General features: G+C 40.2%; 1 protein-coding gene across 3 annotated transcripts; it reads left to right on the top strand.

Annotated features, from left to right (window-relative positions):
• The first annotated feature begins 56,540 nt into the window (after window positions 1-56,540).
• On the top strand, window positions 56,541-117,646 carry LOC139570906 (receptor-type tyrosine-protein phosphatase epsilon-like). Of its 3 annotated transcripts, XM_071393222.1 has the most exons (21): window positions 56,872-57,008; window positions 76,307-76,609; window positions 84,991-85,062; window positions 88,329-88,425; window positions 88,931-89,004; window positions 101,668-101,804; window positions 101,977-102,067; window positions 102,219-102,295; window positions 102,427-102,463; window positions 102,641-102,738; window positions 103,275-103,394; window positions 103,899-104,062; window positions 108,936-109,071; window positions 109,166-109,315; window positions 109,441-109,534; window positions 109,782-109,858; window positions 109,950-110,084; window positions 112,012-112,137; window positions 112,391-112,542; window positions 114,867-115,002; window positions 115,200-117,646. In XM_071393222.1, the coding sequence occupies exons 2-21, from the start codon at window positions 76,492-76,494 to the stop codon at window positions 115,272-115,274; spliced, it is 2,166 nt and encodes a 721-aa protein (XP_071249323.1). In that variant the 5' UTR covers window positions 56,872-57,008; window positions 76,307-76,491; the 3' UTR covers window positions 115,275-117,646. The 3 variants fall into 3 exon arrangements, with proteins under 3 accessions (XP_071249322.1, XP_071249323.1, XP_071249324.1); XM_071393221.1 differs by lacking the exon at window positions 76,307-76,609 and having other exon boundaries at window positions 56,541-57,008; XM_071393223.1 differs by lacking the exons at window positions 56,872-57,008; window positions 84,991-85,062 and having other exon boundaries at window positions 76,497-76,609.
• The last annotated feature ends 26,533 nt before the right edge of the window (window positions 117,647-144,179 follow it).

The raw sequence follows: 144,179 nt of genomic DNA, 5'->3' as shown, positions 1-144,179 counted from the left end.
CTCCCTTCACAGAAAAGTGCAAACTGGCTATAACCAGAATAGAAAGAGGAGTGGGAGGCCCCGGTGCACAACTGAGTATGAGGACAAGTACATTAGAGTGTCTAGTTTGAGTAACAAACGCCTCACAAGTCCTCAACTGGCAGCTTCATTAAATAGCACCCGCAAAACACCAGTCTCAACGTCAACAGTGAAGGCGACTCCGGGATACTGGCTTTCTAGGCAGAGTTGCAAATAAAAAGCCATATCTCAAACTGGCCAATAAAAATAAAAGATTAAGATGGGCAAAAGAACAGACACTGGACAGAGGAAGATTGTAAAAAAGTGTTTTGGACAGATGAATGTAAGTTTGAGGTGTTCGGATCACAAAGAAGAAAATTTGTTAGACGCAGAAAAAATGAAAAGATGCTGGAGGAGTGCTTGACGTCATCTGTCAGGCATGGTGGAGGCAATGTGATGGTCTGGGGGTGCTTTGGTGGTGGTAAAGTGGGAGATTTGTACAGAGTAAAAGGGATCTTGAAGAAGGAAGGCTATCACTCCATTTTGCAACGCCATGCCATACCCTGTGGACGGCGCTTAATTGGAGCCAATTTCCTCCTACCACAGGACAATGACCCAAAACACAGTCAACCTACCAGGGTAGTTACAAACAGCACAGGAATTAAATCATCAACATGTATTGATCACATTTTTACTAACGCTGCAGATAATTGCTTTAAAGCAGTATCCAAATCCATAGGATGTAGTGATCACAATATAATAGCCATATCTAGGAAAACCAAAGTCCCAAAGGCTGGGCCTAATATAGTGTATAAGAGGTCATACAATAAGTTTTGTAGTGATGTTGATGATGTAAAGAATATTTGCTGGTCTGTGGTCTGTAATGCTGCACTTGCTGCACTTGACGCATTTATGAAACTACGTATTTCAGTTACTAATAAGCACGCACCCATTAAGAAAATGACTGTAAAAACTGTTGAATCCCCTTGGATTGATGAGGAATTGAAAAATTGTATGGTTGAGAGGGATGAGGCAAAAAGTATGGCAATTAAGTCTGGCAGCCCAACGGATTGGCAAACGTACTGCAAATTAAGAAATCATGTGACGAAACTAATAAAAAGTAAAATAAACTACGCTATGAAACAAAAATAAATTATATAAAGAACGATAGTAAAAAAGCTTTGGACCTTAAATGACATTTTTGGGGAAAAAAGCCAACCCGCCTCCTTCATTTATTAAATCAGATGGCTCATTCATCACAAAGCCCACTGATATTGCAATCTACTTTAATTACTTTTTCATTGGCAAGATAAGCAAACTTAGGGATGGCATGCCAGCAACAAACACTGACACTACACATCCAACTATATCGGATCAAATGATAAAAGACAAGAATTGTACTTTTGAATTCCGTAAAGTCAGCGTGGAAGAGGTGAAAAAATTATTGTTGTCTATCAACAATGACAAGCCACCAGGGTCTGACAATGTAGATGGAAAATTACTGAGGATAATAGCAGAAGACATTGCCACTCCTATTTGCCACATCTTCAATTTAAGCCTACTAGAGAGTGTGTGTTCTCAGGCCTGGAGGGAAGCTAAAGTCATTCCGCTAACCAAGAATAGTAAAGCCCCCTTTACTGGCTCAAATAGCCGACCAATCAGCCTGTTACCAACCCTTTGTGAACTTCTGGAAAAATTGTGTTTGACCAGATACAATGCTATTTTACAGTAAACAAATTGACAACAGAATTTCAGCATGCTTATAGGGAAGGACACTCAACAAACACAGCACTTACACAAATGACTGATGATTGGCTGAGAGAAATTGATGATCAAATTATTGTGGGGGCTGTCTTGTCTGCTGCTGGAAGAAATTGTGTTATGGCTTTACACCCCCTGCTATAATGTGGATAAAGAGTTACTTGTCTAACAGAACACAGAGAGTGGTCTTTAATGGAAGCCTATCAAATATAATCCAGATAGAATCAGGAATTCCCCAGGGTAGTTTTTTAGGCCACTTGCTTTTTTCATTTTTACTAACAACATGCCATTGACTTTGAGTAAAGCCAGAGTTTCTATGTATGCGGATGACTCAACACTATACAGGTCAGCTACTACAGCGACTGAAATGACTGCAACACTGCAACACTCAACAAAGAGCTGCGGTTAGTTTCAGAGTGGATGGCAAGGAATAAATTAGCCCTAAATATTTCTAAAACTAAAAGCATTGTATTTGGAACAAAACACTCACTAAACCCTAAACCCAAACTAAATGTTGTAGTAAATAATGTGGAAATTGAGCAAGTTGAGATGATTAAACTGCTTGGAGTAACATTAGATTGTAAACTGTCATGGTCAAAACATATTGATGCAGTAGTTGCTAAGATGGGGAGAAGTATGTCTATAATAAAGCGATGCTCTGCCTTCTTAACAACAATATCAACAAGGCAGGTCCTACAGGCCCTAGTTTTGTCGCGCCTTGACTACTGTTCAGTCATGTGGTCAGGTGCCACAAAAAAGGACTTAGGAAAATTGCAAATGGCTCAGAACAGGGCAGCACGGCTGGCCCTTGGATGTACACAGAGAGCTAAAATGTATAATATGCATGTCATTCTCTCCTGGCTGAAAATGGAGGCGATTGACTTCATCACTACTTTTATTTATGAGAGGTATTGACAAGTTGAATGCACCGAGCTGTCTGGTGCCACCTGTGCCGGCTCCACGCACTAGGCCTCCAGTGCGTCTTCCCAGTCAGGTGCGTCCTGTGCCTGCTCCTCGCACTCTCCCTGAGGTGTGTGTCACCAGTCTGGTGCCACTTGTACCGGCCCCACGCATCAGGCCTCCAGTGCGCCTCCCCAGTCCTGTATGTCCTGTGCCTGCTCCTCACGCTCGCCCTGAGGTGCGTGTCACCAGTCCGGTACCACCAGTGCCGGCCCCACGCACCAGGCTTCCTGCGACGATCCCCAGTCCACAGCTTCCGGCGACAGTTCCCAGTCCAGAGCTTCCGGCGACAGTTCCCAGTTCAGAGCTTCCGGCGACGGTTCCCAGTCCAGAGCTTCCGGCGACAGTTCCCAGTCCAGAGCTTCCGGCGACAGTTCCCAGTCCGGAACCTCCAACGACGGTCCACAGTCCGGAACCACCAACGACGGTCCACAGTCCAGAACCTCCTGAGACGGTTCACGGTCCGGAACCTCCTGAGACGGTTCACGGTCCGGAACCTCCTGAGACGGTCCACGGTCCGGAACCTCCTGAGACGGTCAATGGTCCGGAACCTCCTGAGACGATCAATGGTTCGGAACCTCCTGCGACGGTCAACGGTCCGGAACTTCCAACTCCATGGCCGGAGCCTTCCCCTGTGCCGATTCCCAGTCTAAGCACGGCGTCCGGTCCAGCTCCAAGGCCAAAGTCTTCTTCTGCGTTGGTGCCCAGTCCAGGTACAGCGTCCAGTCCCGCTCCATGGCGGGAGCCTTCCCCTGCGCCGATGCCCAGTCCAGGCACGGCGTCCGGTCCAGCTCCATGGCCGGAGCCTTCTCCTGCACCGGTGCTCAGTCCAGATACGTCGTCCTGTCCTGCTCCATGGCAGAAGCCTTCCTCTGCACTGATGTCCAGTCCAGATCTGGTGTCCAGTTCCGCTCCATGGCAGGAGCCTTCCTTGACATCGTGGTCCAGTCCAGGCACAGTGTTTAGCTCGGGTCCATGGCAGGATCCACGGGATGAGCGGGTTCTTCGGCCCGCACCAGAGCCGCCACCAAAGCTGGCGGATCCACGAGCTGAGCGGGTTCTTCGTCCCGCACCTGAGCGGCCCCCGATGCTGGCGGATCCGCGGGATGAGCGGTTTCTTCGCCCCGCACCAAAGCCAGGCACAGTGCCCTCCCTATTTGGTTTCAGGTTTTGCGGCCGGAGTCCGCACCTTTGGGGGGGGGGGGGGGGGGTACGGTCACACCCTGACCATAGAGAGCCTTTGTTTTTCTATGGTATAGTAGGTCAGGGCGTGACTGGGGGTTGTTCTAGTTAGTTATTTCTATGTGGGGTTCTGGGTTATTATTTCTATGTTGGTGATTGGTATGATTCCCAATTAGAGGCAGCTGGTAATCGTTGTCTCTAATTGGGGATCATATTTAGGTAGCCTTTTTTCCACCTGTGTTTTATGGGATATTGTTTTGAGTTAGTGCATGTAGCATCTCTGTAGTCACGGTTCGTTGTTAGTTTATTGTTTATTCGTTTTTGTCTTTGCTAAGTTTCACTTTATTCATTCAATTATGTGGAACTCAACATCCGCTGCGCCTTGGTCCGTTTCTACAAATGAACGTGACACTCTCACTCTCTCGATCTCTTGCTTTTCCTTAATTTTGTAAGAAATTAATTTGTTCAAAACCTTTCAACTATTGTCTTTTTAGCTCTTTCACATTGTATTCCCTGCAGTGCTAGCTATCTGTAGCTTTCAGTGCTAGATTCATTATCTGACCATTGGAATGGGTGGATAACATGTCAATTCATGCAAGAGCTCTGATAAGTCCTCCAGAAGTCATAATTACTGTGTAAGTCTATGGAAGGGGGTGAGAAGCATAAGCCTCCTAGGTTTTGCATTGAAGTCAATGTACTCAGAGGAGAATAGAAGCTACAGAGTGCAGTGGCTTAATAAATTATTTGGTGACGTGAATATATTTAGTATAGCTTTTTCAAAAAAATGTAACTTTTTTTTATGTTTCACTATTTGTTTCTGAAATTCACTGAGGATGGTCCTCTCCTTCCTCCTCTGAAGAGCCTCCACTGTGGTGTGTGTGTGGAGTGATGAATGTGTTGCACTCTATCGTGAGATCTCAAGGACATGGCAGCATTTGTGGGACCTGCCTCTGTGATGAACCTGTTTTACACAACAGTAATGCTCATTCCAATTCTTCTGAGTACACACGGTAGCTGCAGCAGAAGACATTCTGTAAAATTGTCGTTTTAAGTTTAACAATACGATGTTATGATAACTCACTACTATGAAATATACAGTTACAGATGTAGGATCTTAATTTGATCACTCTTTTGTTTCTGAGAATGTTCCTGCACAACAGGAAATGCAAACATGAAGTATATCTGAGGTTTAAAAAGATTTCTAAGGTTTATAATTTCCAACCCCTCAAAAATGTCCATTAATTATAATTAATAAAATAATTAACATTTCCTTTTGCTGCAGGATTATTTTCTTGCTTGTAGCAAACTGTTTCAAATTAAGATACTACATCTGTACTGCATAGATTGTATATGGCTTTAAATATGTGATCAGTGCCAGTGAGTGTTCTAAGACCAAGGTGTTTACCAATATTATGATGTGCCATTGATTGGTAAAGATTTGATGACTGCCAGTAAATACTCATAAATACATACACAGTGGCTCGCATTAATCATAGTTTATGATGTATAGAAGTTGCAGTTGCTGCTGCGAAGTAATTAGTTTGAAGGGTAAATGTGTATTAACAAACATTGTTTATAACTGAAAAAAAAGAATCTGCCAAGACGGAACTGCAAAGCTCTGTAAATATCTATATACAGACAATAAGGAACCAATAATATCTTGCTTGTGAAATGTTTATGGATACTATGTATAATTGTAGACACAGGGACCAGTAGACACCGGTGTTAGTGAAATATAATAATTGTCTCATCACCAGCTTCTCCATTGGACTTGCATTCACATTGACTCTGACATGTGGAAATTAGGACATAACCGTATTTCATCAGAAGGAATAAAACTAAATTACAATTATTGAGCCTCTCTGTCTTTCCTCGTTGAATATTCATTTTGCTTCACATTGAGAGAATAATTACTAATTGATTACCAATGCTTTTACGCCCAGACTGATCGATCGTTCCTGTGTAGTGAGAAGAAACCTACATTTTAAAGCACTCGAATTCAATTTGGTTTGGGAATGGAATGTACAAGATACTATACAGTGCCTTGCAAAAGTTTTCAGACCCTTTGGATGTCTTTACATTTTAATGTCTTACAAAGTGGGATTAAAATGTATTTTATGTAAAAAAAAAAATGTCAACAATCTACACAAAGTACTCTGTCAAAGTGGAAGAAATTATATATATGTTTTATATAAATAAAACTTTCATAACTAAAATATAGTCGTTGCATAAGCATTCAGCCCCTTTGTTTAGGCAATTAAGTAGTACAATTAAATTAGTTAAGTAGTACAATTTGGCTTAACAAATCACACAATAAGTTACATGGACTCTCTGTCTGAAATAATAGGGGTTGACATGATTTATTTTATGACTAACCTTTCCTCGGTCCCCCATAAATACAACATCTGTAAGGTCCCTCAGTCAAGTGTTGAACTTCAAGCAGAGATTCAACTACAAAGACCAAGAAGCTTTTTGAAACCCTCATAAAGAAGGGCAGTGATTGGTAGATGGCTAACAATAACCAATCAGACATTGAATATCTCTTTAAGCAAGGTCAAGTTAATAATTATGCTGTGGATTAAACACTGAACGTAACATGTAAATATAAACGTAACATGTAAAGTGTTGGTCCAATGTTTCATGAGCTGAAATTTATCCCGGAAATTTTCCACATGCACGTAAACTTCTCTCAAAATGTTTGCACAAATTTGTTTGCATTCCTGTTAGTGAGCATTTCTCCTTTGCCAAAATAATCCATCCACCTGACAAGTGTGGCATATCAAGAAGCTGATTAAATGATCATTACACAGGTGCACCTTGTGCTCGAGACAATAAAAGGCCACTCTAAAATTTGCAGTTTTGTCCCACAACACAATTTCACAGATGTCTCAAGTTTTGAGTGAGCGTGCAATTGGCATGATGACTGCAGGAATGTCCACCAGAGCTGTTGCCAGAGAATGTAATGTTAATTTCTCTACCATGTGCTGCCTCCAATGTAGTTTTAGAGAATTTGGCAGTACGTCCAGGTGTAGAATGTCATTGTAAATAAGAATTTGTTCTTAAACTGACTTGTCTAGTTAAATAAAGGTGAAATCAAATAAAAAATAAAGAGTAGACTGCGTGAGCCAAGCCTTCATGGGCGAATTGCTGCAAAGAAACCACTACTAAAGGACACCAATAAGAAGTAGAGACTTGCTTGGACATTAGACCGATGGAAATATGTCCTTTGGTCTGAGTCCAAATTTGAGATTTTTGTTTCCACTGTGTCTTTGTGAGACGCAGAATAGGTGAACAGATTATCTCTGCATGTGTGGTTCCCACTGTGAAGCATGGAGGAGGAGGTGTGATGGTATGGGGGTGCTTTGCTGGTGACACTGTCAGTGATTTATTTAGAATTGAAGGCAGACTTAACCAGCATGGCTACCACAGCATTCTGCAGCGATATGCCATCCCATCTGGTTTGCGCTTAGTGCGAATATCATTTGTTTTTCAACAGGACATTGAACCAAAACACACCTCCAGGCTGTGTAAGGGCTATTTGACCAAAGAGAGTGATGGAGTACTGCATCAGACGACCTGGCCTCCACAATCACCTGACCTCAACCCAATTGAGATGGTTTGGGATGAGTTGGACCGCAGAGTGAAGGAGAAGAAGCCAACAAGTGCTCAGCATATGTGGGAACTCCTTCAAGACTGTGTTCGTGTTTTTAATGTTATTTGTGTTTTGTTTTGCTTTGCTCTAATGCATTGATGTCTGTCTGTGTAATGTAACATAAGACGAAATACTAAATTATGGATAATGTAGCAGTTTGTGAGTGCAGTAAAATAAAATATTTGGTTATCAGTGATATCAACTGCCATCGGTTGGATGAAGTGCACCATGACATAATAGAAGCAAAAATATGGATGTCATCAGCAAACTGCTGACATACATCACACTTGAGGCATTTGTAATTACAGATGTGTTTATCACTGATGCTAATCATTGTCCTGTAAAGAATATAACCAATAAAAGTTATACCAATATAAAAGGTGTACACGATAGTATTACTAAATGGCCTTCAATCCATTCAATCAATGCAATCTTCCTCATTGTCCCTACAGAGGTTGTATAATGATTTAGACGATCTTTCCAGGTCAAATGGCATCCTGTGGTATATGGACTGGTGCTTTTTATATTTGTGTGGCAATTTCATCACCCTTTTTCACAACCTCTTGATATTGGAATTCTTTGTCCTTATCTGGAAATGCAGTACTTCATTTCTGTCTCTCATAACAAGGACATTGGGTCATCTTTTTGGGAGACAGGAGTCTTTCAACATCATTGTTAAGTTTCTGTTTCGTTATTTGGTTGTGCTTCATTATTGGATGTCTATTTTTAGTGTTCTGGTTGCCACTTCACTTTGTCACACACCAGGGTTCTCTCTCCTTTCATTTCTCCCTCCCTCCCCTCCCTCTTATCCCACAATGTCTTTACCCACAAGACATATTTCGTCCTAGCATTCTCTCACCTGAACCCCCCCCCCCCCCGCCTCATCCTTTCGGTAGCGAGTGATTGACAATGACAAACAATTAAAGGCAAGGCACACCCTTTACACCTTTAAGGCTATGGAGATAGAGATTTTGTGCCCGAAAATTAGTTTTTCAATGGGTCATCTATTGATCGATGATGGATAACAGAGATGGTTCTTTGTCTCTCTGTCAAGAAATGCATAATATGGGCAACTTTTTCCTCTCACTAAAATAACTGTGCTTGAACTTACACACAGCAAAGTTCTAAATAATAGAGGCTCTGATACTGTACCTCGCGATTGTATTGTGTGTAACGCATGTATCGCACTGTAAATAAATATCTGGTTAAAGTAAAGTTCCTTCTCACAGAAAAAAGTCACAACATAAATCGCGCTGCAGATTCTAATTTCATTTACAGTGCGTTAGCTCACAGCTCAGGCGTCTTTGCCAGAGAAAAATGTCACCCCATGTCTGCTTTTGCATTGCATTGCGTCTGTGTGGCCGTAGCGTAATAGTTTAATCCAAACAATGATTTGATACTTTCATTTTCATCAATAGCATCAAACATGAATCATACCTCCCATGATACATAAACCTGTCTTGTGTCTGCAATGCGATGACTGGATAGGTTTTGGATGCACCAAGTGAAGAGGTGTGACCCGTCACCCAAGTACTGCGATGTGTAAATGCTCTTACACATACCACATAATGACAATATTGTTACTACTTTACCAAGTGTAGAGCGGTTCCTCTCTTTAGCCCTACCCAGTGACAGGGTAGTTGATGGAGGTGGTGATTAACCCTCTATCATTTCACTTGGGGACAGTCCCTGTTCTTAATCATTGAGAGAAGAGAGAACCAGAGAAGAAACTCACTCTCTCTTAACTAACCATGTTTTATCCCCTTTTGGAAAAGCACAGGACTAAGGCAATAAAATTCAGAACAGCACAGATAGATAACTTGCATGGTGAGGCCAGAGTGATTTATTGGGAACAAATGTTTCCCCTGTTAGACTGACAGTGCATCCTTCTCCAGTTCCCTGACGAAGGGAACAGACGCTGCAGATGGTCAATGTGCCTCCGGTCATCATTACCAAGGACCATGTTTAGAATGTTCTAGATTGAAGGTTTCCCTCTCCCTTATCTGCAATTGCCGTTGGAACATGGGAGTTGTGATGTGCCAGGTAGAGTGAGCTAAAAGGCCTACGTAGGTACGTACCAGATGCTTGTAAAGAGAGAAGATTATGAAGCAGGGTGTGTGTGTGTATGTGTGTGTGTGTGTGTGTGTGTGTGTGTGTGTGTGTGTGTGTGTGTGTGTGTGTGTGTGTGTGTGTGTGTGTGTGTGTGTGTGTGTGTGTGTGTGTGTGTGTGTGTGTGTGTGTGTGTGTGTGTGTGTGTGTGTGTGTGTGTGTGTGTGTGTGTGGGGGTAAACTTTAGATTTATAGATCGCCTCGACAGACAGTGAAGCAGTAGACATCAATATTTTTTATATATTTTTTATTTCACCTTTATTTAACCAGGTAGGCCAGTTGAGAACAAGTTCTCATTTACAACTGTGACCTGGCCAAGATAAAGCAAAGCGACACAAACAACAACACAGAGTTACACATGGAATAAACAAACATGCAGTCAATAATACAATAGAAAAGTTGTGTGTGCAAAAGAGGTAGGATAAGGGAGGTAAGGCAATAAATAGGCCATGGTGGCGAAATAATTACAATATAGCAATTAAACACTGGAGTGATAGATATGCAGAAGATGAGTGTGCAAGTAGAGATACTGGGGTGCAAAGGAGCAAAAAAATAAAATAACAGTATGGGGGATGAGGTAGTTGGATGGGCTATGTACAGGTGCAGTGATCTGTGAGCTGCTCTGACAGCTGGTGCTTAAAGTTAGTGAGGGAGATATGAGTCTCCAGCTTCAGTGATTTTTGCAGTTCGTTCCAGTCATTGGCAGCAGAGAACTGGAAGGAAAGGTGGCCAAAGGAGGAATTGGCTTTGGGGGTGACCAGTGAGATATACTTGCTGGAGCGCGTGCTAAGGGTGGGTGCTGCTATGGTGACCAGTGAGCTAAAATAAGGCGGGGGTTTACCTAGCAAAGACTTATAGGTGACCTGGAGCCAGTGGGTTTGGCGATGAATATGAAGCGAGGGCCAGCCAACGAGAGCATACAGGTCGAAGTGGTGGGTAGTATATGGGGCTTTGGTGACAAAACGGATAGAACTGTGATAGACTGCATCCAATTTGTTGAGTAGAGAGTTGGAGGCTATTTTGTAAATGACACCGCCAAAGTCAAGGATCGGTAGGATAGTCAGTTTTATGAGGGTATGTTTGGCAGCATGAGTGAAGGATGCTTTGTTGCGAAATAGGAAGCCGGTGCATTGTGTAACAAACAGAGACAACAGCAAAAAAACATGAACACTCCCATAGAGAGAGCCAGCTGGAATACACTCTATGTTCTCTTCCTCCTCGCAGTTGGAAAGAGGAATCCCTCTATTCAGCTCACTAAAATTGCATTATTCCTCCCAGTGTAATGAAAGAAACAAAAGCCATTCATCAAGTCTTTGCATTGCACTGTACTTGTGATGCTACTCATCAGCTATGGTACATAATCATGGGTCAATACAACCCACCATTTCCTGGCTGTAACACTCATCAAAGCTTGCTTTTATTTTCCCTTCATTCTGCTCTGCTGTCAATATTATTAGTTCCATAAAGAAATGCTAGACTTATGTATTCACTGTATATGCAGTGTCTAGACATTGGTTGGAATCTGCTGTTTTGCTCGCTGTAAAGAATATTAGTTTAATATTGGATCTTGCTGATACGGCTCCAGATATATTGAAATGTTGCATTCCATCCATTGTTCATTGTTCATTCCAGATAAGTTTTGTGATTTACAGGAAAAGGCCTGAACTACAGGAAAAGGCGGGTCGAACAGGCCCCCATTAACATCAACGGGGCTATAGTGGAGCGGGTCGAGAGTTTCAAGTTCCTTGGTGTCCACATCACCAACGAACTATCATGGTCCAAACACACCAAGACAGTCGTGAAGAGGACACTTCAGGAGACTGAAAAGATTTGGCATGGGTCCCCAGATCTTCAAAAGGTTCTACAGCTGCACCATTGAGACCATCCTGACTGGTTGCATCACCACCTGGTATGGCAACTGCTCGGCAACTGACCATAAAGCGCTACAGAGGGTAGTGCGTATGGCCCAGTACATCAGTGGGGCCAAGCTTCCTGCCTTCCAGGACATATATAATAGGCGATGTCAGAGGAAAGCCCAGAAAATTGTCACTCTAGTCACTCAAGTCATAGACTTTTTTCTCTGCTACCTCACGGCAAGCGGTACCGGAGCGCCAAGTCTAGGACCAAAAGGCTCCTTAACAGCTTCTACCCCCAAGCCATAAAACTGCTGAACAATTAATCAAATGGCTGACTCGGTACCGATACCCCCTGTATATAGCCTCGTTAGTGTTATGTTATTGTGTTACTTTTTATTTTATACTTTAGTTTATTTGGTAAATATTTTCTTAACTTCTAAAACTGCACTGTTGGTTAAGGGCTTGTAAGTCCGCGTTTCACGGTAAGGTCTACACTTGTTGTATTCGGCGCATGCGACAAATAAAGTTTGATTTGATTTAGCCCTCGATGGAATGCCAGTTGTTTGCACAGCTCAAAACAGTCAGGGTGTCATTGATGCCAAATCCAACAGAAACATTCACATCCACTCCATGTTTGAGTTATTTGTTCCAATACCCACTGCAAGTTCATTTGACATTATTATCTCCTATTATCTATGACCGTACCCCCCCCCCCCCCCCCCCCCTACCCCCCCTTAACAGAAAGCTAATCCATCTCAGTAAACAATGGTTTTGGCCTTCACCCATCAACACTGTCCCCAATCTCAAAGCAATACATTATCTGTAATGCAACCTCAGCGCAAAGGGATGGGTGTAGGCCTAATTGTACTTGCTGTAAGGCAAATGATATGTCCTCTATCGTTGTCTCCTATTAGGATGTTTAGTGGTGTACCTACAGTTTATCAGCGTGTTAAGTGTTGTTGAAGTATCAAAGCAGAAACATTGGTTTGGCAATAGATTTCCCTGGGAGTGAAAAGAAAGAGTTTGCAATGTCCATGTACTTTTCTGACTAAAAGTTTCAACCATGCTTTACAGTATGTGAAAGTTGTAACGGAGGCTCTGATGTGGTGTTTGCTCTGATATCTGAATTAGTGCTTTGATTGACACCATCAAGGAACAGCTAACTATGGTTTTAAAAAGGCTGTATAAAGGCATCTGTACTGAGTCATCTGCAGTATCCTAGTAACGTTGCATAGTGCCAGAAAGATAAAAATCTCACCTTTCTGATAAAAATTACTGTAAAAAAAAACACAACAATGAACAGACTGCTGTAACAATGTAGACAGACAATAGAGGCAGTATAACTGTAGGGAGTTAATCTCGCTCTTGCTTTCATGGTCAAAGTATTACAATGGTCCAATTACATTTAATCCTAATAGATTTGGTTTGTAGAAAACAAGCAAGAGTAAATCCTTGTTGATTGGTTTAACTAAACTAGTTCACTGAAAAACAAAAACAAAACACAAAATAAACTAACATTCTCTTTCATAAATATACTATTGCACAATAAAATTGTTGACATTACTTGTGTGCTAGATTGCTAAAAATAAACAATGGCTTACAATCTAAAAATTATTTCAAAACGTTTTTTGTAACAGAGCAGACACATTCAAATCTGAATTGAAGTAATCCCAATCCATTCAACTCCAAATGAATAACTGCAACAGGACCTGCCTTTGGTACCTTGACCATTTTGAGTGGTGTTTTTAAAGGGGCAATCTGCAGTTGCTACATCCATTTTTGGACTCAATTAATTATACTGTATATACCCATTGATTCAGCTGTCATACCCCATCAAAACCCAAAATATAAAAATGGTTTTACTCCAATGTTTGTAAACAAAGTAATTGTAAACTAACCGAATATAGCCTCAAAACATGGTTAAAACGAATACAATGTTGATATCATGGATGCTCAGTCCTTGCATCCATTGCTCTGTCTATGAATTAGAGTGGTTACATTTCTTCAGCCCCATCCCTTATCTTTCACCCAACCAGGGGCAGGGAATACGTTTTGTTATTGTTTCAACCGCTGATTGCCCTTTAATGGCTTGCTGTGTACACACAGAAAGGAGGAGGCACTATGTTAAGAATGCCTGAGACAACCCACTGTTTCTCTTCAGTCAGCATGGCATGGCTGTAGGAAGCCTTGTAGTGGCTCTGGATGCTCAGTCAATATGTTTCCTTCTTTTGTGAGTGTATTGAATATTGATCAATCTTGGTGGTTCTTAAATTGATGTGAAGGAAACACAGAATACTCAAGTAGGATACACCAGAAATATACCTCCAATAAACCTATATCAAACATCGTACATCGTACATCGTAAGCCATGTTTAAAACTCTCCCATTGTGGAACTATGTACAACTGTGACTCTCTCTGCACATCAAAACACTGGTTGTCACTTGGGATGGGTGGGAGCCAGGGTTTCAGTTAGCCAGTAAAAGCCAGCTATTGGCCATAAATTATTTTTTTGAAAAGCAGATTAATAAAATTGACACCGACCAATTGTTCAGAAGGAAAAAATCCCATTGAAAAATAATGCTTTTTAGCCTATTCATTGATGGAAATACCAGTTGATGGAAATACATTTGACCAGACATGCTTATCGGTCTATGGAATTATGTGCGTAATTTAGTGGAATTAAATTGGGCTTGTGTATATTCGTTATTTATCTTATTTCTCACAACCACAGCATACAGATGCAGAGACTTTTAGCAGAAAATATTTTATAAGCCCAATCGTTGCCCAATAATTCCAAAATGCAATCCTGGATAAAAAAATATTTTTGGGGACAATATTAAAAATAACAACTCTCACAGCTACTTCTTTAGCTTGCCGGCGCAAGGTTAGCTAGCTAGCTAATGTTAACGTGTTCTAATTAGCTCGATGCGATGGACAAAAATCTGCCACATTTGGCGGCCAAAAACAAATCTATGATTGAGAAATATGCATTATTGTAAGGACAATTTTGAGGGCACTATGGTGTTGAACGCTGAGCTGTAGTCAATGAATAGCATTCTCACATAGGTGTTCCTTTTGTCCAGGTGGGAAAGGGCAGTGTGGAGTGCAATAGAGATTGCATCATCTGTGGCTCTGTTGGTGAGGTATGCAAATCGGAGTGGGTCTAGGGTTTCTGGGATAATGGTGTTGATGTGAGCCATGACCAGCCTTTCAAAGTATTTCATGGCTACAGACGTGAGTGCTACGGGTCGGTAGTCATTTAGGCAGGTTACCTTAGTGTTCTTGGGCACAGGTACTATGGTGGTCTGCTTCAAACATGTTGGTATTACAGACTCAGACAGGGAGAGGTTGAAAATGTCAGTGAAGACACTTGCCAGTTGGTCAGCGCATGCTCGGAGTACATGTCTTGGTAATCCGTCTGGCCCAGTGGCCTTGTGAATGTTGACCTGTTTAAAGGTCTTAGAGCTGATGCTCTCATGCATGTTTCAGTTTTACTTACCTCGAAGCGAGCATAGAAGTTATTAAGCTCATATGGTAGGCTCGTGTCACTGGGCAGCTCTCGGCTGAGCGTCGGAGCCGGTGTAGTACGATTCGATCTTAATCCTGTATTTACGCTTTGCCTGTTTGATGGTTTGTCGGAGGGCATAGGGGGATTTCTTATAAGCTTCCGGGTTAGAGTCCCGCTGTTTGAAAGCGGCAGGTCTACCCTTTAGCTCAGTGCGAATGTTGCCTGTAATCCATGGCTTCTGGTTGGGGTATGTACGTACAGTCACTGTAAAGACGACGTCCTCAATGCACTTATTGATAAAGCAAGTGACTGATGTGGTGTACTCAATGCCATCGGAGGAATCCCGGAACATATTCCAGTCTGTGCTAGCAAAACAGTCCTGTAGTTTAGCATCTGCTTCATCTGAACACTTTTTTATAGACCAAGTCACTGGTGCTTCCTGCTTTTATTTTTGCTTGTCAGCAGGAATCAGGTGGGTAGAGTTATGGTCAGATTTACCAAAATGGAGGGAGAGAGAGAGCTGTGTACGTGTTTCTGTGTGTGGAGTACAGGTGGTCTAGAATTGTTTTCCTTCTGGTTGCACATTTAACATGATGATAGAAATGAGGTAAAACGGATTTAAGTTTCCCTGGATTAAAGTCCCCGGCCACTTGGAGCGCCTCCTCTGGATGAGCGTTTTTCCTGTTTGCTTATGGCGGAATACAGCTCATCGAGTGAGGCTTTAGTCCCAGCCTCGGTCTGTGGTGGTATGTAGACAGCTACAAAAAATACTAGATGAAAACTCTAGATAGATAGTGTGGTCTACAGTTCATCTTGAGATACTCTATCTCAGGTGAGCAAAACCCTGAGACTTCCTTAGATATTGTGCACCAGCTATTGTTTTCAAATATGCATAGGCCCCCGCCACGTGTCTTACCAGAGGCTGCGGTTCTATCCTGCCGATAGTGTATAACCCGCCAGCTGTATGTTCTTAATGTCGTCGTTCAGCCACGACTCAGTGAAACATAAGATATTACCGTTTTTAATGTCCCGTTGGTAGGATATACATGCTTTCAGTTCATCCCATTTATTTTCTGGCGATTGACCGTTAGATAGCAGAACGGAAGGCAAAGGCAGATTAGCCACTCGTCACCTGATCCTCACAAGGCATCCTGATCTCTTTCTGCGAAACCTACGTTTTCTTTTCCAGCGAATCACGGGGATCTGGGCCTGGTCGAGTGTCTGTGGTATATCCTTCACATCCCACTCATTGAAGAATAACTCCTCGTCCAATTTGAGGTGCGTAATCCCAGTTCTGATGTCTGGAAGATCTTTTCGGTCATAAGAGACGGCAGCAGCAACATTATGTACAAAACAAGTTACGAACAAAGCGAAAAAACTAATAAAATAGCATGGTTGATTAGGAGCAAATAAGACGGCAGCCCTACCCTCCGGCACCATCTTGCTCCAGGTAAAGTATTCTCAGAAAAAAAATCACTGTTTAATATTTAGCTGGCTGATGTTTGTTGCTGCAATTTAAGCCACAGGCCCTGCTCTGCTAGCCAAGCATTGTACGCATTTTAGTAACAGGATACTTGGATCGGTGAATGCATAGATTTCACTCCTTCACGTGCATAGATTCAATCCAATGAGAACAGTGATTTTATTCTATGTCAGGGTCATGATGTGAGTTCAGTGAGGAATTTTTGCTCAGTGTTACTGAGGACTTTTTGTTCAGTGTTACTGAGCAATGAGCAATTAATGTTATGTGGTTTGTGTTGAATACCTCATTTGAGAACCCAAGCAGTACCCCCATTGATAAGACGAGAGAAGTGTTTACCTGGCTGAAGATGGAGGTGTCCTCATTAAAGACTACCATATATGAGGGCAATAAAGCATTTTCTGACCTGAATATTCTATCACCTGTGTGTGTGTGTGTGTGTGTGTGTGTGTGTGTGTGTGTGTGTGTGTGTGTGTGTGTGTGTGTGTGTGTGTGTGTGTGTGTGTGTGTGTGTGTGTGTGTGTGTGTGTGTGTGTGTGTGTGTGTGTGTGAGTGAGTGAGTGAGAATGTTCACTGCATTCTGATAAAAATAAGGGCATCTCGTAATCTATCTTGATTTAAATTTGCATGTAAAATTTGATCCCAACATTAAAAGAATATGTCTGCATTTTTTATTTTTACAGGAAGCTGAAGGGGATGATGTCCTGCAGGACCTTGCACAACATGATCAAGAAGGAGGTTGCCATGATGAGTGATGGTCCAGAGGAGATAGGCTTTGTCCTAGAGCGTGTCCAAGTGATCAACGGTCTGGGCAGTGTTGCACAGGCTTTCTTCTTGGCATGACATGCTCTGAATATTAGCTACCCAAAAAAGCTGAAGTACACATTTGAGGCATTCCAGAAACTGTTTGTGGAGCTGGACAGCTGAAAGCTCACAGTCAAGAGTAGGCCGTCATTGTAAATAAGAATTTGTTCTTTAACTGACTTGCCTAGTTAAATAAAGGTTAAATAAAAAAATAATAAAAAGAAAGATGACAGCCCTCAAGAACAAATTGCTGTCTTAAGCAAAATGACAGCCCAGAGGACAATTGTCATTGACTGAATGTCAGGTTTACTTTGTAACACCTTCGTAGTTAAACACTGAGGAGCCTCTGGAACTCTTCTCTCCCGTCATTTGTGCGGGTAGCAGGTCAGAAACGGTGTCCTCAACCACAGGCTTGCCTCTTGTTGTTGTTGTTGTTGAAGCCACCTGAGGCACAGAATCTGTGCCCACTGAAAAGATCTCGGCTAAATAAGTTACAGGTTAAAGAAAACACATTTATTCTTCAAGATGTGATTTAAAGGTTCACTGCCATGGTATTTAAAAAAATATATATTTATTTACTTTTTACATATTTTTCTCCCCAATTGGTAGTTACAGTCTTGTCCCATCGCTGCAACTTCCCTACAGACTCGGCAAAGGTCGAGAGCCATGCATCCTCCGAAACACGACCCTGCCAAGCTGCACTGTTTATTTTTTATTTTCTTTTATTTTTTTTGGTGGGGGGGGTGCAGATAGATGTTGCAGATAGATTGTAGCTTGCATCAATGTAATTGTCTGCATCACTTCCAATCCCCCATATATTCTTTTGCATATATATATATATATATATATATATATATATATATATATATATATATATATATATATATATATATATACTACCATTCACACACTACTACCACTCACCCTATCATTCAAAAGTTTGGGATCACTTTGAAATATCCTCGTTTCCCATTAAAACATACATGAAATGAGTTGCAAAATGAATAGGAAATATAGTCAAGATGTTGACAAGGTTATAGATAATGATTTTTTATTAAAATAATAATTGTGTCCTTCAAACTTTGCTTTCGTCAAAGAATCCTCCGTTTGAAGCAATTACAGCCTTGCAGACATTTGGCATCCTAGTTGTCAATTTGTTGAGGTTATCTGAAGAGATACCACCGCTAGCTTCCTGAAGCACCTCCCACAAGTTGGATTGGCTTGATGGGCACTTCTTATGTACCATATGGTCAAGCTGCTCCCACAACAGCACAATAGGTTTGAGATCCGGTGACTGTGCTGGCCATTCCATTATAGACAGAATACCAGCTGACTGCTTCTTCCCTAAATAGTTCTTGCATAGTTTGGAGCTGTTCTTTGGGTCATTGTCCTGTTGTAGGACGAAATAGGATCCAATTCAGTGCCATACTCAGGGTATGGCATGGTGTTGCAAAATGGAGTGACAGCCTTCCTTCTTCAAGATCCCTTTTACCCTGTACAAATCCTCCATTTTACCACCACCAAAGCCCCCCACAGAACATCACATTGCCTCCACCATGCTTGACAGATGCCGTCAAGCACTCCTCCAGCATCTTTTACATTTTTCTGCGTCTCACGAATGTTCTTCTTAGTGATCCGAACATCTCAAACTTAGATTTGTCTGTCCATAACACTTTTTTCCAATCTTCCTCTGTCCAGTGTCTGTGTTCTATTGCTTATCTTAATCTTTTATTTTTATTGGCCAGTCTGAGAGATGGCTTTTTCTTTGCAACTCTGCCTAGAAGGCCAGCATCCCGGAGTCGCCTCTTCACTGTTGACGTTGAGACTTGTGTTTTGTGGGTACTATTTAATGAAGCTGTCACTTGAGGACTTGTGAGGTGTCTTTCTCAATCTAGACACGCTAATGTACTTGTCCTCTTGCTCAGTTGTGCAACGGGGCCTCCCACTCCTCTTTCTATTCTGGTTAGGGCCAGTTTGCGCTGTTCTGTGAAGGGAGTAGTACACAGCGTTGTACAAGATCTTCAGTTTAGAATAGAACGGTCTTCATTTCTCAGAACAAGAATAGACTGACAAGTTTCAGAAGAAAATAAAGGCAGCCAGCACAATTTGTGCAGTGCGCGCTGCAAATACAAAATAGATGATTGTTGAGTTGCACCTGTCAGTGAAAAATAGAGAGAACCAGCCAGGCATATGGCAATATTTCAAAATTCAATTGTGGGAAAACATAGTTTGGAAAGCAAATGGCTATTGCTGTAAAGAGAAGACAATGAAAATACTCAACATTTGTCTTTTAGTTGAGCAAACAGTGGGCCTATAGCCTATCTTATTGGCACCAGCGAAGAGGATTGGCCATATCCCCTGGTGAGTTCTCACTGCGTAAATTCACTCTTTATCATTGTTGTGTCAGTGCCATGAGATTCAAACTCACAACCTTTGGCCTTAAGTAACCATATGTCTTATGTAACCATACCAAACTTAACATATCATATTAAAATGGTGAGTCTCGGATTTATGTACAGAAAAATACGAAATGCTCTGAAACCAGGTTAATGCATAGGCTAGTGATTTTGCTGTTCAGTTACTAGTCTTGTTGTCTGAGGAAAACTAAGTATGGACAGTTATTCTAACATCTTCAAAGTGCGCAGACACGTCATTGCATCCTCGACTTGCATGTTCTGATAACCTTTATAGAGTCACAAACCCGGATCCGGGATCCCCCCCATCAAAAAAGCTGACTAGCATAGCCTAGCCTAAAGCCACAGGGATATCATATAATCAAATGTTCATGAAATCACAAGTCCAAGACACCAAATGAAAGATACAGATCTTGTGAATCCAGCCATCATTTCCGATTTTTTAAATGTGTTACAGGGAAGACAAAATATGTATTTCTATTAGCTAACCACCATAGCAAAAGACACAACTTTCTTTTGTCCACCATTTTTTTCCCTGCATCAGTAGCTATCACTAATTCGACTAAATAAAGATATATATAGCCACTAACCAAGAAACAACTTCATAAGATGACAGTCTGATAACATATTTATGGTATAGGATATTTTTTTTTAGAAAAATGTGCATTTTTCTGGTATAAATCACAGTTGTACATTGCAGCTGCAATCTGAAATAGCGTTGGAAGCAGCCGGAATAATTACAGAGACCGACGTCAATTACCAAAATACTCATCCTAAAACATTTCAGAAAAATACACAGCCTACAGCAATCGAAAGACACAGATCTTGTGAATCCAGACAATATTTCAGATTTTCTAAGTGTTTTACAGGGAAGACACAATATGTAAATCTATTAGCTAACCACGATAGCAAAAGACACAACTTTTTTTCTCCACCATTTTTTTCCTGCATCAGTAGCTATCACTAATTCGACTAAATAAAGATATATATAGCCACTAACCAAGAAACAACTTCATAAGATGACAGTCTGATAACATATTTATGGTATAGGATATTTTTTTTTAGAAAAATGTGCATTTTTCAGGTATAAATCACAGTTGTACATTGCAGCTGCAATCTGAAATAGCGTTGGAAGCAGCCGGAATAATTACAGAGACCGACGTCAATTACCAAAATACTCATCCTAAAACATTTCAGAAAAATACACAGCCTACAGCAATCGAAAGACACAGATCTTGTGAATCCAGACAATATTTCAGATTTTCTAAGTGTTTTACAGCGAAAACACAATATATCGTTATATTAGCATACCACATGAGCTAACATCACCCCAGCATTGAATCAATGCAAAAGGGGTGATAACGTTATCGCCACCAAAATATATTAATTTTTTCACTAACCTTCTCAGAATTCTTCAGATGACAGTCCTGTAACATCATATTACACAATGCATATAGAGTTTGTTCGAAAATGTGCATATTTAGCATCACAAATCGTGGTTATACAATGAGAAAAGTAGCTAAACTGGGCAGAAAATGTCGGGCGCCATCTTGGAGAGTGACTTAGTCTAATCATTAAATAATCATAAACTTGACTAAAAAATACAGCGTGGACAGCATTTGAAAGACAAATTAGTTCTTAATGCAATCACTGAATTACATTTTTAAAATGAACCTTACTGCGCAATACAAGTTGCGCCAAAGCGAAGCTACCCAAAAAAAAATGTCAGCTTATGCGTTTACCATTTTTCAACAGAACAACGATTTATCAGCATAAATAGTTCTTACTATTAGCTGAGCTTCCATCAGAATCTTGGGCAATGTGTCCTTTCTCCGGTCTAATCGTCTTTTGGTCGAAAGATGTCCTCTTGTCCTGTCGAAATGGCCACTAACGTTCGGCATGTATAGGGAAAGTGTCCAACTCTTGAAAGTGCGTCACAAAGAAATGCCAGAAAATCGCAATAAACTGATATAAACTGAAATAATTCGGTTCAAAATAACAAGATTATGATGTCTTTAAAGCTTATATCGAATAAAAACATGACCGGAATTATCTAAGGAGCTAAAACCAGAGCTTCCACAACGATATGCAAAGCTCCTCTTCGCGCCCGAGCGCAGATCCAAAAGAATGGCCACCGTGATTCCAATCAATTTATAAACTTTGGGAATTACACAGAGACTCCATTTCAAGTCTCCCTATTCGCTGACACCCAGGGGAAGGCGTATGCAGTGCATCTCAACCAATAGAGGACAGGCAAATTAATACACAGGTCTCAGAGCAGCCAGTACAATTCTGAATTCTGACATACACATAGGAAAATTGCTCTAAGTCGAGTTCTGTTTCACCCACAGACATAATTCAAACGGTTTTAGAAACTAGAGAGTGTTTTCTATCCAATAGTAATAATAATATGCATATTGTACGAGCAAGAATTGAGTACGAGGCAGTTTAATTTGGAGACGAATTTGGACTATGTTGAAATGGCACCCCCCTAGTGGCAAGTTAAGATCAATTACCATCATCGAAATGTGATTTCTGTCATTCTGAGCACTGTGGATGCTGCCGGTCAAATGTCCGGCACCACATTTTCATAACATAAACCCCGGTGGAAGAATGTGCTGTGCACACAGACACATGAACACACACACACATAGTCTTGTATAATTAACCTACAGCATTTTCCCTAACCCTAGCGCGTAACCACAAACCTAACCCTAGCTCCCAACCCTAACACTAATTCTAACCTTAACCCTAAAACCCCTAGAAATATCATTTGACCTTGTGGAGACTAACAAAATGTCCCCAGTTGGTCAAATTTTCATTTGTTTACTATTCTAGTGGGGACTTCTGGTCCTAGCCAGATAGGACCAGAAGTTGCTAGCCAGATAGCTAACATAAATAACATTCCTCTCTGTTTGAGTCAGGTTGTTGAGAAGGCTAAATTAGCTGCATTAGCTAAGTGAAAGGTAAACTAAGAAGAACAAAAATTACAACGAAATATAGTTCTCTGCTGCTTCTTTAATTTGTTAGAAACTGTTCAATTATTGTCTCTCTTTGAGTCAACTACTCACCACATTTTATGCACTGCAGTGATTTTAGCTGTAGCTTATGCTTTCAGTTCTAAATTAATTCTCTGATCCTTTGATTGGATGGACAAGATGTTAGTTCATACTGCAAGAGCTCTGATAGGGTGGTGGACGTCCTCCGGAAGTCTCATAATTACTGTTTAAGTCAATGGAAGAGGGTGAGAACCATGAGCCTCCTAGGTTTTGTTTTAAAGTCAATGTACCGTACATAGAGAAGAGGACGGAAAATAGCTGTCCTCCGGTTACACCATGGTGTTACCCTAGAGTGTGCTGTTGAGGCTACTGTAGACCTTCATAGTAAAGCAGTGTTTTAAATAGTTAAATATTACTTTTTTAATGTTTCACAATTTTTACTTTTATTAAATAATTAGGATGGTTTTCCCTTCCTCCTCTGAGAAGCCTCCACTGTTAGTGTGTTCACCTCCAGGTGGCAAGTGGGCAAATGTAATGTATGTGTGTACTTAATGCAAGATCATTCCTGGTTTCAGGAAAGAAAAGTGGTCATTTTCATAAGAGGATGTGCCAATTGGAAAGGTCAGAACTGTCTATAGAAAACAAATCAAGCCAGTATTCGCCATTACTCAAGCTCTCCACAGGCACATAAAAGCGAGGTGCCTGTCAGAATAAAGGAATCTGGATTTAACAGCTCATCTCCTACAACATTGAGCAAAACATTTCAAGTTTAAGAATTGTTAAGAGTTCTATAGTGATTTTTCTATAGAACTCTCATAGTTTAATATCTAATTTCTGTCACTATGTACTGTATGTTTGTTATATAGCAGAAGTTGCTTCTGCATGCAGGAAATATTACACATCAGAACCAGAGATATACAATTATCTAAGTCTTACAATTATCTAAGTCTTACAACAATGTTACCATACCCCCAAATCATCTTCGCCTGCCGTAACCAATCGCTCTCACATTCATATCTTATTATTGAGAATTCTTTAACAAGACTGTTCCGATGGTTCCTGTCCTGCCTGACCATCTCAAGGTCATCCGTGGCTGTGTGTGGAGCTGTTTGTGAGGGGGATTAGAGACCTAGTAGACAGTGCCCAGCTCTAATGAAAGGCCTCTGTATTGTCCCCCATCTACAGATCACAAGCTGCCATTTCCATTTTCATGCGTGCCCAGACGCATCACCAAGGGAATTTCATGGCTGATTTGTTGTTCTCTGTGGACTGATTTTCACAGGTGTGTGTAAATAATAGAAGAGGGTTTTGTGTGTGTGTGATCCTGCCTAAACAGTCAACATGTTTTAATAACAGTTATCTGGCTAATATCTGTGCACGGATCGATTACACAGACAAAAATATGACAATAAATATAGCATTCACACAGGAATGAAAAGCACGAAAGAATCTCAGGTCCTTCCAGTGACTCAATCTGAAATACTTATATTATACATGAAGTATTATAACCTGCCATTTGCTCAGGTAGCGTTTTCACAGGTAGATTCGGTTGCAGCAGATTCTGCTATACCTAACTTTTTTATCAGTAGAATCTGTCAGAGCTAAACTAAATAATGACCATATGTAGAGAGGAAGAATGAAGGACAGCAGAATTCTCCCACTTGCTTGTTGTATCCTGTCTGCACAGTGTAACACCTGCCTTGTGACACTGATGGTTTTCACGGACTCAAATCCCCTCTCGATACCCACAATGTGAAGGTTAATGGGGGAGAAAGGACTTTGTCATAAAGCAGAGCACCTTGTGTCTCATTTGTGTCGACATGCAGTTAAAGAAGAGGGATGCAGTGACACCAATCACTTCAGAACAACTTGTCATAGCGTCCTACTTCAGAATACTATATCATGTAGCATTACAAGTGAATGTGTCAAGTACAAGGACATACAGATGAAGTCGGAAGGTTACATACACCTTAGCCAAATACATTTAAACTCAGTTTTTCACAATTCCTGACATTTATTCCTAGAACAAATTCCCTGTCTTAGGTCAATTAGGATCGCCGCTTTATTTTAAGAATGTGAAATGTCAGAATAACAGCAGAGAGAATGATTTATTTCAGCTTTTATTTCTTTCATCACATTCCCAGTGGGTCAGAAGTTTACATACACTCAATTAGTATTTGGTAACACTGCCTTTAAATTGTTTAACTTGGGTCAAACATTTCAGGTAGCCTTCCACAAGCTTCCCACAATAAATTGGGTACATTTTGGCCCATTCCTCCTGCAGAGCTGGTGTAACTGAGTCAGGTTTGTAGGCCTCCTTGATCGCACACGCTTTTTCAGTTCTGCCCACAAATGTTCTATAGGATTGAGGTCAGGGCTTTGTGATAGCCACTCCAATACCTTGACTTTGTTGTCCTTAAGCAATTTTGCCACAACTTTGGATATATGCTGGGGTCATGGTCCATTTGGAAGACCCATTTGCGACCAAGCTTTAACTTCCTGACTGATGTCTTGAGATGTTGCTTCAATATATCCACATAATTTTTCTTTCCTCATGATGCCATCTATTTTGTGAAGTGCACCAATCCCTCCTGCAGCAAAGCATCCCCACAACATGATGCTGCCACCCCAGTGCTTCACGGTTGGGATGGTGTTCTTCGGCTTGCAAGCCTCCGCCTTTTTCCTCCAAACATAATGATGGTCATTATGCCCAAATAGTTATATTTTTGTTTCATCAGACCAGAGGACATTTCTCAGAAAAGTCCGATCTTTGTCGCCATGTGCAGTTTTATGGCGGTTTTGGAGCAGTGGCTGCAAAACCCGCGGCCTTTCAGATTATGTCGATATAGGACTCATTTACTGTGGATATAGATACTTTTGTACCTGTTCCTTCAGCATCTTTACAAGGTCCTTTGCTGTTGTTCTGGGATTGATTTGCACTTTTCGCGCCAAGTACGTTCATTTCTAGGAGACAGAACGCATCTCCTTCCTGACCGGTATGACGGCTGCGTGGTCCCATGGTGTTTATACTTCCGTACTATTGTTTGTACAGATGAACATGGTACCTTCAGGCATTTGGAAATTGCTCCCAAGGATGAACCAGACTTGAAATATATCCACAGGTACAGCTCCAATTGACTCAAATGATGTCAATTAGCCTATCAGAAGCTTCTAAAGCCATGACATCATTTTCTGGAATTTTCCAAGCTGGTTAAAGGCACAGTCAACTTAGTGTATGTAAACTTCTTGACCCACTGGAATTGTAGTACAGTGAATTATAAGTGAAATAATCTGTCTGTAAACAATTGTTGAAAAAATTACTTGTGTCATGCACAAAGTAGATGTCCTAACCGACTTGCCAAAACTATAGTTTGTTAACAAGAATTTTTTTGAGTGGTTGAAAAATTTGTTTTAATGATTCCAACCTAAGTGTATGTAAACTCACGACTCCAACTGTAGATATAGAGGGTTAGGGGAGGGTATGGCCGGGGGGGCTTTACAGGTACGCCGTCATTGTAGATAAGAATTTGTTCTTGCCTAGTTAAATAAATCAAATGTAGCTCAGTTAAAGTACTTGAGGTCTTCCACAACAGTTTCTTCTACCAAAATGCGATCCATTTTGGACCAGGTTCCTTTGCTGAGGCCAAAACATGCATTGCATGCATAGTGTCATTGTGCATTTTTTATATCACACATAAAAATGTTAAGCAAATTGAATTTGCAATTTCATCCACTGAAAACATTCACCTTTAGAAAGACAGTAGTCTATTTGACATGCAGAGGAAAAATATGTAACTCTCAAAAGGTCTCCTGGGCCTTTAGGGGAGTGAATGCACTCCATTGCATCTCATTCCCTTTCCAGACCATGTCTTTTTCTCGTGTTATTTCCACAGAGCCAAAGTGCTTTGTCACTGTGATGACAGTATGAATGTCTCCAAAAAGGTTGAATAATTCAAAATTGCACTTAACTCTATGTTGGAGACAACATGGCAACCCTTTGACTTTTACACATTACTGGTTTTCCACTGTAAATAATTGTGTGACGGATCACAAGTTTCTGACTGCTAATCAATCACAACATTATATTGAGGAAGTTGCTACCAGTATTTTGACCATTTCCTATCCTAGAGAGGAAAATCTCTTTTAAGGTTCCATCTCCGAAAAATGACAAAGGCTACTTACAGTGCATTCGGAAAGAATTCAGACTCCTTGACTTTTCCACATTTTGTGACTTTACAGCCTTATTCTAAAATTATTAAATATATTTTCCCCTCATCAATCTACACACAATAGCCCATAATGACAAAGCGAAAACAGGTTTTGACATTTTTGCAAATGTATAAAAATAAAAAACAGAAATACCTTATTTACATAAGTATTCAGAGCCTTTGCTATGAGACTCGAAATTGAGCTCAGGTGCATCTCGTTTCCATTGATCATACTTGAGATGTTTCTACAACTTGATTGGAGTTCACTTGTGGTAAATTCATTGGACATGATTTGGAAAGGCACACACTGGTCTATATATGGTCCCATAGTTGACAGTGCATGTCAGAGAAAAAAACCAAGCCATGAGTTAAAAGGAATTTTCCGTAGAGCTCCAAGACAGGATTGTGTCGAGGCACAGATCTGGGGAAGGGTACCCAAACATTTCTGCAGTATTGAAGGTCCCCAAGAACACAGCAGTCTCCATCATTCTTGAATGGAAGAAGTTTGGAACCACCAAGACTCTTCCTAGAGCTGGACGCCCGGCCAAACTGAGCAATCGGGGGAGAAGGGCCTTGGTCAGGGAGGTGACCAAGAACCAGATGGTCACTATGACAGAGCTCCAGAGGTTCTCTGTGGAGATAAGAGAACCATCCAGAAGGACAAACATCTCTGCAGCACTCTACCAATCAGGCCTTTACGGTAGATTGGCCAGATGGAAGCCATTCCTCAGTAAAAGGCACATGACAGCCCACTTAGAGTTTGCCAAAAGGCACCTACTGTAAAGACTCTCAGACCATGAGAAACAGGATTCTCTGGTCTGATGAAACCAATATTGAATTATTTGGCCTGAATGCCAAGTGTCACATCTGGAGGAAACCTGGCACCAACCCTACGGTGAAGCATTGGGGTTTTCAGCATCAAGCTGTGGGGATGTTTTTCAGCGGCAGGGACTTGGAGACTAGTCAGGATCGAGGGAATGATTAAGGGAGCAAAGTACAGAGAGATCCTTGAGGAAAACCTGCTCCAGGTTCACCTTCAAACAGGACAACGACCATAAGCACACAGCCAAGACAATGCAGGATTGGCTTCGGGACAAGTCTCTGAATGTCATTGAATGACCGAGCCAGAGGCCGGACTTGAACCCGATCTAACATCTCTGGAGAGACCTGAAAATAGCTGTGCAGCGACGCTCCCCATCCAACCTGACAGAGCTTGAGAGGATCTGCAGAGAAGAATGGGAGAAACTCCCCAAATACAGGTGCGCCAAGCTTGTAGTGTCATACCCAAGAAGACTTAAGGCTGTAATCCCTGTCAAAGGTGCTTCAACAAAGTACTGAGTAAAGGTTCTGAATACTTATGTAAATGTGCCTCGACATAGTAATTCATCTTTTTTGTATTTAATACAATTGCAAAAATGTCAAAAAAATGGTTTTGCTTCATCATTATGGGGTATTGTGTGTAGATTGATGAGAACAAAAAAAACATTCAATCCATTTTAGAATCAGGCTCTAACGTAACAAAATGTGGAAAATTCAAGGGCTCTGAATACTTTCCGAAGGCACTGTATATCATACAGTGGACACCTAAGCCTATAGCCTATTCATGCAATACCCTGATGCATTTAGTGTACATATTCACAAATTGGGTATGGGAATTTCCACGTGGAGTTGATTAACATCAACAAATAGGGCACTAACAGCTACTGTACCAGTGTAGCTAGCTGGCATGCTAACCACATCTAGCAAGCTAGGAAAGCCAAGTCAGCCTGTGCTCATGGTTCTCACAGAGGAAGTAAAATGATAGGCTACAATGACTTTGCTCATGATCATGCACGCTGCAAATGACATATAACTATATAAGTTCCTTGAATTTTCTATTGCGGGTGCCTTTTCATTATCTGGATAGACACTTGGTTTCTAGCTAATGTTATTTCAGTCAAAACAGTTGAATGTGTAGTGAAGCAAAACTTTAGTGGTCAAATTTGAATTTGATCCATGGCTCAGGCCATGGTGCTAAGTGGACACGAGGCTGTTTGGCTCAACTCAATCGCAAAGAGGAATAACTTTGCATCTGTTTATGAATAATAAACAATGCCATGTTGGTGGGTGGTAACATTTAAATAAAAACGCAGCCCTGAAAGGAAACATAGGTTGAAAAAAAATGGTATGTCATCATAGGAAAAGATATCGCATTAACACAGATTTCCACGAAGTGGGCAGTTCGGATTTGTCACTTCAAGCCTTAATATATCATACTTTGACAAAAAACATTTACTATATATTTTTATATATACCTAAAGGGGTCCTAAAATTCAAAATCATATAGCAAAATGATCCATGGTATGACCATCTTAAAATAATTCCATATTTTGGTTTAGTTCCCCCCTACAGACAAAATGTACTACAAACAAAATCATTCTGATGCCCTGTAACATGCTTCCCGCTGGGCACAGGAGTCAGTTCAACGTCAGAGTCAGTTCAACATCTATTTTTGTCAACTATCATGAATTCAACCAAAACTTTCACGCTGTCATTGGATTTAAGTTAAAAGTTGAGAGAAAAAAATACTAAAATTCCCTTGAGTTGATGACTTTTTGCAAATCCAATCAGTTTTCCACGTTGATTCAACGTCATCACATTACATGTTTTGGTTGAAATGTGGAAACAACGTTGATTCAATCAGTTTTTGCCCAGTTGGTTGAGTCAACGTTGTATTTTTAAATCAGCCATTAGACATGTTCAACATCAATCAATCAAAGTCTGATATAGCACATTCACACAAATCCAGACGTATAATACTTCCACTCCATGTCACTCAACTGAAGGGCATCTCCATTGCTGTGCTACATGTTTTTTTTTGGTATGTGGGGAGGTAGATATGATGAATTGAAACCAGATGACCTGGAATTAACTCCTGGTCAGTTGGACAGAGTATCAAAATGACCCTAAGAAGAGCCCATTGATGGTGTGCAGCACAGAGGTGCAGACTGGTTCAGAATCGTTCTAGGACATTGTAGTCTGAATGGTTCAGGTTATCCCTTATTACATGAAGGCCTACAGCAAATTAGTTCTAGTACTGATCAAACTCTAATACAATTTAAGCAAAACGTTATTTCATCTAAAAACAGACCACAACAAAACATTCACTTGGCCTGCATTTCACCCTTTAAAGAGGGCATATCTATATCTATATTCACTCCCATCCTATTTGAGTGCAGACCACAGCATATACCATCCGTCAAGTGTTTAGTGGAAGGTGTTGTGGCAACTCTAGGGGGACAAACATGTAGAGTGATGGTGTTACACCATCCCACTTGTGAGCTGACCTCAAAGTGTCCATTTGATTAAGGCAGTAAACTGTGTGTATGTCTAAGAGCGAGTCCAAATTATGAGTCAGGTTGAAGTTTCAATCAGTGTTTGAATAACTACTCTGGGATATGTAAAAGGACCCATGAGCATCAACATGTGAAGTTCATAGGAGCATGTCAAATTGGGTGTCAAGTGAAAGCTAAGAGTCTATATTTGAGAAATGAAGGCATAATACATTTTTCAACCATTTTCCATCCTAAGAATTGGGAATAAACAAAGGCTTTGATTGCTGGTCAAACAGATGGAAAATTTACCAGAAAAACAATAATGTTGATGTAAAGACACTTAATATCAACACATATTTCATTTGAGAAATGATTTACCTTCTGTAAGTTTAGGAAACATTGCCTTGTCTTTTAATTATGTTACCAAAAACCCACATATCTTTAAAATATTTTCTAATTTCTCTCCATGAGGGAGGATTATGAGTTCACAGAGGTAACAAGTAAAGGTACACCTACAAATTAGTTCGTTTTTTTACTGATATCAAATTATCAAGTGATTAAAACATGTAATTCTGTTACAAAATCAGTAAAGGAATTACTGAAAACTCAGTAACGGAAATACTACAATTGAATTGGCTACAATGGGAAATCATGGTAGTCACAAACCACAGCTGGGTCACCTGCTACTGTCCTCCCTTCCACTGGCATACTGTTATATTCAGCTCATAACTGTTTTCTTTCTGTCATCTGGTGGTCAAAGCAAGACTGAAAACAATCTGGAAAACCCCACTCTTTCCCATTCCCTCTGCCTCTAGTTAATGTCACCTCTCCCGGCTCTTACTGACACCTACCATGACACCTACCACCATTTACTGTAACAAGCAACCTCACCCACTGAGTACCGGATGTCCATGGACGTTGAAAAGTAGTTGAAATTTGGTCAGTCCGCCCTGGCCGGACAGAATCTGATCCAATCATAGGTGTCTACGTTTGGACAGCACAGTAGAGTATAGTAGAGAACAGTAAAGAAAAGTATGGTACTGTAGAGCACACTAGTGTAGAATACAGTATAATGTACTGTACATATCTACTTTACTGTACTGAATAAGGTTGAATATTTTCCCGGTATTTTACAAAATGTTCCATCCCGACAATAAATCACTTTTCTCCAGGGTAACCCGGTATTTCCCACCAAAGCCGGAAGTGTCATTCAAAAGTATATACAGTAAATAGGCCTATGTCTAGATTTGATTGGAGCCTTGATAGAAAATTCAAGCCGGGTGCTACATGAGCCTGATGAGCCATACATTAAATACATTTTTTATTTTATTTATTTATTTAACCTTTATTTAACCATTTAATGAACCCAAGCCCAAAAAAGACCAAATTATTATGCTATTATCCAACACATATAGGAGATAGCTACTGCACATTACACACAAAATAAAAACATAAAAGCCCATAGATTTAGCTACAGTGGTTCCTCCTTTAAAAGTTGCGTCATACTGCGGCACACCTTGCGTGCTGCTGAAGCATTCTGTGGCACGTCATTTAACTGTCAGCCATTTTTTCTGTTATTGCTAGTTTGACCATGCATCTTTGAGAAGCATTTGATAGTATTCTGTATTGGCATTACCAGAGAATGTAAAACCTTTTTTGTTGTTGTAATAACATAGTATATGGGATTGATTTGAAGAAATTTGGCTTAATTAATTTGATTAATATTATGGTGTTTCTATTCAGAGAAAAACAAAAAACGAAACTCTCAGGGTTTCCGTTAGGATGGAATGGAAAATATTGTTCTTTAGAACGTGACGGTCGGGAGTAGGCTACAGGATTGGAGGATTCTAAATTTGTTTGCCTTCATTAGACAACTTTGTTCCAATATTTCTGTAAATCAATGATATTTATTCCCATAGTAATTCATTATGGATCCATAACTAAATCAACATCTGCATTTTGAAAGAGTATTTTTGATCATTATTTTATTAACAAAATGTGTTTATTTGTTTATAAGGCTACTGTGCAGTTTACAATACATACTGTAGTAAACATGGGAGCAGATATTTAGGAGTTTTTGGAAAATGTGGGTACTTAAAAAAGAACATCTGCACAGTTCTTCCAATAAATGTTTTTTTGTACACTGTTCGGTAACACTACTTTAAGGGAATGTATTAAACCATTTATAAATGGTGTAGTTTGCGATTTATTAATCATTACTCCCACATTTATAAACTATTTACTAATTATTAGTAAAATAGCTTTGCAGTCCCTAATCTAAAGTGACCGCTATTTATATTTCTCACAAAAAGATGGGTATGCCATTGGTAGTCATTCCTGCAGTACCTGGTAAAAGAATAAGCACACAACACAGGATGTTTAAGGATATATATATATATATATATATATATATATATATATATATATATATATATATATATATATATATAAGAAATCTCTAAGCGACCCCAAACTTTTGAACGGTAGTGGGTGTATATATACACACACACTACCATTCAAAAGTTTGAGTCACTTAGAGATGTCCTTGTTTTTGAAAGAAAAGCAAATTTTTTGGTCCATTAAATTACATTACATTTATCAGAAATACAGTGTAAACATTGTTCATGTTGTAAATGACTATTGTAGCTGGAAACGGCAGGTTCTTTATGGAATATCTACATAGGCATACAGAGGCCCATTATCAGCAACAATCACTTCTGTGTTCCAATGGCACGTTGTGTTAGCTAATCCAGGTTTATCATTTTAAAAAGGCTAATTGATCATTAGAAAACCCTTTTGCAATTATGTTAGCACAGCGGAAAACTGTTGTTCTGATTAAAGAAGTAATAAAAGTGGCCTTCTTTAGACTAGTTGAGTATCTGGAGCATCAGCATTTGTGGGTTCAATTACAGGCTCAAAATGGCCAGAAACAAATTACTTTCTTCTGAAACTCCTCAGTCTATTCTTGTTTTGAGAAATAAAGGCTATTCCATGCGAGAAATTGCCAAGAAACTGAAGATCTCGTACAACGCTGTGTACTACTCCCTTTACAGAACAGCACAAACTGGCCCTAACCAGAATAGAAAGAGAAGTGGGAGGCCACGGTGCACAACTGAGCAAGAGGACAAGTACATTAGAGAGACTAGTTTGAGAAACAGACGCCTCACAAGTCATCAACTGGCAGCTAAGACAAGTACTGGAAACAATGGAATACTATGACATTTCTAGACTAAAGATTCAAATGTCTAGACTTCAGATTCAACGCGATGAAATGAAGCATGGGCTTCAACAGTCAAAGAAACATATTATCTCCCTTACAAATAAATATCAGAGCGTGCAAGAGACCTTGCGAAATTCAAACAAACGCAGTAAACGGAAAAGATGTTCAAATAGATTTACTTCAAACTAAAATCCCGGAGCAGAAAGGAGAGAATCACAGATTATAGCAGGTTCATTTATAGTTGGAGAGAAATGTAGAGGAGCTGCAAGTAAAAATGTAAAACCTTAAATGTGGACAATAGAGCAATTTAAATAAACTTAAGTATAAGAAGGGAAAGGAAAAAGAATGCCAGATAAAATTGATGATTTAAACATTGAGATAGTTTACTGGCAATCCCAACAAAGCACAGAAGAAACAGGTAGGGGCCTCTCCACGCTAGTGGATGGTGGTGTGTTCAGTGACAACACTAGGCATACAGTGAAGGAGCTGACCTGTGCATTGGGGGTCAGTAGTAACAAAGCACCTCAAGTAATAGATTGCGTAGTCAGAAATATGGCAGAGATGCAAATTGATAGGTTACCTAGCATATTGCCATGTAAAAATATTACATTGGAGGCAAGACAGGTGTCATTGCAGCAAATTCAAGATAGGATGATGCATGAAAACGAGGTTACGCTCACCACTGATGGGACCAGTAAGCTGGGTCATAAATACCGAACAGCAGGTTTTTGTTTTAAAGACAGCTCTAGGCTTCATTTAGGTTTATGACAATAGGCATCTGGTTCTGTGCAATACACGTTTGACACCATTGTTGAAATGGTACAGGAGTCTTCACGCGAGTCTTCACGTCTTCACGCGATCATCACTTCAAAGACATATTTACAAAAATAACAAACTTAATGGGTGACAGAGCGAGCATAGAGAAAAAAATGTCATGAGATTCTATCCCAGTTCAGGTCAAACATATTACCAGATATTGTAGATGGGTTCAATGACTTAGATAACACAGAAAAGGCTAGACTTTCTCTTGTCAATTAGCTATTTTGCAGTATGCACCTTATTGATGGGCTGGCACTTCAGGCGGGTACAACATTAGCTATGTGGGAATCCCTTATTTTCCAACTGGACAAGGTAGGTAGTGCTAAAGTAGATCCCACACACACATCAGGCTGTGAGAGTGGTACAGTTAGGCTTATCCGAACTGTATGTAAAGTGGTACAGGAACGTGCATGTGAGAAGAGTTGCAAGCCAGTCAAATTCAGAACATTCTTGCTTAACAAGAGTGGTTCTGACGACGTTCCTTTACTTACTTTCAAAGGAAACTGCATAAATGTGTTGTTCCACAATGCAGCAGGTGTTTACTATCTCTACACGGACTTGTTGGACTTTACGAGACTCACCCAAAATGAAAACCGGTTAATTCAAGCCGTCCATGCTGATCTGAATGTCATTCAGTTCATAGCGGGATGTAGGGCATTAGGCCTTATATCCAAACATGTTACAGAACCATTCTGGAGAGTTCTTGGAAAGAAAGAACATTTCCTTGCAATGAACAACAGGTATAGTATGCTTGTTAGAAAGCTCACAGTGGCAGGCAGACAGCAGCACCTTCATTAGAGGTGAGGTCACTTTGTTTGATGACGTAGACGTCCACAGGGGACCCATCTTTGACAGACTCATAGCACAAGAATCAGTAGAGTTTGATGACATGACAAAGCAAGCTCTAGAGCTAATTTTTGCTAGTGAAAGTGTGCAGTAGATTGACAGCAGATGGCCTAAAGCATGGACGGTACGACAATGTATCTGACGAGCAGTATAAAGCATTAGAATCTTCTCTGCATGTGAGAATGATTTTGGGATTTTTGATCAATTAATAAGATTAAAGACTAGGGAAAGCAAAATTGCATTAGAAGGCATGATCATGTTTAAACAGTATATGTCTTCGCAATGGTTGGCTAGTTTAGGTCCTGAGAGGAAAGCTGAGGTCATTGCAACATCTAGGGCATCAGTTAAAGGACAGAGAGACATATATTGTGAGAGTATGCTCAAAATAAGAGCAACTGCAGGGACTTAAAGAGAAACAAGATAGACAAAAGCAAAAAGACATTCAGGGAGTCAGTAAAAAACAACAGATTACTGTAGACATGGGCAAATATGGTGGGTTCTGGACCAGTGTGGAGGAAGTGGACGAGCAGATAGCTAATTTAAGTGACATGGACAAAATACCAGCCGTGACAGCGCAGTTAAAATTTAGACGCTTTGTATTAGGCCAAAAAACAAGAATTCAATTTTTTACTTATCAAAATATGGGAAACGGCTGTTACTGGATCAGGTCATCAGTAACCTGAAGAGTGTAGTAGTCGTTATGATTGAGCCACGTGACACTAATTTAGATGAAGCACGCACGATTGTGCCAACTGATCTTGTTGCTCAAAGGAAAGAGTAATTTTTGAGAGCTGTTGTCAAACAGCACCTTAAAGCACAAGATCTGGGGCGTACGAGAGGACATTTAGATGTGGTTAGATTACCAACTATTAAAATGCCACTGCATTTACTTGGAAGACGTGTTCAGCATACGTTTAGTGGAAACGTTTTAGATACAGAGTATGATGCAACAGTGGTAGACATTAGAAAATCAGATGACATTCATGATTTTAGAATAAAATATGACAAAACTAGTAATATGCCCTGGTTGCCCTTATGGTCGGAATATCAGGAAAACCGTATAAAACGAATCCCTGTTTGTGCAAAGGATCTGGTAGGGAAAAAAATAACACGTTTATTAGCAGCGAGGATGGGAGTGTGTGCTGGTGGCCTGGTAAAGTAATTAGTTCTTAAGGAGACACATTTGTAATAGACTATGAAGAAGAGGAGGATGAAGAAGTGAGTAGTTCTGTATCAGAATATCCACTTCTATTCGATTATTATGAAAATGATGTTAGAATTCTTTAATAGATGTGTTTTTCTTCTCGTTTATATCTATATAAAACGTAACTGCAATAATTTGATTCGATTTGCGTTCTAATATGTAACTCTGTGGCAATACAACACAGCTGCTTTAGGACTGGCAGGAAAGTGATATGAGACAGGGGGCATACAAGGTAACTCCTTGTTAAACTTGAATGCTAATTTATAAAACGTAACTTCAGTCATTTGACTAGATTTACGTTCTAATATATACATTTCTGTTGCTCTCCCAAATTCCCACCCCACCCACTAATCATACTCTTTTACAGGACTGTGTATATCATATATACATATTTGTGCATAATTATGTATGTATATATATATATAAAACAAGTATGTTCATAATGTACTTAATTCAAAGACATGCTAATCATACTCTTTACATTATATTATGTTGACATGCCTTGTATATTGTGTCTGACTCTCACTATCTAGTGTGGGCTATATTGAAATGCACAAAAAACGTTTTGTTCTTGTGATTACATTCACTAGAATATGAGTGTTGCTGCATCATTCTGAAACATAATTTTCTATTACAAAATCAAAGGCTCTTTTAAGAGTCAAATCATTCATAATAAAAATATAATTTCCATTGTATGTGTGTGTGTTAGATTTGAGATATTGCACAGCTACAGAAATAGTTTTGAAAAAGTATTTGAACTGATTACTGTGAATTAATGACCCTTAATTTGTATTATTACCTGTATTCATGTGTATGTATTGAAATTATACTTAATTACTATTTCAATAACGATTATCAATAATCCTGAACATTAATTCAGTCACCTCATATTGACACTTAAATGGGACGCCCCTATCTAAAACTACTGTTTTGCTAACATTAACCCTCAAATTCAACAGATAGGGACGTCCCAAGGATCCCGGATAGCAAGGACCAGAGGGCACTTCAACGGGAAGTTTCCCGCCCGGGAACGGTAGCCAACCAGATACATGCATTTGATTTGCTTGTGTCGAAACAGACTCCACACAAGTGCATGCATTTCATTAGTATGCAATATAACCTACTGATATAGCAATATAACAAAACTTTCCCATGGAGTAAAATTGACAGTCGACCATATCCCGAGTGACTTAGATATAGGGCTTTACAACCATCCAAAGATACCTGCAATTTAACATATAGTCAGGGCACCTCGTTCATTCTTAGCCAGACATAATGGTTGGGTGGTTTTCAGAAATAACATGGGGGGTGGGAAATGTAGCATGCTGGTGTTGTAAACCTACACCTGTTGGGGAAAATGCAACAACATAGGTCTGTGTAAGATACTATAAGCCTGTCAGACGTTGCACAAGTGAATGGCATCACAAGAATGAGGCAATTTGGTGCATTTTAATGTTTGGAAAATTCACAGCAGAAGCCAATACAGTGTTTGTGAACATTTAATAAATTGACAAAGAGTTTCATCAGTTCTCATACTCAAGTGAATGGCATCACATGAATAAAGAGATTTGGTGCATTTTAATGTTTGGAAAACAACTCAGAAAATGAACATCGGATAGCACAATCAAACCTCAAATCAATGTAAGGTAAAATAAAAAAAATCTGAGGCAACTCAGAAAATGAATGCAACGAAAATAACAGAAATAAACTGGATTACCCTACCTCATGTAATGAAACAAAAAACGCTGCAAATAATCAAAAAGCCTAACCTTGCGGTGACAATTAAGATGCAGCCGGTCACTGCTATAAAGCGTGTGATTGGGTTGTGAGTGCCTCAGAAGGAATCTATTAGTCCTAAAATAAATGACACCATCGTTTTCATGCGACAGATGCTCTAAAAGCCGATTTGTTAGAGACGCGACCCACTCGTTCGTTCTTTGTGTTCAGTTGCATTGCTCGCTGGCAAAGTTCTTATCCCTTGCTTGCGGCTAACTAGCCAGCTAGCTACGACTAACTCTGCAGCCAGAATAGTTACTGTTTTCTATTGACATTCATTTGGATACATCCATAACAATGAGCTGATAATGCCTGATAATACCTGGCATAGCTAGAAATGTTTGACGCCTTGTCAGGACACTCATCTACACTGACTGTTACTTACTAGGAGATCACATTGCATTTCAAACAAGATGCTAGAAGCTAGCTAAATAGTTTGTTGCTAGCAAACCTGCCAATATGACAACCTATATAAAACACTATCAGTTGCTGAAAACAGCTGGTCAAAATAGAACCATGTGGGAAGATTTGACAGCTTTAGCGGCGGAGGGGACCGTAGAAATTAATGTTCATCACTCACCACGTTAGGTCATCAGATTCTCCAAGAACATATGCCTCTGCAAAAAGCAAATCAATGCTAGCTAGCTTGTTAGCCTCTCTGGGATATGTGGGACGGTAGCGTCCCACTTGGCCAATAGCCAGGGAAAATGTAGAGCGCCAAATTCAAAAAAATTATATAAAATCAAACTTTCATTAAATCACACATGTAAGATACCAAATTAAAGCTACACTTATTGTGAATCCAGCCAACATGTCAGATTTCAAAAAGGCTTTTCGGCGAAAGCATAAGATGCTATTATCTGATGATAGCACAATGTCAACAAAGAGAGAGTAGCATATTTCAACCCTGCCGGCGCTATTCAAAACGCAGATATAAAATATAAAACATGCATTACCTTTGACGAGATACTTTTTTTGGCACTCCAATATGTCCCATAAACATCACAAATGGTCCTTTTGTTCGATTAATTCCGTCCATATATGTCCAAATTGTCCATTTATTTGGAGCGTTTGATCCAGAAAAAAACAGCTCAATTTTTGAACAACTTCACTACAAAATATCAAAAAATTACCTCTAAACTTTGCCAAAACATTTCAAACTACTTTTGTAATACAACTTAAGGTATTTGTAAATGTTAATAATCGATTAAATTGAAGACGGGTCTATCTGTTTTCAATACAGGAGAGCAACAAACTAATGCTACTTTTTTTAGTCTTGCGCAACTCTCAAACAGTACACATGACGTTACACTGCTTCCTGATGTCCTTCTTCTTCATTGCACAAATGAATAACCTCAACCTATTTCCTAAGACTGGTGACATCCAGTGGAAGCAGTAGGAACTGAGAACAGGGTGATTAGAAATCTGGCTTCCCAATGAAACCTCATTGAACAGACAGTGACATAAAAAAAAAATCTGAATGGTTAGTCCTCGGGGTTTTGCCTGCTACATAAGTTCTGTAATATTTACAGACATGATTCAAACAGTTTTAGAAACTTCAGAGTGTTTTCTATCCAAATATACTAATAATATGCATATCTTATATTCTGGGGATGAGTAGAACGAAGTTGGAATTGGGCACGCTATTTATCCAAAAGTGAAAATGCTGCCCCCTATCCTAGAGAAGCTAGCTAAGTTTTTTCCTCGTTGGACCTACATTTACAATGTATCCCATTTCTGTTTGTTTAGTTGTTGGATTAGCTTCCTGTGTCCCGATATCTTTTCCAACTGTCCCGTTATGCATTATCTAGTTGTAATGTCCATTCTAGAATGCCCTTCTTGCCAATCAGAAATGAGTATTCAACAATGCTGTGGTTTAATTCCCTGTAATGCATGGTATATTTGCCCGGTAGAATTCAATGGCTATAGTTCATTCTTACATGTTCTATGTTTGAGCTGCCTTTGAAAGCAAAAGTCTAATTGAAAACATTATTGGCATTGTTGAATTTGAATTTCATAATAGAAATGATGGTTTGGTTACCTAAACTAGCAAGTAGTTGTTTGGTTACCAAGGCAACTACTGTCACTATCTAGTAAACTTGCTAGCTAACGTAAACTCACGTAAACTCGTACATCGCCTTGGTCTGTACAATTGACCTTATTTTTGCGCCCCAAAAACATAATACTTCCAGATCAAATGTAATTTCAATACCATTGTAAAGCACAATTTCTCTCCTTTCCAACAGAATTCATGCAGAGACCTTCACGCTGCCCGTTTCTGCATAATTCAAGAAGGCAATGAGCTCCTTCGGGTCTTTTTAAAAATGGCGGGTGGGGAAGCCAAACCAATGCGTTATAGTGAGAAGGACAGATGTCGTGTGGGAAAATTGCTTTTTTCACTCGATCTGTCCAACTTATCACCTTATCGCCTCTAAAATGTAAATAAAACACTATAAAGAGTTTATTTAATGTGTCATTACATACCTATTTGAAGGTTTTTGTCAAATTTGAATCGGGTTTTTAGGGCGGTGCTAAAGTGATCTTAGAAGTAAACAGCGGCTTTGAGAATGATGATCGCATACAATGACGACGAAAAAAATGACTAGGTATCCCCCCCTTACCCCCGTCACTGTCCATTTCTTGTTTTTAAACGATGAGAGAAGTGCTACACCTGGTGGAGAGAGATTGTAAGACAGAAATAGTTGCTTTATGTGTGCTGTACGTTACGTCATGACACGTCAAGATGTAACGGAGGGTCAGTTTTTTCAACTTTTCTCCAATACTATAGAGCCATTACCATGTCGATCAACGCTTGAATAGAAACCTAGTTCACACCCCCGATTTTGAAGTCAACACAGTCGCTACAGTCCCATTCGTTTTCTTTGTAGCCTCGTTCGAATGTCACGGTTACGCACATTTGTACGGAATGGGGTGAGTTTACCTCACTTCAGTGGAGTTTGAACACATTTCTACCTGCAAATGAACACATTTGTTAAATTATAGCCATGATATGAAAGAGATAATCATCTCGGGGCTCTATGTTTTCTCACGAAAATAATGCAACTCCATTGAAGGTTTGTTCCACTCCGAACACACCTTCCACGTCGTTCATTATTTTTCCAGAGAACACATAGCCCGTAGTTGATTATCCCTTACATGTTCATGGTAGTAACCAGTTGTATAAAAGTGAAAAAGCACTCGAAGCTGGTGTTTGGAGGATACATTGGCACGGTTTGCCGGCACTTGACTTAATCTCGGGTCTAACAAAACCCGTGCCAATATATCCTCCAAACACCTGCTTCTCGGGCATTATCACTTAAATATTACATTGTTGCTGAACTCATGAGCGGCATGATTTTCCATGTTTGAAGCGGGCCTGTATAGGCCTATTTATTTGGCAAGACAGATGTACATGGCTACATCTCATTGTGGGTGGATATGTTTTGGTTATTTAGATCTCCACTTGCCTTTTGTTTATTGTTAATGTAACTATCCTAAATATAGATTGTGTCATGCCTTTATTTTGCATTTACATTTTTTGCATTCAGAGCGTTCATCTTAAGATAGCTAGGTTTGACAACCACATATCACAGGCATAGTATGTGCACTTTTCCTCAATAAAATAGTTATTAGTAATTAGGGGGGGATGAGGTGAGAAAGGGGATTATTTAAGGTACTCTTTGAAGAGGTAGGGTTTCAGGTGCTTTCGGAAGATTGGCAGAGACTCTGCTGTTCTAGCTTCAAGGGGAAGCTGGTTCCACTGTTGGGGTGCCAGGACAGAGAAGAGCTTGGACTGGGCTGAATAAGTGGCAGGGGTTTGATGGCACAAGCGGGGAGCCCAGCCAACAGCGTGTTGCTGTAGTCCAGACGGGAGATGCCTGGATTAGGACCTGCGCTACTTCCTGTGAGATGTGGGGTCATACTCTGCGGATGTTGTAGAGCATGAACCTGCAGGAGCGAGTCACTGCTTTGATGTTTGCAGAGAACAATAGGGTGTAGTCCAGGGTCACGCCAAGGTTCTTTGCACTCTGGGAGGACGACACTGTGGAGTTGTCAACTGTGATGGAGAGGTCTTTGAGCGGGCAGGCCTTCCCCGGGAGGAAGAGCAGCTCCGTCTTGTATCTCAGCTTGAGGTGGTGGCTCGACATCCAAGCTGAGATATCTGCCAGGAACTCTGAGATGCGTGTCACCACCTGGGTGTCAGAAGGCATAGCAATGATAGGAGAGACCATGTGAGGATATGACAGAACCGAGTGACGTGATGTATAGAGAGAAGAGGATAGGGCCTAAATGCAATCCAAGAGTGTGCAGAGCCTGAGACGGCCAGTCCTGAGAGGGTAGAGAGGAGGATGTGAAGGTTCACAGTGTCGAAGGCAGGGAATAGATCTAGGAGGATGAGTACAGAGGAGAGAGTCAGCTTTGGCAGTGAGGAGAGCCTCTGTGACACAAAGAAGAGCAGTCTCGGTTGAGTGACCCTTCTTGAAGCCTGACTGGTTAGGGTCAACATTATTGTTCTGAGAGATAACAAGAGAGTTTATCAGAAACAGCACGCTCAATTGTTTTGGATAGAAAAGAAAGAAAGATCATGCAGGTCTATAGTTTTTGATGTCAGATGAGTTGTGTTGGTTTCTTGAGGAGGGGACTGACTCGGGCCATTTTGAAGTCAGAGGGGACGCAGCCGGTGGTCAGGGATGAGTTGATGAGGGAAGCGAGAAATGGGAGAAGGTCTCCAGAGATGTCTGGAAAAGGGAGGAGAGGATGGGATCAAGCGGGCTGGTTGTCGGGCGGCCAGACTTCACTAGTGGCATGATTTCTTCTGGAGAGAGAGGGGAGAAAGAGGTCAAGGCGTAGGTCAGTTCGTTAACGATCTGATATTTTGTTTACTAGGCGGCCTACTACTTCCCACCGCTGTTTTGTTCTGTTCACATATGTTTGCATTCGCTGTTGTGTCGGTATTCTAAGCTAAACTGCTATTCAGTATTTCTTGTTGCGTGCATGAATAACTAAGCTACGACTTTCAGCATTTAGTCTGCATTATTTTGACAAGATAGCTGTGTGTATGGCTCGATTCACGTAGGCTGTTTGTAATAGGTGTATTGGCCTATCTATCTTGTATCTTATATTCAACACCAAAATGGCCTAGCTGTAGGGCGCTGTCCATTGTGCTGATACAGAGCAGCAGAGATCCAAATCTCTCAATGATCTCGGATTCCCTGCATTTAAACGTTATGTTTATTGTGGTATAGCTTGATTATATAAGCATAATTCAATATAATACCAATGGAAGGATCCCAGAAAATGTTGCACCCTGACGATTTCAACTGCCCCCTTCGTTAATTTATCCTGGTGCCGGTGTGGTGATATAACTCGATCCCTTGGAATAAGGCCAGAGGAGCACTTATTTCAAAGAGTGCTCCGTAAGCCACGCCCCAGTGGGCAGAGCTAGGCATGATGGACTGGGACACGTTTTAATATGAAGAAAAGGCTCTAATTGTACAATGGGTCCACCGTGGTTCTGTGTATGCTAGTTATGCCACAATATTGGAATACATTGAGTTGACAAAACAGACCACGGGATGCCTTTTCACACAGATATTTATATGTTAATGGTCCATGGTGGGTCTGTGTAAACTATGTGATTATATTGGAGACAGGTTTATAGCAGTGAATGTCATCTATTAATTTACTGTTATAGTGTTAAGTAGCAGCATACCAGCAAGGGAAACTAACTGTTCTCACTTTATGATAGAACATTAAGATTTTTCTGCCAGACTGTGGTGCTCTTTACCTGAATTGGTAGGATTTCCTTGTGATCACAACAAAACTACTTTATTTTGTTAAAATAAACCACGTTTCCATTCATAGTTTTTATGCGAATAAGGGACAGATCATGATTTACTGGGTGGAGGGGGTGGTCCAAAATAGGGGAGGTTTGTTAAACCTTTTTCTTTTTTGCTTTGGGGAGGTTTGTGTGTTTTTTTACCCCCTGATTTACAGGTTTTACTGTATAATTTCTTCCATCCTAGACAAATTTCCTCATCTGCTTGCATGCACTTCCCCTATATCAAGGTGTTTTTGTACTTCCATTATGCACTGCGCTTTTCCGTGTTCTTACTTTTACTATACCACAAGTCAGTATAGTCTACCAGTCTAACGGTCCATCCTGCCCTCTTTGCACCATTCATAGTGACAATAGTGCTAGGTGGATCATTTTTCTAGATCTGCAATAGGCTAACTAGCAATCATACCACACATAAAAGCATTCAAAGCTGCATCAATTTTAAATATGAATCCACAAGAACAAATAGGAATAGCTGATAGGCAGTGGTGAGGCCAGGTGCATCATTTCACATTAAATAACAGTGAAGACATGACACACAGCTCAAAAAGCTCCCCTATTGATCTTGTTTAGGGACAATAAAATGATCCTACCTAGACTAGCCTAATTAATTAATAATTTCATTGTTGTTTTCAAGCAAGTACAAAATTATATTCTAGTCTGCAGTGAAAATTAAATTTCAATAACGAAACAAAATCCCTGTGATTTGAATGTTTCATTCAATTTGGATCAGCTGTGGATCTACTCTCAAACGTTTCTAAGGTCTAGAAAGCCACAATAGCAAGCCAGTCTGGCTGTATTCTTACTTCTGATACTGAATGCGCTGTCGGTTGCAGATCATCACTCTCCCAAGTTGTTCCATGATAATGTGGCTACATACGGTGCATTCGGAAAGTATTCAGACCCCTTGATCTTTCCCACATTTTGTTACGTTACAGCCTTATTCAAAAATGTATTCAATATTTTTTCCCCCTCATCAATCTACACACAATAACCCATAATGAAAAAGCAAAAACAGATTTTTAGAAATGTTTGCAAATTTATAAACAATAAAAAATGGAAACATTACATTTACATAAGTATTCAGACCCTTTATTCAGTACTTTGTTGAAGTACCTTTCGCAGCAATTACAGCCTCGAGTTTTCTTGGAAAGGGATTGGGGGATACCTAGTGGGTATGACGCTACAAGCTTGGCACACCTGTACTTGGGGAGTTTCTCCCATTCTTCTCTGCAGGTCCTCTCAAGCTCTGTCATGTTGGATGGGGAGCGTTGCTAAATAGCTATTTTCAGGTCTCTCCAGAGATTTTCGATCGGGTTCAGGTCCGGGCTCTGGCTGGGCCACTCAAGGACATTTAGAGACTTTTCCCAAAGACACTCCTGCGTTGTCTTGGCTGTGTGCTTAGGGTCATTGTCCTGTTTGAAGGTGAACCTTCGCCCCCAGTCTGAGGTTCTGAGCACACTGAAGCAGTTTTTCATCAAGGATCTCGCTGTACTTTGTAATTTACTTTGTCATTTGTCGCTGTACTTTTGTTTTCACTTTGTCATTATGGGCTATTTTGTGTAGATTGCTGAGGGGAAAAAATATTTCATCAATTTTAGAATAAGGCTGTAACGTAACAAAGTGGAAAAAGTCAAAGTGTCTGAATACTTTCCGAAGGCACTGTATATCATAAAGTGGACACCTAAGCCTTTAGCCTATTCATGCAATGCCCTGATGCATTTAGTGCTCAAATCTCCGACAGCTGAACCGTGAGATGGACAATTATTGTTTTAGGAAAGTAGCCTAAACCCCCCCCCCCCCCCCCAAAAAAAGGCTATAAAAAATGTGCATATGCTACACATCGAAACCCAATGAATAGTGTTTTTGTAAGTTGTTATAGGCTGTTTGGAAATGTAAATGTGGCTCATTTGGCCAATATCCCTCGTTTATTGGTGGCGCTTGCTGCACCAGGTCGGATCTGAATGCATATAGATGTCTGGTAAATTTCTCAAATGTACAGTTATTTAAAATCTTCATGTTTACGCTGTCCAGCGGCAAATGCTCCTAAAGGAAACTCTGAAGTGCGCATATTGTTATTATGCAGATATTAGAATATTCACATGAAAATCTTTCACCAATTTGATGGAAAACTAGCTATAGCCACCGTTTGGGAGAAGGACAATGGATATGCAGCCAAAGTTAATGGTCACACACCTTTGAGTCATTAGTAATAAAGGGTATTCTATAAAAGAGAAAATAATTGACACAAGTTGTTGTAGTAGTAACGTTAGGTAAGACAACGGATCCAGAGCTGTATAGGTTAACTATGGACTTTAAAGTAGCAGACAGGTAGCAGGTAGAGGGGGCCCAGGTGGGATTAGGCCAGGTACGTCCAGGTGTCAGGCCAGGGGGTCCTCAGTCGTGGTCCAAGAGCCTCAGGCCCCCCGGAAGGAGAGACAGCGAAAGATTTAAAAAAAAGAATGGTTAGTGAGAGCATGGCTAAGACCATAGTACACCACATGCACTAGGAGTAGAGAATAATCAATAGTGTTGCCGTGGACACTGGATAATCTGACTAACACACACACACTTGTTTGACCTGGCTGTGATACTGTAGGCCTACTTATTTTACTTTTCTGAGTCAATTCAGGTAGCATTCAATATCCTACTTTTCAAAGAAATTTATTTTACCATTTATTTCAATTATTTTGTTTTCCTTTCTTGTTACCTGTTAAATAACAAACAACCATGGATGACCACAATGAAAGTAAGGTGGAGAAACACCCATGTCAGCCAGGCCCATATTTTTAATAAAGAAACACAATTTTTTTCAATCTCTAGTTTTATTAACATAAATCGTTTTGTTCTGGTCACAAGATAATCCAGAAAATTGCGGTAAATAGCGCCACACTCAGGCAGACAACTGAATGTTCTATTCTCAGCCAGGCCCGTCTTTTAAAAGAAAACACAATTAAATTATATATCTATTTGAGAAAAAATAAGTCATTTTGTTTGATCATAAGAAAATCCTAACAATTCAGTTAAAGACCGACAAAAGTCAGGCAGACAAATCTGAATGGTCTATCAAAGTGAGAATAATTAGTTTCCCTGGCTGATATGGCTGCTACTTAGAAATACTATAACAGTAGATGACATTCACTGCTATAAACCAGTCTCCAATATAATCGCATAGTTTACACAGACCCACTGTGGACTTTGACAAATAAATATCTGCGTGAAAAGGGGTTCCTGGACTGTTTTGTTAACTCAATCAATATATTCCAAACACTGGTGGTAACCAGATGATCCCAATAATTGATATAGCAAAGTAAACGATGCCCCCCTTTGGTATGTTCTATTGTGAACTGTCTGGGACTCGTTGTTGTTTCCATGTTTACTACCCAAAGATATTTTACTTATTAAGTCAAAGAAGAAATGAACAGCAATACAATGGTCTCAAATATATTAGCATAATTAGGCTACACAGAATCACGGCGGACCCATCGTAAAATTCGTTTTTTTCTTTGTATGAAAACGTGCCCCAGTCCAACATGCCTAGCTCTGCCCACTGGTACGTGGATTATGGAGTGCTCTTTGAAATAAGTGCTTAAATCGCCTTATTCAAACTGATCGAGTTCTCACCACACCGGGTCTGCCTGTGATACGTAGCCTACATAAATAAAGTGTATGTGCGCGTGTGTGATAAACGTTTTTATCATAAAACGACCATCATCATGTGACTGTACAGCTCCGTTTCCCTACATACAAGCTCTTTCACGTTGCTATTAACTATTAAAGTGTGTAGGCTACACGTTATGCCCCACACTGAAAACATTGTGTTGGTTGTTCTGCAACGTGTGTATAAACTAATGTTTAGTTGATTACATGTTGCATTGATTTTGCAAACTTAGTTCTCTACTCGTCTGAGCAGATTGTGATTTGGCAACATCATGTCTCAGCCATATCCTTTCTAGCCAGTGGCTACCCGTCATTCAAGGCAGGTGGGGCTTTTGAGGCCCACATGTTTGGGGGGCTTTCCTGTTTTGCGTGCTATTTTGGCAATAATACGTGTCACATATCAGTTTGCAAACAATGTAAAAAATATATAATTGAGTTAATAAAGCTGCATACAAACATGGTCTCTTTTTGTTTTGTTTTCTTGAGTAAAACAGCTCCAAAATGCAGCTGTTTCAGTCTAGCTCTGACTTTCTGTGGTGGTGGAGCAAGTCAGCACAAAATACTGAGCGTTGCATTGTGATTGGCTCAAGGTTCTGTCACTCATGGGGACACTACGTCAAATCACATTATATCTACAGTAGCTTTGATTGGACTGATCATGTCAACATCATACTTTCAAAATCTTAGCTCGCAGTCATCATCATGAATCAAGTCGACAATCTGCTGGCAAATCCTTTTTAATCCTTGTCATATGAAGATAAATAATAAGTATACATTATAGATAAAACGTATTGGTGCTCATCGCCCATTGGACATAAACATTACACAACAAGTTGGAAATTGCAAATTCAACAATGCGTGGTTTGGAAGGAATCAGTGTGTCTAACTGCAAGCATTGCAAAGGTCCAAAGTTTAAGATTAAGGCCAGGCACCACAGGCAAAAAAAATGATTTTGCTTCCACTTGTCAATTTTCAGATTTTGGGATATTTTGCAACTATACTTTCATAAAATGTACAAATAAATCGTCAATAATGTATGTAAATACTTTTTGTATCATTTTATCCCAACTCTGTCAACCACACCTACCATAAATGTCGTTCTTGATAGCATGTTTCATGTAGGACTTCAACCGCTGTCACGACTTCCGCAGAAGTTGGTCACCCTCCTTGTTCGGGTGGCGTTCGGCGGTCGAAGTCACCCACCTTCTAGCCATCGCTGATCCACTTTTCATTTTCCATTGGTTTTGTCTTGTCTTCCATCACACCTGGTTCCAATTCCATCAATTACATGTTGTGTATTTAACCCTCTGTTCCCCCCCATGTCCTCCTCGGTAATTGTTTCTTGTAGTGCTTATGCATGTTGAATCTGGTATTTACCGGGTTTTGTTTGACCCATTTATTGTATTGTTCTGTTGACGGTGGTTTATGGATATTTAACGACACCGTTGTAAATCAGTTTTCGCTCTCCTGCGCCTGACTTCCCTACCGCCAGTACGCACCTCACTACAACCGCTATTTTTTAAACTCCATGTTGAATCATACATCATTCAAACGATTGTTTTCCGGAGCATATCATTAGCTAGTCCATACATGGTTATATCCTTTGTAGGCGTAGTGCTTCGTGCTGAAAGATTAGTAATATCCTGACATCCGATTGGTTACTGACATTAAAAGGCCCTTTCCGGCAACCTGATTGGTTAAAATGCCTCGACTGCCGTGCATTACTTCCGCATTTGAAAATATCTCCCGCGAAGATTCCATGTAAAGAGAGACAAAATGAGAACATCTCGAAGAATATACCTACAGTATGTGCTTAAAAATAGGCGATCTCAGTTAGCCAATGCGAGAAAAGCAGTGAATGAAAGAAAAAAAAATTGCCTGATCGTCCGATCGAGGCAGTGGCAATATAGGTAGAGCAGCCCGCAGCAGCGCATCAAGACACAAATTAGTTGAGATCAAGATGACAACTAGCAGCGATGAACCAGACAGCAGACATAGGCTTTTATTCCACATGTGACAAATAAACCAAATTGTACATGATTTGATTTGCCCTAAGTGTCTAAACACTGGACTGAAAATGACCATAGACTCCACCAACCAGGGATTCTGTGAGTTGAGAGAGCTGATGTTGCTTCAATGTACGTAGTGTGCCAAGCGTAGGCGCAGGTCCCTTGACACGGTCAAGAAAGTAAAGCGGCACCAGCAACTCAAAGAGGGCCTTACATATGGGGCAGGAATTGCTGATTAATGTTCTGCACATTTCAACAGCCATACAAAGTCTTTGTATGTGACAAATTGAGCAAAGTGATATGAGAATTTGCCCAAAACTGCATATTTGCGCAACAGACCAATATTCAAAGCATATGCTCTATTGCTTGAAACAAATGTATTAAACGTGCAAATGTATTTGTAAAAGGTATATTTTATGTTTATTTGTCAGTTTAGAAGTGATATATGAATAAGAGTTGAATTAATGTGACAAATTATGGAAAGTACCTTTTAATTGCATTAGCTTATCTTTATCGGCAATTTTCTCAAAATGACATGTTCCCTGTGCGCCAATTTATTTTTCTCAGTCTTCAAAGGACGTAGACGTACATTCACATTATTCCACACACAGGTTCTTAGGTCTTATTGTCAGACTTTTACAGATGCTTTTTTTTATTTCTTGTGTCGTTTTGATTTTAAGTGTCATTTTATGTGTAAATATATGCACAATATGCATCCGTCATACATGTGAATAGTGTTTAAATAATTCCATGAAATGACAACATTTTGATAAAATAATCTGTAAAAGTCTGACCATTGAGTGTCTTACAATAAAAAAAGATAAACAATTCTGCCTTGAAGCAATGTGTTGAAAAACGGATTCTAGTAATATGGAAATTAGCTCATATTTAAGGAGGGTTAGCATCATTTGCATATTTTAATTTTAAAATAAATAAAACTTGTAATACAATAATATATTTTATTTATTTATACTTTCAACTGGTAAATTACAATATTAGCCTATGGTGCCTGGCCTTACTCTTTTTTCTAGTTTAAAATTATAAACATTCAACATTGGCCATGCTGTCAATGAAGCATGATTTGTGCCTTGCTCAAAACAACTGTTAACTCAGAACTGCAAAATCTGACTTTAGTGAGTTCAAGACAACTGGGATCTCAGGAGAAAACGAGCTACGACTGGGAAAATACGTTTTGAACTTTCATCCAAATGAACTCTGGCCTCTTTCTAGAGCTACGACCTGAAAATCACTGACATCCTCATGATTCAACCTTTTTTTTCTGAGTTCCCAGTTGTCTTGAAAGCACCATAAATCCAGAGAATGCTACACTTTGACGACAAAGTTTAATGACACAATTTGCCCATGAAGGCCCACCGCGCCACCTTCCTGTTCAAGTGAACATAGCACAACAAGGTGAGTCCAAAGATGCCTGTATGCTGCTATATAAATGATGTAATATGCCAGGGAGATATGTATACTGTAGCTAAGAAAGTAATACTAAGTGTATGTTGTGTAGTAAGCTGTTAGTAGCCCATGTGCCTCACCCTAATAATTTGGTCTATTTTCACCTCTTAATTTCACCTACTGTTCTGACTTGGTGGTGCACAAGTAGCCTATAACCTGTTTTTGAGAAATATAATAATTGAATATTGTAAGAGCGTTCATTATCTGCTTATATGCCCCCTTCATTTATGCTACGGTTCTGACTTGGTGTACAGGGAGGACACTGTAAGAACGGCCCATGTTCTGATTTCTGTTGCTGTACATTTCAAAAGTGCTGAACAAATATTATATTGACTACGTCCATCCTAGCTCTCTCATTAATGTCTTAATCGAAATTACGGATTGCCTCTCATCCGCTTGTCGTCACTTTATGCCACAGTTTGTACATCTCAATTGTCAGTAGAAACCACATTTGTTTAAGCAAGTCAGCCATATCAGTTATGTTTTTTAAAAGGTATTGATTTAACTGTTTTGCTGCCTGACAAGGCCCCGCTGATAGCCAGGTGTTGCAGTGGTAAGGTGTTGGGACTGCTGTTTGCGACTCTGCTGTTGGGACAGCTTTATGTAGGCCCTAACAATTTGTGGGCATCGTCTGTCACCGTTATAGTGCAATTAATGTATTGTTTAATGTTGTGTTGTGTAGTGGCTTTGCATGCATCCCACTTTTTAATTTTTTTGCCCCACCAAGATTTACATGCTAAAATGTCCACTGCTCACAGCTGTAATCGCTGCTGAAGGTGCTTCCACAATGTATTGACTCAGGGGTGTTAATACTTATGTAAATTTGATATTTCTGTATTTCATTTTTAATAAATTAGCAAAAACTTCAAAAAATATGGTAGCCTAGTGGTTAGAGCGTTGGACTAGTAACCGAAAGGTTGCAAGATTGAATCCCTGAGCTGACAAGGTAAAAATCTGTTGTTCTGCCCCTGAACAAGGCAGTTAACACACTGTTCCTAGGCCGTCATTGAAATTAAGAATTTGTTCTTAACTGACTTGCCTAGTTAAATAAAGGTAAAATAAAAATTATGGGGTATTGTGTGTAGATGGGTGAGAGAATATATTTTTTTAATCAATTTTGAATTCAGGCTTTAACACAACAAAATGTAGAATAAGTCAAAGTCTATGAATATTTTCTGAAGGCACTTTAGCCTTCCATTTGTATTTTATATTTATATCTTTGCTTATTCTATCTGGTCATTAACACAGGCCTACGACGTTGCACCAGAATATTGTTTAAAAAACATATAATCTGTGCTTCAGAACCAAAAAGTTGTGTGTCTTCACTGTTGGCCACAAAGGCGGCACACACATCCATATTTGTGACCAGAAAGCCCTTGTTTAATTTTCTCCGGTATTGCCTGGCAAAAACAGAGTAGCGTACCTACCGGAACCTTAATATTATACATATAAAGTACCGTTTAGAAATCTGCTATGGACGCATCTTTGCCACAACATTGATCATTTTCATATTTCAGATAGACATAGTTTGGGTGGGTTATAATTCAGCCTGGTCTCATAAACTACACGTAACAGTATAAGTAAATCCGTAACACTCAAATTTTGGTATGGTTACATAGTCTGCAGTGGAGGTTGCAGGATTGGATGGAAAGCATGAACAGTCTGTAGCTTTTTTATTACTCACACATCGTAATTAATTCATAATTATTGAAGGTAGTGCGATGTTACAGCTATCTTTAGACATGCAGTGAAATATATACAGTGGGGAGAACAAGTATTTGAAACACTGACGATTTTGCAGGTTTTCCTACTTACAAAGCATGTAGAGGTCTGTAATTTTTATCATAGGTACACTTCAACTGTGAGAGACGGAATCTAAAACAAAATCCAGTAAACCACATTGTATGATTTTTAAGTAATTAATTTGCATTGAGACTTGTTTGTTCCTCGAATAATAGTGACTTGGTCCCAACTGTGCTATTTTTGTTGAGTAAATTAACACTGCCCTAAAATCTACTTACCTGATGCAACCTGTTTACATATGGCAATAGTAGGCCTATATTCCACTAGAGTGAGCTTCCTGACACAGAGGGTATTTGGAATCGGTTGGTTTCAGTCTTTGGGATGAGAAGAAGGAGAATGTAAATGTGTGTGCTGCTGTGTGTTGCTACGTTAACCATGTCAAGTGTGGGCCAATATATTTTGCTCCTTTTTTTCTTAATTTCTCCTTGGTCTTGAGCACATGAATGCTGTCGCCAATGATAGCTCCCTTACCCGTTATTCAATAAATCCGGCACCAATTGGAAATCATCTTGCAACCTGTGCTGCCGACCTACAGTAGGTATCATCTCTAGTGATAGGTCGTTCGCGAACGAGTTGGCTCTAAGAGCTGGCTCTTGTAGGTAAACGTTGGGATCCGGCTCGCATATCAGAAGAGCCGAATCTATTTAAAAAATAACATATGAATAATCAAAATATTGAAATGAATAGAATTAACTAATTCAAAGAACAAAAAAATAAATAAAATAATAATATAGGCCTAAATGCTCAAGCACATACACATTCATTCTGACTGTCTGCTCAGACTAACAGGCTCACCTGTTGTTCCTGTCAATCAGACACGCAGTGTCAACCAATGAACCAAAGATGCGTGAGGGAGGGCCGAGCCAACTCACTCACAATCACACACTTAGCAGCCGAGGAGAGAGAGGAAGGACAGCTGTGAAAACAACAGCTGGAAAATGAGTCGGAAGCACAGTAGCATTTGGATGCATTTTCATAATGTAGACAATGTTAGAGCACAGTGTAAAATTTGCCAAAACAAAATCTCATATAAAGCCAGTTCTACGCACAATCTACACCGGCATATGCAAACTGTGCACCCAACTATGAAGCTAGCTGTAGCGGCGCTTCGAGAAACTAGCGGGCCTGCTAGGGATAGTGGTGGAGCCAGCGTATCCACTCGGTCAAGTAGGCCTACTCCGCGACCCACAGCAACGCAGTCTTCTATGGACGATTTTATGCCAAAGTCTATGTCTGTAGCAAAACAATGCCAAATTGATATTGCATTGGCTAAAACGATTGCCACCAATTTTCAGTCATTTTCGATCGTGGAGGTCAGAGGTTTTAGAAATTATGGCAATAGTCTAAATCCAATGTACACAATTCCAAGCAGGAAAAATCTTTCAAAATCACTTATTCCACAACTGTATGAGAGCACAAAGGCTTCAGTGTGGGAAAGAGTCCAAAAAGCTACTGCAGTTTGCCTTACCATTGACTGCTGGTCATCAAGAGTAACTACTTCTTACATTTCGATGTCTAACTGTCTTCTAGACTGCTTTGAGTTCAGTGACAAACACACCTCAGAGAACCTGGCAGAGGAACTGTTGAGAGTGGCCAGAGAATGGCAAGTAGATGGAAAAGTGGTCTGTTGTGTTAGCGGCAATGCAGCTAACATAACCAAAGCCATGAACATTTTTAAATGGACCCGTCATCCATGTCTTGCCCACACAATCAACCTGATTGTAAGAGATGCTCTGAAGGTGATGAAGCCCACTGTGGACAAAGTGAAAGCAGCTGTGGAATACTTCCACAGGAGCACAGTAGGTGCTGAAAAACTAAAGTCTACACAACGCCAGATGGGGATGCCTGAGCTGAGGCCTAAACAAGACTGCACTACAAGGTGGAATTCAATATTTTATATGTTGAAGTGGTTTCTTGAGTCAAATGATGCCATTTATCTCTACCCTGGCCATTGTCAATGCACCTGTTGATGCTCTGACCCAAGAGGAATGGGAGGTGGTGGAGGAGGTGTGCAGAGTCCTGGAACCCTTTGAGCAGGTCACTGTGGAGATCAGTGGAGAGAGGTACAGTAAGCAGTTATTACTACATCATTATTTAATCCAGTATTATATATGTATATGAGCAGTAGATGAGAATGTAGTATCAGTAGACAAAACATGAACCTGAACTAATAAGTTACTGTTCTCTATTTTCAGTTATGTGACAGCCTCAAAAATGGTACTCCTGTGTAAGGTTCTGCAGCAAATCACAGCTAGCTGCCAGAGAGAAGCAAATGTAACCACAGGACATGTGACAGAGTTGATGGAGACCCTATGTTCATCAATGGACAGAAAGTTCCACAGAATGGAACATAATCACGTGCTATCAGAAACCGCTGCACTTGACACCAGGTTTAGGAAGTTAGCCTTCAGTGATGCCATGGCGATTGATGAGGCTCTTCAAAGAATAACCTCAGCAGCAGGGAGGGACAGCCCCAGCAGTCAGCTGGCTCAGGCACCAGGGCAACAGGAAGAAGAGAGATCAGATGGAGCAGAAGCACCACCAGTAGTGCCACAAACGTCTGCTGTTTGGATGCTGTTTGACGAGAGAGTAACTGGGGATGCAGCACGAAAGAATCCCTCAGCAGATGCCATAATGGAGGTCTGATCCTATTTGGAAGAGCCCCTCCTTCAAAGATCTGCAGATCCTCTGAGCTGGTGGAAGAACAAGGCCTCTGTCTACCCACGGCTTACTAAAGTCATGACAGGGAGACTCTGCATAGTGGCCACATCTGTTCCCTCTGAGAGGGTCTTCTCGAAAACAGAACAAATAATTACTGAGAAGAAACCGCATCAGCCCCTCGAAAGTGAGGCAGCTTGCATTTCTGAATGCAAATCTCTCATAAAAGCAAAATATGGTCAGCATTGCTGTGTGCTGCTGGTTATAACATGGCAATAAAGGAGAGAAAAGAGGCACCAGTTTAATGTTTTAAGTGGGATGCTGCAGTTTTGCAATTATTTTTTCTGATATGGTGCAATACTCTATTATGCTGTTCAGATTGTATTAGTTTTGAATGGTTAGATTTATATGCACTTTGTTTATATACATTAAAAAGTTATACTTTAAATGCAAATGTTTAATAGCATTCTTTTTCATAACAAACCAATGCATTTTTAAATACATTGTGGTTAAGTATGATTTAATTTAATAATTTAATTAGAATAGTTAAACACCAATCATAGTCAAACTATCGCAAACTGCCTTGAAACAATATAAAACATATTTTTTTAAAGAGCCGTTTGGGAGCCAAAAGAGCCGGCTCACTGAAAAGAGCCAGAATAACCATCACTTTTCGCCTCCCTAGGCCCAGACACACTGTTGGCTATCCATTGTTTGTGTGTGTTGTAGGCTGTTTGCTCTCTCTTACCAGCAGATGGCTCTGTTGATAGCCTACCGTAGTTATTGTGTGATTCTCGAACAAGATAACAACGTTAATCAACCTTTAAATAAAACGGTGTAGGCTAATAATTAAGTGTGTAGCCTATGTTCAGGAATTAGTCATTGTAGGCTAAACACCTTAGAAAGGCCTAAACATAAAACAAAAACGACATATTTAGGCTACGAGAAAATCATCTGACTTTAATTCTCTTCACTTTATGTGCTATGTGCCACGCGCCTGTTTATTATATATATTAGGCCTATTACACTTATGCTAGTAGCCTACTTGTGCGATGTCACTTTAATTTCAATACGTAGGCGTGTTTACAGGAAAAACAGAATCATAGAGAAAATTATTATCATGGAACGTCCAGCAGCTATCATCATTACGAATTGAGGGATGTAGATGATGCGCCGCTCTGCTGTGATGCTCTCTCCTACCTGCCTGGCGTAGATTCATGTAGCCTATGCGCCCCGTGGGACGGACCAGGCCTACTTCGCTCATAGCGACTTTTGTACTACGGCATCATCGGCCGGGCAGCAAGATTCATCTTTTCCTAAGAGGTTTGCGGCATGGAAGATAGTCTTCATTTTCATATCCACTTCTCATTAACACCAGCGAATAAAAATACTGAGCTTTTTTCTCAGCCAATAAACCATATAATTCCTCAAGACGCTGCGAGATCACATTTCCTACATATCTACGGTAAGAATGTATCTGCTTTGATGATGCCACTTCTATTCATATGCCAGCCTGAGCCTAGCAGCCTGAGCCTAGTGAACAAAAAAAAAAACAGTTCTGAGATAGCTCTCTAATGTAGATGTATCCGATATAGCCTACCCAACCAATCATGTTTTACAATTCAAATCGTGTCAACGAGCACTGTGAATAGGCCTAGCGCATTTATATATGGCAGATGTCAAAACATCTATTCTCATATTGTCCATGCAGCAGGCATATTGTGTGCTAGCTTTGAATGCAACATGAATAATTCAATATTTTGCGTACCGCAGTTCCTTAAATTGGCATGATACGAGGTTGGCGACGTCTACACAGTACGTAGAGCAAACCCGTTCCTCTTGCGACCACCAAGAATGTTCACGAATGCATTCATTGATAACGTTTGATAACTGTGGATCTAAACCTGTTTCAATGGCACTTTTCTGAGCCTTCAGAAGCTCACATTCACCAGCAGTATCTTACACCGTCACTAAGGACAGGGTGTTGAGGTTAGCCCACCCGGTTTAGACGGAATCAGGCAGGGGCGAGGAGCAGAGAACACATTGTATATTTATTTGTAGGCTACCCAATACAGCAGCAGGTTGCCTAATGTCACAACTGTGGTTCACCCTTGACCACCTTCAATGATAGATGCTGTATGAGACATGTGCATCTTTTAAAAGTAGATATTCTAGCTGTGTATCTAAGAAATTGCTCGATAATGTAATTGGTAGGGGTGCAGTAGATATGTTATCTATTGACATTTATCTATTGACATGGGTTTCTACAAGGGCTGGCAAACCATGCCAATATATCCTCCAAACACCACCTTCGAGGGCATTATCACTTTTATACAAAGGTTTACCAACATATTAACATAATGATTGACATATTGTCATTAAAAAAACATTATTTTTATGAATTTTTCATACCATTTCATCCTTCCACAATATATATCCCCGACACAAATCTAGGGTTTCTACCCAAGCCAGGCTGGTCGTTAAGTATGTTTATTCTATAGTTATGGACGTGACCCAAACGTTTCGTTCTAAATGTTCTATTGCAATGGTTATTTGGAAACATTTATTTCTAGTGACATTTATTTGGAGACATTCATAACAATTAGCTAATGATGCGATATTTCACCTGGCATAGAACATGTGCTCTCATCAGGACACTGCTCTTCATAGGAGCTAGCCAACAACACAGCTAACCCACTCAAGTCAAACCGAAGCTGGGAAGACTGCAAACTAGCTGCATTTAGTTTCACCTGTTTTCTATTGACTTTGTATATATCCATAAAAACTATGCTGATTCGTGATTTTGACTGGCTGATAAAAGCTGCCTGCCTGTATTTCTCGTCTCGACTCCCAACCCCTACATGTTCTTTACTATGGGACAGCTGGAGATCGAATTTCAATATTGAAACAATGTTGCCAATGTCAGAGCAACAGACAGCAAGGTTTATACACATCTCTGCTATTGAAAACCAATGGCTAGTCTAAAAGAAATGGGAGATAATGGCTAGATGCTTTTTACAGTGGAGATCAACTTTATAAATTGTCTTGCTGGACTGGTAGACAGTGGATTGCGCAGTCAGATGGAACAGAGTAAATAGGCGTTTCAACGTAATAGCTTTAGCCAGTGGTAATTTGTGGAATAGGCACCGGCTAGAATGTGGTTTTAATCAATCTACGTGCAGGATTAGACCCACCCATTGTATATTTAAGTGATAACGCCCGAGAAGCCGGTGTTTGGAGGATACATTGGCATGGGTGTTCGTCTCAGGCCTGCAAACCAGTGCCAATATATCCTCCAAATCCTGGCTTCTCGGCCATTATCACTTTTATATAATGGGTTACCAACATATTAAAATAATGATTGACATATTTTAATTAAAAACTTTATTTTGCTGAATTTATATATACTATTTCATCCTTCCACAAGATATAGTCCCGACACAAATGTAGGGTTGCTACCCAATCCGGCTGGTCGTTCATTCCATTGGTTCGGTTGCCAGAGACCGACCCAGTCGTTCAGTCTTTTTGTTCTGTGTATATGAACATGACTCAGTCGTTCAATCTAAATGTTCCAATTGCCATACTGGCTGGGAACGTTCTTATCCCTTGCTTGCTATTGCTACAGTGCCTTGCAAAAGTATTCATCCCCCTTGGCGTTTTTCCTATTTTGTTGTATTACAACCTATAATTTAAATGGATTTTTATTTGGATTTCAAGTAATGGACATACAAAATAGTCCAAATTGGTTATGTGAAATGTAAAAAAAATTACTTGTTTAATTATTATTTTTTTAAACAGAAAAGTGGTGCGTGCATTGTATTCACCCCCTTTGTAATGAAGCCCCTAAATAAGATCTGGTGCAACCAATTACCTTCAGAAGTCACATAATTAGTTAAATAAAGCCCACCTGTGTGCAATCTAAGTGTCACATGATCTGTCACATGATCTCAGTATATATACACCTGTTCTGAAAGGCCCCAGAGACTGCAACACCACTAAGCAAGGGGAACCACCAAGCAAGTGGCACCATGAAGACCAAGAAGCTCTCCCAACAGGTCAGGGACAAACTTGTGGAGAAGCACAGATAAGGGTTGGGTTCTAAAAAAATAACAGAAACTTTGAACATCCCATGGAGCACCATTAAATCCATTATTAAGAAAAGGAAAGAATATGGCACCACAACAAACCTGACAAGAGAGGGCCAGGCAAGGAGGGCATTAATCAGAGAGTCAACAAAGAGACCAAAGATAACCCTGAGGGAGCTGCAAAGCTCCACAGCGGAGATTGGAGTATCTATCCATAGGACCACTTTAAGCCGTACACTCCACAGAGCTGGGCTTTACGGAAGAGTGGCCAGAAAAAAGCAATTGCTTAAAGGAAAAAATAAGCATACACGTTTGTGTTCGCCAAAGGGCATGTGGGAGACTCCCCAAACATATGGAAGAAGATACTCTGGTCAGATGAGACTAAAATTTAGCTTTTTGGCCATCAAGGAAAATGCTATGTCTGGCGCAAACCCAACACCTCTCATCACCCCGAGAACATCATCCCGACAGTGAAGCATGGTGGTGGCAGCATCATGCTGTGGGGATGTTTTTCATTGGCAGGGACTGGGAAACTGGTCAGAATTGAAGGAATGATGGATAGCGCTAAATACAGGGAAATTCTTGAGGGGAAACCTGTTTCAGTCTTCCAGAGATTTGAGCCTGGGACGGAGGTTCACCTTCCAGCAGGACAATGACCCTAAGCATACTGCTAAAGCAACACTCGAGAGGTTTAAGGGAAAACATTTAAATGTCTTGGAATGGCCTAGTCAAAGCCCAGACATCAATCCAATTGAGAATCTGTGGTATGACTTAAAGATTGCTGTATACCAGCGGAACCCATCCAACTTGAAGGAGCTGGAGTAGTTTTGCCTTGAAGAATGGGCAAAAATCCCAGTGGCTAGATGTGCCAAGCTTATAGAGACATACCCTAAGAGACTTGCAGCTGTAATTGCTGCAAAAGGTGTCTCGACAAAGTATTGACTTTGGGGGGGGTGAATAGTTATGCACGCTCAAGTTCTGTTTTTTTGTCTTATTTCTTGTTTGTTTCACAAAGAATGTTTAGCATCTTCAGAGTGGTAGGCATGTTGTGTAAATCAAATGATACAAACCCCACAAAAATCTATTTTCATTTCAGGTTGTAAGGCAACAAAATAGGAAAAATGCCAAGGGGGGTAAATACTTTCGCAAACCACTGTAGCTAGCCAACTACGGCTAATTTACAGTCAAGTCCAACAGTGCAGACAGAATAACAACAGTAGCTGTATTTGTTTAAGCTGTTTTCCAGTGACATTTATTTGGAGACATCCGTAACAATGACCTTATGAGGCACGATTTCGCCTGGCATAGAAAATGTGCTCTCTTTAGGACACTGTTGTTTAGGGGAGCTAGCCAACAACACAGCTAACACAATAACTTCAAACTGAAGCTGGAAAGACTGCAAACTAGCTGCACTTCGTTTCGTTTGACCTTTTTTCAATTGACATTTCTTTGTATATATCCATAAAAATTATGCCAGCTGATTCATGATTTCGACTGGCTGAGAAATGCTGCCTGCCTCTCTCTCGGCCCGAATCACGAACCCTACACGTCCATTACTATGGGACAGTTGGAGATCGAATCTGAATATTGAAACAATGTTGCAAATGTCGGAGAGATAGACAGCAAGGTTTATACAAATCTCTGCTGTTGAAAACAACATGTTAGTCTTAAAGAAATGTGAGATAATGTCTAGATGCTTTTTATAGTGGAGATCAAGTCTATCATTTCCCTGCCTGGGCTGATGAGACATTGGATTGCACAGTGAGAGGCAACACAAGGCATTTCAACGTCATAGCTTTTAACCAATCAGTGTCCAAGGTTTAGACCCACCCATTGCATAAATACATTTATGTGTGCTCTTCATTTAGGTAATATTGATTCTCCTGTCATGTTCATAACAGGAGCCTGCATTTAACCTTTCAGACAGGTTTCTGGGGGACTGGATTGATTGAATGTGTGCTGTGATTTGTTTACATACCTTTCTAAAAATCCTCTTAACAAAGGCACATCATTGAAAGGATATACCATGTGCAACAAGTCATTTCTCTGTTTTATGTGAAGAAACCCTATTAGCCTGTATAACAGCAAATAGACTCTGAGGTACATTTGGCAGTAATTGGTCCAATATGTGACATAGGCCTAACATTCAAATTAATCAGTATTCTCACACATGAATTATAGATGTTATTCATTCACAATAGCAGTGCTGTAATGTCCTTCAGTTCTATCCCTGATCAAATGACCAAAATAAAGCTAGATCATTTTATACTGATAAACAGATGCTTCATCCAGAAGTCGATGAATAATATATTGGCTTTTTTCCAGACCTGGAGATATGTGGGGTGGGATTAGATACGTGTTGCTCAAATGGAGATGATTCATTTCATGATTACTTTTTTCCATGTCCTGATTCACATTCCGGGTAGTGGGTAATCACTTCAATAACAGTGTTTCGCAGGTTTGGCTTTTGCTGAATTGCAATTCAGTTAAAGACAGACATTTCAAACAAATGGCATAGTTTATACTGTATGTGTATTTTGTGTGTAACTTGGACCTTTACAAATACGTACTATTCCCATGGAGTAACAACATTACTCTTTATGCTTTTGATTGGATAAAACATTTTACCAAACGGTTTGGTATCTCCTCAGCATTCAATATATTGTGTCTACTCTTACAAGGAAGAGGAAGGAAGGGCTAATTGAAATAATTTAGCAGAAGTACTAGTTCAGATTATTAGAATCTTGCGTTACTATTGGTTTAAGTTCACTCAAAATGGTTTAGCATTGACTGAACCTATGTACTAAGCTTATGTACTTCCTCATCTTGACTCAAGTAACCAGTGACCACATTCAGTAAGGCTGAACCATTGGCTAAATCAATGCGTGAGTATCTCTTCATCTCCTTTTCTTTATCGGCACCAATTTGACACCACAGAATAGGTTAAATAAATGTGTAGTTGAATGAATCACTTGTTTTTATTATCTTGAGAGTAAAGGTATCACTGCTCTTTCTGTTCACTAGGTTCATACACTAGAACACATACTGAACACGCCCATGGTTGCCCAGGGTTGTTATATGAATGTCAAGATCCACTTCCGTGCTCTGACATTGTTTGCTGAAAAGATTCAGATTGAATTATTCCTCAGGCAGATGGCAATGGTTGCCATAGAAGCACAATTATATTACAGCTATAAAATCTAATCCTGCAGCCTTTACAGTCCCATCAGGTATGCAGTTGGACATGGGATGGATGAGAGGGAGAGATTAGATGAGAGGGAGTGGATATGGATGAATTGTCCATCTCTGAGGAGAATTAGTCTAGATAGAGGTCAATTTAGCCATTTTTCCTGCTAATCTGAAGTGGGAATTGGCTGTGAACTGTTTACCATTCCATCAATAGGGAGGACACTGGGAAGCCGTGTTCACTTCACTGTGTTTGCAAATCGCAGGGAAATAAACAAAGGCTACATTGTCCATCTTTCATTATTCATATTCTGCTTGGAGTATGCTGCAAGATTTTGGGTTTCGTTCATTAAAATCTTTGCAAGGATTGAGTTGCATAGTATTGTCAGGAAGTGTTAAAGTCGCTGGCTTATATAAAAATGTATGAAATCTCATAGAAAATGTACAGTTTATTTTTAACTGCCCTGTATACCCACATGTGCTGATACAATCCACCCGGTTTATGTTTCAACCCCTGGTAGTATGCTCCTACTTGGCTCATTTGGCATATATTGCAGACCATATGGATTGACTGACAATTGCAAACCACCCTGGTGTGTGTTCTACTAAAGCTAAGATTGAAGGGTGCATCTGAGCTTATTGCTACCATACATCTGTTTGTGAGCAGCTGGGTAATTACAATTGGGATGATGAAGTTAAGAGGCTCTAGAATGTTGTTACATATTTTATTTAGTCTGCCTTGTGTCCTTGAAGTAGGATGCTTAAGAAGTCTTCTGCTGCTAAGAGGCCTGTTGGGGTGAGAGAAAGTAAAATGGAGAGAGAGAGAAGAGGCAGAGAGACCTTGTATGCACTTGTGTGCATGTGCATAGGCTAAATCTGTCCCCGGGGGAGAGGAAACATGACACAATGAAGTATCAACCTGAGTTTGCATGTTACAGTGCATTAGTCACACTAGAGCAAACCAAGTTGATGAGTTATGCCTGGTCTTTCACTTCCCTGTAGTGAAAGCTGTGGGAGGAGGTTGGCTTTCCAAAAAAACACACAACGTTTCCTTGTAATCATAATGATAAACTGTGTGGGAATGGAATTGCCCATGCTCCTTATATGGATTGTGGGATGTGGGACTGGGATGTGTCAGTTATAGTGCACTGCCTTACAAAACCTCTGTCTCTGTTATCATCATTGGGCCTTGCTATAAGATCACTGTAATAGACAGTTTATAGCAGCATCACAGAGAGCAAGGTCATCAACAGGATGACCACATCGACAAGTTGTGATTGACTGTTGTGTGTTGTACATCAGATATCATTAAACAACTTGATGTGTCCTGATCTGACTCAGTGGAGAGGATGTTCATTTATAGGGAATGCAAGTGGTTACAGTGAGTAAATGTTGAGGGAGAGAAGGAAGTGTCTTTTCTCTTTACTGTGCCCGTCTGCAAGCTAACACAAAGAGCTGTTTCTTTAAAACTTAACTTAAGCAGTCATGAAACCCAGCTGTGAGAAGCTCATTTGAAACATTTTAAAAGATGACGGTGCCGCGTAGTTCTTGAATGGCCTCCTAGTAGCTGAAACTGTAAAGTACAGTTTGTTTTATGATTCCCGTGTGGCTCAGTTGGTAGAGCATGGCACTTACAACGCCAGAGTTGTTTGATTCGCACGCGGGACCAGTACGAAAAATGTATGCACTCTGGGTAAGAGCGTATGCAAAATTACTAAATTGTAAAATAATTATGACACTAGTTACCATGTATTTCCCATCATTGTTAAATAACTGTAATGTTTATTTTTCAGCATGATGAACATGTGAAGTGTTCTGATAAAGTTGGACCCCACATTGTAGGAGGATACGTTGAGTTGTAATTGTAATGATTATGTTTGCCGGTTCCTGGTCCCGCCTTGGCTGTGGCCTAGAAGTGTAATTTTTGGTCCCCTAAAACTCAAGGGTGGGGATCTCTGGAGTCATTGGTTGAGGTTCTTTCCTCTTCCATCCACACTCTAAATCGATCAGTCATTTATGACATGAAATGCAATATCTGTGATGAATATGTATCTAGCATTAGCATTTCAAAGGCACATCTCCACACATCCACTTGGCAAAACCTCCTCAAACGTCCCCACACATCCGTGTTCAGTATGTCTAGAAACCACAACCACAGATGTTAGTGACAAGGAATGTTAAACACCTTACCATAAGATCAGCTGTTCTCTGTGAACCTATAGCTTGATTTCCTATCCTGCATCCCAGAAATATATCGACATGTACGTGGAATAGCCTTTTTAACTCTTTCTGCTTAAAGATGCCTCGTAGTGGAGCAACTAGCAAGACACTTCCCTTAAAATACAACATTGTCTTATGTCATTAACTAAGAAGCCTACAATGCATTTGTAATCCAACACCGGCATTTAAAATGTCACATTATTTTGAAATATTTTCCAACCAATGTTTTGGCTGCTATGTGTAGGCTATGCATGGCTTATGCACTACTTGATGCTGTGTTTTTGTAAGTAAGTATGAATGAATGATCAAGTCACAGAGGAGTGCTACACGATGACCTCACACATACTGTACAATCTTAATGACTGGCGTATGTCCTCTCTCTTAGTCAATGGGCAAATTGAGTAATTATTCTGGCCTATAGCATGTGTCTACTTTACACTGTAAAATCTTTCCCTGTAATATACAGCATTATATTGACATCAGAGTTGCCAACTAAATACTGTATGTTTTCTATACAGCAGGGATGCTGTAAAATTATTTACAGTAAGAAAAACAGTGGTATTATACAATACAGCATTATACTGTAGCATACTGTAATCACTACAGCAACACAGCTGTATTATACAATTACAGTTGTTTGCTGGCAACTCTGCTGTCAGTATAATGCTGTAAATTTATAGTACACATTGTTACCATAATCAGGTTCATGATACCAATGCTCTTACTGTAATATTTTTTCAGATATTGTAATGAATGAACAAATGAATGGTAGAATTAATTCAATTCATTGAGGCAAGATGGTGTTTGTATTTTACAGTAATTGCATGGTATTTGTGCAAGCAGGTTGGCTGCTTGGTAATGTGCTCATATATAGCATATCAAATATACAGTATATATGTGGTTGTACCACCTAGCTATCTTAAGATGAATGCACTAAGTAAGTCACTCTGGACAAGAGCATATGCTAAATAACTCAAATTAAAAATATATATATATATACAGTGGGGAGAACAAGTATTTGATACACTGCCGATTTTGCAGGTTTTCCTACTTACAAAGCATGTAGAGGTCTGTAATTTCTATCATGGGTACACTTCAACTATGAGAGACGGAATCTAAAACAAAAATCCAGAAAATCACATTGTATGATTTTTAAGTAATTAATTTGCATTTTATTGCATGACATAAGTATTTGATACATCAGAAAAGCAGATCTTAATATTTGGTACAGAAACCTTTGTTTGCAATTACAGAGATCATACGTTTCCTGTAGTTCTTGACCAGGTTTGCACACACTGCAGCAGGGATTTTGGCCCACTCCTCCATACAGATCTTCTCCAGATCCTTCAGGTTTCGGGGCTGTCGCTGGGCAATACGGACTTTCAGCTCCCTCCAAAGATTTTCTATTGGGTTCAGGTCTGGAGACTGGCTAGGCCACTCCAGGACCTTGAGATGCTTCTTACGGCGCCACTCCTTAGTTGCCCTGGCTGTGTGTTTCGGGTCGTTGTCATGCTGGAAGACCCAGCCACGACCCATCTTCAATGCTCTTACTGAGGGAAGGAGGTTGTTGGCCAAGATCTCGCGATACATGGCCCCATCCATCCTCCCCTCAATACGGTGCAGTCATCCTGTACCCTTTGCAGAAAAGCATCCCCAAAGAATGATGTTTCCACCTCCATGCTTCACGGTTGGGATGGTGTTCTTGGGGTTGTACTCATCCTTCTTCTTCCTCCAAACACGGCGAGTGGAGTTTAGACCAAAAAGCTCTATTTTTGTCTCATCAGACCACATGACCTTCTCCCATTCCTCCTCTGGATCATCCAGATGGTCATTGGCAAACTTCAGACGGGCCTGGACATGCGCTGGCTTGAGCAGGTGGACCTTGCGTGCGCTGCAGGATTTTAATCCATGACGGTGTAGTGTGTTACTAATGGTTTTCTTTGAGACTGTGGTCCCAGCTCTCTCCAGGTCATTGACCAGGTCCTGCAGTGTAGTTCTGGGCTGATAACTCACCTTCCTCGTGATCATTGATGCCCCACGAGGTGAGATCTTGCATGGAGCCCCAGACCGAGGGTGATTGACCGTCATCTTGAACTTCTTCCATTTTCTAATAATTGCGCCAACAGTTGTTGCCTTCTCACCAAGCTGCTTGCCTATTGTCCTGTAGCCCATCCCAGCCTGTTGCATGTCTACAATTTTATCCCTGATGTCCTTATACAGCTCTCTGGTCTTGGCCATTGTGGAGAGGTTGGAGTCTGTTTGATTGAGTGTGTGGACAGGTGTCTTTTATACAGGTAACGAGTTCAAACAGGTGCAGTTAATACAGGTAATAAGTGGAGAACAGGAGGGCTTCTTAAAGAAAAACTAACAGGTCTGTGAGAGCCGGAATTCTTACTGGTTGGTAGGTGATCAAATACTTATGTCATGCAATAAAATGCAAATTAATTATTTAAAAATCATACAATGGGATTTTCTGGATTTTTGTTTTAGATTCCGTCTCTCACAGTTGAAGTGTACCTATGATAAAAATTACAGACCTCTACATGCTTTGTAAGTAGGAAAACCTTCAAAATCGGCAGTGTATCAAATACTTGTTCTCCCCACTGTATATATACAGAAGATATATATATATATATATATATACGTATGTACCAGTCAAAAGTTTGGACAAACCTACTCATTCAAGGGTTTTTCTTTTCAATTGTACTATTTTCTACGTTGTTTAATAATAGTGAAGACATCAGAATGATGAAATAACACATGGAATCATGTAGTAACCAAAAAAGTGTTAAACAAATCAAAATATATTTTAGATTTGAGATTCTTCAAAGTAGCCACCCTTTGCCTTGATGACAGCTTTGCACACTCTTGGCATTCTCTCAACCAGCTTCATGAGGTAGTCACCTGGAATGCATTTCAATTAACAGGTGTGCCTTGTTAAAAGTACATTTGTGGAATTTCTTTCCTTAATGCGTTTGAGCCAATCAGTTAGTTGTGTTGTGACAAAGTAGGGGTGGTATACAGAAGATAGCCCTATTTGGTAAAAGACCAAGTCCATATTATGGCAAGAACAGCTCAAATAAGCAAAGAGAAACGACAGTCCATCATTACTTTAAGACATGAAGGTCAGTCAATCCGGAAATGTCAAGAACTTTGAAAGTTTCTTCAAGTGCCATCACAAAAACCATCAAGTGCTATGATGAAACTGGCTCTCATGAGGACCGCCACAGGAAAGGAAGACCCAGAGTTACCTCTGCTGCAGAGGATACGTTCATTAGAGTTACCAGCCTCAGAAATTGCAGCCCATATAAATGCTTCACAAAGTTCAAGTAACAGACACATCTCAACATCAACTGTTCAGAGGAGACTGTGTGAATCAAGCCTTCATGGTCGAATTGCTGCAAAGAAACCATTACTAAAGAACTCCAATAATAGGAAGCGAGCAATGGACATTAGACTGGTGGAAATCTGTCCTTTGGTCTGATGAGTGCAAATTTGAGATTATTGGTTCCAACCTAGGTGAAGTGATGATCATCACGTGTGGTTTTCACCGTGAAGCATGGAGGAGGTGTGATGGTGCTTTGCTGGTGACACCGTTTGTGATTGGTTTAGAATTCAAGGCACACTTAACCAGCATGGCTACCACAGCATTCTGCAGCGATACGCCATCACATCTGGTTTGCGCTTAGTGGGATTATCATTTGTTTTTCAACAGGGCAATGACCCAACACACCTCCGGGCTGTGTAAGGGCTTTTTGAATTAAGGAGAGTGATGGAGTGCTGCATCAGGTTGAGAGTGTGTGTGTGTGTATATATATATATATATATATATATATATACAGTATATACACACACACACACACACACACACACACACACACACACACACACACACACACACACACACACACACACACACACACACACACACACACACAGTGCCTTCGGAAAGTATTCAAACCCCTTGACTTTTCCACATTTTGTTATGTTACAGCCTTATTCTAAAATGGATTAAAGAAAGAAAAAGTCCTCATCAATCCATAATGACAAAGGAAAAACTGGTAAAAAAATGTTTTTTGCAAACTTATATCACATTTACATAAGTATTCAGACCCTTTACTCTGTACTTTGTTGAAGCTCCTTTGGCAGTGATTACAGCCTCAAGTCTTCTTGGGTATGACGCTACAATATTGGCACAACTGTATTTGGGTTGTTTCTCCAATTAGTCTCTGCAGATCCTCTCAAGCTCTGTCAGGTTGGATGAGGAGCTTCGCTGCACAGCTATTTTCAGGTCTCTACAGACATGTTTGGGCTCTGGCTGGGCCACTCAAGGACATTCTGAGACTTGTCCCGAAGTCACTCCTGCATTGTCTTGGCTGTGTGCTTAGGGTTGTTGTCCTGTTGGAAGGTGAACCTACGCCCCAGTCTGAGATCCTGAGCGCTCTGGAGCAGGTTTTCATCAATGATTTCTCATGTACTTTGCTCCATCTTTCCCTCGATCCTGACTAGTCTCCCAGTCCCTGCCTCTGAAATACATCCCCACAGCATGATGCTGCAACAACCATGCTTCACCGTAAGGATGGTATTGGCTAGGTGATCAGCGGTGCCTGGTTTCCTCCAGACGTGATGCTTGGCATTCAGGCCAAAGAGCTCAATCTTGGTTTCCTCAGACCAGAGAATCTTGTTTAACATGGTCTGAGAGTCCTTTAGGTGCCTTTTTACAAACTCCAAGCTGGCTGTCATTTGCCTTTTTACTGAGAAGTGGTTTCCGTCTGGCCACTCTACCATAAAGGCCTGATTGGTGGAGTGCTGCAGAGATGGTTATCCTTCTGGAAGGTTCTCCCATCTTCAGATGAACTCTTTCAGAGTGACCATTGGGTTCTTAGTAACCTCCCTGACCAAGGCCCTTCTTCCCTGATTGCTCAGTTTAGCCGGGCAGCCATCTCTAAGAGTCTTGGTGGTTCCAAACTTTAAGAATGACGGAGGCCACTGTGTTGTTGAAGACCTTCAATGCTGCAGAAATGTTTTGGTACTCTTCCCCAGATCTGTGCCTCGACACAATGCTGTCTTGGAGCTCTACTGACAATTCCTTTAACCTCATGGCTTGGTTTTTGCTCTGACATGCACTGTCAACTGTGGGACCTTATATAGACAGGTGTGTGCCTTTCCAAATCATGTCCAATCAATTGAATTTACCATAGGTGGATTTAATCAAGTTGTAGAAACATCTCAAAGATGATCAATGGATCAGGATGCACCTGAGCTCAATTTTGAGTATCATAGCAAATGGTCTGAGTAGTTATGTAAATAAGATATTTCAGTTTTTTATTTTGAATACATTTGCTAAAATGTCTAAAAACCTGTTTTTGCTTGGTGATTATGGGGTATTGTGTGTAGATGAGGAAAAACATTTATTTAATCCATTTTAAAATAAGACTGTAATGTAACAAAATGTGGAAATAGTCAAGGGGTCTGAATTCTTTCCGAATGCACTCCAAGAATTCCCACTGTAAGGATTCTAACATACATGTTAGAATCAGCTTTGGCAGTGATTACAGCTGTGGGTCTTTCTCTTTAAGTCTCTAAAATCTTTGCACACTTGGATTGTCCATTATCTGCTTATTATTTTCAAAATGCTTCAAGCTCTGTCAAATTGGTTGTTGATCATTGCTAGACAACCATATTCAAGTCTTGCCATAGATTTTCTAGCAGATTTAAGTCAAATCTGTATCTTGGCCACTCAGGAACAATCACCGTCTTCTTGGTAAGCAAATCCAGTGTAGATTTGGCCTTGTGTTTTATTGTTTATTGTTATTGTCCTGCTGAAAGGTGAATTCATCTCCCAGTGTCTGGTGGAAAGCAGACTTACCAGGTTTGCCTGCGCTTAGCTCCATTTGGTTTATTATTTTCCTGAAAAACTCCCGACATAGTGTACGCTTAGCGATATTCCACGTTAGGGTAATGTGACTGATCTAGCCCCAGATAATAGTTGGTCATTGATATTCACATATTTTTCAATTGCAAGTACTGCTTTACTTCATTCCCTTCCTCGTCTGTAAATAATATCATAGTGAAGAAACGTTAGTAAAAGTCCAGTAGAAAGCTAAAGCAGCATTATCTTTCCAGCTCCAGAGATCACTTACAGAGCCATTTCTCCCGGGATACACTATGATTCATATTTGACTGACAGCTTCTCTAAGGTGATTTGTTTGTGCACGACCTGGTCAGGGGGTGGGGCTGTGCCATCAGTGATGGTCCTGTGTCAGTGTGGGGCTCCTGTTACTGTATCTGCTGGACTCTTGCAGGCTACTGTGCACAGCGTGGTGATCAAGGATTGAGGGAAATGTTTTATCATGTTTAGCTTTGCTTGTTATTGTGCAATTAATTAATTATTTAATTATTTATTTACTAAATACCTAAATAATCACACAGAATTACACAGAATTACATATATACACAGGAAAGATCATACATCAATTACTAATCACGTCATGAGAAGCCCCTAGTGCTAACCCGATATGACGGCTGGTTACACAAAGGAAGGGGGTTGGGTTTGAATGAAAGAGTGGGAAGAATGAGGGACAAAGGGATTGGGTCTCTATCAGACCTTGAGAAGCTATGCTACCGTAAATACAGAATCTTATGCCTTCTAATAACCACCTATTCGGAAAACGAAAATGCAAGATATATTTACACTGAGCTGCGCTTCGATAGATGGGTCGAGATGGAAGACGGGTTACCCAGCAGAGATCGCCATTGTCCTTTGAAGAATCTTTCTGATTGTAGTGTTATAGAGCAGATACGTTAAAGTACCGTTATTATGCCGTTATTAGGAGATTGTCTGTCCTTTCCTAGGCCACGTACGTTTTCAGCTGCAGCTGATAACTCGACATCTAGGAGGTATCACTTCTTATTTAGTGAATAATCGTTCAAAGTTCATACCAAGTTGCCACAATCAGCTCACACTGTATTCTGGCTGTTCTAGTCGAAAGTCCTAACATTTCTGGAACTAAATGTTAAGTTGTAGTTGAAATTAGCCCTTTAAATGAATGGACACCAGTCCTCACGTCATCAGGAACTATGGTTGACTTCAACGGGCTTTTGTACTGGGGGAGAGAAGGACGTGTTTCATAGTTCTCAACCAATGTCTGTTTCCTTGGGCGTGGCCACTGAGTGAGCATAGTTTACTTATGAAAACAATTCTCTCATTTTGAAGCTAAAATTACATTTAATCTTTTCACAAATAGTTTCATATTTAAAATTTAAATTGCACAACAATTCCATGTGAATCTGATAACTAGAATGTGTAGACTTCCCAAGATACAAGTTATGTCGTCCTATCATCAGATATAATGTCCCAGACACCAACTGATTTGACATCATATTCTTTAAGTACCAACTGACACTTTCAACTGCTTGAGAAAGGGAAATCTTGTTCTATTCCCCAACCTTTTGATGTTACCATACTCTCTCAATGTTAACAAAGGGCTTTCCAAGAGTCTATTCTGTAGAGTGGAGAGAAAAGGGGGAAATGTATTTATGGGGGGGTCATAAACCTCACCCAACAGGGCAACGTCATGACACAGTTGATTAGCTTATTTTTTCGAATCAGTTGTTTGAATGGCGCTAGGAGTGTGTTCATGCTTCCAAGTTTCAAACATGTTCTCAAATGCCATTGAAATGGCAGCAGCGGAATGAGAGCCAGCACATTCTTGAGCATGCAATACGGCTTTCCTCAGTACGAAATCCTCGTCGACCCACTGTGTTGTCATACTCAGCATGCTCATGGGGCTGACATCACTGGTCCAAATGTCAATTCTGAAGCTAATAGCAGTGACACCCATAGCAAGTAGCTCATAGATGTGCATTTCAACAATACTGTGTAACTCCGGTAAGGCAACATCTGAAAAATAGCGCCTACTTGGTAGTGTGTACTGGGGCTCGAGGTGCTCAACCAGTCGGCGAAAGCCAACATCATCCACAACAGAGAACTGTTGATTGTCAAAGGGCAATGAATTCCATTATCTTGGTGTTAAGGGATTTTGTCTTTGAGTTGTCTCGCTGAAATGTTCTTACTCTTTCAAATGACTGCTCGACTAGAACTTGTTTAGTTGTTGGAAGTGTGCGCTTAGTATTTTTCTGCTTTTGTTCTGTGTATGCTTTTGTTCTGTGTCTGCTTTTGTTCTGCACTGTATTTTTCGTGGTGTCATTATGTCATCTAACTACGTTATATACAGTTGAAGTCGGAAGTTTACATAAACAAGTTTTAATGACTCCACCTAAGTGTTTCAACCACTACACAAATTTCTTGTTAACAAACTATAGTTTGGGCAAGTCGGTTAGGACATCTACTTTGTGCATGACACAAGTCATTTTTCCAACAATTGTTTACAGACAGATTATTTCACTTATAATTCACTGTATCACAATTCCAGTGGGTCAGAAGTTTACATACACTAAGTTGACTGTGCCTTCAAACAGCTTGGAAAATTCCAGAAAATTATGTCATGACTTTAGAAGCTTCTGATAGGCTAATTTACATAATTTGAGTCAATTGGAGATTGACAGTACCTGTGAATGTATTTCAAAGCCTACCTTCAAACTCAGTGCCTCTTTGCTTGACATCATGGGAAAATCAAAAGAAATCAGCCAAGACCTCAGAAAAAAAAGTGTATACCTCCACATGTCTTGTTCATCATTGGGAGCAATTTCCAAACACCTGAAGGTACCACGTTCATCTGTACAAACAATAGTACGCAAGTATAAACACCATGGGACCACGCAGCCGTCATACCTTCTGTCTCCTAGAGATGAACGTACTTTGGTGCGAAAAGTCCCAATCAATCCCAGAACAACAGCAAAGGACCTTGTGAATATGTTGGAGGAAACAGGTACAAAAGTATCTATATCCACAGTAAAACAAGTCCTATATCGACATAAATTGAAACGCTGCCCAGCAAGGAAGAAGCCACTGCTCCAAAACCGCCATAAAAAAGCCAGACTACGGTTTGCAACTGCACATGGGGACAAAGATTGTACTTTTTGGAGAAATGTCCTCTGGTCTAATGAAACAAAAATAGAACTGTTTGGCCATAATGACCATCGTTATGTTTGGAGGAAAAAGGGGGAGGCTTGCAAGCCGAAGAACACCATCCCATACGTGAAGCACAGGGGTGGCAGCATCATGTTGTGGGGGTGCTTTGCTGCAGGAGGGACTGGTGCACTTCACAAAATAGATGGCATCACGAGGGAGGAAAATGATGTAGATATATTGAAACAAGATCTCAAGACATCAGTCAGGAAGTTAATGCTTGGTCGCAAATGGGTCTTCCAAGCATACTTCCAAAGTTTTGGCAAAATGGCTTAAGGACAACAAAGTCAAGGTATTGGACTGGCCATCACAAAGCCCTGACCTCAATCCTATAGAAAATATGTGGGCGGAACTGAAAAAGCGTGTGCGAGCAAGGAGGCTTACAAACCTGACTCAGTTACACCAGCTCTGTCGGGAGGAATGGGCCAAAATTCGGCCAACTTTTTGTGGGAAGCTTGTGGAAGGCTACCTGAAACGTTTGACCTAAGTTAAACAATTTAAAGGCAAAGCTACCAAATACTAATTGAGTGTATGTAAACTTCTGACCCACTGGGAATGTGATGAAAGAAATAAAAGCTTAAATAAATAATTCTCTCTACTATTATTCTGACATTTCACATTCTTCAAATAAAGTGGTGATCCTAATTGACCTAAGACAGGGAATTTATACTCTGATTAAATGTCAGGAATTGTGAAACTGAGTTTAAATGTATTTGGCTAAGGTGTATGTAAACTTCTGACTTCAACTGTAGGTATGCACGTCAGCTTTGACATCGGTTTTGCACATCGGCTTTAAACTAGACATCGGGCCGATGCCGATGTTGGCATTTTTAGTTAATATTGTCCGTTTCCGATATGCTGACCGATATATCGTGCATCGCTAAAGTAAGCCAATGAACAGTGAACGTCATGTACCATCAACAGGGATAAGTAACTGTTTGTATAATCTGTGTCAGCAGTTTTTGAATGTGATCATTATCATGTAACCCAATAGAAGCTCCTTATCTGTCCCAGGTTCTCGTCCATTATTTTGAATCAGTAGAAAACTGACATTGCACAATAGTTCTTCCCTTTTTCCTAGAGGCCCCATTTTCCCATCACAACTCTGTATGAGAAGGCTTCTCCAGCTAAGCTCACTGACTCACCTCTGCTCTGTCTCAGTGGCCGGGTGCTAACAATCTGGCTTTGTGTTTCCACTTGTGGGTAGAGGAGCTCTGGGGCTGGGAGAGCGAGAGGGAGTGAGTAGGCACTCAGTGCCATGCTTTTTCCTTCGTACACTGCTAGAGCCATAAAGTAACGCCACTGTCAATGCTTTGTTTTGGGCGCTCAGATTCCAAAATGCAACAATGTGTAGCAATACTTTGTCGTTTAGAGCACATTGGAATGAAATACTGTCAATTCCAAATATGTAATGAACTGGATGTGTTTTGTGTAGATGCCATAATAAAAACAGCATTGTACTGTATATGTGTTTTGCTTGGCTGTCATGTAAAACATTTTTAGTATTCAATGTTTCTATTGTTGAGAGATAGCATAACTGATTGTCTATTCCTCACTCTGTTTTGAAATTCTGCCGTGGGTGGGATTAGATTGCATGCTTAGCGATTTAATAGCTCTTGAAATTTTCATATTTTGCTTTTCCACACTGTGTGGGCTAGAACAAAGGGGTTTGTCTCAGTGCAGACAAAGGAACAGAATAACACACACATGCACACATGCACACGCACACGCGCACACACACACTCACTCGTGACTGTGAACACTACACCACTTCTCTTTCTTTCTCTCTCTTTTCCTCTCTCTATCCTCGACCCTCCCTTCTCTCACCCACACAGTCTAGCATAGTACAATCTCTCTCTACGGTACAGTTCACTCAATCAGACACCCACTCCTGGTGTACACAGGAAGTAGCTTTATTAGTTTGTTCATCTCTTTTATGAAGACTTTTCCTCTGAGTCAGGCCCAAACAATGAGCAAGAGAAACATGTATTTTGACTGACAAGCAAACAGTGGAGTCCAGGTCATGACTGTATTCATGGAATTCCCTGGTCTTTTTAAAGCTATTTTGAATGTACTATATCTGGGGGTGTCACCATAGTAAGGAGGCAATAAGGTTTGCTATAGCCACTTCAATAGCAGCAACCATGGTCCAACCTTTTCTCTTGTCTTCTCTTTCTTCAGGTGGTATGTGTTTATGGAGATCACTGAGCTCGAGACGACTTTTAAACCGTGTAATGACCTGAAACTTGGAAGTACCCTGAAACCCAGCCCACTGGACCTTAGCTACAGGAACAAAGTGTGTCCTGATCACAACCAATACTTCCTCGGCCAGTTCCACCAGACCCTGTTCCTCTGAGACTATGTGAATGTGGACTGTGTTATGGGTACAGAACCCCAAGGGCCCAGTCAGGAAAAGAATAAGACTTTCAGGTTGCTATGGACTATTGGATCAACTCCTGAATCCTGTCAGCTCTGCTTGGAACTGTGAGTAAACCCTGAGTCAATTTCATTTAAACTCAATCAATTTAGGGAATCAATCTAAATGCCATCTATTAATGCAAAGGGCCCCTTGTTTTCAATTAGGAATTCAATTCTTGAATTTACCCTGTTGACCCTTACCATTCTTCCGACACAGTGATATAGGAGATTACAAAAACAAGATTATGGTACAGCTTCAATGTCAGTGCATATGATACTGTGACGACTTGTGTGTATGGATAAGCTTAGCGCATGTTGGCTGAAAGCAAATCCCATAACAGAGGCTCGATACAGTATCATGCTTTTGAACATGCAAAAATATTCAACCTTCCATCATCCTACAACAAAGGAAACATCAGTTTGTGTCAACTAGCCATTATAGCATATAGTGGTGATTGTGATATTTGTCTGTAGCATGGCCTGCTTCTTACCAGTGAAGCCATCCTTCCCTCTAGTACTGTTGCTGTTTGTCTGATAGGGAAGTTTCCCATTATGGCTGCTAATGCTTTACCCAGGGCCCAGACATGTATCTTTTCCAGCCTCTCATCTCTTCTCATCCTCTCCTCTGTTCACCCGCTCTTCTGACATGTATTTGTTTTGCACTTCCACTGACTGCTCCAGCCAGGCAGCCATGCTGCTGAATGTGTTTGGGTGTTGCTTTCCACTGTCTTTATTGTTTCTCTCCTTGTAAAAAATAAATAAATGCTTTTAGGTTTTATTGATTCATGGAGAAATCTGAAGTTAAATGGATGTGGATTGGGTTGCCACATGAAGATTAATGTTTCATAAGACAAATGGTACACTATTTTAAATGTTTTTATTTATCTAGGCAAGTCAGGAAAGAACAAATTCTTATTTACAATGACTGCCTAGCCTGGCCAATTGTGCACTGCCCTATGGGTCTCCCAATCACGGACGGATGTGATGCAGCCTGGATTAAAACCAGGTACTGCAGTGACGCCTCTTCCACTGAGATGCAGTGTCTTAGACCTCTGCGAAACTCGGGAGCCACTAGTCTAGCCAATCTGATGAAATGTCTTTGAAATTGGAGACAAGGAAAGATTTCAAGGGCTGTAAATGGATTGCTGTATTTTGGATGCCTTTTTTATGCTTGGATACAATTTTGCAATCCATGTATGTTTGCACCATGTCCATTGGTAAAGAACGTACACAAAACATATTTCCATGCTCGCTGATACAGTATACATTGTCCTCTGACATTGGAACCCGTAAGATATGTTTTAACAATGTATAAACCATACATTTTTTTATCCATGGCTCATTCATTACTGTGTGCCCTTTAGCTGGGTTCATTTGGGTTCTTGTCAGGTTGTATACCATAACGTTTTTCTTTACCCACATGTCAGAGTGGATATTTTGGTAACAATGTACAATTAGGAATTCAAATGCATACTCTTCATCAGATGAAAGCGGCATTCAGTTATACGTGTGTGTGTGTGTGTGTGTGTGTGTGTGTGTGTGTGTGTGTGTGTGTGTGTGTGTGTGTGTGTGTGTGTGTGTGTGTGTGTGTGTGTGTGTGTGTGTGTGTGTGTGTGTGTGTGTGTGTGTGTGTGTAGACATAAAATAGCTTTCAGGGCTTACTGAAGTAAAGTAACAATGAACATTAGGATTTTCCACTCAGGGTTATGGCTGGGATTAATATTTACCCACCTATAACCATCAGTGTTGCTGACGGTCAAACTAGATCAGAGGGGATTCATCACATTTAAACAGTTACTTTCACTTCATTTGACACACATACAGTACCAGTCAAAAGTTTGGACACATCTGCTCATTCAAGGGTTTTCCTTTATTTTTACTATTTTCTAAATTGTAGAATAATAATAGTAAAGCCATCAAAACTATGAAATAACACATATGGAATCATGTAGTAACCAAAATGTGTTCAACAAATCAAAATATATGTTATATTTTAGATTCTTCAAAGTAGCCACCATTTACCTTGATGACAGCTTTGCACACTCTTGGCATTCTCTCAACCAGCTTCACCTGGAATTATTTTCCAACAGTCTTGAAGGAGTTCCCACATATGTTACTCACCACCTGGATTCGGTCTTATGTAGCGAAATGGTGCTTTTTACATTGGGTAAAAGTAGAGACTCATAGCTACGAAATGTTATATCATACACTGCATTTGAGGAACAATGGGAAAGTAATTCTGCTTTGAAAGTTGATCAACATGTAAACACACTTTTGAGAAAATCGCCTTTGAATGTTTTGGTATCTAGTGAAGAGCTCTGCTTTGTCTACACCCATTCAGCATCGTTCACACCCTCTTAAGCTTTAGCCCCACCCATCTTGTTTCGCTCTTGGAGCGCACACTTGACGCTCTGGCCGATGATTTGTTTACTTCTGGATAACATGAAAACAGCCTAACCAGCTCTGCTGGCAACAATTTCATTACACTTTTTGCAGATGTTTACTGACATAGGTCATATTCAATGGGTGTAGTACACACGTCATGTAACATTAGCTAACGAGCCAGCCAGCTAACGCTAGCTTGTTAAACAACAATGAACAAAGTGCCAACCCCGCTAACATTAGACTCTAACTAGAAAAGCAAACTGCTCTGGCAAACAAGTAATAACGTCCGCTAGGTAGCCAGCTAACGTTAGCTAGTTAAACAACAATGAACAAAGTGGCAACAATGCCACAGCGCTAGGAGCTAACCAACCAGGTCCAATGTTAGCTAGCTAACATTAGGCTCTAACTAGAAAAGCAAACGGCTCTGGGAAACAAATAATAATGTCAGCTAGGGTGCCAGCCAGCTGTCGTTAGCTAGCTAGCTAACAGTACACTTGAGCTTGAAATGAAACCACTTTCTGTTAAAATTAGAAACGTGTAATATATGAAAATGTAGCTAGCTCACGCTAGACTATCTTGTCTGCATACATCAACATGCATCATGGACGTGTCTCCCTGTCAGGAATGCTATACCACGGTTGCCCTTAGTTTAAACATGTAATCCGGACACAGGTGTTTTCTCCATCTCTTTAGCTATCATACTCTAATTCCACTGATTTCAAAATGTGTTCCTCCAGAAAATGGAGAGCAACACTTATGCAGCTCCACTACACAATACATTTTTAAAAAAGCAGCGTTTGACAGGTTTACCAAGACAGACTGACCAGCTCAAATAAACAGACCGCTTCAATATGGCAGACCAATCCGAACTCCTCTCTCGGCATGTCCAGCCCACTCATTATCTCAGCCAATCATGGCTATTGGGAAGGTTGCTTGCTTTTTCTGTGGCTTAACCAACAAGGCTCGTAATTTAACAGATGTCATACAAGTTTGTTATTAAGGCACATGAAAGTTCACATGTTCGAGAAGACATTTCTTCCCAAAGAATATTTTGACCCAAAAATATTTTTGAGCACTTGTTGGCTGATTTTCCTGATTTCCTGATTTTCCACTCTGCGGTCCAACTCATCCCAAATCATCTCAATTGGGTTGCTGTTGGGTGATTGTGGAGGCCAGGTCATCTGATGCAGGACTCCGTCACTCTCCTTCTTGATCAAATAGCCCTTACACAACCTGGAGGTGTGTTTGGGTCATTGTCCTGTTGAAAAACATAATGATAGTCCCACTAAGCAGAGACCAGATGGGATAGGGTATTGCTGCAGAATGCTTTGGTAGGTGTGCTGGTTAAGTGTCCCTTGACTTCTAAACAAATCACATACAGTGTCACCAGCAAAGCACCCACACACCATCACACCCCCTCCTCCTTGCTTCACTGTGGGAACCATACATACATAAATAATCCGTTCACCTACTCTGCATCTCACAAACAGACGGCGGTTGGAACCAAAAATCAAAAGTACAGATTTCCACTGGTCTAATGTCCATTGCTCGTGTTTCTTGGCCCAAGCAAGTCTCTTCTTCTTATTGGTGTCCTTTTGTAGTGGTTTCTTTGCATCACTTTGACCATGTAGGCCTGATTCACGGAGTCTCCTCTGAACAGTTGATGTTTAGATGTGTCTCTTACTCTGTGATGCATTTAAAGTGTCAAGAAAAAGTATGTGAACCCTTTGGAATTACCTGAATTTCTGCATCAATTTGACATACAATTTCACAACAGTAAATGAACACAGTGTCCTTAAACTAATAACACACAAATGATTGTATTTTTCTTGTCTATTTTGAATACATCATTTAAACATTCACACTGTAGGTTGGAAAATGTATGTGAACCCCTAGGCTAATGACTTCTCTAAAGCTAATTGGAGTCAGGAGTCAACTAACCTGGAGTCAAAACAATGAGACGAGTTTGGAGATTTTGGTTGGAGCTGCCCTGCCCCATAAAAAAACACTCACACAATTTGACTTTGCTATTCACAAGAAGCATTGCCTGATGAATCATGCCTCGAACAAAAGAGAAGACCTAAGATTAAGAATGGTTGCCTTGCATAAAGCTGGGAAGTTTTACAAAAGTATCTCTGAAAGACAAATTATAAATGGAGAAATTTCAGCACCGTTGCTAATCTCCCTAGGAGTGGCCGTCCTGCAAAGATGACTGCAAGAGCACAGCACAGAAGGCTCAATGAGTTTAAGAAGAATCCTATAGAGTGTCAGCTAAAGACTTACAGAAATCTCTGGAAGATGCTAACATTTCTGGTGACGAGTCTACAATCCGTAAAACACTAAACAAGAATTATGTTAATGGGAGGATGCCATGGAAGAAGCCACGGCTGTCCAAAAAAACATTGCTGCACGTCTGAAGTTCGCAAAATAGCACCTGGATGTTCCACAGTGCTACTGGCAAAATATTCTTTGGACAAATTAAACTAAAGTTGTGTTGTTTGTAAGGAACACACAACACTATGTGTGGAGAAAAAAAGGCACAGCACAGCACACCAAAATCAAAACCTCATCCCAACTGTAAACTATGGTGGAGAGAGCATCATGGTTTGGCGCTGTTTTGCTGCCTCAGGGCCTGGACAGCTTGCTATCATCGATGGAAAAATGTATTCCCAAGTTTATCAAGACATTTTGCAGGAGAATGTAAGGCTATCTGTCTGCCAATTGAAGCTCTACAGAAGTTAGGTGATGCAACAGGACAACAACCCAAAACACAGAAGTAAATCAACAACAGAATGGCTTCAACAGATGAAAATACGCCTTCTGGAGTGGCCCAGTCAGTCCTGACCTCAACCCGATTCAGATGCTGTGGCTTGACCTCAAGAGCGGTTCACACCATCCCAAGAATATTGTGGAACTGAAACAGTTTTGTAAAGAGGAATGGTCAAATTCCTCCAGACCGTTGTGCAGGTCTGATCCGCAACTACAGAAAATGTTTGGTTGAGGTTATTGCTGCCAAAGGAGGGTCAACCTGTTATTAAATTCAAGGGTTCACATACTTTTCCCAACCTGCACTGTGAATGTTTACACAGTCTGTTCAATAAAGACATGAAAAAGTATAATTGTTTGTTTGTTATTAGTTTAAGCAAGATGTGTTTGTCTATTGTTGTGACTTAGACTTAATTTATGCAGAAATCCAGGTAATTCTTAAGGGTTCACATACTTTTTCTGCAATTTCTGAGGCTGGTAACTCTAATGAACTTATCCTCTGCAGCAGAGGTAACTCTGGGTCTTCCTTTCCTGTGGCAGTCCTCAAAAGAGCCAGTTCCATTATAGCGCTTGATGGTTTTTACGACTGCACTTGAAGAAACTTGAACAATTCTTGAAATTTTCCGCATTGACTGACCTTCATGTCTTAAAGTAATGATGGACTGTCGTTTCTCTTTGCTTATTTGAGCTGTTCTTGCCATAATATGGACTTGGTCTTTTACCAAATAGGGCTATCTTCTGTATACCACCCCTACTTTGTCACAACACAACTGATTGGCTCAAATGCATTAGGAAGGAAAGACATTCCACACATTAATTAAGAAGGCACACCTGTTAATTGAAATGCATTCCAGGTGACTACCTCATAAAGCTGGTTGAGAGAATGCCAAGAGTGTGCAAAGTTGTCATCAAGGCAAAGGGTGGCTACTTTGAAGAATCTCAAATCTCAAATATATTTTTTATACTTTCTTCGTTACTACATGATTCCATTTCATAGTTTTGATTCCTTCACTATTATTCTACAATGTAGAAAATAATACAAATGGAATGAGTAGGTTTGTCCAAACTTTTGACTGGTACTGTGGAGAGAGAGACAGAGAGAGAGTGAGAGAGAGAAGTGAATGCAGTGAATGCACCGAGAGAAAGCATGCAGGGCATTCTACACCATTAAAAAACTGATTCTAATTGAAAGACCTATTAAAATTTGGCTAAAACTAAATGAATGTGTTATTGAACTAATTGCACTTCATGGCAGCGAGGTGTGGGGTCCACTTGCAAAACAATATTTCACCCAATTGGACAAACACCCTATTGACACCCTGCATGCAGAGTTCTGTAAGATTCTCTTACATGTCTAGAGGAAAACTACAAACAATGCATGCAGGGCAGAATTAGGCCAAAATCCACTCGTAATAAAAGCTCAAAAAAGAGCAATAAAGTTTTGGAAACATCTAAAATACAGTGACCCCCTCTCATACCGGACAATTTACATTGACCCCCCCCCCCCCTTGTACACTGCTGCTACTCGCTGTTTGTTTGTTACCTATGCATAGTCATACTTTTTATTATTACTTTTTATTTTAGCCTACTTGGTAAATATTTTCTTCTTCTTGAACTGCACTGTTGGTTAAGGGCTTGTAAGTAAGCATTTCACGGTAAAGTCTACACTTGTTGTATTCGGCGCATGTGGCAAATAAAGTTTGATTTGATATCATTACCAAGCCCTGCAATGCCAAGAGCTGAGCAAAGAAAAGAGTCCCCACATCCAGCTGGTCCAGAACATCCAGTCCATCAGATCAAAACAAATTACAACATAGTCAAAACAAAACTACAGTACTTATTGGGAAACACAAGCACAAAGCAAAATCCAGTGCTATCTGGCCCTAAATCGACTGTACACCGTGGCAAACTATTTGACCATAGTTACTGATCAAAACCTTAGAAAAACCTTGACAAAGTACAGGCTCAGTGAGCACAGCCTTGCCATTGAGATGGTTAGACACTGTTGGGGGGAGGATGCAGAGAGCTGTGGGTTGGCAGCGCACTACATTTCTGCCTGTCATAAGATGAGGGACAGTGTCTGACAGACCAACCAACCTGCACATGTCCTCTATGCTTATTGTTATTGTTTAATGAATGGTTATTTTGACCCTTGGTTATTGGTGTTACTGTTGTCCCTTTGACAACATTGATTATTATTATGAATTATGTTAATATTGTAAATCTCCAAAGTACACTTTGGCAATATGTACATTGTTACGTCATGCCAATAAAGCAAATGTAATTGAATTGAAAGAGAGAGAGATAAAGAGATATTATTATTAACAATGGCAGTATTAATGATTATATATATGCCATACAGCTTTTTCTGACTTTAACAGAGAATAAAGTCGTGCTCTCAAGTCTGCCCATGGATAAAACTCTTAACAGTAACTGTACTCTGGTTTAATACAGCCTATGTATCCTTGTAGTGCCTTCAGGCTGCATAGAGTGACTCAATGGTAACAGGAGATTCCTCATCCTTCAAAGTGATTGTTCCGAGAAAAGGATATTTCTCATTTCGGTTTTCACTGTTTCTCGCTCCCTCCTATCCAAACGCTGCTCATTGCTATGTGAGATGTACATCTCTTGAGCTTATGTTTAGCTTTGCTCCAGTCTGTCTAGGACCACAGGGGATCTGGTTTCTGTTGTCTATGAGATAATGCTGCCTGTTTGGACATTGATATGTGTATTTTAGGGATATGAGGTCAGAGGAGATGCACCATGCTGCTAAGTGGATATGCTCGGACAGGACAGGAAACTGATAGGCTATAAGGAGTTACAGAATCATACAGTCAGAGGGCCTGGCATCATCCTCTTATTTACACTGACAACACTGACATCGTCAGGCCAAAATTGGTTTGTATCGTGGGCGCCCTCTAGTGGAATTTAGTTAGTGTTTTTTTTTTTTTACAGCATTCAAATCCAATCAAATCAAAGTTTATTTGTCACGTGCGCCGAATACAACAATAGACCTTACAGTGAAATGCTTACTTACAGGCTCTAACCAATGGTGCGGGAAAAAAGGTATGCGTGTGTGTGTGTGTGTGTGTGTAGGTAAGTAAAGAAATAAAACAACAGTAAAAAGACATTTGAAAAAAGAGTAGCAGGGCTATATACAGACACCTGTTAGTCAGGCTTATTGAGGTAGTATGTACATGTAGGTATCGTTAAAGTGATTATGCATATACGATGAACAGAGAGTAGCAGAAGCGTAAAAAACATGTATTCACTCATGTTCTGTTTTATCTCCACAGTCACAATGGTGTTGTTTCTGACTGCAACTATAATAACCTTGAATAACTCCTCTCATGAGAACCAGACTACAGGTAAGTAACTTTCATACGAATAGGGAATCAAACAGGGCCTCGTTTCCCAGTTGCGATGTAATTTAAGCATTTCGATGATCTTACCAGATGCATCGTTATTTACGAGTCAACTTTTTAAGTGTTTCCCAAACAAGCACGTAGAGAGAACGTTCGTTAAGTGCAACGTTAGAACATCTGTCGATACTGATGGGATCGAAAGAAAATCAGCGCTGCTCTCGGATCAGTTTTCTCCATTCAAATCTTACCTTAGCATTATAATTATTCCACAATACTAACGACAGATCAGCTCCTAGAGATATATTACCACTTATGGCTGCAGATATAGAGGCGGCTTATTCTAAATGCTGAACCTATCATTTTAGTATTTATTAGGATCCCCATTAGCTGCTGCTAAGGCTTTGTGTGTGTGTCTGCATTGTGCTGTGAGGTGTTGTTTTGTCAGTTTTTTTTTTCTTATCTTACTGCTCGCTTGAGAGTTACTTAATGTGGAAGAGAGTTACATGTAGTACAGTGCATTTCTCAGAGTCTGTTCTGGACTTGGGGACTGTGACCCAAAAGGGTTCTACCTGGAACCAAAAAGGGTTCTCATATGGGGACAGCCAAAGAACCCTTTTGGTACCCTTTTTTCTAAGAATGTGGGTGTCTGAGCTGTGTGTTACCAGTTCGTACAGACAGTTCAGTGCTTTCAACACATCAATACCTCTCACAAAGACAAGTAGTGATACAGTCAATCTCTCCTCTACTTTGAGCCAAAAGATTGACATGCATGTTATTGATATTAGCCCTCCGAGTACATCTAGCCCTTCCTGCAGTCAAAATACCAAATCGCCATCTAGTGGCCTCATTGGTGGAATGCAATTAATATTTGTCATAATTCAATAAACATAAATTCAAAAAACCTTCCAAAAACCCGGTCTTTCTATATCAAACAAATTTGTAGGGTTGAATATTAACTATAATGAACTTATCCTCTGCAGCAGAGGTAACTCTGGGTCTTCCATTCCTGTGGTGGTCATCATGAGGCAGTTTCATTATTGTGCTTGATGTTTTTTGCGACTGCACTTGAAGAAACTTTCAAAGTTCTTGATTTTTTTCATTGACTGATTTTCATGTCATAAAGTATTGATGGACTGTCGTTTCTCTTTGCTTATTTGAGCTCTTCTTGCCATCATATGGACTTGGTCTTTAACCAAATAGGGCTATCGTATGTATACCACCCTACCTTGTCACAACACAACTGATTGGCTCAAACACATTAAGAAGGAAAGAAATTCCACAAATTAACTTTTAACAAGGTACACCTGTTAATTGAAATGCATTCCAGTTGACTACCTCATTAAGCTGATTGAACGAATGCCAATAGTGTGCAAAGCTGTCATCAAGGTAAAGGGTGGCTACTTTGAAGAATCTCAAATATAAATTACATTTGATTTGTTTAACACTTTTCTGGTTACGACATGGGTCCATATGTATTATTTCATATAATACATATTATATGATGTCTTCACTATTGTTCTGCAATGTAGAAAATAGAAAAAATTAAGTTAAAACCTGGAATGATGACCGAATACAAACAGTGTAGCTATTCCCTCCGCAAGGCAATCAAACAAGCTAAGTCCCAGTATAGAGACAAAGTAGAGTCGCAATTCAACAGCTCAGACACAAGCTGTTGAATTGCGCTGTTGAATTGCGACTCTACTTTGTCTCTATACTGGGACTTAGCTTGTTTGATTGCCTTGCGGAGGGAATAGCTACACTGTTTGTATTCGGTCATGTTTCCGGTCACCTTGCCCTGGTTAAAAGCAGTGGTTCGCGCTTTCAGTTTCACGCGAATGCTGCCATCAATCCACGGTTTCTGGTTTGGGAATGTTTTAATCGTTGCTGTGGGTACGACATCGTCAATGCACTTTCTAATGAACTCGCTCACCGAATCAGCGTATTCGTCAATGTTGTTGTTGGACGCAATGCGGAACATATCCCAATCCACGTGATCGAAGCAGTCTTGAAGCGTGGAATCAGATTGGTCGGACCAGCGTTGAACAGACCTGAGCGTGGGAGCTTGCTGTTTTAGTTTCTGTTTGTAGGCTGGAAGCAACAAAATGGAGTCGTGGTCAGCTTTTCTGAAAGGAGGGCGGGGGAGGGCCTTATATGCGTCGCGGAAGTTAGTATAACAATGATCCAAGGTTTTACCAGCCCTGGTAGCACAATCGATATGCTGATAGAATTTAGGGAGTTTTGTTTTCAGATTAGCCTTGCTACGATGAATGCAGCATCAGGATGCAGCATCAGGGTGTGTCCCCCTCAGGGACATTGGCGAGTAATATGCTAGGGAGTGGAGCGCGATGTGCCCGTCTCCGAAGCCTGACCAGGAGACCGCTTCGTTTGCCCCTTTTACGGCGTAGTTGTTTAGGGTCGCCGGCTGGGATCAGATCCATTGTATTGGGTGGAAGGCAAAACACAGGATCCGCTTCGGGAGAGTCATATTCCTGGTTGTAACGATGGTGAGTTGACGTTGCTCTTATATTCAGTAGTTCCTCCCGACTGTATGTAATGAAACCTAAGATTACCTGGGGTACCAATGTAAGGAATAACACAGAAAATACTGCATATTTTCCTAGGAACGCGAAGCGAGGCGGCCATCTCGGTCGGCGCCGGAAGTAGATCATGAAATATACATTACATTACAGCATTACAGCCAGCAGCCTAGAATTAGCAAAATAGAATTCAATGGAATGAACATAAAATGTATGTTAATGCGATTGAAATATATAGGCCTACCTGCCCTATAATGTATTTATCTTTTGCAGTCATCTACATTTTCATTTGAAGCATCATTTTATTATTTGCTTGTATTTGTAGTCAACTTCGTTAGAGACAGATATAGCTCTTGATTCTGTGTTTAGCGTATATCTTCTGTGTATGAAGTGATGCGGAAGGGGGGAAAAAGCATCTGACGACGCACTTAGCTGTTCTACGAGTGGTCTGAGGCAGTCGGTAAATAAAAAGCGTTTAAGTGCATCTTTAGTAACTATGATTTTGGGAAACTCGGCTACTAAAGATGGTTCTAGCGATGAGCTTAACGCTATGAAGGCTCTGGGAAACGAGGCCCAGAACAATCAGCATACATTAACTTGATCCTAAATATAAACAATTGTTAGACATGCACAGTGCAATTATCTATTTAAATGGGTGCATATAGATGTGAAAATATTGACAACACTTGTCTGTGTAGTATACAAAATAATATATTTATCTTTGTTTCCCAGAAAACCCCACCCCCCAGGGTGCCCATGTACTTTCCTCTATGCTGGTCATCTCTCTTCTTCTCATCATCATCGTTCTCCCAACAGTATACTTCCTAAGGTAACAAACACTGGGTGATTTCACCTCACCCCCATCCTTTCCTTTATCATCAGCCCAGCCCACCCCCACATTGTGTGTGTGTGTGTGTGTGTGTGTGTGTGTGTGTGTGTGTGTGTGTGTGTGTGTGTGTGTGTGTGTGTGTGTGTGTGTGTGTGTGTGTGTGTGTGTGTGTGTGTGTGTGTGTGTGTGTGTGTGTGTGTTTGTTGAAAGTGTTCCAACAACTGCTCTTCCAGTAAAACAGAAAACAAATGCCTAGCTGGGTCATATTATACCATGCTCTCTGACTCACTCAGTCAACTCAGTCACTCAGTCAACTCTTCTCTCAGTGGTGAGGATACTCTGTGCTTCTCATGAGAAAGAACAGCTTTCAGTACAGATGGTGGGTTTCTATTTATTCTGACTTGTTGAGCTGAAATATTATCTTTCATCGGTTATGGTCGGATAACGTTTTAGTTCTTTCCTCTTTTGTTTCCTTTTCCTCTTCTCTGTCACACTCTCTGGTTAGGTTTAGGAACCACAGGAAGGTTCTTGTCACCTCAGTTGATAAGAAGATTCCAAATGGCTTCTTGGAAGATCAAGGTACGTCTCACAACTTCACTTTTCCACATACATCTTATGTGTAGGACTGTTGCGGTAACCGTATTACCGCCACACCGGAGTCTTGACCACAGTAAAATTCCACTTGACCATTGACTCACAGTAATCGCCTCTTATGCACTCTAGCCATGCGTTAGTAGTACTCAACTCGCTAACGATCATCGGGTTCTAATGGCCTGGTACTCAGGGCTGTATTGTCATCTGACATCAACGCAAATGCAATTGAAAATCACATCAAACACTTATCATCAAAAGAGTATGTGCTTTTGGGCCTCCCGGGTGCATCGCAGTGCTAGCTGCGCCACCAGAGTCTCTGGGTTCGCACCCAGGCTCTGTCGCAGCCGACCGCGACCGGGAGGTCCGTGGGGCGACGCACAATTGGGCTAGCGTCGTCCGGGTTAGGGAGGGTTTGGCGCTCCAGCGACTCCTGTGGCGGGCCGGGCGCAGTGCGCGCTAACCAAGGGGGCCAGGTGCACGGTGTTTCCTCCGACACATTGGTGCGGCTGGCTTCCGGGTTGGAGACGCGCTGTGTTAAGAAGCAGTGCGGCTTGGTTGGGTTGTGCTTCGGAGGACGCGTGGCTTTCGACCTTCGTCTCTCCCGAGCCCGTACGGGAGTTGTAGCGATGAGACAAGATAGTAATTACTAGCGATTGGATACCACGAAAATTGGGGAGAAAAGGGGATTAAAAAATAAATAAATAAAAAATAAAAAAGGGGTATGTGCTTTAAAAATTATACTCTATGTGATGATCAATTTGAAGAAAGAAGTTCAACAACAGGTTGAAACTGAGTGTAAAACATGGTCATTGTGGATGTTTCAAAGCCTAACACAACGAAATGGGCAGCGCTTTCGAAAGTGATGGATGATTAATTCAAAACATCCATATGTGACCTGTTTCAGGAAACTAGGCATATGTCGCGGGTCACTACTTCACAGGAGAGCCGTTTGAACGTAAACTTTTTTATTTGTCAAAATGTGTTTTTTGGCAGAAATGCCTTCTCGAACATGTGCACTTTCATGTGCCTTATTAACAAACGTGTATGCCATATGTAATTACGCATGAAATTGTTAAATTACGAGCCTAGTTGGTTTAGCCATATAAAAAGCCAGCAACCTTCCCACTAGCCATGATTGGCTGAGATGATGAGTGGGCTAGACATGCCGAGAGATAAGTTTGGATTGGTCTGCTATATAGCACGCTTCTGTCTATTTGAGCTGGTCAGTATGTCTAGGTAATCCTGTCGAACGCTGCTTTTTAAAACATTTATTGTTTATTAAAACTGCATAAGTGTTGCTCTCTACTTTCTGGAGGACTGAGTTTTGAAATCAGTGGACTTCGAGTATGATAGCTAAGGAGATGGAGAAAACACATGTTTCCGAATTACATCGTCAAACTAAGGGCAACCATGGCATCCGACAGGAGACCCGTCCAACCATGAATGATGTATATGGGTAAGATAGTCTAGCTAGCTACTGTTGACTAACCCCATCCCGTACAAATGTGTGCAACCGCGGCATTCAAACGAGGCTGCAATGAAAACTAATGGGACTGTAGCAACTGTGTTGGCATCAAAATCTGGGGTGTGAACTACGTTTCTATGCCAGCGTTGGTTGACATGGTAATGGTCCGATAGTATTGGAGTAAAGTTGAAAAAAACGGACCCCTCTGACACCGTACGTTAAATTGTGACGTGTCATGACGTAACGTACAGCACGCATAATGCAACTAATTCTGTGTCAACTGAATGCATACAGTTTTTGCTTCATCACTGCAAGCCATCATGACTCTCAAAAGCCGCGACAGCCGCTGTTTACTTCTGAAGATAACTTTAGCGCCACCCTAAAAACCCAATTCAATTTCGACACAAACCTTCAAATAGGTATGCAATGACACATTATATAAACTCTTTATAGTGTTTTATTTACATTTTAGAGGTGATGTTGGACAGATCGGATGAAAAAAGCTGTTTCCCCACATGGCTCATCTCCCCCTTCCCCTGTTAATCAGTAGGTTTCGCTTCCCCACCCACCATTTTTAAAAAGACCCGACAGAGCTCATTGCCTTCTTCAGTTATGCAGAGACGAGCAGCATGAAGGTCTCATCATTGATTTTGCTGGAAAGGGGAGAAATTGTGCTTTACAATGGTATTCATATTACAGTTGACCTGGAAATATTACGTTTTTGGGCTCTAATATAAGGTACATTGTACGTTACAGTGCGTTAGCTAACTATACATTTTCAGATATTACACGTTTCAAATTTTGACAAAAAGCAGTTTGCTTGGCTAGCATGATGTTAGCTAGCTAACATTGAACCTGGTTGGTTAGCTACCTGCAGATTCATGCAGGGTAGTAACGTCATGAGTTGTGATTATGGTTCATTGTTTACCTAGCTAGCTAGCTACATGTCATAACCAAAGACTCCACTATGCAAGTAACCATTTCGGGTGCGTTCGTCAATTCAGTCTGGCCATCTACTCCGATTTTAGAGCACTCTTGTCTGAGTGTGCCAGAGAGAGCAGAATAGCAATGAATTTACTAACGCTCAACACCCGTTGAATATGGCCGGTGTCAGTAAACGTCTGCAAAAAAGCGTAGTTCAATTGTTGCCAGCAGCACAGTTACAGTCACCAACGCTCTGGATAACATGAAAACAGCCTCACCAGCTCTGCCAGGGTGAGTAAAATGGTGGGGTGTTCTCTCATTATGTGTTTGGAAGTAGTCAATGTTAGTCTGTTAGCTTGGGTGCTTGACTGCCGTTGTGAAGTCAGAACGTTCGGATCAACCCTACTCATCGGCCAGAGCGTCTGGTGTGCGCTCTGATCACGAAACGCTCTGAATTTACAAACGGACAATCTGACAGCACAGTTGCAGTCACCAAAGCTCTGGATAACATAACAGCCTAACCAGCTCTGCTAGGGCGAGTAATGTTCAGTGATCTGTTCTCTCTCACTTAAATGTCTGGAAGTAGCTAGCAAGTTAGCTTGGGTGCTTGACTGTTGTTGTTAGTACATTCGGATCAACCCTTAAAGAGATGGGTGGGGATAAAGCTTAATAGGGTGTGAACGATGCTGAATGGGTGTAGACAAAGGGCTCTCCAATAGTAGTACCGAAACATTCAAAGGCCATTTTCTCAAAAGTGAGATTACAAGTTTATCAACTTTCAAAGCAAAGTTACTTTCCCATTGTTTCTCCACTGTAGTGTATGATATACCATTGTGTACAGAGTCTCTACTTTTATCCAATGTAAAAAAACTCAATTTCAAATTTTGCTACATAACAACGGTTTTGAGCCGGTCGGGCACAATTGCATATTAGAGCATATGCATAAGCCTATATATGCAAATATCACATTAACATAAGAATTCAAACACCTTACTCAGTACTTTGTTGAAGCACCTTTGGCAGTGATTACAGCCTCAAGTCTTCTTGTGTATGATGCAACAAGCTTGGCACACCTGTATTTGGAGAGTTTCTCCCATTCTTCTCTACAAATGCTCTCAAGCTCTGTCAGGTTGGATGGGGAGCTTCGCTACACAGCTATTTTCAGGTCTCTCCAGAGATGTTCGATCGGGTTCAAGTCTGGGCTCTAGCTGGGCCACTCAAGGACATTCAGAGACTTGTTCCGAAGCCACTCATGCATTGTCATGGCTGTGTGCTTAGGGTTGTTGTCCTGTTGGAAGGTGAAACTTAGCCCCAGTCTGACGTCTTGAAAACTCTGAACCAGCTTTTCATCAAGGATCTCTCTATACTTTGCTACGTTAATTTTACCCTCGATCCTGACTAGTCTCCCAGTCCCTGCTGCTGAAAAACATCCCCACAGCATGATGCTGCCACCACCATGCTTTACCGTAGGGATGGTGCCAGGTTTCCTGGAGATGTGACGCTTGGTATTCGAGCCAAAGAGTTCAATCTTGGTTTCATCAGACCAGAGAATCTTGTTTATGGAGCAGGTTTTCATCAATGATCTCTGTACTTTGTTCCGTTCATATTTACCTTGATCCTGACAAGTCTCCCAGTCTCTGCCGCTGAAAAACATCCTCACAGCATGATGGTGTGACCACCATTTCTCACCGTAGACATGGTGCCAGGTTTCCTCCAGACATGATGCATGGCATTCAGGCCAAAAGGTTCAATCTTGGTTTCATCAGACCAGAGAATCTGGTTTCTCATGGTCTGAGAGTCCTTTAGAAGCTTGTAGACAAACTCCAAGCAGGCTGTCATGAGGAAAAGATACAATTTAATCGATTTTAGAATAAGGCTGTAACGTGACAAAATGTGGAAAAAGTCAAGGGGTCTAAATGCTTTCAGAATGCACTGTATATAGACAGGTGTGTGCTTTTCCAAATCAGGTCCAATCAATTGGATTTACCACAGGTGGACTCCAATCAAGTTGTTGAAACATCTCAAGGATGATCAATAAAAACAGGATGTACCAGAGCTCAATTTCGAGTCTCTATAGCAAAGGGTCTGAATAGTTATGTACATTTTAATACATTTGCAAAATAAAAAATAAAAAACTGTTAGTTTTGTCATTATGGGTTATTGTGTGTAGATTGAGGGGGAAAAAATATTCAGTCCATTTTAGAACAAGGCTGTAACGTAACAAAATGTGGAAAAAGTCAAGGAGTCTGAATTCTTTCCAAATGCACTGTATATGTTCCAAAGGCACGCATCAGCGGCTTCTATGCTGGTGGCCTGGAGATGCTTAACGTCTTTATGTTAATTAACGGCCAATTACCATGAGACCGGCAGGCTTTTGCATGACAATAACCGTCTGACATAATTTCATGACCGCCACAGCCCTAGTTATGTATATAATATTTAATTTGAACCATTGAGTATGTGTTGTGGGATCTGATGCATGCCTTAGGTTGTGTGTACATAGTTCTTGTTGAATTTCAATACTGATCTGTTCTCTAGATAAGTCGTCACAATCAAAACACAAAGTCAGGTCTATTCTGTAGCGATATCCTACTGAAGGCATATTCTGCTATTGAGATCTGTCAAGACGAATTAACACGTCTAAAATGGTAGAAAATTATAAAAAGATTCACTCTCTACCTTACCACACGCAGTTGAAGCAAAATCCATTGTAACTTTCTAACCTTGTAATTAATAAATATAATTTATTACATTTGTAAAGCACTTTTCATTATACACAATCTCAAAGTGCATAAAATACAATATTAAAGAAACCAAATAGAAAATAATGAACACAACTAAACAGGTAAACTGACACAAAGAACACAGCTGATGCTACAAGGGACAAGGACAGTAAGGAGCACAGGTATCTCTCTTTCTCTCTTTTCTCTTCTCTTCTCTCCCTCTCTCTCTATTGTCGAGAACTTTTATAATTTAATGTGTTTATTGTTTGTCTATCTTTTTTATGTATTTGTCTACAAGTTTATATATGTTTACAACAAGCAAGGGGAAGATATCAAAATAGGGGCATTGGAGAATAATAACATATTGTATGGATTACATTTGTACTCTAGTGAAGCCGTCTCTACAGTAATGCAAGGTTTCTTTTATGATCATGTGAAATGTCAATTGCTATGGAAATGCTGGGATGTATTTTTCAATTATGTTAAAGGTAATTATGATGCAACTATGAATGTGATACGATATGGATTACAATGATTAATATTAAGGCTGTACGCACTACATGTTACACACATAGACACTCAAACATGCAAATTGGCAGAGTTATTATTTATTTGGACATCACAAATTATAGTCTTACTCTTATACAGACATCATACACACTCTCATTATATCATAGCCAATATCATACACATCAAACTACTCAGATTTGTTACACACATAATTTGTCTCAATTTTCTAACATCTGTGGCATTGGCTCACAAGCAAACAGGCAAGGGAATAAAAAAAATATTGCTAGAACCTATTTCTTGAATTCTAAATATCAGACATTTGAAAGCTCTAATTTTGACCATCATAATACCTCTGATGGCAGTAACTTTACAAGCACGAATTATGGTCAATTTAGCCTGAGAATAGTATCTAGTTATAGTAAGGGGTGAAATAAGTATAGCTAGTTATAATTGTAAAGATTTGGCAGATTATAAAAAAAGAAGATCAGTCTTTACATGGTTATAAGAAAAGGAATATAACATATACTGCCTACAGGAAACTCACTCTACATCCTTAGATGAAGTTGCATGGAAAAAGGAATGGGGTGGTGAAATAATTTTCTGTCATGGACAAAGGAACTCAAAGGGTGTGATGATATTAATTAACAAAAATTTCGATCTGAATGTCCAAATAATCAGGAATGATTCACAAGGAAGGTAGATTCTTTTGAATATGAAAGTTGACAAAAAAGAGATTCTTCGAAAACATTTATACCAATTTATTGAAGTTACAGGCAACAAATGATCTAATCATTATGGTAGGACACTATAACACAGTGTTAAGTACCTCAATGGACCGTAAAGGTAATCACTCTACAAACTATCATCACTTTGCCCTTAAGGAAATCACAAATATTATGGACACATTAGAAATAGTGGATATTTGGAGACTAAAAAACCCCAACCTAGTGAGATATACATGGAGGAGACTTAATCAAGCTAGTTGTCTTGACTACTTGTCTCTTTCTCTCTTGCATCAAAGGTTAAAAAAGTTTTAATAGGAGACAGAATGCGATCGGATCATCATCTAATTGGCATTCACATAACTCTTATAGATTTTCCACATGAACGGGGATATTGGAAATGTAATCAAAGTTTACTGGAGGACAACTTATTTTTAACTAAGACAAAATAATTTATAACTGAATTTTCCCAGTATAATATAGGTTCAGCAAATCCCCTTATTGTTTGGGATACCTTTAAATGTGTAACGGTGTTCCTCTCTCTCTTCATACGAAGAGGAGGAGTAGTGATTCGACCAAGGCGCAGCGGGTTGTGAATACATAATGATTTATTTACAAGAACAAAACGAACTATACTTGAAATGATACAAAATAACAAAACGAAAGTAGACAGACTTAGAACGACGAACTTACATGAAACACGAAGAACGAACGAACAAGTACTTACTACAAAACAAACGAATGAACGAAACAGTCCCGTATGGTGCAAACATATACACAGACACAGGAGACAACCACCCACAAACAAACAGTGTGAAAACACCTACCTTAATATGACTCTCAATCAGAGGAAATGAAAAACACCTGCCTCTAATTGAGAGCCATATTAGGTCACCCTTTAAACCAACATAGAAACAGACAACATAGACTGCCCACCCAAACTCACGTCCTGACCAACTAACACATACAAAACTAACAGAAAACAGGTCAGGAACGTGACAAAATGTACATTTAGGGGTCATTCAATTCAATATTCATCAATAATGAAAAAGCAGTTTCTGGCTAAAGAAACAAGACTAACAAGGGAAATCCATGAACTAATAGTACAGGTAGATAGCAATAAAAACGACACTACAGAGATACAAAATAAGTTAGAGGAAAAATACAAAATAACTTGAACTTTTTCAAGAATGATCTAATGTCATCTATTACAAAAATAAAGCAAACTGGATGGAATATGGAGAAAAATGCACAAAATTCTTCCTGAATCTCCAACACAGGAACGCTAACAAAAATAATTTGCAGAAACTCGTTACTGAAGACGGAGTCATCTATGATTCTCCGAATGATATTTTAAAAGAGGAAGCTAATTATTTTAGGCAGATGTTCTCTTTTCCGTCTCATCCTCTCCCACTGAATGAAGAGTACGGTAAGGAATTCTTTCCAAATACTTTAAAAAAATTTAAATAAACAAATGTACAGAAAGATCAGTGTGAAGGCCAAATTACAGAGGAAGAAACTTTTGAGGCTATTAAATAATTTCAGTCTGGAAAAACCCCAGGGCTTGAGGGCATACCAGTAGAGGTATATCAAGTATTTTTTGATATTCTAAAAGCTCCATTGTTAGATTGTTTTAACTACTCCTATAGAAATGGTAGTCTGTCAGGTAGGTCTGATTTCTCTATTATTAAAACAAGACCCAGATGGCAAATAATAAGACCCGGTCTATCTAAAAAACTGGAGGCCCCTTACACTTCAATGTTGTGATGCAAAAATACTATCAAAATGCATAGCACTCAGAATTAAAAGGGTTTTACCAGGTTTTGTTCATCCTGATCAGACTGTTTCTTACATGGACGATACATTTGAGATAATATACGACAACTACTAGAAATAATAGAACATCATGAAACATTTAAGAAGCAAGGAATGGTATTTATAGCGGATTTTGAAAAGGCATTTGATAAAGTAAGACTGGATTTTATTTATAAATGCCTGGATTTTTTTAATTTCGGTAATTCTCTTATAAAATGGGTAAAAAATAATGTATAGCAACCCCAGGTGTAAAATAGTTTTGAATTGTCAAGAGGAGTTAAACAAGGGTGTCCGCTGTCACCATATCGTTATGGCCATCGAAATGCTAGCTATTAAAATCAGATCCAATAACAACATTAGAGGATTAGAAATCCAAGGCTTAAAAACGAAGGTGTCCATGTATGCCGATGACTCAAGTTTTATGTTAAGTCCGCAAGCTAGATCCCTGCAATGTCTCATTAAAGATCTAGATAACTTTTCTGTACTCACTGGACTAAAAACGAATTATGATAAGTGTACAATATTACGTATTGGATCCTTAAAAAATACAACTTTTACATTACCTTTAGCTTACCTATAAAATGGGCTGATGGTGAAGTAGACATACTCGGGATTCATATCACAAAAGATATAAATAAGCTCTCCACAATGAATTTCAATAGAAAACTTGTAAAAATAGACAAGATCCTACAACCATGGAAAGGTAAATACCTGTCTATTTATGCAAAAATTGCCCTGATTAACTCCTTAGTCATACCTCAGTTTACTCACTTACTTATGGTGCTGCCTACTCCTGATGATGCATTTTTCAAATCATATGAGCAAAAAATATTTAGCTTTATCTGGGACGCTAAACCAGACAAAATAAAACGAGCCTATCTATATTATGAATTGGGTGGGTTGAGATTATTAAATATAAAAGCACTAAACCTCTCTCTAAAAGCTTCACTCATTCAAAAGTTTTATTTGAACCCTAAATGGTTCTCAAGTAGATTCATAAGAAAAGCTCATCCATTGTTTAAAAATGGCCTTTTTGCTTTTGTGCAGATTGCCATGTCTCATTTTCGATTAATTGAAAATTATACTTTTTTCAAAGTATCTGTCTTTTTCAAACAAGCATTGCAGATCTGGCTACAATTTCAATTTCATCCCCCTGAAAAGATAGAACAAATATTACAACAAATATTATGGCTGAACTCAAATGTGCTGGTTGATAAAATACCTGTATTTATGGGAAAGATGTTTGAAAAGGGTATTTTGTTCTTAAATTATATTGTAAATTGTAATGGTAGAGTGTGTATGTCCTTCATGGAGTTATCAGAATTTTATGGGAAGGTCTGCTCAATCCAAGAGTACAACCAATTGATTACAGCATTGCCCCAAAAATGGAGAAGGTGTGTGGCAGCGAGAGGAGGTAGGGAGCTGGTCTGTCTGCCCAATATAAAGGATCAAAACTGGCGGAGGAATAAAAATATTATAAATAGGAAAGTATACCAGTTTCATTTGAGGACCAGGATGTTGAGAACTGTGCCATACAGATTGCAAAATAGAGATTTTTGATGTACCGATTCCATGGTACAGGGTGTACGAGTTGATATATAAAACAACGCAAGATTCAAGACTTCGTGCTTTTCAGCTAAAATTATTATATAGAATTCTTTCCACCAACAAAATGTTGAATATTTGGGGCATAAAACTGTTGGTAGAGTGTGAGCCACTCCTTAGTTACCCTGGCTGTGTGTTTCGGGTCGTTGTCATGCTGGAAGACCCAGCCACGACCCATCTTCAATGCTCTTACTGAGGGAAGGAGGTTGTTGGCCAAGATCTCGCGATACATGGCCCCATCCATCCTCCCCTCAATACGGTGCAGTCGTCCTGTCCCCTTTGCAGAAAAGCATCCCCAAAGAATGATGTTTCCACCACCATGCTTCACGGTTGGGATGGTGTTCTTGTGAATGTACTCATCCTTCTTCTTCCTCCTATAAAATGCAAATTATTTACTTAAAAATCATACAATGTGATTTACTGGATTTTGTTTTAGATTCCGTCTCTCACAGTTGAAGTGTACCTATGATAAAAATTACAGACCTCTACATGCTTTGTAAGTAGGAAAACCTGCAAAATCGGCAGTGTCTCAAATACTTGTTCTCCCCACTGTATGTGTTGCGTAGAAACCCGAAGTAGGTGGCCAGCAGAGATAGATGGGATGGGCTATGTGAAGCTGAGGGTTGGTATGTGGAATTGGAGACACGTGGGAGGGGAGTTGCTGTGTGAGAGAGAGAATGATGGTCAAAAGATAAAGGAAAAAAATGTCAAAATAAAACATAATAAAAGTACATTTGAAGGACATTATGTGGCAGTGTTTTTACAACTAATGCCGGTTTGCCTGAGGCTGATGCCGTGCAGGTGTTTGTACACATGCATATACACACTCTCATTCAAATAAACACATACAAGAACACACACATACATGTAATAGTGCCAGACATGCACACAAACATATAAAGTAGGCATTGCTGTTTTTTTTTGTTTTTTTTGCATTGTTGTTTGCTGTTTTCTTCTGTCTTTTCCTTTTTTCTCTTTGGTTCATTCTCTTGGTTGTTGGTGCATTGGGGGTGGGGAATGGAATTAATTGTATTTATAAATTTTTTTCTGGGGGGGGACTGTGGGAGGGGTCTCGAATGGTTGAGGGATAGCTATTGGGGAACTGTGGGGGGGATCTTGGAGGGTTCGGGTTTCACAAGATTGATATCATGAAAAAGGAAACTATGACATATTTTATATCACTATCACGCACCCTCACACATAAGGATGGCTCTGTTGCGGAAAGACTGATACATGTTTGATAGTGTCTTGATGCTGTATCGTTTGTCCTTCATGTTCTAATACTTTAATGTTACCCATTCCTTGTGTTTTATGTGATAAATAATTATAAAAAAATATATATATAAAAAAAGGAGCACAGCTATCAGCAGAAAGCCTTCCTAGAGAGAAAGGTATTTAGGACCATTTTAATGGAGCCCAGAGTCTGTGGTGCCTTCAGGTGGTCCGGAAGGGCATTCCAGAGGTTGAGGCAGTCTAGCTGAGGGTGCGGCTGGGGTTAAGGGAGGGAAGTTATTTGAGATAAGGAGGGGCATTGCCATGAATACACTGGAAAATCAGCAGGAGGGTTTTGAATTCAATCCGGAATAGGACTGGGAGGCATTGCAGAGATGCCAGAATGGGGGTGATGTGGTGGCGTTTCCACACTCTGGTAGCTCTGTTCCGGATGTATTGGAGCTTCTGGAGACTCCTGCCAGGGATCCTGATGAAGGGTGTGTTGCAGTAAACCAGCCTCGAGGAGATGAAGGCATAGACAAGCTTTTCTATATCAGACTGAGTGAGGGTGGTACAGAGTTTGGCAATGTGCTTGAGGTGATAGAATGACGCTTTACAAAGGTGTCTGATGTGGCTGTCAAAGGTCAGGGAGGAATCAAGCTTTACACCCAGATTGGAAACTGACAGGCTGACTACACCGCTCGCGTCGCGTGGGCGAGCGTTGCAAAATAAATGTAGAAATCTATATTATTCAATTATTGCACCCACACTGCTCGCGCACGCCAACGAGCGTCTGCGTTGCCAAGGACTAAAATAGAAGTCAGTTCTATTTCTGACGCAGATCGCGCTGCAAGTCCTGTCTCTCCCATCTCCTCATAGGTTTATAGAAGCAGGTACCCACGTGCCATCTCCTCATTGGTTATACCCACGTGGGGGACTGAAAGAAGAAATAGGTCGGTGGCGATAATGCACGTAATTTATGAAATTTGCCAATCGTAATATAAAGTCAAGAGAAGAAAAATCCTGGAAGGAGGAGAGATGACAAGAAACGATTCGGTTGACCATTTTATGTGTTGATTAATTGGTGGAGTAGAGGACCTTATGCATTTCAGGTAAAATAACAACTCAATGTTTATATCCCAGGACAAATTAACTAGCAACAGCAAGCTAGCTAAATACGACAAATTAGCTAGCAAGTGCAAGCTAGCTAGCTAAATTGCCATAAATGTTTAATGCTTTTCGACCTGTCCCCAAATTAATATGATTTGGTTCAGAGTTTGTTTTGATATTTTAACCTGCGTGTCATGATCGCGTTTGGTGTGGGGGGACAAAATACATTTATGCACGATGGCGCACGCGCGCAGCCGGTTTGGGTTCCGTGTGAGGGGGAGAGAAGGATGTTCTGTCCTGCGATGGTGAGGTGTGTTATTGTAAGTTATAATGTAACTTTCACATGTAAAGTACAATGTTTAGCAAGTGTGAGTGAGAGTTGTTTTTATGAATCCCTGTATGATTTCACCCTCCTTATGTTCACCTCATCACATGTGTTATTAGGTCATCTACTTTTCCCCTTTAAAAGAAAAATGCATAACTATTATTTCAGTTATATCACAATTATTGTACTGAATGTAAAAACATTGATGTTTACATGTATTTAATTTTTTTTACACAGGAGAGCAGACAGTGGTCCTCCTCCCACGATCCCCATCTCCATCCAAGCGTTACTTCCCCATCCCCCTGGACTCGCTAGAAGACCAGTTCCGGATATGCTCGGCAGACGACTGCAAGCTTTTCAGAGAGGAGTTCAATGTGGGCTCCTTTTCATACAACACATAGTAGTCACAGTAGTGTGATACCTTCATTTGTTAATGCTAATAATGTCACGTAGAGTTTATAGTTGTTACATATTATGCTGCATGTATGAGGGCTTCATTAATGGCTTCATAGTTTGACCCCCTGTGTTTGTGTTGTGTTTGTGTAGTCACTGCCCTGTGGCTACCAGCACAGCTCCTTTGAGGAGGCTAGCAGGGTAATCAACAGGGACAAGAACAGATATCCAAACATCCTACCATGTGAGTGAGGGAATTGTTATGGGAATACATTTTGCAACTACTAAACCCACTTAAGAGAGATACAAATAAAATGATAACATGTAATGAAATAATTATCAATAGGATACCTATTTTCCTAGTACAATTTTGTCTCTTTTGACATTTTCAACAGATGACCATTCCAGAGTGTTGTTAACTCAAATCGATGGTTATTCTTGTACGGACTACATAAATGCCTCATACATAGATGTGAGTTATATTTACTATGTATTTCGTTCCATCCTATTATAAATAATTTCAATGCATCCAGTGTTACTTCCTTTCTCATTACAGTCTAATAACTACTGTAACTTGCCAAAACATATTTAATTTTTCACCAGGGTTATAAAGAGAAGAACAAATTCATTGCAGCTCAAGGTAAATAAGCTATATGCAACATTATTGTGCAAAATACTGTACTACTAGAGGATTCGTTTTTTTCAATTAACTCTTTTATGTAAGCATATGCTATTTTCCAGCACACTAGGCCTACTTTATATCTACAGTATGTCTTCTTACGTCTGTGGTAACCGTGTCATTCTCTCTTTTCCATAGGCCCAATGCACGACACTGTGGCAGACTTTTGGCGGATGGTCTGGGAACAGAAGACTGCTACTATAGTGATGCTCACTAACCTGAAAGAGAGAAAAGAGGTTTGACTGCTCCCTTATCTGCTTATACAACCAGTAAAGAATATCTTCAGATTTGCTAATGGGATCTCTTGTAGAATGATTTGACAGTTCAACATCCTTAGATGTTCTAAAGGGCCTTTGCTAGGCCCCTTCTTGTCTTCTCACACCTCAAGGTCATGGGTATAATTTATTTGACCCTTTCCTTACATTCCCAATCCATACAATATGTCACCCCAAATGACTTGGCATCACATTCCATTGAACCTCAAGGGGCTGATCAATAAATAACAAAACAGAGGGTTTAGCGGCACTAAACAATTTGTTGATAAAGTCATCTCAAGGCTTGATTATAATTAGTCTGAGAGTCTCATTAATGGTCTAGAACATCAGAGTGATTCACTTATTGACTGACAGACTATCACTTCTGGCAACTCTATCACCTGGTCAGTAATATTAATCCCCATAAAAGTCTCTGCCATTCACATTGGTGAAACTATTCAAATAGTGTCTATTTTGTAATTTCTGCTTTGCTGAATGTCCATTTCGCCTCTCTTCAGGACAAGTGTTACCAGTACTGGCCAGACCAGGGCTGTTGGATGTATGGGAACGTGAGGGTGGCAGCAGAGGACTTTACTGTACTGGTGGACTACACCATGCGCAAGTTCTGTGTACAATATGTAAGTGTCATTGTATGTGCCTACATGACAACCCTGCGTATGATCCCTCACTTAGAAAACATGATGCTGTGTGAGACTGTGACCAGGTATTTACTATCAGGACTCAGGATAAGACCCAGATGCAGACAGTTCGAATCATAGATGTTTATTACAAAACAGGGTGCAGGCAAACCCTGTTTTGGTCAGTAATCCAGGGCAGAGTCAGTAATGTACAGAATGGCAGGCAGGGTCAGGGCAGGTAGAATGGTCAAAACCGGAAGAACTAGAAAATGGACTAGAGAGAACAGGAGTACGGGAAAAACCACGCTGGTAGGCTTGACGAGACAAGACGAACTGGCAACAGCCAAACAGAAAACACAGGTATAAATGCACAGGGGATAATGGGGAAAATGAGCGACACCTGGAGGGGGGTGGAGACAAGCACAAGACAGGTGAAATAGATCAGAGTGTGACAATTTGCAGTTTATTATCTAAATTATTTATGTGTTTTCCTGTTGTAAACAGCAGGGGAGTGACGGCCCCAGGGCCCCCTGCCTGGTCACCCAGCTCCACTTCACCAACTGGCCAGACTTTGGGGTGCCTTTCTCCCCCATCGGCATGCTCAAGTTCCTCAAGAAGGTGAAGACGGTCAACCCTTCCTATGCAGGACCCATCGTGGTGCACTGCAGGTACTGAACCAGGGGAGGAGACTGGGGATTGTAACTGGGAATTCATATCTACAGGCTGTACTAAATGAAGGCTATAGTGGTTAATATAAACGGTATGATATGTATAAGTTAACAAGATTATAGTGTAAAATCGTTTACTAAAAAAGTATGCCAATCATCTTCCCTTTATTTAGTACTGGTATGGCTGGAATTTCAATGCCTGTGTCATGTCATATGAAACTACCTTACCAAAAGGCATCATGAACGATCTAAGGGGGCACACGGTACGTGAGGATGGCAGGGCATTACAGCATTATTTAAACACCTGAAACAGCATTTTCCTGCAATCTAGAGACATAATCATTATGCTTGATTCTATGTATATTTTTCTGCATGTCTACTGTAAGCATACCTCTTGAGCTGTCTGTATCCTCCTGACTGGTGGTTCTTTTTTTAAAGAAACTAAATATGCTTCTCTGCATCTTTTTGATAAAATCTGGGTAAAAGATTGAAAGGAATGTGAGTCTTATACATTACATTTAGATTTGCTTGCTTTTTTAAGGTCTACCAACATTGCCAGCAGGCAAGCCAGCTAAGATAGTTAGACAAGCTAGCTACTCTAACTTGATAGCCTGAAATGACTTCTTGGTAGCTAGTTATGCAGTTGGTGGATTGGGAACCTATCTGGGCTAGATAAAGCCAACTTCATAAAATTGCTGGTTGGATAGTAATATTACTATATACAGTTGAAGTCGGAAGTTTACATACACCTTAGCGAAATACATTTAAACTCACTTTTTCACAATTCCTGACATTTAATCCTAGTAAAAATTCCCTGTCTTAGGTCAGTTAGGATCACCACTTTAATTTAAGAATATGAAATGTCAGAATAATAGTAGAGAGAATGATTTATTTCAGCTTTTATTTATTTCATCACATTCCCAGTTGGTCAGAAGTTTACATACACTCAGTTAGTATTTTGAAGTATTGCCATTAAATTGTTTAACTTGGGTAAAACGTTTCAGGTAGCCTTCCACAAGCTTCCCACATTAAGGTGGGTGAATTTTGGCCCATTCCTCCTGACAGAGCTGGTGTAACTGGAGTCAGGTTTCTTGGCCTCCTTGCTCGCACATAATTTTTTCAGTTCTGCCCACATATTGTCTATGGGATTGAGGTCAGGGCTTTGTGATGGCCACTCCAATACCTTGACTTTGTTGTCCTTAAGCCATTTTTCCACAACTTTGGAAGTATGGTTGGGGTCATTGTCCATTTGGAAGACCCATTTGCGACCAAGCTTTAACTTCCTGACTGATGTCTTGAGATGTTGCTTCAATATATCCATATAATTTCCTTTCCTCATGATGCCATCTATTTTGTGAAGTGCACCAGTCCCTCCTGCAGCAAAGCACCCCCACAACATGATGGTGCCACCCCCGTGCTTCACTGTTTGGATGGTGTTCTTCGACTTGCAAGCCTCCCCCATTTTCCTCCAAACATAATGATGGTCATTATGGCCAAATGGTTCTATTTTTGTTTCATCAGACCAGAGGACATTTCTCCAAAAAATTATCGTCTTTGTCCCCATATGCAGTTACAAACCGTAGTCTGGCTTTTTTATGGCAGTTTTGGAGCAGTGGCTTCTTCCTTGCTGAGCAGCCTTTCAGGTTATGTCGATATAGGTCTCGTTTTACTGTGGATATAGATACTTTTGTACCTGTTTCCTCCAGCATCTTCACAAGGTCCTTTGCTGTTGTTCTGGGATTGATTTGCACTTTTCGCACCAAAGTATGTTCATCTCTAGGAGACAGAAGGCGTCTCCTTCCTGAGCGGTATGACGGCTGTGTGGTCCCATGGTGTTTATACTTGCGTACTATTGTTTGTACAGATGAACATGGTACCTTCATGCATTTGGAAATTGCTCCCAATGATGAACCAGACTTAGGTCTGAGGTCTTGGCGGATTTCTTTACATTTTCCCATGATGTCAAGCAAAGAGGCACTTAGTTTGAAGGTAGGCCTTGAAATACATCCACAGGTACACCTCCAATTGACTCAAATGATGTCAATTAGCCTATCAGAAGCTTCTAAAGCCATGACTTCATTTTCTGGAATTTTCCAAGCTGTTAAAAGGCACAGTCAACTTAGTGTATGTAAACTTCTGACCCACTGGAATTGTGATACAGTGAATTATAAGTGAAATAATCTGTCTTTAAACAATTGTTGGAAAAATTACTTGTCATGCACAAACTAGATGTCCTAACCGACTTGCCAAAACTATAGTTTGTTAACATGAAAATTGTGGAGTGGTTGAAAAATGAGATTTAATGACTCCAACCTATGTGTATGTAAACTTCCGACTTCAACTGTGTGTGTGTATGTATATATATATATATATATATATTGGCTAAAATTATACATGGCCAAAAATATGTTGACACCACTTTAAATTAGTGGATTCTGCTATTTCAGCCACACTCGTGGCTGACAGGTGTATAAAATCTAGCACACCGCCATACAAACATTGGGCGTTGAATGGTCCGTACTGAAGAGCTCAGTGACTTTCAACGTGGCACCGTCATAGGATGCTACCTTTCAAACAAGTTTGTCAGTTTGACCATTTTTGCCCTGCTACAGCTGCCCCGGTCAACTGTAAGTGCTGTTATTGTGAAGTGGAAATGTCTAGACGCAACAATGGCTCAGCCATGGAGTGTTAGGCCACACAAGCTCACAGAACGGGACCGCTGAGTGCTGAAGCGCGCAGGATGTGCCTGTAGGAAGTGTACCACATGAAGGAGGAGGATGTCTTCCCTGTAATTCACAGCGTTGAGATTGCCTGCAATGACAACAAGCTCAGTCCGATGATGCCGTGACACACCGCCCCATACCATGACGGACCCTCCACCTCCAAATTGATCCCGACAAATCCCGACTCGTCAGTGAAGAGCACTTTTTGCCAGTCCTTTCTGGTCCAGCGACGGTGGGTTTGTGCCCATAGGTGACGTTGTTGCCGGTGATGTCTGGTGAGGACCTGCCTTACAACAGGCCTACAAGCCCTCAGTCCAGCCTCTCTCAGCCTATTGCGGACAGTCTGAGCACTGATGGAGGGATTGTGCATTCCTGGTGTAACTCGGACAGGTGTTGTTGCCATCCTGTTGTCAGAGCTGCTAGGAGTACTGGGTGGAGGAGTCAAACGCAGAGAGCAGTGATACAAGAACGTGGATTTATTTCTCCAGTAGACAGGGAAAACGATCATGCCCAAAACACACGGGCGCATGAAACACGAGTCCAAGAACACAGAACTAAACTGTCCGGAAAAATAATAAATCCATACATACAAATCCAACACCAAATAACAGATAAACAAGCCCGCACAAAACCCAGCGGGCTGACTTCCCTTAAATAGCCTACCCACAAAACTAAACTCAAAACAGGTGCACCCAATCAGCCCAAACTAACAGAAACAAAAATAAAAGAAATCGATGGCAGCTAGTAGGCCGGTGACGACGACCGCCGAGCGCCGCCCGAACAGGAAGAGGCACCATCCTCGGCGGGATTCGTGACACCTGTACCTTTTCGGATGTACCGATCCTGTGCAGGTGTTGTTACACGTGGTCTACCACTGCGAGGACTATCAGCTGTCTGTCTTGTCTCCCAGTACCGCTGTCTTAGGCGTCTCACAGTACTGACATTGCCATTTATTGTCCTGGCCACATCTGCAGTCCTCATGCCTCCTTGCAGCATGTCTAAGGCTCATTCACGCAGATGAGCAGGGACCCTGGGCATCTTTCTTTTGGTGTTTTTCAGAGTCAGTAGAAAGGCCTCTTTAGTGTCCTAAGTTTTCATAACTGTGACCTTAATTGCCTACTGTCCAAATTGATCCCGACAAATCCCGACTCGTCAGTGAAGAGCACTTTTTGCCAGTCCTTTCTGGTTTCTTAACGACCGTTCCACAGGTGTATGTTCATTCATTTTACGAATTATCTTTGAAAGATTTTCTACTTTGTAGAATAATAGTGAAGACTTAAACTATGAAATACAACACATGGAAAATAAAAATATTAAAATATGTGTTGTTTGAGATTCTTTGAAGTAGCCACCCTTTGCCTTGATGACGGTTTTGCACACTCTTGGCATTCTCTCAACCAGCTTCATGAGGAATGCTTTTCCAACAGCCTTGAAGGAGTTTGCACAAATGCTGAGCACTTGTTGGCTGCTTTTCCTTCACTCTGCTGTTCAACTCATCCCAAGCCATCTCAATTGGGTTGAGGTCGGGTGATTGTGGAGGCAAGGTCATCTGATGCAGCACTCCATCGCGCTCCTTTTTGGTCAAATAGCCCTTACTCAGCCTGGAGGTGTGTTTGGTCATCATCCTGTTGAAAAACAAATGATTCTACAATGTAGAAAATAGTAAAAATACTTGAATGAGTAGGTGTGTCCAAAATTTTGACTGGTACTTTACACAAGTATTTAAACAGGACAAATCTGAGGGTACACCTTCTCCCTATGGGCATGTTACCTCTGACTACACCTCTGAAGTCAGACACTTGCAGGAACAACTGTTGAATCAGGTGTTTGCACTGGGGCTTTGCTTCCTGAATGGGCCTCATCGATTGGTTTCCATCACCCTTAGCTGGTATCCCAGACTGCTGTCTGTGTGACTGGCCCTTCAAACACTGTGGATGTTGTTGGCTTGTAGACATGTGGCTTTTTAGAATATTTCTTATGGACATGTTGCAATTTAGCACATTTTAGGCCATACCACAATCAAGAATCCTGTTGCAAACTGAGCCACAGAAATACAGTGCATTAGCTTTCAATTGAATCATCTAACTTACCTCAGAGTTCTATGACAATGTCAGGGTCACTCTTCTGTGCTGTGTCTTGTCTTTCCTCAGTGCTGGCGTAGGAAGGACTGGAACGTTTATCGTCATAGACGCCATGATTGACATGATGCATGTAGAGCAGAGGCTGGATGTCTTTGGGTTTGTGACCAGAATACGGGAGCAGCGCTCTCAACTCGTCCAGACTGATGTAAAAGTGTTTCCTGATATTTCAATGTAATCCTGCAGTACAAGCATGCAAAGATGCCTCTTTCACCCCATTTCTCACTCTGTCTGTATTTCAGATGCAGTACTCATTCATCTATCAGGCTCTGTTGGAGTATTATCTGTATGGTGACACAGAGCTGGATGTGTCCTCTCTGGAAGGCCACCTGCAGAAGCTCCACAATACCAGAGCACCCCTCGAAAGGCTGGGCCTAGAAGAAGAGTTCAGGGTAAGGGCCAGTCAAACACTTACTGTATATCTGCTTTCCTAAATTGTCTCACATTTATAGCCACATTCAAATGAGGGTAGCCATCTCTTAAGTAGTCCTAATTTCACTCCATGTCCTCTCCTCAGAAACTGACCAATGTACGCATAATGAAGGAGAACATGAGGACCGGAAACCTTCCTGCCAACATGAAGAAGAACCGTGTGCTTCAGATCATTCCATGTAAGGAATATTCTGACACTCTTAACTGTTCCATAATACATTACAACGCTACAACCATCAAACTCTTAGTGCTGTATTGATGCTTGATATTAATTCATTTTAGGCCTAAAAACTTTGCCAAGTTACACCTTTGAAGTAGTCTTAGTTTTTGGAATTAATATACTGTAGTTAAATGACACCAACGACACAAGTAGTTGAACTATTGTTGGAAATAAATGAAGTTGTTAAGGTTTTTGCTTGACCACAGATGACTTCAACCGGGTTATATTGTCAATGAAAAGGGGCCAAGAGTTCACGGACTACATCAATGCATCATTTATTGATGTAAGTATTTAGAAGCACATTTAACTTTCTCCAGAGCCGTTTCTGTCTTTACGTATATGATGCCCTGAACAGTATGGGTTTTCTTTTCCAGGGCTACAGACAGAAGGACTACTTCATCGCTACCCAAGGTCCTCTGTCCCACACGGTGGAGGACTTCTGGAGGATGGTGTGGGAGTACAGGTGTCACTCTATTGTCATGCTCACTGAACTCAAGGAGAGGGAACAGGTACGGACCCCACTGTGGCAAGAGCTAACTACAGCCTAATCAGTAAATAACAGCTGTTATTTTAGCAACAGTCATCAAAATTGTTAAAAGGTTTAAAATACAATTCTGATGAATGCTGCAGTTGGACAATGGATGAAGATCCTCTGAACTTTTTACGTTTTTAAAATCCATCTTATATTAACGGAATTATAGCACATAACACGTTGTACTGGCACAGACAAATAATGAATGGAGTTCAGGCATTTTGGTTGGAATTCAGGAATTCAACTCATTGTAAATTGTCACCTTTTTTTTTTAATATAGATTTTCTTAGTATATCAGGTATTTTTTAAATTAATTATATGTGCCTCATTTGCATATACTGTATATACTGGGTGTATTTGCATACATTATATAACAGGTTTGCAACCACCAAAGACTTCCTCTGTTTAGGCCTACGCAGTGCTAACCTGCGCTGTCTATACTGGCTCATTAATTATGAATTACTGTTGTTGTCACATTCCCTTGCATAATTTAATAAGTGTGTAGAGAAGGATACCCACGCGATTTAAAAACAAAATGCTTGGCTGTAGATTACACCTATCTATGCATACTTTACATCATGGGTCTCCATTTACATTTTACATTTAAGTCATTTAGCAGACGCTCTTATCCAGAGCGACTTACAAATTGGTGCATTCACCTTATGATATCCAGTGGAACAACCACTTTACAATAGTGCATCTAACATGTCGATGCGATTTAAGAATTGACATGGACTCAGAACATCCAATTTTGTTGTTTCTCTATGAACAATTGTAATTTTAAGAAGGAAAAACAAAATGGAGACATCATTTGGGAAAATATATTTTTAAAGTATTGTATAGGTGTAATCCCCCCCTTACAGTTGTTTATAAAATATAGTGCACTACTTTCTTTTGTGCGTTAAGGACCTGGGGAAGAGTTGCAGGGGTGAGGAGAAGAGAATAATGTGCCTATTTAAAAGCTAGAATTATATATATTTTTTGTAGCATATATATATTTTTTGAAGTAGCTCTCTTGCTAGAAAAGGTAGGAGACCCCTGCTTTACATTGTTTGAGAGATCAGTATCACTATAATCCGAGTGTTCATATCCTGTAATTGCTTTAATTTCAGCGCATCTAATTTGTAAAAATGTAAACTTTATTAAATGTTTACTTTTTCATTTGCTCAAAAAATCAACACCAATAGATGCAACAGAAAACCATTGTATTCCATTGAGCCCATTTCAGCCATTACTAGAATGTGTTTAACAGGTCATTTCAAATGTTTCCGAGGTCTTAACGTTAATGGGGGGGGGGGGGGCACAAGCAAGAGTGGGATAGAGCCAACAGTGTAAAATTAAAGCAATCAATCCAACAAGATTTAATTGACAAATCGATTTTGCACCCCTCAAATTCAGGAAATAGAGATCCCCAGGTGGGCTGGGCATGCGCGTTGCTAGTTAGCTGCCTCTAATAGTGATACACAACATATTTATTTATCTTAGAATTTTGGGGGGGTTAAAATGTTCTGTAGTCTTGACCTTCTACAGAAATGTACATGTAGAATTAATTGCCTTACATCAGGGGTGTCAAATACATTTTTCTCCGTGGGACCACTTCAGTGGTCTGGAAGTCCGCTCAAACATTCCTTGTCATCAAAATTACCAAAGACATTTCTATCCATCGTTTTTCTGTATTTTCAATGTGCCCTGACTATAGCTTTAATTTCGGGAATTTGTATTAAGCTGAACAGAGAGACTATAAATGTAGATCCATTTTCGTTATATTTTATTTTCAACCATTATAATTTCTACACAGTTTCGATTTGTTATTAGTAATTTCAATGTAGATGTAGGTTGTTTTTCCCACCTGTGGGCTTTATGTTTGACACTCCTGCCTGACATGTATCTGTCACTTTCCCCAGGACAAATGTTTCCAGTACTGGCCAGCAGAGGGCACTGCGACATTTGGAGACTATACTTTGGAGCTGAAGGGGGATGCCCTATGTGACACTTTCACTTTGAAGGACATGGTGCTCACATATGGACCAGTGAGTTTCCTTTACATAAACAAGCATTTACGCGAGCTACCCTATATGGATGTATTTTAAATATATTCTTTGTGATCTTTATTTTTGTCCTTGAGGATCACTGGGTTTGGTCCTCTAATCAATGCCATTCTGTTATCTAAATGTGTGTCTTATCTTAAAGTGAATTAGGTCAAGTTCATGTTAGGTTTATTTTTATTGTTACCAGGTATACAAATGTATGTAATGATGAATCACATATGTTTCCCATCACCAGGAAAAACAGTCAAGGCACGTCAGACACTTTCATTTCCACGGCTGGCCTGAGATCGGAATACCGGCAGAGGAAAAGGGAATGATCGACATCATTGCTTCAGTGCAGAGACAGCAACAACAGTCTGGAAACCACCCTATCATAGTACATTGCAGGTAAGGTACATGTACTGTACACACACACCAAATCTGGTAGCCCAAAACACTCATTACTACTGCCCTTTTAATTCTGTAAGTTGAGGGGGGTGGGGGGCTGGGGGGTGCAAAGCTGAAATATGATTTAATTTTTTTCAGATGGTTATTCTATGGATCATTTAGCTATTGGATTTTGAATTTTAGGACCCCTTTAGGTATAAAAAAATATATCCCAAAATTATTTGAGAAAATATTGATTTTGTCCTTTACTACTAAAGCCCATAGAAATGCATTGAATAACGCATTCACAAATAGCAAAAAGGACAGTCAAAAAATAAATAATAAAAAAACAAGGTTTTGTAGTATCTGTCCTACAGGATCTGTCCTATCTAGGAAATATTTAAAAAACTCTTTGTTTTTAAAAACCGATACAGGTTACCTTCAGGGGTCGTAGAGCATAGAGTGGTCATAATATTTTGTAGGTCAAACCATTCGGGTGTTACAGACATTTTTGTGCTAGCTCTACTACTTTTCACCAAAGATGTGGAAGTGCACTGGCAGATGCGGTGGATTGAGACACATCCAATACAAAAAAAACAACAGATATATCTCTAGCTTAAACTGACAGATTTTGATGGGGATATACTGTATATATTTTTTATGTAACTTCAATTTTTTTGTTATGTACTGCGTCAATGGAATCTAGGGGTTTAAAAACACATTAGGATCATACCAAACACCAAATTATGTTTTAAAGAATATTGATGACTTTTTTTCCATTTTGATCATGTCAGTTTCAATAAATGGTACATTTAGCCTTTGTAGACTGTTCTACAGGCCAACTCTTTATAACTACTTGTGTGAAAGACTGCTGTGAAAGCTCTGATCAGAACATACGTAGCTCCAGGTGAAGTACTTATCATGCAGCACGGCCCACTGGGATTGATCCAATCCACTGATTCACAGTCAATTAAAACCTCTCAAAGTGAAATCTCTTACAATTCGCGCTTTGATTAATCTGATAGAATGAGCTAACGACAGGAAATGGTGTCATCACTCTCTCGTATTCCTTCATCAGGGCCTGTCTAAAGAGGGGCTTTTTAAAGCTTTTTCTCATCCGTTGGGAATGGGTGCTTGCCCATTACAATCGCCCTCTCTCCTCTCTCGCACTCACCGGCATTGTAAGCACGGACTCAATCCAAAGAGAGTGAGAGATAGCAGATTTATTAGTGCTACCATTTGGATTAGTGTCTCTTTAAGGGAGGCTGATTATTAGTACTATTAGTCAAAGGTCACCTTTTCTCCAACTAATTGTTTTCAATACAAATGGGAAAGGACGATGTAAGCTGTTAGGTTTGCAGTATAGCCCTATGGCTAGGGAAATGGGAGACTAGGAAGGTGTAGATCTAGGAGCTCTACTGTTAGAGATATCTCGTATCAACCTCTAACAAGATACACTATATATGCAAAAGTATGTGGACACCTATTTAAATGAGTGGATTTGGCTATTGCAACCACACCCGTTGCTGAGAGGTATTTAAAATCAAGCATTCCGCCATGCAATCTCCATAGACACACATTGGCAGCAGAATGGCTTTACTGAAGAGCTCAGTGACTTTCAACGTGGCACCGTCATAGGATGCCACCTTTCCAACTGTAAAGTTTGGTGGAGGAGGAATAATGGTCTGGGGCTGTTTTTCATGGTTCGGACTTGGCCCCTTAGGCCTTGGCAACAGTTTGGGGAAGGCCCTTTCCTGTTTCAGCATGACATTGTCCCCATGCACAAAGTGAGGTCCTTGCAGAAATGGTTTGTCGATCGGTGTGGAAGAACTTGAATGATCCTGCAATGAGCCCTGACCTCAACCCCATGGAACACCTTTGAGTTGTATTGGAACTCCGACTGCGAGCCAGGCTTAATCGCCCAACATCAGTGCCCGACCTCACTAATGTTCTTGTGGCTGAAAGGGAAGCAAGTCCCCTCAGCAATGTTCCAACATCTAGTGGAAAGCCTTCCCAGAAGAGTTGAGACTGTTATAGCAGCAAAGGGGCGACCAATTCCATATTAATGCCCATGATTTTGGAATGAGATCTTCGACGAAGAGGTGTCCACATACTTTTAGTCATGTAGTGTAACTTACCTGAATGTTGTGAAATCAGTGCATTGCTTTGGCGCTCATTGCAGCCCAAACAGCATGACAGTGAACTGGTAGAACCCTGAGGGTGTATGTAATGTAGTATACTCCTTTGATTCACATTCAGTTCCAAGCACATCATTTCAATACCCTCTAATGGTAGTTGGTCGATGCTGTAGATGATGATGATTCTGTCCTGGGTTTATTTCTCAGTGCTGGTGCGGGTCGGACTGGGACATTCATCGCCCTGAGTAATATTCTGGAGCGGGTGAAAGCCGAGGGCCTACTGGACGTGTTTCAGACAGTCAAGAGCTTACGCATGAAGAGACCACACATGGTTCAGACTGTGGTAGGTATGACTTATCGTAGCATCAACACATTGTTTGCCATGTTTGGATACAATATCTATCATAGAGATTGAATGCATGATGGTAGCCTAAATTAATTAAAAGATACAGTATAAAGATTACATACATTCAAATGATCTTCAAAAGAATGACAATGATGTATTTCAGTGATTTATGTTTGTTTTGTTTGTTGTTTCAGGAACAATATGACTTCTGCTACAGAGTGGTTCAAGATTTTGTTGACATTTTCTCAGACTATGCCAATTTCAAATGACAATATCTGCTACATATACCCATGTATTTTTCCACCAGGCATATACCATTTTGTTAGATCGCTCTTTTAAGCTCTTTTTACGCTTTGCACTTAAACACAGTACTTAAACTTATTGTACCATATTGTAATATATTTGTTTGTGTCTCTGTCTGTTTTTTTGTTTGCTCGTTCAAAACAGCCCAAAAGGAAATTGAATATTATGTCTATTTAGTCATGGACTTTTCAACTAGCTTTGTGTCCTCAGTATTTGGATGTCAAACGTTTTTAATTGAAAACCTAAGACCGTTCGATCAAAAACGGGAATGAAGGGTTTATTATGTTAACATTATGTATATACACTGAGTGTATAAAACATTAAGGACAGCTTCCTGATATTGAGTTGCACCTGGTCAGTCTATGTCATGGAAAGAGCAGGTGTCCTTAATGTTTTGTACACTCAGTGTATATTAATTAACTTATGCATATAATCTTTATCTATTTATATAATGTAGAATTTAATGTACATTTTGATTATGTTAAAAGCATTACCACGAGATTGCCTTTCGTTGCCTGTGGTCTGTACCATAGCCATGGCACATACTGTGGAAGTCCACAGATTTGACAAAAAAAACTGCTGTTGTAAAGATACACAACCTGCCATAAGAGTTTGTCATTGTGTTACTGACCTTACAAGTGACTTAAAGTGCCATTTAATATTTGCTGTGTATGATGTTTTTTTTATATCAACAGTATAGTTTTTTTTCTTTATTTGTGCTATTTTCTACATTGTAGAATAATAGTGAAGACATCAAAACTATGAATTAACACATATGGAATCATGTAGTAACCAAAAAAAGTGTTAATCAAATCAAAATATATTTGAGATTCTACAACCACCCTTTGCCTTGATGACAGCTTTGCACACTCTTGGAAATCTCAAATCTCAAATATATTTTGATTGATTTATTTAACACTTTTTTTGGTTACTACATGATTCCATATGTGTTAATTCATAGTTTTGATGTCTTCACTATTATTCTACAATGTAGAAAATAGTAAAAATAAAGAAACACTCTGGAATGAGTAGGTGTCTCCAAACTTTTGACTGGTACTGTGCATACAGTTGTAATAACTTTTTAAAGGTAGAATATATAGCATTTGTATGCTTTTCAAAATAACTACAGTATATTGGACCTAACATTTCAGCGTTTGCATGAAGCAGTGCCATACAAAGATTGGAAAACCTTTCTGATCAAGAAACAATTGTCAACAAGTGACTTCAACTTCAAGTAGACATAGCTAAGCCAGCAGACTGTTTTTATGTTTCTCAAGACTAAATTAAGAAGTTAGATTTCAACAAAATATACATTTTACTATTTCCATATAGTTAATAAAACAGCCTTCATCTCTGTAATAAACATGATTGGTGTTAAGGGAAATTATTATAATACCAAATATACCAAATATATATGATTTATTCTGTTTATAGAGTTCTCAACTTGAAAAGTATAATTTAGAAACAGGCATCAAATTCCTCTTGATAAGGAGTGTTCAGTCATAGTGCCCTCATATCAATCACTAATTAACTTGATTATTATTATCATTTAGCAGACACTCTTATCCAGAGCAACTTACAGGAGCAATTATGGTGAAATGTGTTGCTCAAGGGCACTTCGGCAGTTTTGTCACCTAGTCGCCTCAGGGATTTCGAACCAGTGATTTTTCAGTTACTAACCCAATCGCTAGGGAACACGTTAGGCTACCTGCCACCTGGTTATTGACAATAGCAAATTTCAGGAAGCTAGTTTCTGGAATTTCAATGTACTGTCATTTACTGTGAAATATATACACAGTATATGATCATAAATGTAATATAACACAAATTTGAATTACTTGGTTACCTGGTTATTAAGTGTTGTTAGGCTATCCTTTTCATACCAAAGGTACATTTATGCATTCATAACCTCTAAGGAGTGGTTATCTGTAGCTCTGTTGGTAGAGGATGGCACTTGCAACGCCAGTATAGTAGTGGGTTCGATTCTCAGGACCACCTGTATGTACTAATAACTGTAAGCTAAATGGCAAACTGTATTAGGTAAAGATATAAGGATTGTGTCTTCATTTAGAATCAGTCTCATGTACTGAGTATGAAATTAAGGCTAGTGGTTGCTGTAGTGCACAAACATCTTGTTCCTATACAGTCTCTTATCATTTTTTTTTGCAGTTTTTTATTTTACCTTAATTTAACTAGGCAAGTCAGTTGAGAACAAATTCTTATATTCAATGACGGCCTAGGAACAGTGGGTTAACTGCCTTGTTCAGGGGCAATCTGTATAAGTCTGTATAAAGTTTAAAATGTTTATTCTGAGTGCAATAAATGCAATGAAAATAAACTAATTTGCCATTAATTTCTGAATATTTGTAAAAGATACAAAACATGTGTATCAAACAGTGGAGGCTGGTGGGTGGAGCTATAGGTGGACGAGCTCATTGTAATGGTTGAAATGGAACCAATGGAACGGTATCAAACATATGGAAACCACATGTTTGACTCCGTTCCTTTTATTCCATTCCAGCCATTACAATGAGCCTGTCATCCTATAGCTCCTCCCACCAGCTGCCACTTGTATCAAAGTCACTTTTGTATTGAGACAAATATATTATTTATTTTACAAACATTACATATTTATAATATCTACACTGACGTCACCTCTTAACACATTACGAATGTGTTTGTTTCCATCAAATTGAGATTGAAGCTTATGCACTAAGCAGGTCCCGTTGGTGATGTTTAGTGTCCATTAGGCACTTAGTGTGTCACACCTGGGGAGAAGGGATTATAATCCTAATGACACAGACTGTTCCATTTCTAACGACCCTTATAAAAAGGACCCATGATTATTCCCACCACACTGTAAGAAGGAATAGACAAAACGGAGACAGTATGTGATTCATTCATATGCTTTCAAGTACATTGAAAATTGTTAACTGATTTATGTGTTGATAATATCTACTAAGTGCATGTTCAATAGGTAATCATTGCAAGACAATCCCAAACTATATTTGAGTTACGATAAAATATTTTGGACTATCAAATGTAGCATGTATTTTACTGGCTTTTTTTCCAGCTTCCATGGATCTTAGCAGCAAAACGGTTGTGCAGGTGGTGATGTTGGCGTTGATAGCTCAGGTCACTTTATCTCAGCATTGGTCGTATGGGTGGCTACCTGGAGGAAAGAGAAGTGTTGCGGAGCTGGAGGCCACCATCAGGGCCAGTACTATTTACCCTATGTTTACCTGTATGTAAGTAACTATGTCTATCCCATCAGGGCAAGTACTATTTACCCTATGTTTACCTGTATGTAAGTAACTATGTCTATCTGAACATACATGTAATTGTCCTTTAAGTAAATCTACTGTGCCTTGAAAACCTGTGAACATGTATATATACACTCATGGGTCAGTTCCCCGTTCACGAAAATGTATCGCTCCTACAGAAGGTTAGTCACGTGGCCTTGACTTGCTAGTCACGTGGCCGTGGTTTGCTATATAAAGCAGGCAGACAAGCAACAAGGTGTTCAGTTACTGTTCGATTGAACGTCAGAATGGGCAAAATGAGTGACCAAATCGACTTTGAGCATGGTATGATTGTCGTGCCAGGCGTGCCAGATCCAGTATCTCAGAAATGGCTGTCATTTTTGGAGTGGGATATTTGTTCAAGAAGCAGTCTTTTCAAGAGTACATAGGCAAAGTTTATGAAACTCTTTGAGGGTGTTGCATATCGAGTATATGGGTAATAACATTACACATTCCTCTTACATATTGCTATCAAGATGATGGACACAGGTGGTGCAATGGCTCTTCCTGAGGAGACAGGTGCCCATGTCCCAGAGAGACTGAGACCATATGATGTAGTAAGTATTCATATTCATATTTTAGGTTAGATAATGTATTCATTGTATTTCAAATGGTAAATTCCTTGTTTCGTCTGAAGATATTGAATTGATGTCTCCTTGTAATATGTTGTAAAAAGATATGCCAAAGTATCTGAAAGAAATGTTAAGATGAGAGTATTGGCTGACAAACGGAAAGCTTTCCTGAAGTGGAACATATAAATGTATGGAGACAATGTTGCTCATTTCTGATACATCATTGTAATATACTGTAGATACAGTATTATACAACATAAAGTAGACTTCTATTGTGGACACTTTGTTTCCCTAGATGTCGAAGAAACGGATGCCACATAAATAAGGAACTGTGAGAAAATTCTTCAAAAAAAGCAAGAAGACAACGATGATGGAGCATTCAAGAACAGTTGTGTCCATTTCCAACTAAGATCACATTTAGATTGATGTAATTCACTTGAAGTATGAAACACTAACCTCCTGTAAAATTGTAATAAAGACTGATTGAAAGATATGTCTCTTTGTATGTCTTTACAATACAGTATCTGCAGTGTCCTATCCAATTTTGGAGTCATCAATTAGTGACCCATCATAAGATTGAGGTGGAGTTGACAAACCATGAATTGATTATTATCGTATATTTGTTTTCCATGACCGACAAGCATGATCAACTTGTAATTCAACAACCTTAGCATGACAACAGCTGGTGATTAAGTAAATGTATTAAAATTCAATGGTGTCATTAGATTTGAAACAGTGGTCTATGTCCCTTTTATAACTAGATCGCATTGCTTGTCAGTCATTTATAATTTCATCCATAAAAACCACTAGACCAATTGCATTTTGAAACAGGACATTTATTTTACCTCAAATGTATGTGAGTATGTCCCCTGTTGAATAATTGCATTTTGTTTAGTTAAAAAGAATTCTGAAATGTCAAGAGGGTTGACATTTTTTGAATAGTTTTGCCAGGATCATAGACATTACTAAAAGACTGTGTAAAACTTTAATGTCGTTCAATAAATTGGTGTTAGTTATACACATTTTCATTTCATATCAGGCAAGGAAATGAATCTGCAGGGGGCATTTGTTTTAAATAGAAAAGCGAGCTGAGATAAGGGGGGACTTTACCTAGCAGGGTCTTGTAGATGACCTGGAGCCAGTGGTTTTGGTGACGAGTATAAAGCGAGGGCCAGTCAACGAGAGCGTACATGTCGCAGTGGTGGGTAGTATATGGGGCTTTGATGACAAAACGGATGGCACTGTGATAGACTGCATCCAATTTATTGAGTAGGGTATTGGAGGCTATTTTGTAAATGACATCGCCGAAGTCGAGGATCGGTAGGATTGTCAGTTTTACGAGGGTATGTTTGGCAGCATGAGTGAAGGATGCTTTGTTGCGAAATAGGAAGCCAATTCTAGATTTAACTTTGGATTGGAGATGTTTGATGTGAGTCTGGAAGGAGAGTTTACAGTCTAACCAGACACCTAGGTATTTGTAGTTGTCCACATATTCTAAGTCAGAACCGTCCAGAGTAGTGATGCTGGACGGGCGGGCAGGTGCAGGCAGCAATCGGGTGAATAGCATGCATTTAGTTTTACTTGTATTTAAGAGCAGTTGGAGGCCACGGAAGGAGAGTTGTATGGCATTGAAGCTCGTCTGGAGGGTTGTTAACACAGTGTCCAAAGAAGGGCCAGAAGTATACAGAATGGTGCCGTCTGCGTAGAGGTGGATCAGAGACTCACCAGCAGCAAGAGCGACATCATTGATGTATACAGAGAAGAGAGTCGGCCCAAGAATTGAACCCTGTGGCACCCCCATAGAGACTGCCAGAGGCCCGGAAAACAGGCCCTTCCGATTTGACACACTGAACTCTATCAGAGAAGTAGTTGATGAACCAGGCGAGGCAATCATTTGAGAAACCAAAGCTATCGAGTCTGCCGATGAGGATATGGGGATTGACAGAGTCGAAAGCCTTGGCCAGGTCAATGAATACGGCTGCACAGTATTGTTTCTTATCGATGGCGGTTAAGATATCGTTTAGGACCTTGAGCGTGGCTGAGGTGCACCCATGACCAGCTCTGAAACCAGATTGCATAGCGGAGAAGGTGCGGTGGGATTCGAAGTGGTCGGTAATCTGTTTGTTGACTTGGCTTTCGAAGACCTTAGAAAGGCAGGGAAGGATAGATATAGGTCTGTAGCAGTTTGGCTCAAGAGTGTCCCCCCCCTATGAAGATGGGGATGACTGCAGCTGCTTTCCAATCTCTGGGAATCTCAGACGACACGAAAGAGAGGTTGAACAGGCTAGTAATAGGGGTTGCAACAATTTCGGCAGATAGTTTTAGAAAGAAAGGGTCCAGATTGTCTAGCCCGGCTGATTTGTAGGGGTCCAGATTTTGCAGCTCTTTCAGAACATCAGCTGACTGGATTTGGGAGAAGGAGAAATGGGGAAGGCTTGGGCGAGTTGCTGTGGGGGGTGCAGTGCTGTTGACCGGGGTAGGGGTAGCCAGGTGGAAAGCATGGCCAGCCGTAGAAAAACGCTTATTGAAATTCTCAATTAAAGTGGATTTATCGGTGGTGACAGTTTCCTATCCTCAGTGCAGTGGGCAGCTGGGAGGAGGTGTTCTTATTCTCCATGGACTCTACAGTGTCCCAGAACTTTTTTGAGTTTGTGTTGCAGGAAGCAAATTTCTGCTTGAAAAAGCTAGCCTTGGCTTTTCTAACTGCCTGTGTATATTGTTTTCTAACTTCCCTGAAAAGTTGCATATCACGGGGGCTGTTCGATGCTAATGCAGAACGCCATAGGATGTTTTTGTGTTGGTTAAGGGCAGTCAGGTCTGGAGAGAACCAAGGGCTATATCTGTTCCTGGTTCTCAATTTCTTGAATGGGGCATGCTTATTTAAGATGGTGAGGAAGGCATTTAAAAAAAATAACCAGGTATCCTCTACTGATGGGATGAGTTCAATATCCTTCCAGGATACCCGGGCCAGGTCGATTAGAAAGGCCTGCTCGCTGAAGTGTTTCAGGGAGCGTTTGACCGCTGACCCATTACGGATGCAGGCAATGAGGCAGTGATCGCTGAGATCTTGGCTGAAAACAGCAGAGGTGTATTTAGAGGGCAAGTTGGTTAGGATGATGTCTATGAGGGTGCCCGTGTTTACGGCTTTGGGGTGTTACCTGGTAGGTTCATTTATCATTTGTGTGAGATTGAGGGCTTCAAGCTTAGATTGTAGGATGGCTGGGGTGTTAAGCATGTCCCAGTTTAGGTCAACTAGCAGCACGAGCTCTGAAGATAGATGGGGACAATCAGTTCTCATATGGTGTCCAGAGCACAGCTGGGGGCAGAGGGTGGTCTATAGCAGGCGGCAACGGTGAGAGACTTGTTTTTAGAGAGGTGGATGTTTAAAAGTAGAAGTTCAAATTGTTTGGGTACAGACCTGGATAGTAGGACAGAACTCTGCAGGCTATCTCTGCAGTAGATTTCAACACCGCCCCCTTTGGTCATTCTATCTTGTCTAAAAATGTTGTAGTTAGGGATGGAGATTTCAGAGTTTTTGGTGGTCTTCCTAAGCCAGGATTCAGACACGGCTAGGACATCCGGGTTGGCAGAGTGTGCTAAAGCAGTGAATAAAACAAACTTAGGGAGGATGCTTCTAATGTTAACATGCATGAAACCAATTCTATTACGGTTACAGCAATCATCAAAAGAGAGCGCTTGGGGAATAGGAGTGGAGCTTGGCACTGCAGGGCCTGGATTCACCTCTACATCACCAGAGGAGTAGTAGGATAAGGGTACGGCTAAAAGCTATGAGAATTGGTCGTCCAGGACGTCTGGAACAGAGAGTAAAAGGAGCAGGTTTCTGGGGGTGATAAAATAGCTTCAAGGTATAATGTACAGACAAAGGTATGGTGGGATGTGAATACAGTGGAAGTAAACCTAGGCATTGACTGATGATGAGAGAGATATTGTCTCTAGAAACATCATTGAAACCAGGTGATGTCATCGCATGTGTGGGTGGTGGAACTGAAAGGTTGGATAAGGTATAATGAGCAGGGCTAGAGGCTCTACAGTGAAATAAGCCAATAAACACTAACCAGAACAGCAATGGACAAGGCATATTGACATTAAGGAGAGGCCTACTTAGCCGAGTGATCATAAGGATCCAGTGAGTAGTGAGGTTGGTTGGGGTCACGGCGATTCAGACAGCTAGCCGGGCCATGGGTAGCAAGCTAGCAGAAGATGGAGGTCTGTTTTTAGCCACCTCGTGCGTTTCCGTCGGTAGATTAGTGGGGTTCCGTGTGGTAGAGGGAACAAATCCAATTGGCAAAATAGATATAGTTATAGTGACCCAAGACAATTGTCCTATAGACCTATTCAGATAGCAGCGGATAAGACAGCTAACGATTAGCGGGCCGCAGATGGGCGTTCAGGTTACGTTGCGACGGAGGGGCCAGTTGGATAACTCCCTCGGGCAGATAACGTCGGTAGTCCAGTCGTGAAGGCCCGGTGGGGCTCCGTATCAGCAGTAAAACGGGTCCACATAATGAGTGGGCTGGATATGCAGAGTGAGGTGTTTGGATTGGTCTGCCATATAGAAGGCTTCTGTCAATTTGAGCAGGTCAGTCTGTGTTGGTAATCCTGTCAAACGTGGCTTTTTAAAAAATGTATCATGTACTGGAGCTGCATAAGTGTTGCTCTACATTATCTGGAGGATCGAGTTTTGAAATCAGTGGAATTAGAATATGGTAGCTAAAGAGATGAAGAAAACATCTGTCTCCAGATTACTAGCTAACATTGAACCTGGTTGGTTAGCTCCCAGAAGATTCATGCAGGGTAGTAACGACATGATTTGGCACTATGTTCATTGTTGTTTAACTAACTAACGTAAGCTGGCTGGCTCGTTAGCTAACATTATGTGACGTGTGTGATCTTACACGTTATTTACCTAGCAAGGTTAATTGTTTACCTAGCTAGCTAGCTTCATGGCTTAAGCTAAAGTGTACTGATAGCTAGCTAACGTTAGTTGGCTGGCTCCCTAGCTGATGTTATTATTCGTATCCCAGAGCCGTTTGCTTTGCTAGTTAGAGCCTAATGTTAGCTAGCTAACATTGAACCTGGTTGGCTGGCTCCCAGCAGATTCATGCAGGGTAGTAACGACATGTTTTGGCACTATGTTCATTGTTGTTTAACTAACTAACGTAAGCTGGCTGGCTCGTTAGCTAACATTATGTGACGTGTGTGATCTTACACGTTATTTACCTAGCAAGGTTAATTGTTTACCTAGCTAGCTAGCTTCATGGCTTAAGCTAAAGTGTACTGATAGCTAGCTAACGTTAGTTGGCTGGCTCCCTAGCTGATGTTATTATTCGTATCCCAGAGCCGTTTGCTTTGCTAGTTAGAGCCTAATGTTAGCTAGCTAACATTGAACCTGGTTGGCTGGCTCCCAGCAGATTCATGCAGGGTAGTAACGACATGTTTTGGCACTATGTTCATTGTTGTTTAACTAGCTAACGTTAGCTGGCTGGCTCGTTAGCTAACGTTACGTGACGTGTGTGATCTTACATGTTGTTTACCTAGCTAGGTTCATTGTTCACCTAGCTAGCTAGCTACATGTCTTAAGCTAAAGTGTACAACACCCATTGAATATGGCCAGTGTTGGTAAACGTCGACAAAAAAGCATAATGAAATTGTTGGCAGCAGAGCTGGTTAGGCTGTTTTCATGTTATCCAGAGGTAAACAAATCATTGGCCAGAGCGTCAAGTCTGCGCTCTGAACTCTCCGATAGCGAAACGAGATGGGTGGGGCTAAAGCTTGAGAGTGTGTGAACGATGCTGAATGGGTGTAGACAAATAAGAGTTCTTCACTAGATACCAAAAGGCCTTTTTCTCAAAAGTGTGTGTACTAATTTATCAACTTTCAAAGAAGAATTTCTTTCCCATTGTTCCTCAAAAATTCAGTGTATGATATACCATTTTGTAGCTCTGGGTCTTTACTTTTATCCAATGTAAAAAGAAAAAAAACATTTAAAATGTTGCAAGTTGGTGAGTCACATATGAATCGAGAGTATTTCTGGTGCAGCACAGAAATAACCTTATCCAGAAGGTTTGACAAAGGTATTTTCTAACAACCTGCTAACTTTCTTTGTTGTTACTTTTAAGGTTGGAACCAATGATTGATATACAGTGGGGAGAACAAGTATTTGATACACTGCCGATTTTGCAGGTTTTCCTACTTACAAAGCATGTAGAGGTCTGTAATTTTTATCATAGGTACACTTCAACTGTGAGAGACGGAATCTAAAACAAAAATCCAGAAAATCACATTGTATGATTTTTAAATAATTAATTTGCATTTTATTGCATGACATAAGTATTTGATCACCTACCAACCAGTAAGAATTCCGGCTCTCACAGACCTGTTAGTTTTTCTTTAAGAAGCCCTCCTGTTCTCCACTCATTACCTGTATTAACTGCACCTGTTTGAACTCGTTACCTGTATAAAAGACACCTGTCCACACACTCAATCAAACAGATTCCAACCTCTCCACAATGGCCAAGACCAGAGAGCTGTGTAAGGACATCAGGGATAAAATTGTAGACCTGCACAAGGCTGGGATGGGCTACAGGACAATAGGCAAGCAGCTTGGTGAGAAGGAAACAACTGTTGGCACAATTATTAGAAAATGGAAGAAGTTCAAGATGACGGTCAATCACCCTCGGTCTGGGGCTCCATGCAAGATTTCACCTCGTGGGGCATCAATGATCATGAGGAAGGTGAGGGATCAGCCCAGAACTACACGGCAGGACCTGGTCAATGACCTGAAGAGAGCTGGGACCACAGTCTCAAAGAAAACCATTAGTAACACACTACGCCGTCATGGATTAAAATCCTGCAGCGCACGCAAGGTCCCCCTGCTTAAGCCAGTGCATGTCCAGGCCTGTCTGAAGTTTGCCAATGACCATCTGGATGATCCAGAGGAGGAATGGGAGAAGGTCATGTGGTCTGATGAGACAAAAATAGAGCTTTTTGGTCTAACTCCACTCGCCATGTTTGGAGGAAGAAGAAGTATGAGTACAACCCCAAGAACACCATCCCAACCGTGAAGCATGGAGGTGGAAACATCATTCTTTGGGGATGCTTTTCTGCAAAGGGGACAGGACGACTGCACCGTATTGAGGGGAGGATGGATGGGGCCATGTATCGCGAGATCTTGGCCAACAACCTCCTTCCCTCAGTAAGAGCATTGAAGATGGGTCGTGGCTGGGTCTTCCAGCATGACAACGACACGAAGCACACAGCCATGGCAACTAAGGAGTGGCTCCGTAAGAAGCATCTCAAGGTCCTGGAGTGGCCTAGCCAGTCTCCAGACCTGAACCCAATAGAAAATCTTTGGAGGGAGCTGAAACTCCGTATTGCCCAGCGACAGCCCCGAAACCTGAAGGATCTGGAGAAGATCTGTAGGGAGGAGTGGGCCAAAATCCCTGCTGCAGTGTGTGCAAACCTAGTCAAGAACTACAGGAAACGTATGATCTCTGTAATTGCAAACAAAGGTTTCTGTACCAAATATTAAGTTCTGCTTTTCTGATGTATCAAATACTTTTGTCATGCAATAAAATGCAAATTAATTACTTAAAAATCATACAATGTGATTTTCTGGATTTTTGTTTTAGATTCCGTCTCTCATAGTTGAAGTGTACCTATGATAAAAATTACAGACCTCTACACGCTTTGTAAGTAGGAAAACCTGCAAAATCGGCAGTGTATCAAATACTTGTTCTCCCCACTGTATACTACCGGTCAAAAGTTTTAGAACACTTACTCATGCAAGGGTTTTTCTTTATTTGTATTATTTTCTACGTTGTAGAATAATAGTGAAGACATCAAAACTAAGAAATAACACATGGAATCATGTAATAACCAAAAAGTGTTAATCAAATCATAATATATTTTATATTTCTGAATATATGGAGTTTGGTACTCTAATGTCTTGTGTTGGATTTGCCCCAAACATAACACTTTGTATTCAGGACAAAAAGTTAATTGCTTTGTCACATTTTTTTTGCAGTTTTGCTTTAGTGCCTTGTTGCAAACAGGATTCATGTTTTGGAATATTTGTATTCTGTACAGGCTTCCTTCTTTTCACTCTGCCAATTAGGTTAGTATTGTGGAGTAACTACAAAGTTGTTGATCTATCCTGAGTTCTGAGTTTTCTCCTATCACAGACATTAAACTCTGTAACTGTTTTAAAGTCACTATTGGCGGTTTACTTCCTCTCCGATAACTGAGTTAGGAAGGACGCCTATATCTTTGTAGTGTCTGGGTGTATTGATACACCATCCAAAGTGCAATTAATATCTTCACCATGCTCAAAGGGACATTCAATGTCAAAAATATTTTTTACCCATCTACTAATAGGTGCCCTTCTTTGCAAGGCACTGGAAATCCTCCCTGGTCTTTTGTATTTGAACCTGTGTTTGAAATTTACTGCTCGACTGAGGGACCTTACAGATAATTGTATGTTTGGTGTACAGAGATGAGGTAGTCTTTCAACAATCACGTTTAATATTATTATTACACACAGGGTGAGTTGTTAAGCAAATCTGAGTATTATGTGACTTGTTAAGCAAATCTTTACTCTTTCATTTATTTAGGCTTGCCAAAACAAAAGGTTTGAATACTTATTGACTCAAGAAATTTCCGCCTTTCATTTTTTATTCATTTGTATACCTTTCGAAAAAACATAATTCTACTTTGACATTATGGGGTATAGTGTTTATGCAGTGACAAAACAATCTCAAAATAATCCATGTTATATTCAGGCTGAGTATTACAGGACACTACATAACGTTCTGTTGATTTATGAAGGTTCTTTCATAATCCATAGGTTACTGTAGGGTGTTTGGTTGATGGACATGCAAAGTTTGCATTGGTTTGTGTGTGTATGTGTCAAAGCCAAGATGATTTGGAGTAGTCCTACCTGAGACTACCGCACCAGATATTCCTCTTCTGTTCCCATGCTGGATGGAGACCAGGGCTTGATTACAACCTGTTACAATGATCCAAACTGTCACGCCCTGACCTTAGAGAACCTTTTTATGTCTCTATTTGGTTTGGTCAGGGTGTGATTTGGGGTGGGCATTCTATGTTTTTGTTTTCTATGATTTTGTATTTCTATGTTTTGCCCGGGTATGGTTCTCAATCAGGGACAGCTGTCTATCGTTGTCTCTGATTGGGAACCATACTTAGGTAGCCCTTTTCCCTCCTCTCAGTGTGGGAAGTTAACTTTGTTTGTGGCACATAGCCCTTAAGCTTCACGGTGGTTTTGTATCGTTTATTGTTTTTGCCGGCGTCATTTATAATAAAAGGATAATGTACTCTCACCACGCTGCGCTTTGGTCCACTTCTTACAACGGCCGTGACACAAACATTTTGTTGCTGATCTTTCAGTGGGGGAGAGGGTGAATGTGACAAAGACCTGACTGGGCCCAGCACCGCACGGTGTGGCTTGTTACATTGTTGTGTTTGTGTACTGAAGAACCTGTAACTTGTATAAGCCTGGGATATAAACCATTCAAAGTTTGCCTTAGTAGGAGTGACATTCTATGGGAGTGACCTTACTGAGTAAAGTATTTGTCATCAGGCTATGTCCTTTCCCAGAAAAACATTCCCCCCTGGTCGTCACTAGTTAACACAGTCACAAAGTCCTAATCATGGCAAAACCCTGCCCATTTCTAAAATGTATCTTCTTCAAATTTGATTTCAAACCTAACCTTAACCCTAACCTTAACCACACTGCTAACCTTATGCCTAACCCTAACCTTAAATTAAGACCAAAAAGCACATTTTTGTTTTAAGGATTTTTATTTTTTTATTTTTTATGATTTAGGTATTTTGAACTTGTGTCTGTGCTATATAGTAGAAACTATTCCCGCTGGCCTCAAGGGAGAAAAAAACCCGACATGCCCTACCTTCCACCTAGCTAATTACGTAGCAAAGAACATATCTAGCTAGCTAATGGCTTCACCGAGAAGAAGAAAGACTACACCCTTAAAATCTGTGGTCAATGTGTGTGGCGCTTGCGGAAAAAACGATCCAAATAAGAGCTACAAACACCATCTCTTTATTGCCAAGATGTCGGACCAATATGACAGAGGTGCACACAACATGTGGGAGAAGGTGTTGTGGAAGATGATTGGTTGGTAGATCAAGCTGCAATAGAGCATAGTGGGAAATATGATAATGATGGGTGTGGTTTTGTTTCAACTCTGGTTATTAACACCAACAATGGGATTATTTTTGCACCACTGGGTGCTAATTTAACTTTTTACCGTGTTACTTTAACTCTTGCATCAACACTAGAAATGTTATACTGAAAAATCAACACTAGGTAAAATTGTCCCATTTGCTGTTTGATATGAAAGGGACACATCTGCAGGCTTCCATACCGTAGATGCCACGTTAAGAATGTTAAGACCTCAAAAGTTGTTTGTTGGGCATAAGTTCTCTAAGGAACCTTAAGAGCTGAGGAAGACCCATTTAAGAAACAACATTTTTCTCAGTATAGAATTGTTTCGACAGGGAGACAACATACTTTTAGCTAATATATATTTTTTATTCAATCAGTGCAGTTTTTCATACTTTTTCATCCAAGTTACACATAATTGGTTCATGAGGCAGGATGAGGGTATATATTTGGTTAAAATATGTATAGGTCTACCCACACATTTATTTAATGTTGTTCCAATTGTAACCAGTACACCTTCTTAAATCCCCCCTTTCTTTTCCAGATGGCCTCACCAAGGACCTAGTTAATTGCACATATTTTAATACAAAACAAAAATTGCCGGTATCTATGTTTCTAAATTTGATTTAACCTCACTTTCTCCTTTCCAGACCCCCTGGTGGATATTCACTTTGTTTACCTGAAATTAAACCTCATATTGTTTACAGCCTCTTAGTCCCTGAACATTTTATAGCATTTTGGAATTATATATTTATTTATTTTTGGTAATGATTGTAGTGTTGGGATTCATTTCAATGTTGCCCTCATCTGCATGAAAATTATATAATTAACTTTTGATTAACCAGCTCTGTTGCATTTTCTCCCCCATGCACACTGGTGAATAGTACCCACTGCATTCTAATGACTGTTTTCCAATTGAGTGGTGACCTTTTCATCCAAGACCTGCAACTGGAGCTTAACAACAGTGGCAAATAATCATGGTGGAGACAATAGTAGAGGCCGGCAGGCTAGGATGTCATCTTTAAATATAACAACAGAGATAAAAAAGCAACCTTATAGGGCCTTAGTGGGGGTGGCAGAAAGCCAGGTGCTTGTGTTATTGGTTGGCTATTGTTAAAGATGGAGGTCACATCCATTGGCGCATTGAGAGGGAAAGGACAGGAAGGTAGAACAGCCCATTGTTACTTGTCCTCGCTCGGAGGGGATACTATTATGAAGAGCAATACATTTTGATTCTTTGTGCCATTGAGTAATCTTCCAAACAATACTTATTTTGATAATAGCTTCAGGAAAAATGTCTCAAAACCCATCCATTCAAGGCCAAAGCATTTCATTTTCTATCTGTCAAAAGAGTACATCCAACAAGCATCCTACTTTGTTTTCATAATTTCAGTATCAGTTTAGAGATTATTATCTATAACAATTGGTTTCAGTATACTTGCATTGAAGAGAAAGAAAAAATGCTATTTTCAAACATTCATCAGTTAGACCAGTTAAGACTGAGTGTATGATGAAGATGTATGCCCTAGTAGGTGACTTATTATTGTGTCTCTTGTTATTAACAGCTTGGTGAATTTCCCATGAGGTAACCGTGAGATGGAATATCAATTGAAGTTTCATGTGGGTAGTACAATGTTCACGCAGGCTATAGAGAGAAGCAAAGTTAGTCTTCAGAGAGAGTTTAAATGCAAGGGAGGCCATCAAATACTTCAGAGGGAACTTAAAGGGATTTTAGTATCTCATAGTAAGGGTATCCATCAAGGAACTTGGGATGACAAGGTTATGTGGTGGTCTAAGGCAATCATTAGCCTATTTGATCTATATTATTTGACATATCAAATCATTTTTATATGTTTTGTAGTGATTATGTTATTGTTAAACTTTGGACTGTGACCAACAAAGCACCAATTCAGTGTATTGTACCAAAACTAAAATTGCCTAATGGATGATGATGGTCTCATAATACATCACATATTACATTATAATGTTTTGCCATATCCATATTTCCCCACATGGTGACACTCTTGAGCTGTCTGATTATGAATCTAGTCCATACCTCATCAAGCATTTCAATCATATAAATTTAACATTTCTCAAAATCAAACAAAGAATTGAATCAAACAGCTGTCACTTCAACCTAAAACATGCATGTCACATGTTGGTGAAAACATTTAAGAATAATATATTTTAATTGCCGAGGCTGGGTTACACTGGTCTTAAAATCCAGGTGGCACATGCTGCTGTTTTCACAAAAATATTTGCTAGGATGAACAAAAGTACATAGTGAAAGTATAAGCATGTCTCTCTCATTAACACATACTGTAAATACACATTGTAATTTCTGAGTTACTGTAACAACAGGTATTTGCTATAGGAGGAATTTTCTACAGTATACGTTAGTTATTACAGTAGACTGGGCTCCTCTCTTCTACTGTATGCTGGCAGGGAACCTTCCTGTTGAGAACCAAGTTATATCCTTTGATCAAAGAATAGTGTTAAAGTACTGTGAGAAGAAGTAAGTATGAAATATTAATGAATACAGCTGTGCTTTGATGGATATGTGTGTCGTTCCATGAAATGAGTCCCTTTTGGGACTTAACTTGGTGGGGAAAAAAACTTTTTATTTCACCTAATTTTAACATTCTGTCATGAAGAGCACATGTTCAACTTAATAAAGAAACATGTTTTCCAATCTCAAGAGGTTAATAAAAAATAACTATATTAAGTGCCTATTAAGTGACAAATAAAGTAACAGGGTTGACCGTAACAGGGCTGATGATTTAATCTGAAATTAGCCATAAATCCCCCAATGAAAAGGGTAACTGAAGCTTGTTGTGTACGACATGGTGGTGTAATCAAATGCAAGCTTCACCAAACATTTTAATTGTTAAAAAAAATGTTTTTCCTGTCTATCTATAAGTAAAAGGGTTAACGTGTTATGCTAGACCCACTCAGTTTTCCACCATAAAACCCTAGAATCAGATTTGACTATTAGATGTTCAATGTTTCTTAAAAAAAATAGTTTCACCATATTACATTTTTCAGATCACATAACAGTGTTAAGCTTAAAGGATCGTACCCTTTTTTTCAATTTTCGTCTAAAATGACATGCCTAAATCTAACTGCTTGTAGCTCAGGACCTGAAGCAAGGATATGCATATTCTTGATACGATTTGAAAGGAAACGTGTTGAAGTTTGTGGAAATGTGAAATTAATGTAGGAGAATATAACACATTTGACCTGGTAAAAGATAATACATATATTTATTTTATATATTTTTGTACCATCTTTGAAATGCAGGAAATATGCCATACTTTCAGATTGGAGTCTAGGTGTAATTTAGATTTTGGCCACCAGATGGCAGCAGTGTGTGTGCAAAGTTTCAGACTGATCCAGTGAAGAATTACATTACTGCACAATATTTTGTATCACGTCTGCCAGGAGTTTGCCCAAATGTGCCGAATTGGTCAATTGATACATTTTCAAGTACATAACTATAGAGAACATGCAAAATGCTATGGTAATAAAAAATGAAAGTTTACACACTCTCAGGAATGTCATACATGATGAATCATTAGCTTATACACTACATCTAGTTGGCCGGGCGGGGTGGGTGTGGAACCAGAGACAGCAGTGGGGTCAAACTGTGGACCCCAGTTGCTACATTTGCACATAAAAATAGATTTGATCAAACAAACCTATGCTGCATTTTATCTCCGGGACCCTCAGGATGACACATCAGAGTAAGTTTACTGAATGTAAGTACATTATTTAACTTCAGAGGTGAATGTATCAAATTAGTTGCTGTGATCAAAGTTTTTGTTGTTGTTGTGCACTCTGCTCAAACAATAGGATGGCATTTTTTCACTGTAATAGCTACTGTTAATTGGACACTGCAGTTAGATTAACAAGAATTTAAGCTTTCTGCCTATTTAAGAAATGTATTTTTCCCAGAAAGTTGTCTGTTGTATACAATGTCATTCTAGTCACATTACCGCACGTTAGCAACAACTGTCCCGGTTTAGGGACACCCATCCTGTAGAGTTAAAATGAGGGCCAGGTTTTTCTTACACTTAAAATGAAGGGGGATATCATCATTCATATGAACTCATCATTAGCAAAGATATGTTTTTTTTATGAAATAAACAATCATCTTCAGAAATGATTTTGTTAAAGCAACCAAATAACTAGGGCTTTATTTAATGTTCCATGTGGTCTATATTAAAGGGAAAGTAATTTAATATAACAGGCTTTTAACATTCAATATTGGTGCACATTCTTTACTTACAATATCAAAGGGATGCAAAAGAGATTCATTTTGTGGAACGACCCATGTCTCAAAGTACCCCAGTAAGACACTGCTAAAGGCCAGTGTTTGCATTTTGGAAATGCTATCTTAGCAGCTTGTTTCTTACAACAGTTAGCGCTGAATGTTAGCTCTGTTTTGTTTGCACATAGATCAATCATGAATCATACAGCATGTGTAAATATTTTATCCAAGAGGATTGTGATGTATAAATGATAATATCATACATTTTTGTTTGATTTTGAAATCTCTTTTGGACAAATCGAATAATGAGTTTTAAGAAACGAGTTCTACTGTAGAGGCAGAGTTCCTACAGATGGTATGAGATCACAACAGCAGATGAGGTGGTTGAGGCTTTGTCACCACTATGTGCAGATTTTCATTTCCTGTTCCTAATGCCCATTGGGAGCTGTGACTCATCGGAGGTTATAATTGAATAATGTACTGTAGAACTGTTCTCATCGGAATTAAGGGGGATAGCATCGTTTACATGAACTCATCAATAGCAAAGATATGTTTTCTGAATGAAACATTTTTACTTTCTTGTGACCTCATACTTTTGAGAGATATCCTTCTTCTGTTGCCCTCTCTTTAAACTTTTCTGATTTAAATGTTAGTCTTTGGACCAGAGTTGAGATTAAGTCGCTGTACTGTTAGAGGTGGGTCATAACAGTAAAAGTACTTACATGATCATTTGGGTACGCCACTCCCCATGACCCACAACATCTAACACTGGACCCATACCGTAAGCCTTCCTCCCTTGACTTTTCTATGCCATGTCCACTAAGTAGGTTTTAGCCCATCGCTACACAGCAATTAGCAGTATATGGCAAGCTGTGAGGGAGGACAAGATCCATGTCCACGTTTCAACCCCAGATCACGAGTCTCCAACCCGACTTCAAGGCAAGCCGTGCAATTAGCCACAATAATGATAATGTGTTATAGGTGAACAGTGCTGGGGTGAGATGCGAATGGGAGGCTAATGGGGGGGGGGGGGGGGGGGTTATATGTTGTGGGATATGGAGAAAATCAAACATACAATGCAGTGATGAATTACATTCTAGCCTCTAATTATCCATTCCCTTATGTGTGGACAACAGCATGTTTTTTGCATACTAGCCATCTCTGACCAGTGGCCTTCAGATATCACACTGGGGTTCTAGCTTTTATTTCTTGTAAGAAAGGAGTGCTAGATGTAACTCATGCAGCTAGGCTGCTGAGAAGAAAGGGAAGATCCACTGACACATTTCTTAGTTAGACTTTGCACAGCTAATGAAATACATTTGAATATATTTTGTATTAGTACAGAAAGATGAGAGATGTGAGCTATTGTATATTTGACCATTAGAGATGTTCTATGTTGATTCTGTCCCAACATGTTTGAAATGACCCATTCCTTTACCACTGTACTAGAGGATGGAACTTCAGCTTACCAATAGATAGAAAAACAGACTGCCTTGCTCAGAGCACTAAACATAGCTCTGTTCTCTGTGCTCTGGGAACAAGGCCGTTCCTCCAGTCTACCATTGGGCTTTATGGAGGATATTTCACTGGGTGTTGTGCAAAACGAACCAGTTCCCCAGAGTGGCAGCAACTTCACCTTGGTGGGGTAATGCTGTGATATTCTGTTTATTCTTCACTCACTTCATTTTACTCAGAGCAAAGCCCCTGGAGATGGCTTATCTTGGAGCTGGAACAGGTGCACTCTAATTTACTCCTATTGCTTGGGGAGCCCAGGGCCCCTGTAGAGAAGAAAGTAGCAATGTAGCGCACTCCACTGTACGCCACAAACAGACAGACAAAGAGCATTTAATGGAAAACTAAAAAGCTACTGTTTTGAGGGCATTAGAATGTAGCGGTCCTTTTCTTGACTTTTGGAATTTTGTTTTTTTTGTCACATAATTTGAGGGAGTTCCATTCATACAACATACACAGTCTGATTGTGCCCACGTCCACTCAGTTTTAATAGAACATCAACTCCCAGCACAATGTAGACAAAGTTCAGATGAAACCATGCTAGTCTCAAAACATGCATATTTATATTTTATCAGTTTTATTTTTCATTTAATCACACATGAAAACATATTGTCTCATTAAGACAAAGTGGTTGCCTTTGTTCCCCAAAAACAAAACTATTCCCAATATTTTGATCACCTTAATTCTCTTGATTGTGACATTAGGAAGATGAGCTAGTAGTGGAGCCTTTTGTCCCACTGGAACAGTGTTTTGATCCTATTAGGCAACATAGACAGTCTGGGCTATGGCCTATATGCTTCTCAGTCAGGAAAAAAGGTTGTATCCTCTCTCAACGTCATTCTCCAGTGCCTTTAGAATGAGCTAAGGTTTCAAGTAAGAATTTATTTTCCAATTCCTTCTCTTTAGGAACCATGGATTCGAAGAGTAGAGCTGGTTTGTTATTTGTTCGGTATATTATAGGTCTGCATTCAGTCAGTATTTTTGTTTTGTGTTGTTCTTCTCTGGGGAATTATGCAATCAAAAGCAGATGCCTCAAGCAGTCTGGAAAGTGCCTCTTGTGAATAAGAGAAAATCTTGTACACAGCATTTGGGGAGGGGGGGGGGGGGGGGGGGGTAAGGAATGAAAACATGGCAACAAAGCTAACATATATGGTATTGTTCCATGTAAAATATAGGCTTACCTGCCTGCTACTCATTTTTCAAAGAGATACAGTATGCCAACCCTCTACATTATGGTTCAATCCATAACTGTTTGAGTATAAAATTAATACACATTCATCAAAACAAGAAACACAATTTCCTTCAGAATCATTTGCATTAGAGTGATTTTTCCTCAAGGCTCTCACAGATGAAAAATGTAAGTTCTTCAATGATGGTAGGTAACCTAGGATGTCAGTGTTAAAAAGTAGAGGTCATTCACTCTAAACAAGGCAAATTAATTGAGGATAGAGAGAGTGTGTATGTGGAGTGTGTGTGTGTGTGTGTGTGTGTGTGTGTGTGTGTGTGTGTGTGTGTGTGTGTGTGTGTGTGTGTGTGTGTGTGTGTGTGTGTGTGTGTGTGTGTGTGTGTGTGTGTGTGTGTGTGTGTGTGTGTGTGTGTGTGTGTGTGTGCGTGTGTGAGATGAAAGATTATATGCACTTTTAATGAGTGTATCTACTCTAAGCGCGCATTTTTAATTACCTTGCTGGGTGACAAAATTTGCTGGGAGTTTATATATGCCTGAAAGGTTTTCACTTTTTGCTGTTGTCAACTCGAGAGCATTTGAACCAATCAATACCTGTCTGTCCTGTGGCACACTCATAGTTGGCCATTAGGAGAGAGCTGCTTATAGTGAGCTCAGCCAATACTATTAGCCCTAGCCTAAGGGCAGTTCCATGCCTTAGTCAGGGTAGGCACCTGCCCCCGTCATCCCCACCTCACCCCCTGAACCCCCCTTCACCCCTCCCCCACCATTAAGCAGCTCCCACTGGACATCATTTGGACACATCGGCCAAAGAGCACTTCTTTATTCCCTCTCTTTTCTTTCCCTGGCTCCACCAAAAATCAATACATCTCCCCTTTTTCTTAGTTTCACATTTTGCCTCGATATGATTCACCTCTCAGCTGAATACACATGCAGGATCAGCTTCTTTTATCTTCTATTTCCTGTGAGTTATAGGTCCACAACTCTCATTTAAAGCAAAGAAATAGAGAAATGATTGGCAAGTTATTTTGCTCTTTTGATACAAAACAGATCCTATAATCACTATTTTATAAAGCAACTAGGTAGTTCATTCTTTTCTTACACGTTGTGATCTGGTCTCTCAGAGAATTTGATGTTACCATTGTAGGTTCACAAATGACTGCCATTGTAACAATAATATTGACATCATGGAAAACACATCTCCAATGTCAATTTTACAAACACTTTGTTCATGGTATATGAAGTTCATCAACCCTAAAATATCTTCTCTGTGATTGTTAAGACTCTACTCTACATCTCACTAGGGCCAGGATTCAATCCGTATGCCTTTGTCGACAATGGTGCTTTTAAAAGCAATGATCCCGCATTTGCCGAGACCTCATACAAGGTAAAGACTGGATATGCCGGCTCAATTGAAAATTACCTTAAAATGAAGCATTTTCCGCAAAGTGCGATGTGATTAAATCCCAGCCTAGGTTTCTCTTTTCTTAGCGATGTGTCATACCAACCCCATAAAGAAGACAGGAGACCAGAACACCCACTTATTACTTCCATTTTTATTGCAGACAATACTCTTTTGCAGACTAAAGTTGTATATGTTATAATTAAGGTAGCTACAGTCATTCACTTACTCAGGCCAACCTTCCCCATTTACAGCCATAAGGAGAGGAAGACAGCCCTAAGTCTCAGACACTCCTGTTTATAATAATAACTCTGAAGAGTGATATAGCTGGTTGGTGGTTCTGCAGCGCTGGCGATCTCTGTGGTCACCTCTATCGACCGGGGTCCTAATGAGCAGCAGTAAGGTTGTGGCTAATGGTGTTGTGTCTGGCGTCCGTTGTAAACGCCCACACTGAGATTATCATTCCCAGGGGGCTGTGGGAAAGGTTGGGCCAAGCCAAGCCCTCAGGGTGGTGGCGACACACTTCAGAGGTCAAGGTAAAGGATCAAAATGAACAGAGTCAGGGTTTCCCTCGTTGTCTTGAGGTAAAACAGATCCAGTACTGTGTACACTGTTGTCTATCTCAATCCTAACGTCCATATTCACAGATTGCAACCATGCCTATTTGGTATTACAGTAATAACAACAATGCTTGGATTTTAGATGAATTCCCTCTAAAATAAAATTATGACAATCATTTTTATCAAACCAGCCGGTTTTGTTAGCACTGTGGTATTGTGCACACCAAACACGATTTATCCAGAGGTGCATTCCAGTTGTTGAAACTATTACTGCACCAAAGTCAGGGGGACTCCACTAAACCTACAACTGTAACTGGTATTAACTTTTACTTGGTACTCATCCCGGATCCGGGAGCACCCCCCACAGTAAAAAAGCTGACTAGCATAGCCTAGCATAGCGTCACAAGTAAATACTAGCATCTAAATATCATTAAATCACAAGTCCAAGACACCAGATGAAAGATACAGATCTTGTGAATCCAGCCATCATTTCTGATTTTTAAAATGTTTTACAGGGAAGACACAATATGTAAATCTATTAGCTAACCACGTTAGCAAAAGACACCACTTTTTTTACTCCACCAGTTTTTTACTCCATCAGTAGCTATCACTAATTCGACTAAATAAAGATATATATAGCCACTAACCAAGAAACAACTTCATAAGATGACAGTCTGATAACATATTTATGGTATAGCATATGTTTTTTTTTGAAAAATGTGCATATTTCAGGTATAAATCACAGTTCTACATTGCAGCTGCAATCTGAAATAGCGTTGGAAGCAGCCGGAATAATTACAGAAACCGACGTCAATTACCAAAATACTCATCCTAAAACATTTCTGAAAAATACACAGCATACAGCAATCGAAAGACACAGATCTTGTGAAGTGTTTTACAGCGAAAACACAATATATCGTTATATTAGCATACCACATGAGCTAACATCACCCCAGCATTGAATCAATGCAAAAGGGGCGATAACGTTATCGCCACCAAAATATATACATTTTTTCACTAACCTTCTCAGAATTCTTCAGATGACAGTCCTGTAACATCATATTACACAATGCATATAGAGTTTGTTCGAAAATGTGCATATTTAGCATCACAAATCGTGGTTATGCAATGTAATCTGTCAAAACATGGCATGCATTCTGGCCGGCGCCATCTTGGAAAGGCACCTATGTTTACGATTATTTATCGATTAGATTGACTAAAAAAATACAGGTTGGACAGCTAATGAAAGATGCATTGGTTATTAATGCAACCGCTGATTTAGATTTTTAAAATTAACGTTACTAGACATACATTGTGAGTTACAGCCCGACTAGTGCCGCAAAAAATGGCCGACAACTGCGTTTACATTTTTCCACATAAATACGGAATAAAATCCTAAATAACTCTTACTTTTGGACGAGCTTCCATCAGTATCTTGGGCAATGTGTCCTTTGTCCAAAAGAATCGTTGCTTTGTTGTAAAACGACCTCTTCAACTTCGGAACTAGCAGCTAACGATAGCTACACGGCACACACATGTCCAAATCCTCAAACGCAATACTAAGGAAATTCCGAAAAATAGCAATATACTCGCATAAACTGATATAAATCGGTTTCAAATAACTTCGTTATGATGTTTCTAACACCTATATCGAATTAAATCACAGACGGATATATCTTTGATCAATAACGAGAGCTTTTGAGCATGCCATTCTGAGGTCCTCCCTTGCGTCCTGGCGAGCGTCCAAAAGAAGGGACATCTCACTCCATTGCGTTTTATAAACTCTGAGAAACACGTAGAGACGCCATTCCACTTCTCATTGGTTACTGACATCCAGGGGAAGGCGGGTGCAGTTCATTTCGATCCATAGGGCATACACAGAGCTTAAAACTGATCCGAGATCAGAGACTATTTTTCAGAGCTTCGCATGTCCTGTCATGACTTTCGCTGTAGAAAGAGTTCTGGTTCACCCACAGACATAATTCAAACGGTTTTAGAAACTAGAGATTGTTTTCTATCCAATAGTAATAATAATATGCATATTGTACGAGCAAGAATTGAGTACGAGGCAGTTTAATTTGGAAATGTAAAAAAAAAAATAATGCTAACAGCTCCCCCTATTGACAAAAGGTTTTAAGAGACCCTGAAAGAGACCTGGCTTGACAGACTGGTTATGGCTTAAATGACTTCAGAGATTTTTCTGGCACAAACACACCCATCCCCTTCAGATAGCAGGGGAGTCATTGTCGTTTTCGATGCATGGAAATTCTGTCTTTGTTGTGAGACAGCCAAAACGTTCAGCACAATCAGTAATAAGTCCACATTAGATACTTGTTATCATTGTACCAGTAACCTGTGGGGAAAGAAATTCACGTATTTTTTTTCAATCAAATCAAATCATAAGTAAATCAAGAATTGTAATCATAATCCCCAAAACTTTTTTTAATTAAAACTTCATGACTAAAACAAGAATTGTAATCGTAATCAAAATAACCTTTTTTTTTCTCATTACTTTTCCTAAGAGTGTGCTTTTACACCGTGGTAACAACAATATTTTACCAGTGCAAGTTTGATTGAATTCAGCCCCATAGAGTGTTAGTAGGCCTCCACTGTAATGAAGTCAGCCAACCCAGTGCTCTGGTGGAGTCATGCCCCATTCGGAGTCACAATGCCATGTCCTAGCAAATGCTGAGCATGTAAAACAGATCTGTCAATTATTCAACATGAACAGGAGGATGTGTGGAGTGACATGGGGGATGGACAGGGGGCTGACTGTGCCTCGGGCAGATGGGGTACCACTTTGATGTGAGTGTGTGGGCCCTACAGAGTGGTGCAAGGTGTGCTGGGTAATCTGGCTGCACCCTATGTTTCTCCAACTCTCTTGCCCACTCTTCATATTCTATCACCTCTTCTCTCGGTCACATCTCTCTCCTGCCTACTTTCTCTCACCCCTGCCACCTTTCCCTTTACCTAATGTTCTTGCTAGTCTTATATAGACATTTTACAGAAAAATTGTCAACAGTCATAAGAAACAGACTCATCGGAAGTTGACGTCATTTTACCTACATTAGAGTTGACCTGGAAGGGAAGCTAGGTGATTGCCATTGATCCGTGAACAGTATTGTCTCAGGGACTATTACAGTTACAGTATATCGTAGAAGACTTGGTGTAATATTGTTACTGTAGTGTTATAGAATTGGTATTACTCATTGATAGAGTGAATACTGAAAGTTCTCCTCTCTAGAGTCTCCACTGGCAGTCTTACAATAGCAGGCTTAATTACGCTAAGTTCCTAGCAGAGAAAAAGTTAATGGTTGACATTTATCTCCACCAGGAGTGCTCCTTCCAATAACAATAGAAACCCAAATAAGACCTAGTTAATATGCATAACGGCACCCATGAACTTAATTGTCAAGTTGCTTTTATCAACCTGTCAAAGGATTGACAATTAAAACAGCCTCCTTTAAAACTTTAATGAGAAGCAAGTAGGAGAGAGGGAGGATGGGGGAACAAAAAGACACGAGCTTCATCCGTCATGAAAGACACTACAAGACAACTATACCCATTATTATTTCCTATCAGGAAAAAAAACTATGCAAATGACATTATGCATTTTTAAATAATGAGTCAATGAGTAATAATTAATTTATTACCTATACTCTTAGAATTAATATTTAAAGCTGTTTTCAAGTTGATGAATTCATTAGATCATTTTGTGTTTCTTGTTTTGCCTCAATGTCCTGAATGTCTGCCCTTCTTGGGGAAATCCAGTTGAATCCAGTGGTTAGTAAAGTTAAACTGGCAAACTTCTGAACTCAATAGCATAGAGGAAGAATATCTCCTGCCGACACATACTGAAAGCTAGAACAATGGTCAAGTTATCTTATGCCCTACGAGGGAGACAGAGGCACCATTTTCCACATTGACACCAGTATGCCTATTTTCCAGTGGGGAGTTGAAAGTGCTGACTCAGTACCAGTGTGCTGGTTGTTGTGCTCCCTTACAGATGTGACCGTTAATATGCATGCATCCATAATCATTAGTGTGTCTCAGTGCACAGGTAGCGGATGGGGCCCAGTGCGTCTGCCATTTTGTCTCGGTTCACTGTGCTCCCCTGCAGATGTGAACGAGACACACCTGCTTAGGGGCTCTCAAACGGACCGGCGCCATCCGTCACAGCTCACGCAACGCTTGCTTTGTCAGAACAAGGCCCTGGTTCCAGTCCAACAGCCCTAAGACTGTAGGTCAGTGGACGTCTCTGGTGGTAAGCCCCCCCACATAATATTCTACACCCCCCCACACCTCTTTTTCCCCAGGTAAGCTCTCTCAGATAAAGCAAGTAAGACAGAATATAAACAAATGAATTCACAGAGACAAGGATGTTCAACTCCGTGCATGAGTAACTCAAACTTCTGTTAAGGTCTTTCATGGACATGCATTACTTGCATTCACATTTGTTTACACACACATAGGCATGCAGCATATCTCAAGCCGGCATTGGTTCCCATGGTCTGATCAGGCCAGCTGGCTCAGAACCCTAACCAAACCAAACTGGTGACAGCCAGTAGTGGAAAAAGTACCCAATCGTCATACTTTAGTAAAAGTAAAGATATCCTAATAGAAAATTACTCAAGTAAAAGTTGAAAGTCACCAGTAAAATTCTACTTGAGTAAAAGTCTAAAAGTATTTGATTTTAAATATACTTAAGTATCAAAAGTAAATTTAAATCTAAATAATAAAAAATTCCTTATATTAAGCCAACCCAACAGCACCATTTTCTTGTTTTTTTATTGATGGATAGCCAGGGGCTCCAACATTCAGACATCATTAACAAACAAAGCATGTGTGCTGAGTCTGCCAGATCAGAAGCAATAGGGTTAACCAGGGACGTTCTATTGATAAGTGCGAGAATTGGACCATTTTCCTGTCCTGCTAAGCACTCAAAATGTAAAGAGTGCTTTTGGGTGTCAGGGATAATTGATGGAGTAAAAAGTACATTACTTTATTTAGGAATGTAGTGAAGTAAAAGTAAAAGTAGACAAAATTATAAATAGTAAAGTAAAGTACAGATAACACAAAAAATGACTTGAGTAGTTCTTTAAAGTATTTTTACTTAAGTACTTTACACCACTGGTGACAGCATGGGACTCACCTGCTCCAGGCCTCCAGATATCTTAGTGAACCACGGACCACTGAGCAAATAGGAGATTTGGAAATAGCCAGTGTTTGTCTTCAGCTTTCACAGCTAGCCAGCTATATAAGAATATCCAGATAGACATAATATACTTCCCTGCCCATAGGTTACTGCATCTCCAGTAGCAGCTCATCAGGATGGGAAGTGTTGTTGAACAGCAACAAGAGGAGAAATACCCTTAGGCGAAGCCAAGAGAAAAGCTGTCTGTGGACTCACAGAACACATCGATGGATGCTACTGTACATGCTTAGACCAACAAACAGAAATCAGTCACTGATGTGCCATACTTTATTATAAACACATTCATATTAAAATCTTGATAAACATTTAAGTCATTTAGCAGACGCTCTTATCCAGAGCGACTTACAAATTGGTGCATTCACCTTATGATATCCAGTGGAACAACCACTTTACAATAGTGCATCTAACTCTTTTAAGGGGGGGGGGGGGTTAGAAGGATTACTTTATCCTATCCTAGGTATTCCTTAAAGAGGTGGGGTTTCAGGTGTCTCCGGAAGGTGGTGATTGACTCCGCTGACCTGGCGTCGTGAGGGAGTTTGTTCCACCATTGGGGTGCCAGAGCAGCGAACAGTTTTGACTGGGCTGAGCGGGAACTGTACTTCCTCAGAGGTAGGGAGGCGAGCAGGCCAG

Source organism: Salvelinus alpinus, chromosome 3 (assembly GCF_045679555.1).
Source record: "Salvelinus alpinus chromosome 3, SLU_Salpinus.1, whole genome shotgun sequence".
Lineage (NCBI taxonomy): Eukaryota > Metazoa > Chordata > Actinopteri > Salmoniformes > Salmonidae > Salvelinus > Salvelinus alpinus.
The sequence above is the reverse complement of the archived record's forward strand: the minus strand, read 5'-3'. Positions and strand labels throughout refer to the sequence as shown.

What these genes read in the sequence shown, in the direction of transcription:
- LOC139570906 (XM_071393221.1), top strand. Translation starts at nt 56,876, where the DNA reads ATGGAAGATAGTCTTCATTTTCATATCCACTTCTCATTAACACCAGCG. An exon ending in ACATTTCCTACATATCTACG is followed by an intron (nt 57,009 to 84,990) that starts GTAAGAATGTAT and finishes TTATCTCCACAG; the next exon opens with TCACAATGGTGTTGTTTCTG. An exon ending in GCCTAGAAGAAGAGTTCAGG is followed by an intron (nt 109,316 to 109,440) that starts GTAAGGGCCAGT and finishes TCCTCTCCTCAG; the next exon opens with AAACTGACCAATGTACGCAT.